Source organism: Delphinus delphis, chromosome 14, assembly GCF_949987515.2.
Source record: "Delphinus delphis chromosome 14, mDelDel1.2, whole genome shotgun sequence".
In the NCBI taxonomy this organism is placed as follows: domain Eukaryota; kingdom Metazoa; phylum Chordata; class Mammalia; order Artiodactyla; family Delphinidae; genus Delphinus; species Delphinus delphis.
Window position 1 is genome coordinate 65,199,903 of NC_082696.1, and position 144,179 is coordinate 65,344,081.

The window sequence follows — 144,179 nt, forward strand, 5'->3', positions numbered from 1 at the left end:
TAAAATATTCAATTTGACTACCTTATAGGGGAATCTGGTAGAAAAGGTCAGGTTAGAAAGAGGAGAGATCTTGCTATGAAGGCAGGCAACTTGCTTAGTTTTCTTCTCATATGACTGTGCATTTGCACTCAGGGAAAAGGAGAGTTAAAGGCAGAGAGGCAGTAAATAGGATTTCTTATTAAAAGAAAGTCAAGAGGGAAAGCATAGATGTTGTTAAGATTCCCCATTTTGTAGACATATATAAGCTGGCAGGAGAGCATAACTAACACTTTCCATTATAGGTCAGCAAAGTAAATGCACTCTCTGTTGTTGAGACATCCAAAAATTCCTAGAGATCAGAAAGGTAAAAGAGAAACCGCCAAAGGCCAAGGCCCTGGAGTCACGAATAGATTTGTAACAGATTTCAGAAGAATTGGAAGGAAGTAGTCTACTCAGTAATGAGGAGAACATAAGATTAGGTTAAGTTGTCATTTCTAGAAGAAAAACATTTGATAGCAAAGTTAGGCTTTAAATCTTCAATTGTCAATATGGCCAGCTCCTGCTCTATGCTTTAGTATTCTTACAGCTGTGTTTCTAGCATATTTTTAAATTAAGAATAATTAAATATAAAGACATATTAATTATCTACAGGAACCCCGAATGTTATAAATAAAAGGTTATGATTTAGAAAATGCTGTCTTGCCCTGGCAAGAGCAGGGAAGTTGGAAGAAAGGAAGTGATGTGTAGCCGTTGCCTTCTGGGTATTCTGCTAGGTACCATCACATAGGTTGCTTCATTTAGCCCTCACAACAACCCCAGGTGCGAAGTGTCCTGCCACTAATGTTTAAAGAAGTCAAATGAAACAGAAAGAAGTTGAAGGATTGACTGAGATTATTCTACAGTAAGTGGTTGAAATACCATTTAAACCCGGGTTGTCTCTAGATAATCTTCCTATGACTGGCGATTTTAGTATTTTGCCTTTAATAAATAAACCTTAATAATGAAAATGAGTGGCTTAGCCACAAATGTGTGAAAAGTCAATCCATAAAAATGGTTTGATGGTATCTGTTTCAAATAAATTTCTCTTTGATTAATATTAAAAGTCGACTTTGACTGCTACTCCCCTCACTATCTCCAAGTTCACATAAATTGTCCCTTATCATTGACAAAAAAATCCTTTCTGAAAATTACTCATTCATCTATTCAACAAATATTTACTAAGCACCTAACTATTCCATAATTGTGCTGTACATTGATTGGCACAATGACTACAAATAACACAAACATGATCATATATATCTTATGGTCTAGCAGGAGTTCACTTAATCATCTTTATCTGAAATATGGAAAAACATATCTTTAAATATTGGCTAATTTATCCCTCAACCAATAGTGTTTTTCTTCTCCATTTACCAATATAGTATTACAACTTCATAGAGGCGCAAAGGGAACTGAATGGAAGAAAATCAGACATTGTGACTTTGGAATATAGGTACATGTCTTACCATCAAGCAATTGTCCAACACAAATAACAGAGAATAAAATCAAATTCAGTCATCATAAAGCTTTCTCAGGTTTTTCAAATTGGTTTTATATCAATAAGATGTGTCTTCTGAAGTAATTAACAGTACTTCTTAACTCTGAATTTGGAATATTCTGTTTCAAAAGTACAGTGTTAATAAATGACTACTTTATTGACTCATTTAAGAGAAGTGTCACTAAACTTACATTATCCATCTTAGTTGCACACAAAAAAAGGGATTTTGGCAAGTACTGACACAACTCTGCAGGAGGGAGATTAATGGAGAGCAAATTGGAGAGTAATTAATCAAGCTGCATAAGAAAGTGAAAAGAAGAAACAAAGATGCAAGGTTTGACAGGAAAATTCTAAGCTCTTTGTACTTGACACCAGTCAAAAAAAAAAAAAAAAAAAAGAGGCATAATAGGGCTGAAAAGTTCATGAATATGCTCCAATTAGTCTGTATGTGCACTGAAATGCTTTTCAGTTTGGTTCATTTAAATCTGAAATTCCCTTCCCCATTGATGTCAGCTAGTTAGCCAAGATGGTACATTACTGTTATGATCACTGCAGTGCACATAATTTAGATTTATCTCTTTGGGGACTCAGCTCCACCCCCTGCTAGCTAATATGCTCACCATGTTTAATGATGCAAAAAATTTCCCTGAGTACAGGTTATTTATCTTTATCAGGGGCTGCGTTTGGCTGGCTGTCTGTTATCAGCCAGAATATTTGTTCCTAAATGGTTGGTTCTCATCCATATTCCAGGGCAATCCAGAGGCCCGTATTTTCACTCAGATTTGCAATAAAAGTGTTTCAGTTCTTCAGATGTACCTTAGTAATAGTGATTTATGAGTCTGAAATAAATGAAGTTATGATTCAGTCTATGAACCCTAAAATCACTGTCATGAAATATGAAATCAATCCAAGATCTGAGAAAGGAATTTCTTTGGGGAAGGTGGAGGGGTGTGTAATAAACAATAAAGGAATACAAATATATAACAAGGAAAACAGTTATAAAGGATTTTTAAGTAATTATGTCAAACATATGACCTGAGAATTAAAACTTAGGGATGAAGACGCAGGTCTAAAGAAACAGAATGGTCAGTAACAAGCAATCATCATCATCATCTTCCTAAAATTCCTTGACAAGATAGTGAAAAACACAGGCAGTTTGTTCCCTCTTCTGAATCCAAATCTAAACCCAAAGGTGTGCAGGATCAAGGGGGATGTTGGTAGTTCTGAGAATATAATACTTTTAAATGACAAGAAAACTCTAGGAAAATAGAGGATTTTGAAGTACAAGAGCAAAAGGGGCTTTCAGTGTGAGAGTGAGCGGTAATTTCTTAGTTAAGGTCTTTTTTCCCCTCAAATATCTTGGGTGGATCACTGCCCACTTATTTCCCATGCAAAGCAGACACACAGCAATGTCAGCAGCCTAGCCCAGACTAGTTGGTATGGCAACATCAGGGTAGGTATCTAGCTGGCTAAGGTAGGGGGTGGATGACATTTACAGGCAGACACTCAGCCCCTATCCCCCTTCACATCATGACTTCTAGGTAATTCAAGTAAATAACAGGGTCAATAGGAAGGTTAAAGCAAATTCCCTGAGGCCCAGATGGGGTGTGACAAACGGAGGGTGGTCTAGCCCTACTATGAAGGTAGACGTACTTTGTCCAAGGCAACTCCCACCCACCCCCATATTCCTAAACTCTAAACTTGAGTCTTACTCCAGGAAACCAGTGAATTCCTTTTTGTTGAAGAAGTGAGAGTGGATTCCGTTCACAAGTAGGAACTTGATGGTACAGTATTCTGTGCAACAGACACAGTAAGGAAGTGCATTTGCAGTGCATTAACAAAAAGTATTCATTTAACAAAGTAGGAAAGACCACAACATGTATTTTATACAATATAGACATCTCGTGTCAGACATCTTTTGTGCCTCACTTCACAATATTTTCTCCTAATTTTTATTCCCATATATTGCCTCAACTGCACTGCCTGTCTTTCATCTCTGCCCTAGAGTATCACATGGGATGCCTGTAGAAGCCTGCTCAGTGGTTATGATGCATGTGCAAATACAGCACAGGGCAGTTTGACCAAAGGCATAAGGCATCAGTTGGATAAATCCTCCTCTCTCCCACCTTCGGGGCAGACAATTCTGGGGCACCATCCATATGGCTCTTCAGAGGGTTCCTAGCAGGATCAAGCCCCGCTGCCCCACAATGACAACCATCCTGATAAGATACTTTTTAACACACCCTTCACCCTTTTTCCTTGGGATTACTTACCAAAGTTAACTCTCTGCATGTAAGCCCTTGTCTCAGGTTGTGGTCTGGGCAGAGGGTACAGGGGGGCTCCAGGCTATGATACCATAACATATGAATATTTGAAAATGCATGCATACAGCATTATTTAGTTTTAAAAGATATATTTCAAGGACGTACAGCAGACAATGGGTCCCTATGTGGGGAGGGAATGAAAATAGGTGTCATGAACCAAGAGCAAAGAACAGAACAAAGGGGGGAGGCTCATTGCATGGAGGAGTGCGTCAGGAGCTGAGAAGAGTAAACAGTTTGGTCCCTGGACCCAAGGTCAGAAGGAAGGAAGGATGCAGGGAGAGAAGAATGGAAGCAAGGATCAAGGAAACACTCTGTCAGGCTCCATTTTTACCCCAGACTACCCAGAGAGGTCCCTCTGATGTGCACAACTGCTCAGTCGAGCCCTTGTTGTACATAGTGTTCTTCTGGGTTCAGTTTCTAATGACTGGACTCCTCTCTCTCTCTCTCTCTCTCTCTCTCTCTCTCTCTCTCTCACACACACACACACACACACACACACACACACTCTCCAATTATTTTCCTTGTATGGTCACACCCTCTCTCATACAAGCCTCAATATTTCTACGATCCATCAAGCCACCAATAGACAAATCACCCTACGTCCTGAGACAGCTCATATTCCAGAAATGGAAGGATAGGTAAGAGTTTTCACATTATACACTTGAGGGCATTAAGCCATACGTTACAAACTACTATCCACCTCTCCTCAAACCATGAAATTTGGTTAGCATTTTTAAATGGATTATGCTTACAAAATGATTATGTTTTTTTGCCTGGCCATTACAAACAAAATTCTTTATTATAAGACTTTTCAAGGAGAAATTCAAACTGGTTGTGACTCTGTAAAATGTCAAGGTCATGAAAAACAAGGGAAGACTGAGAAACGGTTATAGATTGGAAGAGACCAAGGAAACATGAAGGCTTGATGCAACTATCGCTTGCTGAATTGGGTCCTGGGATAACAACTGGCCTGATATCTCTGTTTCGCCTTGTCTCTTATTGTAACTCACATAATGACTCAGAATGAAACACCATCTTGTACTTGGGGTCTCCTCCCTACTGCCCTGTACACACTTCCAACCTAGCATTAAGTGTCCCAAATCCCCTGCAACCTAAATTTTCTACTTTTTTCAAGGCACAGCTCAAGTTGCATCTCTTTTACGATAATTCCTCTGATTAACACAGCCCATGATTTTTGTTAGCGCCCAGAAATTCAAAAAGCAATTCAAATCTGCAACATGCATTCTATTATTTAATTGATTGTATATTATCTTTCACTTGTCTCTAGATGTTTCTTGAAGTTACCTCTTAATGTACAAATTATATTTTGAAATCCTTGAAGCCAGAGTTATCTCTTAGTTTTTGCCAGGTGTGCGTGGGCATCAGTATGTGTTTTTCATCTTCTACAGCAACTAATCTATTACCAGCTGTGCAATCGCCATGTAATGAATTGTTTTCTTCACTACATCATTGCAGGGAAACTTAGCTCATTTGCATTGATATTTGTGAAGGGATTAACTGATATAAGATGGAAAGTAAATGCAGTTTTCAATAAAGTTCTTATTGCCATTTGGTAAAAACAAAACTACGTCCAAATTCTGATGAAAACACTTAAATGAAACAATTTCCACAGGAAGCTATTAATCTGCTAAAACACTGAGACATACAGATCACACTGAAATGGACCTTGGTTGTGTACTCCCTCATTCCATTTTTTTTTTTCTCTTTTTTTTTTTTGCGGTACGCGGGCGTCTCACTGCTGTGGCCTCTCCCGTTGCGGAGCACAGGCTCCGGACGCGCAGGCTCAGCGGCCATGGCTCACGGGCCCAGCCGCTCCGCGGCATGTGGGATCTTCCCGGACCGGGGCACGAACCCGTGTCCCCTGCATCGTCAGGTGGGCTCCCGACCACTGCACCACCAGGGAAGCCCCCTCATTCCATTAGTTAGATTCATTCAAATCAGCAGCTGAATTCTGGCACATATTTTATACACAAGTGTAATGAGACATTAGTCCACATATTACCAGCGGCACAGGTAATATTAAACAGGGTAAAGGGATGCTGAGAAGCACTTGCCTAGTTACACTGATACATACCCTATGGCTTCCAACCGGATTGTCCAGAGGAAAGCCTACTGTTTCCCAAAGTTACTTATCCCATCAACTCATGTGTTGTCTCCACTTCAACATTTTCCTGACTCTGCCACCATGGGGTAAAAGATGGGTCATTACAACCTCCAACCCTTTTCTCAGAGGGTTTTTCATCTCTTTGGTTCCCCAGGTTTATGTTCCTTCCAGAAATGTACACAAAAGGGAAGAGGGAATGGCTGGATTCTTGCCTTGTTATGCAAAACAATTTTGTCTCAAGTTGTAACACATCTATAACCAGTATATTTGTATAATGGAGACATTCTGATTTTAGTATCTGTGCTGCCAAAACAAGCATGAGACATTCTGAATCCACTTTAAATAAGCAAGTTTTTTTTAGCCAAAAGTGAAAAAAATAGACACTTTGCAAAATTTGTATATTAGCATTTCAAAAAAAAACCCTAATTGTTTGGAGACTCTGCAAATCAAGCAAAGTTTATACATGTGCAGACTTTCATGGATGGGGAAAAAAGACAAGAGTTTAGTTGCTATGGGGGTGTTATTAACCTATTTAAGGCAAGTCCTACATATACAGCTCGGAAAATAGTTCGTTAACGTGACTAGATGCTGGCTGCAGGCAATGATGTATCATAAGGAATGCTGGCCTCTGACTGTGATTTCTACCCTCCTGGGAAATACAATCCACCTTCCTTTGACAGTCTGATCTGTCTCTCCTGTCTACCATCTTCCTCTGATAAGGTCAGCAGAACAGCCCTTGTCTGTGGTCTTCTCCAAACCAACTGGAACACACTCCATTTACTCTGGGCAGAGGGTTAAAAAGAGACCATTAAGTTCCCCTCTTGATACAACTGGGAATTACAACTGTTGTGCCATCAGACTCCAGATGATGTATTCTTTCTAAGCTGAGGATGTAACTCAGCAAAGCAATATCACTTGCACCAGCAGATGCTTTTTCGATAACTGCTTAACATGTCAACATACAAAAAGCAAGTGACTTTATATAAAAATAAAGATTTCTGATTTCTTTTGAAAAATTGTAGCATATGTCAAAACTCTACCATAGCCCATGCATCAGCAACCAGGAGGGATGCCTTGCTTTAGACACTGGGCATTCCCCAGGGCCACAGCCCACTCCATTTGCTCTGTCTCCCTCACCCCGAGACTGAGTTTCAGTTGGCAGTTGCCACTGAGTTTGCGATGTGGTTTGTTATATCTAATGAAGTTGACTCACTACATTCTATGACAGGCACCTGAAGGTATTTTTGTTTATGACTCTGCCTGTGACTATAACTACACTGTCTCTGAAAATCAGAGACTCAGCCATTGGACTATAAGGGTCAGGTGGGCAGGGTCATGAAAGTCCATCATTACTGTATTCCAGCAGTTGTGCAGTGCTTGGGACACAGTAGGTTCTAAATAGATGTTGGATGAATGAACCTAGGAACAGGGATAATTTGTTCTCTCTAATTTGTTTGAAATCTCATTCTTGCTAGGTTACTTAAGTACCACCATCATACTCTCCTTGCCCAGGTAATGTGTTATGGGTGGAATTATATCCCTCCAACATTCCTGTGTTGAAGTCCTAACCTCAGTACCTGAGAATGTGACCTTATTTGAAGATAGGGTCTTTATAGAGGTAATCAAGTTAAAATGAGGGTACTGGGTGGGCTATAATCCAATATGACTGGCATCCTTATAAAAAGGGGAAATTTGGAATTTATAAGGGCATCCTTATAAAAAGGGGAAATATGCATGCACATAGGGAGATCATCATATGAAGCAGAGATCATGGTGATGCTTCTACAAGCCAAGGCATGCCAGTCGTTGCCAGCAAATCACTAGAAGTTAGGGTTGAGGCATGAAACAAATTCCTCCTCACACTCTTTAGAAGGAACCAACCCTATCGACATCTTGATCTTGTACTTCTAGTCTCCTGAACTGTTAAGAGAATAAATTTCTGTGGTTTAAGCCACACAGTTTGTGGTACTTTATTATAGCAGACATAGCAGACTAATACGTAAGAGGACTACATCACCCTAGCCTTGTTGTACTTTCCACCTCCCTGCAAGACCCTGCTTCCCTATAGTGTTACTGCATCACTCCCTTCCCCTTTATTATTCAATACATGGGAAAACCAATTTGTTTGAAACTCTCATTATCAAGACCTTGTCATCCTTATCTACTTCCACCCAATTCCAAAGTTTGATATTGCAGAATTCTTAGAAATTCCTGAGACCTTGAGGAATATATATATATATTTATAAATAGATAAATATATATATTTTTATATATATACCTTGATATATATATATATATATATATATATATATATATATATATATATATATATATATATACGCCTTGAGGCCTGAATTCAGCGTTCATAGGTAGATATAATCTGTGAGTCTGTCTCAGAAGTACTGGAGAGGATGATAATGTTGGTGCATCATGGGGCTGAGGAAGGGCTAATCTGTGTATGCCTCTGAGCATTTTTGTTTATTTATCAAAGCACAATTAATATAATTGGGCTGAGAAAAATAGATAATTTCAGCAAAATCTTGAGATACTTTTGTAGCCTTCCTGGGCTTTTTGGATTTTTATTAATCATTCAGGCTTTTAATTTTTAGACTAATTTTCATTTTCAAATTATCTGGCAACATTTTAGGAATGTTAAAATTTTGCTTCTGTCTCTAAATGAAAAGTCCAAAAGCAAATTGGTCACAGATGAATGTGTCTAATCACTAAATAAACAATATTTTTCAATAGTAAGCTAATTTCCATTCTCCCCAATTTTATCAGTTTTTAGCAATGTTACATACTAAGTAAGATTTATTTTTTAGCTAGTGATTCCTTCTTCAACTATTTAGTCATGCTTCTATTTACATCTCCTTTAAATATCAGCAGCTACCATAAAGATTTTTTCATTTAAAAATATGCCACAAGGGCTTCCCTGGTGGCGCAGTGGTTGAGAGTCTGCCTGCCGATGCAGGGGACTCGGGTTCGTGCCCCGGTCCGGCAGGATCCCACATGCCATGGAGCGGCTGGGCCCGTGAGCCATGGCCACTGAGCCTGCGCGTCCGGAGCCTGTGCTCCACAATGGGAGGCCACAGCAGTGAGAGGCCCGTATACAGCAAAAAATAAATAAATAAAAATATGCCACAAGAACGAAGAAATGGTTAAACTTTGTTTATGTGAAGACACCATTAAGGTTTTAAGTGTTATTTTAACATTAGAATGAGGAAAAACTAGTGAACCATAATTGTCGGGATCACCTTCATTAATCACAGACATTGCTCTACCATTGGTCCTAAACATCCAATTCAGAATTAGAAAGTGCTTTTTGCTTATTTCAACTAATTACTTTATAAAGGTCAAGCATGGCTCAGTGGTTGATCATTGCCAGTGTAAAAACAATGACAGAGCTGTTTTTTCAGTTTAATCTTTGAACAGGTAAAATAAACCTCACCAGCCATGTTTTTAAGTTACCAAATAGTGACTAAAAAATTCTGTTTTTATCATATTCTTGTCTTTGCCATTTAATAAACTAATAAAATGCTTCTAAGATTATTGGCACCTGAATGTATGTCTGAGCCATGGGAGTGAAAAAATAAGGAAAAACTATGTGCCATAATTGGTTTGAATATATCTGTTTTTCAAATCAACCTAAATGGTTCTAGATGAAACCTAAGTAATAGTTTTCCCAAATTTGACAGGCCTAATATGACAAAATGAAAACTGAAAGTCAGTATAAGATTCTGTGCCTTTTAGTTAAGTGAATGACATACAAATTATAACTAAACCCTGGATATCTTGAATCTATTATTATATAGTCAAAATCTCAGGCATAATAGTCTTGCAGGCCTGGAAGCAGAGCAAGGATGCAATGATTCAGTGAGCCTGAAGATAAAAAGAAAATCACCGTAAAGTAACCCTTGGATGCTTCCCTGTTCATTTCCCTGGGAAATGAACAACGGGAGCATCATCTTCAATGATGAGGACAGTTAAAAGAGAGAAACACTGCAAAGACAAAGATGTGTATTCTGGTTTCTAATCTTAAGAAAGTCATAACGTATTCAGGTGGACATATTAATTAGCAAAATATGGACTTAGAGCAACAAGAAAATCTACAAGCTAGCAAGTAAAAATAACCAGTTGCCATACCTAGATATTTGAGGAAAATATGGATACTTCATAGATCATACCTTATAATGTGGCCCAAACAATTTTTTTAACATCTTTATTGGAGAATAATTGCTTTACAGTGTTGTGTGAGTTTCAGCTATACATATAAATATATCCCCATATCTCTTCCCTCTTGCGTCTCCCTCCCACCCTCCCTATCCCACCTCTCTAGGTGGTCACAAAGCTCTGAGCTGATCTCCCTGTGTGAAGCAGCTGCTTCCCACTAGCTATCTATTTTACATTTGGTAGTGTATATATGTCCATAACACTCTCTCACTTTGTACCAGCTTACCCTTCCCCTCCCTGTGTCCTCAAGTCCATTCTCTATGTCTCTACTCCTGTCCTGCCCCTAGGTTCATCAGAAATATATATATATATATATATTTAGATTCCATATATATGTGTTAGCATACAGTATTTTTCTCTTTCTGACTTACTTCACCCTGTATGACAGACTGTAGGTCCATCCACCTCACTACAAATAACTCAATTTCATTTCCTTTTATGGCTGAGTAATATTCCATCATGTATAAGTGCCACATCTTCTTTATCCATTCATCTGTCGATGGACACTTAGGTTGCATCCATGTCCTGGCTATTGTAAATAGTGATGCAATGAACATTGTGGTACATAACTCTTTTTGAATTATGGTTTTCTCAGGGTATATGCCCAGTAGTGAGATTGCTGGGTCATATGGTAGCTCTATTTTTGTTTTTTAAGGAACTTCCATACTGTTCTCCATAGTGGCTGTATCAGTTTACATTCCCACCAACAGGACAAGAGGGTTCCCTTTTCTCCACACCCTCTTCAGCATTTATTGTTTGTAGATTTTTTGATGATGGCCATTCTGACTGGTGTGAGGTGATACCTCGTTGTACTTTTGATTTGCATTTCTCTAATGATTAGTGACGTTGAGCATCCTTTCATGTGTTTGTTGGCAATTGGTATATCTTCTTTGGAGAAATGTCTATTTAGGTCTTCTGCCAATTTTTGGATTGGGTTGTTCTTTTTTTTGATATTGAGCTGCGTGGGCTGCTTGTATATTTTCGAGACTAATCCTTTGCCAGTTTCTTCATTTGCAAATATTTTATCCCATTCTGAGGGTAGGCTTTTTTGTCTTGTTTATGGTTTCCTTTGCTGTGCAAAAGCTTTTAATTTTCATTAGGTTCCATTTGTTTATTTTTGCTTTTATTTCCATTTCTCTGGGAGGTGGGTCAAAAAGAATCTTGCTGTGATTTATGTCATATAGTATTCTGCCTGTGTTTTCCTCTATAAGAGTTTTATAGTGTCTGGCCTTCCATTTAGGTCTTTAATCCATTTTGAGTTTACTTTTGTGTATGGTGTTAGGGAGTGTTCTAATTTCATTCTTTTACATGTAGCTGTCCAGTTTTCCCAGCACCACTTATTAAAGAGGCTGCCTTTTCTCCATTGTATATTCTTGCCTCCTTTATCAAAAATAAGGTGACCATATGTGTGTGGGTTTATCTCTGGGCTTTCCATCCTATTCTATTGATCTATATTTCTGTTTTCATGCTAGTACCATACTGTTTTGATTACTGTAGCTTTGTAGTATAGTCTGAAGTGCAGGAGCCTGAATCCTCGAGCTCTGTTTTTCTTTCTCAAGATTGCTTTGGCTATTTGGGGTCTTTTGTGTTTCCACACAAACTGTGAAATTTTCTGTTCTATTTCTGTGAAAAATGCCAGTGGTAGTTTGGTAGGGATTGCATTGAATCTGTAGATTGCTTTGGGTAGTAGAGTCATTTTCACAATGTTGATTCTTCCAATCAAGGACATGGTATATCTCTCTATCTGTTTGTATAATCTTTAATTTCTTTCATCAGTATCTTATAGTTTTCTGCATACAGGTCTTCTGTCTCCTTAGGTAGGTTTATTCCTAGGTATATTTTTCTTTTTGTTGCAGTGGTAAATGGGAGTGTTTCCTTAATTTCTCTTTCAGATTTTTCATCATTAGTATATAGGAATGTAAGAGATTTCTGTGCATTAATTTTGTATCCTGCTACTTTACCAAATTCGTTGATTAGCTCTAGTAGTTTTCTGGAAGCACCTTTAAGATTCTCTATATATAGTATCATGTCATCTGAAAACAGTGACAGCTTTACTTCTTCTTTTCTGATTTGGATTCCTTTTATTTCTTTTTCTTCTCTGATTGCTGTGGCTAAAACTTCCAAAACTATGTTGAATAAGAGTGGTGAGAGTGGACAACCTTGTCTTGTTCCTGATCTTAGAGGAAATGGTTTCAGTTTTTCACCATTGAGAATGATGTTGGCTGTGGGTTTGTCATATATGGCCTTTATTATGTTGAGGTAAGTTCCCTCTATGCCTACTTGTGGAGGGTTTTTTTCATAAATGTGTGTTGAATTTTGTCAAAAGCTCATTCTGCATCTATTGTGATGATCATATGATTTTTCTCCTTCAATCTGTTAATATGGTGTATCACATTGATTGATTTGCGTATATTGAAGAATCCTTGCATTCCTGGGATAAACCCCACTTGATCATGGTGTGTGATCCTTTTAATGTGCTGTTGGATTTGTTTGGAATACTTTGTTGCATCTATGTTTATCAGTGATATTGGCTTGTAGTTTTCTTTTTTTGTGACATCGTTTTCTGGTTTTGGTATCAGGGTGATGGTGGCCTCGTAGAATGAGTTTGGGAGTATTCCTCCCTCTGCTATATTTTGGAAGAGTTTGAGAAGGATAGGTGTTAGCTCTTCTCTAAATGTTTGATAGAATTTGCCTGTGAAGCCATCTGGTCCTGGGCTTTTGTTTGTTGGAAGATTTTTAATCACAATTTCAATTTCAGTGCTTGTGATTGGTCTGTTCATATTTTCTATTTCTTGCTGGTTCAGTCTTGGAAGGTTATACCTTTCTAAGAATTTGTCCATTTCTTCCAGGTTGTCCATTTTATTGGCATATAGCTGCCTGTAGTAATTTCTCATGATCCTTTGTACTTCTGCAGTGTCAGTTGTTACTTCTTTTTCATTTCTAATTCTGTTTAATTGAGTCTTCTCCCTTTTATTCTTGATGAGTCTGGCTAGTGGCTTATCAATTTTGTTTATCTTCTCAAAGAACCAGCTTCTACTTTTATTGATCTTTGCTACTGTGTCCTTCATTTCTTTTTCATTTGTTTCTGATCTGATTTTTATGATTTCCTTCCTTCTGCTAACTTTGGGCGTTTTTTGTTCTTGTATCTCTAATTGCTTTAGGTGTAAGGTTAGGTTGTTTAGTTGAGATGTTTCTTGTTTCTTGAGGTAGGATTGTATTGCTATAAACTTCCCTCTTAGAGCTGCTTTTGCTGCATCCCATAGGTTTTGAGTGGTCATGTTTTCATTGTCATTTGTTGCTAGGTATTTTTTGATTACCTCTTTGATTTCTTCAGTGATCTCTTGGTTATTTAGTAGTGTATCGTTTAGCTTCCATGTGTTTGTATTTTTTACAGACTTTTTCCTATAAATGATATCTAGTCTCATAGTGTTGTGGTCGGAAAAGATACTTGATATGATTTCAATTTTCTAACATTTACCAAGGCTTGATTTCTGACCCAAGGTATGATCTATCCTGGAGAATGTTCCATGAGAACTTGAGAAGAAAGTGTATTCTGTTGTTTTTGGATGGAATGTCCTATAAATCTCAATTAAGTTCTTCCTGTTTAATGTGTCAATTTAAGCTTGTGTTTCCTTATTTATTTTCGTTTTGGATGATCTGTCCATTGGTGAAAGCGGGGTGTTAAAGTCCCCTACTATTATTGTGTTACTGTTGATTTCCACTGTTTGGGCTGTTACTGTTTGCCTTATGTAGTGAGGTGCTCCTATGTTGGGTGCATAAATATTTGCAATTGTATTATCTTCTTGGATTGATCCCTTGATCATTATGCAGTGTCCTTCTCTGTCTCTTGTAATTGCCTTCATTTTCAAGTCTATTTTATCTGATATGAGAATTGCTACTCCAGCTCTCTTTTGATTTCCATTTGCATGGAATATCTTTTTCCATCCCCCCACTTTCAGTCTGTATGTGTCCCTAGGTCCGAACTGGGTCTCCTGTAGACAGCATACATACAGGTCTTGTTTTTGTAACCATTCAGCCAGTCTGTGTCTTTTGGTTGGAGCATTTAATCCCTTTATATTTGAAGTAATTATCAATGTGTATGTTCCTATTACCATTTTCTTAATTGTTTTGGGTTTGTTATTGTAGGCCTTTTCCTTCTCTTGTGTTTCCTGCCTAGAGAAGTTCCTTTAGCATTTGCTGTAAAGCTGGTTTGGTGGTGCTAAATTCTCTTAGCTTTTGCTTGTCTTAAAGGTTTTCATTTCTCCATCGAATCTGAATGAGACCCTTGTTGGGTAAAGTAATCTTAGTTGTAGGTTTTTCTATTTCATCACTTTAAATATGTCCTGCCATTCCTTCTGGCTTGCAAAGTTTCTGCTGAAAGATCAGCTGTTAACCTTATGGGGATTCCTTTGTATGTTATTTGTTGTTTTTCCCTTGCTGCTTTTAATATGTTTTCTTTGTATTTAATATTTGATAGTTTGATTAATATTTGTCTTGGCCTGTTTCTCCTTGGGTTTATCCTGTATGGGACTCTCTGCACTTCCTGGACTTAATTGACTATTTCCTGTCCCATATTAGGGAAGTTTTCAACTATAATCTCTTCAAATATTTTCTCAGTCCCTTTCTTTTTCTCTTCTTCTTCAGGGACCCCTATAATTCGAATGTTGGTGCGTTTAATGTTGTCCCAGAGGTCTCAGAGGCTGTCCTCAATTCTTTTCATTCTTTTTTCTTTATTCTGCTCTGTGGTAGTTATTTTCACCTTTTTATCTTCCAGGTCACTTATCCATTCTTCTGTCTCAGTTATTCCGCTACTGGTTTTTTCTAGAGAATTTTTAATTTCATTTATTGTGTTGTTCATCATTGTTTGTTTGCTCTTTAATTCTTCTAGGTCCTTGTTAAACGTTTCTTGTATTTTCTCCATTCTATTTCCAAGATTTTGGATCATCTTTACTATCATTACTCTGAATTCCTTTTCAGGTAGACTGCCTATTTCCTCTTCATTTGTTTGGTCTGGTGGGTTTTTACTTTGCTTCTTCATCTGCTGCGTATTTCTCTGTCTTCTCATTTCGCTTAACTTACTGTGTTTGGAGTCTCCTTTTCACAGGCTGCAGGTTCATAGTTCCCATTGTTTTTGTTGTCTGCTCCCAGTAGGTAAGGTTGGTTCAGTGGGTTGTGTAGGCTTCCTGGTGGAGGGGACTGGTGCCTTTGTTCTGTTGGATGAGGCTGGATCTTTTCTTTCTGGTGGGCAGGACTACGTCCGGTGGTGTGACTTGGGGTGTCTGTGAACTTATTATGATTTTAGGCAGTCTCTCTGCTAATTGGTGGGGTTGTGTTCCTGTCTTGCTAGTTGTTTGGCATGGGTTGTCCAGGACTGGAGCTTGCTGGTCGTTGAGTGGAGCTGGGTCTTAGCACTGAGATGGAGATGTCTGGGAGAGCTCTTGCTGATTGACATTACGTGTGGCCTGGAGGTCTCTGGTGGTCCAATGTCCTGAACTCGGCTCTCCCACCTCAGAGGTTCAGGCCTGACACCCAGCCGGAGCACCAAGATCCTGTCAGCTACATGTCAATCTGGAGTGGTCTGCCTCTTTCTTTGGTCTCTCCTTGCCTTCTGTATACAGTGGCCAATTTCAGCTTTCACCAGGGAACTCCAGAAAATTTTGAACCAACAGTGTTACTGGTAAGTTCAGGAGCAAGACAATGATGATCAATCACTCTCACTACTTCTCTTCAACATTGTACTGGAGATTCTTCAGCAGAAAACTGCTTCCACAACTTCCTCCCCCTGGTCCTAGTCATACTCCCAGAACAGTAGCTCCTTTTTGTCATGGGTCAATCCTTTAACTATATGAAGATCTCTGTTGGAGGAGGTCATGGAGAGGACGTGACTGCCGGTTAAGCCCCTGGCCCAAACATTTTGAAAAACAAGAGTGATAATTGGATGGTTGCTGTCACCTTAGGATGCCACTAAGGACTCCCAGAGAATATCATCCAGAGTCTAGCAACATTATCAAATGAGAACTCTCCAACAATACTTACTTTGAAAGGAGCGTCTATGTATTTTGGGGGAAAAGAATGTACAGCAGCATTTTCCAAATGTGCAGAGGTAGAAAAATAAAATGTTCAGCTAAAATGTTTAGACCATTGTGGGAGTAGGCTCACTTTAATATGCTTTTCAATTCTGAACACATTGGCAGTGCTCAAAACACATTACAAAAGTAATACATGATAATGGAGTTGGGAATCCTGTAAAGGTTACATAGAATTCAATTTATAAATCAAAATGCCTAAAAATCAAACTTGGGCCAACCGCCTAAAAGTATTGGATTTTCACTACATTGGATAAGCCAAGGATCTTATAACCATGAAAATAAACAGTGACCAATATGCCCAGGACCTAATTTTAAACTATTTAGACCCTCTCAGCTTTCCTTTCTCATTCATTTTAAAACATTTTTCCCTACAATTTTCATTGAAATCTAAGCTTAGAAACTAGCAAATCTAAGTATTTGATAATCGTCAATTATTTCCAAATGTGAGGATCCAGAAATCAGGATAGCTCATAGAGAAATGGCATTTGTCAAAACACATGATTCCAGTATAATCGTCAGCTTGAAATTAAACAAAAAGAAACAAACAAGCAAATAAAAGACACTGAAATTTTTAGTTTTAAAACCAGTTGAATTATTTTAAGTTATCTAAGTTATTTTAAATCTCTTAAATATTATTCTTGTGGCATGATTATCAATGGAAATAAACAAGATGCTGATTGAAGATGAATGACTATTTCTTAATTCCCTTTGTATTCATTTGACACCAGCTTGTAAATTTTATTATTTCCTTTGATAGTCAGGTAGGTAAAAGTAGTTATCAAAAGTTTAAGAAAAAATATACATAGGTGGATCATACAGACCAGGCAGTACTCTCAGCACTTTGCTCATTTAGTCCTCTCAACAAACCTATCAGACAGGTCTTAGTATTATCCTCATTTTACAGATGAGGAAACAAAGGAGAGAAATATAAATTCAAAACATCAGGTCCATTAAAGTAATACTTTCAGAAAAGTGAGAAAGGTCACTGTTATTTAGTTAAGCAATGGAACATCTATAGTTCAGTTTGCAGAGTAATAGTGCATAATTTAAGAATTACCAATTTAAACAATAATTGATAATGTTTCGAGAGAAAGTTATCAAATAGACTTAGGTAGTTCTTGCATTTAATGACTTTTTTATTTTCAAAGTTTTGCAATTTATTTGAAAAGAGAGCTTTAGTAAGTAAAATAAATCAGGCAGAGAAAGACAAATACTATATGATCTCATGCATATGTAAAATCTAAAAACATACAAACAAACAAGCTCGTAGATCTGGAGAACAGATTGGTGATTGGGGCAAAGAGAGGGGTGGGTAAAATGTGCAAAAGTGGTGAAAACATACAAACTTCCAGTTATAAAATAAGTAAGTTCTGGAGATATTATGAACAGCATAGTGACTACAGTTAATAATACTATATTGCATATTTGAAAGTTGCTAAGAGAACAGATCATTAAAGGTCTCATAAGAAAAAAATATTCTGTAACTATATATGGTGACAGATGATAACTAGACTTATTGTGGTGATAATTTCATGACAGGTACAAATATTGAATCGTTATGTTGAACCCTTGAAACTAATATAATGTTGTATGTCAATTATATCTCAATAAAAAAATAATTTTAAAGGTGGGGAGAGAAAAGAGAGCTTTAACTTTTATATTTAAAAAGACGCTAGCCAGGAACGTCATTGCTTACAATCTCAGATTCAGTCTCAGGCCTTGTCACTCAGGCTGGGAACTCTACTCTAGTCCTCATGGCTCACCCTGTCCTGAGTGAAGCCAAAGTATCTCGGAAGGAATAAACGGCTTCTAGAATATATGTTTTACAAATCAAACTAAAAAATTTCAAAATATTATAGTAAGTCAATTTTAAAATACGTTTGTTCCCAAGAGCGCTCAGATAGGTAAATTTCATGCTCATAGGCTGCTACTAAGATACACAGCAAAGTCCATGGAAAATAGTGAGTCAAGATATTTTGAAAGTAAAACACAGAGAGAAAAGGTTGTCCCGGATATCCAGATTATATCTGGCATAGTGCTTTGTACATTTGAATCACTTAAATATTTATTGCATTAAATACATGCATGAATAAAGGAGAATGAAAACAAGTCCCCTTTTCTAGGCAGGAAAGGTACAAGTAAAAGTCATTCTGAGAAATTCTCCTTCCCACCAAAATATCTTTATTTTATCTGGAGAACAGGATGCCTAATGTCAACAACAAGCAAAATCACAACAAAAATGAACAGAAGACCTGCTCCTCTGGGAACCAGGATCAGATACTGTATAGAGAGAAAACCATTAAGAGTTCTAGTTGCTCGTGTTGGAGTTATGTCCACTGCGTACATAAGAGTAACTGCTTAAACTATGGGTTATCCTCGTTCTGATTATTTTTCTAGAATTAAAAAAGAAAGTCACCTTTTTTAGTTGAAACCTTATGTACCATATTTCTGAAATGTGTTCTGAACTAGGTTATTAACCTAGTTAAATAACAGGAGTCCTCACCTTCTAAAAACACATTCCAACAGAAACTAAAAACGTGTTGTAACAATTCATTCAATTCCCCAAAGAAATAATCATAGGTAGTTTTGGAAATTTTTCATCTTTATGTGACTTATCTTGGGCATGTACAATTACAATAGATTTTTATGATATTATGATCTCGAACGAATAGTGATTTGTATGTGTACATGGAGGGTGAAACATGAGGATTATGTCATTGACCTCCTCTTACATATTTTTGTACTCTCCAAATTTTCTTTAGTGAATATATTTAAATTTAAAATAAAACATGGATATATAAACTGGAGGTATATCTATGTATAAACTGATAGATAGATCTCAGAAGGGAGGAAATCTCTGATGGTCGACATCTCTCCCAGAATAGGTTTCGGCTGCTATACACAGTCCTATCAGTACACATCTTTCAATCACGTATCCAGGATTTGTGTATATGATTTATTTAAATTGTTAAATGTGTACTACTTTATATTATTATGAGCACTATAAAACTTATTTTTGACATAAATTAGAAAAATGGCATAAAATAAATATTACTGGAAGTTCAAACGCTTTCACCCCAATGCATTATTGTGTCCACCACAGGGCGACACGTATTCCACTTTGAGTTTCCCTGAATTAGACTGCAAAACAACAACAAAAAAGAAAAAAAATAAAAAAGAAGAATTATGAAAGAAAGGGTATGATACTGTTATCCTGGAATTTTCAACACAAAATTCTTAACAATTAGAATGCAAGCTAGAACGCACACACACACACACACACACATATATATATTAGGACTGACCTAGATTTTTTAAAAAAATTTAAAATATTGCCCTAGTCTAAAAATATGTTATTAAATTTCAAGGAGAAGAAGCTGAGACAGCATTAGTTTTATCGAAAATATGCCTGAAGGTATAGTATTTTTTTCAAAACCTCAGGTTGCTTACCTAGTGCCTGGGTTTTAAAATCTATGCCATTTACCCTTTTAATTTTATTTTTTCCATTTTATATTTCTACATTTGCTGTTTTTACTCTCCTTCTTCAATCTGTTACTTTGCGGTATTGATTTAGATGCCAACAAACTACAACTCATGGAGTGAACTTGGAGATCCTCTATCACATCCTTCCTAGAGGAGTTAGTTGCTCAGAGCCATACAGCTAACTAATAGTAAATTTGGGACTGAAGCTCAGGTTCTCTGCCTGTAAATACGGTGTCCTTTAGCACACTACAGGGTCAAGTTTCCTCATATCATTTTGAGTCCTTCTAAAATACACACACATATATATACAAAATATGTGAGGTTACCTCAATCTAGTTAATCTATTCTGATTGAAATTGGTCTTTGAAGTTATTATTTCATAAACACTGTTATGTTCTGGTTCATATAAAGCCAGTAGTTTAAAAATAAGTCTTAATGTCAAGTTTCCTGGGACTAATGTTTTCCTTTGAACTTTGAGGCAGTACTGTGGAGCATATTGAAGTCACATTTTGGTAAACTATTCACTCTGCTTTTCTTCTTCCTATAACTATTTCTGGTTTATTTCATTTAAGCATAGAAGTTATCTTCTGAGAGGTCAGGCACACAAACACCCAGAAAAAAAGGCTTGAACCTTTTGTTTTTACTCAGGGTCAAAGCATAGAGCTCTAAGTAATAGAAATCTTATTAAATGATAATGATTAATTTGAAAATCCCTGCTTCAAATTGAGACGTGTATTACAGAGAGAATATTAATGGCCATTAGCGTCATCCATCTAAATGCTTTCATACGAATTAAAATTTCACTAACCATAGCTTTACTGTTTTTGTAACTAAGAGATTGGACTTAAAACCAGTTATTTGACAAGTCTATAGGAAAGTTCAATGGGGTGTTTAAGAGGAAGTATACTATAAACAGAAGACAACAATTCGTCTTCTGTGTCATTAGTTAGTTCATTCAACCAATATAGTTGGTGGTGTTTTCTTCCCTACTTTGCACTCAGAAGCAAGGCGCATGTGGTAACAGGCAGCTATGTAGAAACAGAGCCACAAGAAACTGTAAATGCAGGAACAGAGGCACAAAGAAGACAGTCTCTTTTCTTTAGGTCTCCAAGAATGAGTTGGCGGTTGCCATGTGCAGTCCAGGAGAAAGACACCCCAGGTCCAGAGACAGCATATACAAATGGCACAAAAGAGTGAAGCAATTTTGGGGTTCCAGATTTAGAGAGAAATTCAGAGAGCTTAGGATGCAGGAATTGAGAAGCTCAGGAGGAGAGAATAGGGAACTTGTTTGTGGCTCACAGAAGCCTATGACTTTTATATGACAGATGTGTGACCTTTACACTACAGAGATCCTGTGGAGGTGTGTATACAGCAAATTGATTGTAGCTGGGACTAAATTTATTCAGAATAGCTCTGATGTGGGGAGAAGGGCAGGACCAGGAAACGTAGCTGTCTTTATTTCCTATAAATCTCCATTCTAGCTGATGAGAAAAACAAAGGATAAAACTGTGCCAGTTAAAGATAATTTAGTTTCTTCTCTGCCTCCTCAGTTCTAGGTTTGCCCAGGACGCTGGAGCTTTCCAAGGAGGCAGGAAGACAGGTCTCCAGGGAGCATGCCTTCTTCTGAGTCCTTGCCAACCTTCCCTCAGATGGCTGTGCTGGTGTGCATTGAAGTGTGGCTGTTCCTGGTCTTTGGGGGCACATGCCCCTGATCACCTTATCCCAACCCACTGTACCTGATGTACCTGTGCCCGCAAAGCTCCCACGCACTTCCACTGGGGCAGGTGGGACGTTCTTGGTCCCTTGCAGCCACACTCTGACCCTGGGTAACTGAGAGGACTATCCAGGTCCATCTGCCTACATAACTTCCTCCACCATCCCTGCTGGTAGCAACCCAATGCTGGACAGGGATCTTCTCCAAGAGAACTGCAGTCTCCCCAGGAGTGTCTAGAAAGGCATACACTAATTCCAGCTTTCCCTGATTCTTCAAAACCTATCTGGGTTGTTCTAGAATGTTCCCATCTCAAGAGTTGCAGCCATGACGTAGGAACCTGGACACTCAAATCTCAACTCTTCCACATCTCTTTTCCCCGCCAGATTGCTCTTCCAGTACTGTGGTATGAAATGTGGTGTCAATACGTCAGTGTCAGAAGCTGGCTTCCTTCTTTTTCCCAATAAAATAGAATGGATAGTCATTCATTTAAGTGAATTGTGAGGCACAACTAGCTTTAAAACAAAAATCTATGACTAAATGTATAGCAGGTAAAATTCTACGATGCTATTTGGTCTGGCTGGACAAAGGTTAAGTGTCTAAAGGCCAAATCTATAAAGGGATATTTGAGAATCTAGAAAACCCTTTGATGACTCAACAAAGTCAGCTTTCAAATAAAAAAGTCTCACTGAAGGTGAGAAAAGTTCAGTGATTTAAGACTTCATACTCTCTTAATTACAGAAAATCACTAGGAAGTAGGTAGGCTAGGAAGGGAAGCATTAGGTGTGAGTTGTTAAAGAAGCATGCAAGAGATAATGGGACCCAAATGCTAACACATATATATGGAATCTAAGAAAAACAAATGGTTCTGAAGGGGCAGGACAGGAATAAAGACGCAGATTTAGAGAATGGACTTGAGGACACGGGGAGGGGAAGGGTAAGCTGGGATGAAGTGAGAGAGTGGCATGGACATATATACACTGCCAAATGTAAAATAGATAGCTAGTGGGAAGCAGCCGCATAGCACAGGGAGATCAGCTCCGTGCTTTGTGACCACCTAGAGGGGTGGGATAGGGAGGGTGGGAGGGAGACACAAGAGGGAGGGGATGTGGGGATATATGTATACATATAGCTGATTCACTTTGTTATACAGTAGCAACTAACACAACAATGTAAACAATTATACTCTGATAAAGATGTCAAAAAAAAAAAAAAGACATGCACAGCAGAGTTGAGGACAGAGGCAGAATCTGAATGATACTTAAAAGGCAGAACTGACAGGAATTTGGTGTCCACTTGGATGTGGAAAGGTGGGGTAAAAGAAAGAACTGAGGATTAGTTGAAGGTTTCTAGCATGGACAACCCGGTGGGTAACAATAACACCAGTCTTAATAAGAGATATAGGACTGATGGGTAGGTTGGGGAAACAGAGTAAAACAGGTTTAATTTCAGTCTGGGGTAGTCAAAGCTGGGGCTGTGACACTTAAACTTTGACCGATAAACATAGGTTGTATGAAGGAACAAGAATATCACAGGATGTAAAACAGTCAACACACCAGTGTTGGAAGTTGGCTTCTCTTTGTTCTCCAAGTAAAATAGAATGCAACACCATTCATTTAAGTGATTATAGGGCTACTGTGACAGTAAAACAGCAATCTAGGCCTACAAAAGAAAAGTGGCAAAAAAATGATGCTATGCAGATACTTCCAAAATCCGGAACGTGGACTATTAAATGCAAATTACTTTACCATTTCTATTGCGTCCTAACATTTACTCAAGAAATGCTTCACAGGGAGTTATCAAAAATAAAACTAAATAATAGGCTTATTCATCTTAGCAATTCACCCCAAAGGCCTAAAAACCCAAACCATCATAATTTAAAGCAATTCATGATAACCTGCCAAAAGACTTTGAACAAGAAGCGAAAACCCAAAACTGAAAGTGGGAATGAGTTACACTAGGTAGGAAACCAAAATAAAATTAGCACTAGGTTTTAGTTGGTCTTTTTTTGATATATGGGGCTAATATGACAGGGACTTGAAGCAAAAGAGTTAAGATGAAAGTAGCAATGTCACACAGGGAAAAAAAAACCCAGTATTTCTCTCCTGCCTGACAGTTTAGTCCCATCATTCATTTCATAAGCTCAGGACTCATTAATGAATGAAATGGAGATACCCAAAGGATAGAGTGAAATTCTTCAGCAAAAATTAAATGGAGAAAATGACAAGTTATGGATCCCACATTCTTTCTAGAAGCACATTAGGTTTCCTGGAGCTACACTGGACACAGCTGGCCTTGTAATTTTAAAAAATGCCTTAAGAAAGTCATAGCTTAAAAATCAGGTTTTGAGTTCATGTTTTAATTCTTCTATACTTATCAGAAATAATGAAAGGTTAAATATGTCTATTTTCACAAAATTATGGATCAAGGAATTAAATAGGAGAGGTTTGAATTTGGGCTATAATTGATTCTACTGTCTCTCATAGCTTAAAAGAATGTGGCTCTTTTCAAAGGTAGATAGCTTATAGTTTGTGCCTGAGATAGTCCCGAGAGAAATAAATTAGAATCAACTGAGTCTAAGTAACAACATCAGCCTGCCCTACCCAAGGCAGAGCTCACAGGTGCAACTCACGTTGTGGCCTGATAAGCCAGAAAGACACTGTAGTAGTTTCCTGTGGCTGCCGTAACAAAATGCCACCAACTGGGTAGCTTAAAACAATCGAACTTTATTCTCTCCCAGCGCTGAAGGCCAGAAAGTGTTAGCAGGGTTGCTTCCTCCCGAAGGCTCTGAGGGAATACCCTGTTCATGCCTTGCCTCTAGCTTCTGGAGGCTGCCGGCAATCTTTGGTGTTCCTTGGCTGGTAGACGCATCACTCCAATCTCTGATCCCTCTTCATATTTCCTTTTCTGACTCTTATAAGGACACTCTCATCAAATTTAGAGTCCACTCTGATCCAGGATGATCTCATTTCAATTCTTTTCTTAATTGTCTGCAAATATCCTATTTCTGAGGTTCCAGATGAACATGCATTTTAGGAGAATACTATTCAACCTACTAAAGATGCTTACCAGGAGGAAAAGACAAAACCAAGAGAAGAAAATTGAAAGCCCGCTAGAGACACTATTAACAACTTAGAATCAGCAAATTATCATCACCAAAACATAGAAACAGCAGGACTAAAAGTAGAAGTAGTAGAAGTAGTAGCAGGAGTAGAAGAGGTGTACATTATTACACCACCTAATAATGGGACCCACATGGCTTAAACCCTGATGAAATGATGCAGAGTCATAAGAGATTGGAGGGAATATAACCAATTTAAATGGAACAGATGCACATATTCAGGCAAAGAGGATTTTAAAAAATGTCTCTGGTATAATATAGTCCATTTCTTCATGCTGATAAATAAATTAATATTGAAATTATAATTTAATATTTCATTATTCAATAGACACACACACTATTTTCCTAGGCATTATTAGTGTTTTTAATTTCTAAAACTTTCAATACCTGAATCACTTTGTGTGGGGTCTTCAGACTCCACCAATCAATAGGTATAAGCTGTTAAATATAAAGGAAAATTTCAGAAAAGAAACTTCCCAGATCTAGTCGGAACTTTACTGAAAATTCAATCAGGCTAGACTATCATTCTGTGTATTTAGATTGAGACTTCTACCTACTGGAGGTGGCTATAACTTATAACCTTAACGTCCTTTAGGAGATTCATTCATTCAACAGTTATTCGTTACCAATATTTGTTGAACATTTATTTTCTATTAGACACAGTTCTAGGAAACAGGGATAGGCCAGTGACCAAAATAAACGAACGCCCTGTGCTCAAAGTGTCTATTATCAAAATAGAATAAACCTGTAAACAAATACATGAATCATTTAGGTAGCAGAAAAATGCTATACAGGAAATATGACACGGTAATGAAAGAGAGACTGAAATGTGGGGTGAGGTTTGGGACCTGTAATATTTGAGCTGAGAAGTAAATGATGCAAAGATCTGGAGAGAAAGCATTGCAGACACAAAGCACAAGCACAGGGTCCCAAAGTGGGAGAGAGCTGATGAGCTCTGGGCAGCGAATCCCCACAGAGACGGCCAAAGACCCACAGGTAACTCTGTCTTCAGGTTCACAGAAACCAATCTGCTCAGCTGTGAGAGTGAAACTGGTTTCATAGAGGAGCAGGGTTGTTATCATGAACTCCAAGAGAAAGAAAGGACACACTGGTCCACAGGCTCCCCCGAGACAGAAAAATCAAAACACGGTAATGATTCAAGTCTTCTTCTCTAGCAAGCATTGCTCAAATCCAATACTTGGTGCAAAGACACAAAGCTCCCTGAAAGTAGCTGCTGTTGGGAGTCAGGCTAAGCTTCTATAACAAAGAGTCCCCATATACTAAATTAGACTCTTTCTCATATAACTGTCCAGAGGCAAACATTTCAGGGTAAATGGAAGAGTTCTACCATCCTTAACAACCGCTTTCCATCTTTGGGTGTGAGGTGGCAGCTCCACTGTTCATTACTTCTCAGGAAAAGGAAGTTAAAGAAAGGGAATGGAAAGCAGCTAGCATAACACAGAAATAGAACAAACTTCTCTCACTCCTATCGCATTGTCCAAAAAGTAGTCACATGATCACATCTAGGTGCAAGAAGCTAGAAAATGTAGTTTCTTGCTAGATAGACTTTTGCCAAGTTTAAGTGAATATTGGAGGGCAATCAGAAGTTTCTGACACAAATTAGGAAAAGGTATTTTGTAAAAGAGGTTATAGTCATGACTAGAGGTGGAGATGGAGGTGGGCTGTCCCCAAAGCACTGTCACAGCTCCTAACCAATTGCTGTCCACTTAAGAGATAGAGATGATGCAAATGAGAACAACAGTACATAGTGACCACCGAATGCAGCTTAGGCGGATCACTGAGACATTGCTAGGATGGTCAGCTACCCACGGTGAAGTGGGAGCAGAGGCCTATATGAGCTGAGAAGGAATCTCCAAGCCCAAGTGTAGAAGACAGGAAAGCTGGGTTTCCAAGCATCTGGCCCATGGGTGCTAAGCCAGAGACTAACTGTGACTATTACTTTTATTAATTGCTGTGCCCTTCAGACTGAGAAGAATGTTCTGGGACTATCATTGATATCAATTTAAATTGTTTTATGTCTACATATATACAAATATTCCTCTCTGCGTGAATATATTCAGTTCCTGAGGCTAGATTGCTAGAGTTTGGATATTGGTTTCAGATAAAGAGGGATGCTGAATAAGCCAAATCTATCTGTTCCTGAGTTTTACACAGAAAGGCATCAGATAGCAAGGGATATCTATAATTGTATAACTGGATACCATATTACAAGTCCTACTGCTTCCTTATTTGATAGTGCTTTTTACCATGTAGGATTCTTTACTGGCATACTTTTATTATAGTTCTTATTCTAGTAACTAATATAGTTATAGTTATAGTTCTATTCTAGTAACTAATTCTAGTAACTTTCTCTGGTTAATTTCTATTGCTTCACATAAAATTACCTATTTCCTGTGCATCCATTGCTCTAAACTATCAAGAAAGTATTTGACTCTCTGAAAATTCTTGTGTTTAGACATGTGACTTATGAATTTCCTAAGGATGAGCTACACATCTGTTTTGTCTCTTTATTATTACCATCAGGCACTTATAAAGCAACTACTTTACATTATATATTTACATACATTTTGTGAATCTGTGGCATATTCATTGAAAAAAATATATCTTCCCTTAAGTCATTTGATTAAGTAGAAGAGATTAAAAAAGATATATGGCCAAAAAAAAAAAAAAAAAAAGATATATGGCCAATGGCTCCCTCTCCCACCTCAGCATCTCGCTGGCTGGTGCCAGAAAGTGGCAAGATAGGTGAGGTGAGTAGATAGCGACTGGTTTATATCCAATTTTGCTAAAATGACATACATAATTTTTGCTGGGATCTGATAGTGGTCTTTATAGGGCTTGAATGGGAATTTAATCTAATTTACTATTAAAATACTAAAGAACTGAAATGAATCTCTATATTAGTCTCAAGGTATGACAATGACCCTAACATTGAGATGCAGAGAAAGGAAGCTCTGTCATTGGCTGTGTCAGCCAGCATCTCTTTCCTATATTTTTCTTCTCCAACTTCCCCCTGTACCCATTGGTTCTCCTATCAGGTAAAGCAGGAATTTCTCCAACCCTGGTTCATTCTCAGGTAAGTTACACCTAAATTTCACTATCTAAACCACTTTCACATGCTTGTAGAACTCTGTACCCCACATTTACACTCCTTAAAAATACACAATGAGCACCCATTATGCACCAGGCTATCTTCTAAGCACCAGAGAGGCAGCCATGAAAAGGCAGGCAAGGTGTCTTAGCCCATAGAATTTCCATTTTACTGGTTTTCTTTCTAAATTATCTTTACTACAGAGTTAACCTGGAGTGCTAACCAATAGCTTCCCACATTGATTCTCAAATGTCAGTTGATATATTTCCCCTCCATCACAGGTTCCCATTTTGATAGCAGGACCTGCATGTTTGAGCTCCCAAGCCAAGTCCCATAGTTCATAAGATAATCCCCTAGCTTTCAGCTGCAGTCGAAGGTTCGACTCTAATAAATCTATTTTCCAGTTCTTTCCCATGGCTTGAATCACATCCAACTCTTGCCAGTTTCCTGAGTTAACATTTTGTTAACTCCAAATAGTCCAAAGTTTGGAGGAGAGTATCCAGCAACTGTTGGCCCATCTAGTCTTTGAACATCACATATCTAGGTCCTTACTTTTATACATAAATCACCAGTGGAGACCCACTGATACCTCAAATAAGACTTGTGAAAGCTGACTATTTTCCTGACCATCCATAGAGATTGCTAAGCCCTCATGGTCTCTATGCCTTCCCTATTTGACTGAACATCCTCTTTCATTTCCCACATTTGGGACAAACATCTCTCTCCTCATCCTACTGTCTGTTGTTAATCCATTCATATCTGTGTTATCAAAAAGAAAATTGTGTGGGCTTCCCTGGTGGCGCAGTGGTTGAGAGTCCGCCTGACGATGCAGGAGACACGGGTTCGTGCCCCGGTCCGGGAAGATCCCACATGCCGCGGAGCGGCTGGGTGCGTGAGCCATGGCCGCTGAGCCTGCGTGTCCGGAGCCTGTGCTCCGCAACTGGAGAGGCCACAGCAGTGAGAGGCCCGTGTACCACCAAAAAAAAAAAAAAAAAGAAAACTGTGGGTAAAACTATAGCAAAAGAAACTCCTGCATCTGTCTCCCCATCCCTTCAAAGACATATACTACACTCTATTTGTAAATTGTCATCCCAGGTTTGTCACTGAACAATGGGATGCAAATCTATTCAATTACGACTGATAAACACCCTAGGTTTCTTTGGACCTTGGCTTTGTTGTGACATCAATCCTTCTCAAAATGCCCTACTCACGTCCATTCTCTAGTAGGTCTGTGTCTTTATTCAAACGTAAAATAGACAGCTAGTGGGAAGCAGCCGCATGGCACAGGGAGATCAGTTCGGTGCTTTGTGACCACCTAGAGGGGTGGGATAGGGAGAGTGGGAGGGAGGGAGATGCAAGAGGGAAGAGATATGGGAACATATGTATATGTATAGCTGATTCACTTTGTTATAAAGCAGAAACTAACACACCACTGTAAAGCAATTATACTCCAATAAAGATGTTAAAAAAAAAATGCCCTACTCAAAATGAATGTGCTGCTACATTGGTTCACAGGCAATTAAAAGGAGCAGCTGGTGACCAGCTAGCATTTTATTCAAATCCAACATGTTGGAAGAAGACCACATACCAAAAAAGCTAACCTTAAAGTGAAATATCTTAATTTAAATTGTATTCTCCCTCACTCTCCATTTTCCTCTGTAAGTGCACTGCTAACTGATGCTATAACTTATTTCAGCTCCTTCCTTAGTAAAGTGTAACATATCCATCATGTTGAAACTCTTAAGTTACAGGCAGTTTACTCACATTAGATCTCATTAGCAATTACACTAGTGTTCAAAATACATTACCTCATTTGTCTCATAGCCCATACAGTTTTTTACATAATGAATTAGACAAATTAGTCTCACATGACAGAAGGAAATCTTAAATAACACTGTCCTTACTTTAAGACAAGCTTGACTGAAGCCCAATGAAAGAAACTGTAAAATTAATTTTATAGTTTTATAAAATGGATAGCAAAAGGAATTAAATAATCAAACTTCAGGCTATATGTTTGTGTTGGGATTAGGCATCAGAGGGAAGAAAAGTAGCCAAAGAAAGGACAACGCCTCACTCAGTTTGTTTTCTGCAAGACATAAATTCATTATTTGCATAGCTAAGGGCCATGTTTAAAAGTCCAAACTAACTTGCTTGTAGACTTTTCAATTGAGACCGTTATTGTCCTTTGGGAAAAACCTTGCTGACTGTAATCAGCCAAGAAATTACAGCTACTGCAGTGATCAATTGCTAGAGATTTTTGAAAGCACAAAACCAGCCCTCTATCCACATGTTTATTTCACCTAAACAAGTCATTTCTTGGTGTCCCTTACACTCCCTTCAAATAGCTCTTTCCAACATTGAATCCAATTTCCTATCTGCCATTAGAATCTCTTTCTTCAACCTTCAGACAGACTCAAAAAACACACAGGATTGATAGGTGTTACCCAATCAAGGGTACATTTTAACCTGAGGAGGCAAATCCTAAAGACACTCCCAGAACTCCATCCACGTACCGAGTTACCCTATAACAAGACTATGCCTTGTTACTATCAGTATAGTAATTATCTGTCCTCTTTGCAGATCATAATTACTCTCCTCATTGTTTGATCAAAGACTGTCACGCAATGAAATGACCATGGGCTGGTTAACTAGTTGGAAGTGCCCCCAGTCCTCCATTTACGGACATAAGAAATTGTGTCACCTAAGGAGTCAACAGAAGATACAAACCTGGGAGCAAATCGGTTCCCAAAGATATGCTCAGGAACCTAGAGGCAAAATTTGACCCAATCATTCCTCTTTAATCAAGGTGACTCTTAATGTGACTTTTCTAATGTGATAGTAGTTAAAGATAATTTAGCACTGAAGGGGGAAGTGAAATAAGGATTCTGGGTCTATAGGGAAAGAGGTTTTCAAAGAACTCTCACACTATGAGAAGGAATTTTCCTTTTCCTTCTAAACAAGTATCCTTTTCAAAGGAAGCATACTTTTGAGAAAATAAATAACCAAGACAGTAGAATTAGTCTTTTGAACATGCCTGATCAGAAAGCTCATTTTCCTCCCATTTTCTTCTGCTTTTACAAAAATATTTCACATACAAAAAGTTATCTACCAGACGTCACTAACATATGTGACTTACGTTCAAATTACATCTTTTAAACTGGCATCGTTTTTTTAAAAATTAGGCTTTTGAAAATGCTTATCGCATTTATCGCTGGCAGTTTGGAAAACAGTGGCTCCAGTATTCATTATTCAGAGCTGGACTCAGAGAGTCAAGAACTTGCTAAGTTAACTTTTCTTTTTCTCAACTCCTAGAGTTCCACAAAAGTCTCATTATACATGGTGGGCAATTCAGGGAATCATGTACTGCTGAGTTAGGACAAAACAGAAATGTTAATTCAGAAGTTGCATCCTTAAGAGACTTTCAATGTTGGCTTAAAAGCTTAAAAATGACTCAATTTTACCAAATGAAAAATGCAGTATAGGACATACTACATAGGTGGTTGGAAACTCATTTCAATTAGTCTTTACTAATGAATCCCTGATATTTAGCCCTCTGCTAGTCACATTTGAAGATCTCTAGAATTACATGAAAGAGCCCCTCTCTCAAAGACTTTGCATTCTACATAGGGAAGCATTTATGCATGCAAAACAAATCAAAATTATATCACAAATTAGAACCGAAGGTGACAACTGACACTATTAGGGAGGGAAAAGATCAAACTGAAACAAAGAAGATGGAAAGATGGCACTGAGTATCCTTAATGCTGGGAAGGATTTGGCTATTTGGATATGGTTCAAGGATCCCATATGTTCTCTCAAGAGAATTTTTAACTTTGCCTAATTGATCTCCAAGCAGAACTCAGTCTGTCTCATGTTTAAGAGCCTCCCTGGCAAAAGAGGCCCATGGCTCCCGTCCGCCCTCAATAAGCAACTCACTCTATGTGGCCCAGAGTCACACAATGAGGTTCTCCTGAAGAAGCAGGCGGGGGCTGCTTTCTGCTAGCCAGGCTCCAATCATCATTAAAAACAGTAGATCTGCAGTATCCTGAATATTTATCTTTTTTTCTAATATTTACCCCAGGATTATTGTTTTTAATTGTAAAGTCCCATTGGCTTCCTTGCTTTCTTGGGTGACAATCAAAAGCACATCCAGGCAGACAAGTGCCTAATGATTGCTTAAATTCATGGCCTCCCTGTGCAGTTTCTCAGCATCACCTTGTATGCTTGGACAGCATAGGCCAGAAAATTCATTTAAAGTTCTCTGATGTACTAAGATGCTGACCCTACAAGTACCCTCTCCTGTCATTTCCAAGCCCACTGGATGTGCAGTGATAGATCTATGTCATTTGGTTTCAGCATCATGAGTCGAGGCCTCCACAAAGACCACTTCTTCAATCTTTCCTGGGATTTAATCATTCAATTCTATAGTCCAATGTGTAGCCCATACCCAGGGAGAGCCTGATCCTCTATCCTAACCTAGAAAAAAATAACTGCAATAATATATTGGGTACTTATTGCATGCTCATTATTTGCCCATCACTGCACCATGAAATGTATGTGTAATAGCTCATTTAATCCATAAAATCATGCTGCAAAATCACACTTATATCTCTGTTTTATGGATAGGAACCTAGGCTCAAAGAGTTTAACTGACTTACCCAAGGCCACTTAAAGTAGCTGCACCGCATTTCTAATTCATTTCTGATGCTGGAGCCAGCATAACTGTAGGGCATTGTTTAGGGATGAAAACCAAATTTCACTTCTTCTTTCTCTTGCAGAAGAGTGCTTGCCAATTTTCTGTCTATCAGGGAGCTCCATAAAACATTTAAGGGAGGATGTTGTTTTTGCTCTATATTCTCTGAAGACTATGGAAAGCCCTTCAAAATCTTAAAATTTTAAACTGAAAGAGACGTTAAACATTAACTAGCCCCAAACCCATTGTTTTAAAAAATGTCCTTAGCATCAAGAAGTTGCTTATCAGGGACTTCCCTGGTGGCGCAGTGGTTAAGAATCCACCTGTCAATGCAGGGGACACAGGTTCAAGCCCTGGTCCAGGAAGATCCCACATGCCGTGGAGCAACTAAGCCCGTGCGCCACAACGACTGAGCCTGCAATCTAGAGCCTGCGAGCCACAACTACTGATCCCTCGAGCCACAACTACTGAAGCCTGCGTGCCTAAAGCCCATGCTCTGCAACAAGAGAAGCCACCACAATGAGAAGTCCACACGCCACAACGAAGAGTAGCCCCTGCTCGCCACAACTAGAGAAAGCCCGTGTGCAGCAACAAAGACCCAACGCAGCCAAAATTAAATAAATAAATGAATTTTTAAAAAAGTTGCTTATCAGCAGAGCCAGATTAGAAGCTATAATTTCAAATCTAAGTGGTATTTTTTTCTTATTACCTCACACAGCTGTCACATTACTTTAAACACTTTTCTTCCTGAAATGCTTAGAATAGTGAAGATGTTACAAGCTATTGTAACAAATAAATTCCAAAATTTCATGAGCTCAGCATAGTCATCATTCATCTAATGGTCCGGAGTAGGTGTGTCTGGATAGCAAGTAGCCTTTCTCTGCAGGGTGAATGAGGAACCAAGGCTTCTGTAGATCTATCTCAGGGTTTCCCTGCTTGTAGCTAGTGGAGGATATGAGATGGACAAGACATTCTCGCGTCAAAATAGAAGTGACAGAAACTAGTCACGTGGCTGCACCTGGATGCAAAAGGGTGTGGGAAATATATTCCCTGTAGGGCATCTGCATCTGTAGGGCACCGGAAAAAACACAACTCCCTGGAAGGGAGACCAAACATTTTTGAGGGACGGTTAATTATCTCTGCCACATTTTTTCTGCTACATATCTTCTAAATAACAAACTCCAGTTTCAAATGTCTATTGGTGAGCTGAATTTAGAAGACTTCTAAGCCATCCCAAACTTCAAAACATGAGTAGAGTAGATTATTTTTCCCCAACGTTTTGCTCCCTCCCTTAAAAGATTCATACAACCCTGCCCTTTGCCATGAGTCTATGAACTGTCTTCCACTATGGGCAGAGAGCACTTCCCAATCCATTTACGCTGGCTGTGAGAAGATGATTTGCTTTGGCCAGGGAATGTAGGAGAAAGTGATAGGTGCCAGTTCTGTGTAAGGCGTTGAACATAATTTATCTGTTCATCCTCTTGTTTCTTTGCCATCCACCATGAGAAGTACAGGCTACAAGTTGTCACTCTTCCCAGAACAAGTACTTATGAGGAGTTGACTGGAATCCAACCTGCAGTCTGAAACCAACCCCAGCTGATTTCACCCAAACTCTACAAAATCTGGAGCAAGAAAAATAAGTGCTTGTCTTGTAAGCCATGAAGGTTTGGGACCTTGTTTGTTAGGTAGCATTATCTCAGCAATAGTTGACTAATACAATGAGATTTGATCACTCTATGAGTATAGGTAATTAACAGCTGGTCTTCTAGGAGGAAATCTGTGGGCAAAATGACCAGCTTGGATTTTAAGGAAACCAAAGATTTTGACCAAAAGAAAACAAAAGAAAGAAAAGAAAAAGATGTTTCCATTGATGTGCCTAGGAGAATTTCATTCTTTTTAAGAGTTCTAGGAAAAGTATTTCATTGCCTTTTATTATTAGGGGGGAGTAGTTTCTCTCCAGGAACAAGCCCAAGAACCATGTAGAAAAGGTGGAAACACAAATTGCAGAGTTCACTTTTTAGGCCAAAGTGGCACACAGACATTTCTCAGGGCAGTGGGGAGGACAACTATGGGGAAATGAAACTTCCCAGGACTCCTCTGTGTTCCTGTAAAAATTCCTAACCTCTTGAGCCACGGAAATGTATAAGCTATAAAAATAGAGAATTTTTGCTCTCACTTCTCATAGAAACATTTTTGCATACATAATAGTTAGATCTGTAGCCATATGTTTACCTAATTCATCTGATTCAAAGAATAATAAAATTTCTTTTGTCTCCCCCAAAGCCAATAAGTTACATCCCAGGATAGGCATCTAGGTTCCAAGTGAAGATGACAGGGGGATTGCACGTCAAAAGAGGGAGGTTAGAACTTGAAGACATCTCTAGGTTGGAGACCTGTGGGGCTATCTGGCTCCTGGAGAGATTTTTATTAGCATATCAAAAGGCTGGAGGTAGGGCTCAGGCCCATTATGCATCCAAGGAAATCCTTCTAGGAGGGGAGGGGACAGCTGCCTCCTTATCCTTCAGTCCTCACCTATGGAGTGTCTGGATACCCACATAAGACATTTGACCTGGTTTTCATCATTGTGCCCCAAGGATAAGGCCTGAGAGCAGAGGGGCTATTTACTGTGAGGTTATTCATAAGAAATCTGTTTCTGATCCATAGCATTTCTTGTGAACATTCAGGATAAAATTAATACAGATGAATATTAAAACCAAATGACAACTAAACCAAAGGTAGAAATAAATGACCTTTGTCAGTTTTATAAATGTTCATTTCTGTAAAGTGCTAACTTTGGCTTTATTCTCAGGGCAACTAATGCTATTTAAGCACCTTATTTTTGCCTGCAGAGTCTTGAAGAGGAGACAAGGAGACTGGGCATGAACTGAATCTCATATCACAACAGCCAGCAAGAAACTGAAGTGTCCTGCCAGCAACCAGTGCATGAGCTTAGAAGTAGATCATTCAGCCCCGATCAAGTCTTCAGATGACTACCGCCCTGGCCAACAGCTTGGCTGCAACTTTGGAGAGATCCTGAGCCAAACCCACCCAGCTAAGCCACTCCTGGACTACTAAACCTCAAAAACTGTGAAGTAATACTCACTTGTTTTTAATTGCTAAGTTTGGGAGTAATTTGTTTTGCAGACTGGATAACTCATATACACATGTAAACTATTTTTGTGGTGTATGTGACACATCACAAAGCTGACTGCGTTAGCTTTCTACTAGTTAATAATGACGATGAGACTTATCTCCCAATCAGGATGCTTTTTCCCCTGCACCCTCTCCCTTCTCCACCCCACACACCACCTCAGAAATCCCTGAAAGCAAGGAGAGAGTATATCAGAGGCAATATTTGAAAAGATAATGACTCCGAATATTCTAAACTAACAAGAGATCACACCATGGACCCAAGAAGCCCAAGAAATTCCAAGCAGGATTGGATAAATAAAAATAGTACTCATGCCTATATACATCACAATGAAACTCCAGAAGGCTATAGCCAAACAGAAGTTCCTAGAAGCATCCAGAGAAGAAAATCATCTTCCAATATGTGATTACTTAATTGCTGGTTTGTTCTGTAGCAACAATGGAAGCCATAAGAGAATGGATTGATATAAGTCTTCTGTCCACCCAGAATCTATACCAGTTGAAAATATCTTTCAAGAATAAAAGCAAATTAAAAATATTTTCAAACAAACAAAATACTGTAAGAGCAAACTATCAATACATTTCAACTAAAGGGAATTCCAATGGGTGTACTTCAGGTACAAGGAAATTGAGCTCAGATGTAGGTTTTGAGAAACAAGAAGGAATGAAAAGCAAAATAAGTTGTAATATTTAGGAAACTCTTTAAAAACTGAGTGTTAAAAAATGTGGTCTAGGGCTTCCCTGGTGGCGCAGTTGTTGAGAGTCAGCCTGCCGATGAAGGGGACGCGGGTTCGTGCCCCGGTCCGGGAAGATCCCGCATGCCGCGGAGCGGCTGGGCCCGTGAGCCATGGCCGCTGAGCCTGCGCGTACGGAGCCTGTGCATCCAGAGCCTGTGCTCCGCAACGGGAGAGGCCATAGCAGTGAGAGGCCCGCGTACCACAAAAAAAAAAAAAAAAAAAAAAAAGTACTCTATGTACAAAAGAGATAGAATTAAAATATGCAACAATTATATTTAAGTTGGGAGGAGATAAATGGAATTGAAGTATTTGAAGTTGTTTTGTTTTATCTACAATTAAATTTAGACATCGGGAAGTTAAGGAGGCATATGTTAATTTCCAGAGTCCTCACTAAAAGAAGAGAAACAGTGCATACATTCTGAAACATTATGGGAAGAGATGGAAAGATAAAAAATAATTTTGAAAGAAGACAAAACTAAATATTCAACAAGTATGATAAATGGAGAGTACAAAATAAAATGTTGGATTTAAACCCCTATATATAAGCTGTTATACAAATTACAAACACAATAAGTGCTCTACTTAAAAGACTATGATTTTCAGACTGGGAAAAAAAAAAACAAAACTGCAGTCCAACTACGTGCTCTTTAGAGTAGACAAATCTAAGACATAAAATCCAGGAAGCTTGAAAGTAAAAAGATGGAAAAAGCTATAGAACATAAACACCATTCCAAAATAAAACTGGTATAGCTATGTTAATATTAAAAATAGCCATTAAGGCAAAAGACTTTATTAGAGATAGAGAGGGCCAATTCATATGGATAAAAAGAATTTATTCACTCAGATATGTAACAACTTTTATTTTGTGTGCACCTAACATATATTTATGAAAATATATAAAGTAAAAGAAAGAATTTTAAAGAGAAATAGGCAAATCCACATTCATGATGGCAGATTTTAATATTTCTCTTTCAGTAACAGGTAGAATAGAAAAAAAACCTTAACCTAATGGGTATATTTAGAACACTGCACTTAACAACTGCATTGTGCACATCCTTTTTAAGCACACATGGAACATTTACAAAAGGTTAGCATAACCTGGCTCTTAAGTCTCAACAGCTTTCAAAGGATCGAAATAATAACATAGTATGTTCTCTAACCAAAGTGGAATTACTCTAAAATAAAAAACAAAGACCTATATATGTGAAAATATGTTGAAATAAACAAACTTCTAAGTATTCCATAGGTCAAAGAAGAAATCATGAAGGAATTTATGATTTTAAATCTGAAGTATTTTAAACTGAATGATAACACATTAATATTACATATCAAACTTGTGGTGATGCAGTTAAAGCAGTACTTAGGGAACAATTGTTGACTACACATGTTTATTAGTTTTAAAAAATTTCAAAATTAGTGAAGTAAACATCTATATAAAGAGTTAAGAGAAATCCAAGAGAAGTAAAATTAAGTTGATAAAGAATAAAGATAATATAAAAAATTAATAAAATAGACAAACAAACATATAATAGATAGGAAAAAAAGATCTAAAAGTAGGTTCTCTGAAAACATTAAAGAAAGCACAAATAATCATTACTAGGAATGAAAAAGAAGACACCACTTTCCTGCAAATTTCCTTTTAAAAGAACCTATTATGTATAACTTAATGCCAATAGATTTGAAAATTTAAGTGAAATGGATGACTATTTAGAAAAAATAATTTTGCAAAATAGACTTAAAAAATAGAAAATATCAGTTGCTATATAATTATTAAAAACATTGAATCAATACTCAAAAATCTTTCTACAAAGAAAACTCCAGGCCAAGATTACCTCTCTGGCAATTTCTACCACACATTCAAAAAGCAATACTACCCAAACTCATCCAGAAAGAAACTTGGGGGCATGGGATAAAACAGTCTCCCAACTCATTTAATGAGCCCAGCATAACAAAATCTGCACGGACAATACAAGAAAGAAATGTACAGGCCAAACTCACTTACGAACATAGACCTAAAACTCCTAACTACAATGGTAGCAAATGAAATCCAACCTATTAAAATAGACAATGCATTGTGACTAAGCCAGATTTATTCAAGGAATTTAACTTTGATTTAACAGTTGAAAACCAATCAAAGTAAATCATCACATTAACAGATAAAAGGTGGTGGGGGGACTCATAGTGTGACCATCTCAATAGGGGCAGAAAAAATAATTTGATAAAATAAAAATTTTAAATACTTACAATTAGATTTTTAAAAATCAAGTGACTAGGAATCAATCTAACACAGATAGGAGAATCTCTGAGAAAAAAAAATAGACACAACTTTATTGAGAGATATTAAAGAAGACCTAAATGTTTCAGAAAATAAATCATCTTTAGGGATGAGGAAAAAATCAATATTATAAAAATGACCATTGTCCCCAAACTGATCCTTAGAGTCAATGTAATCCCAATTAAAAACTCAGTCCTTTTTTAAATTTTTTTGCAGAAAAGGAAAAATGATTATTAAAATTAATATCCAAAAAAGGGGAAGAAGAGCCAAGACAACAACTGAATAAGAAAACAAACTTTAAAAACTTATTCAATTAGATATCAAAATTCATTATAAAGTGCAACATTGGTACAAATAGAGAAAAACAGGCAAATGAAACAAGATAAAAAGTCCAAGAGGCATATTAGTGGTGAGCAATGTGGATAGAACAGACTCTTAAACAAATGGCACTGGAAAAATTTGATGTTCATATGGGAAAAAATTAAGTTAGACCATGAAGTCAGACCATACACACAAATCAATTCCAGGGGGATTAAACTTTTAAACTTTAAATGAAGGACTATTAAGCTTTTATATGATAATAGAGGAGAATATCTGCATGACTTCAGGGTAGGGAAAAATTACCTAAGCAAGTCACAGAAAGCACTACCCAAAAGGACAAAACTGGCAAATTTACTACGTTAAACTAGAACTTCTGCTCATCAGAAGACGTCACAAAGAGAATGAATAGGTAATACAGAGAGAAGGAAGAAAACACATACAACAGAAGACTCACAATTTAAACATACACACACACTATTTTGAAATGGGCAAAAAACTAAAAAAGGCATTTTTTAAAAAGGAGATCCAAATGGTTAATAAATGTACAAAAAGGAGCTTGGCTTCACTGGTAGCCTGCGAAACACAAACTGAAACTCTGGCTCCTGTACGAAAATGTTAATAGTAGCATTGTTCTTAGGAGCCCCAAATTGAAAATACCTGAATATACACTAGCAATAGAGTGGGTAAATAATGATGGCACACTGAAATGCAATATTAGGAACTACTCTAAAACAGTAAAAATGAATAAACTCTGCCTACGCACAACATGGATGGATCTCATAAACACAGTACTGAGTAAAGAAGGAAGACACAGCAAGATTCAGACTCAATGATTTAACTCAATAAAGTTTTAAAAATACATAAATGTAAACTACATTTATTTTATGCATGCATCCATACTTCAGTTTACTTTCATGCATAAGTACATACATGACAAAAATAAAAAGAAACACAGAAGTGATTATCACACAATTCAGAGTGAAGACTCATTACATTTAGGGGAGGGAAAGAGGGTTCTAATAATAAAGGAATGCACAGAGGATATTTCTGGTCTTGGCAGTGTTATATTTCTTGACCTTGGCCATGGAAACATGCATGTTCCATTTCTATTATTTATTAAACTATTTACAAGAAAACATTTTTTAAACTTAAGTGAAAAAGACTGTCCTATACTTATTTTTTTTTTCCTCTGGTGGGTCAGTCCTAAAAGCTATGCTATTATTCTTCAGAATCTCCACTCAGGATGGCCATATATGTAATACATAACAAGCCAGTAGATTTCTTACAGAGGCGAGAAGGAGATTAAAGTAACCATTGTATCAACAGATTCATCCAGGCACTAAAAATGTATTTGTAAAAACCCATATACTCTTTGGATAAGTAATCATGATTCTGCAGCATTTTAAGTCTCCTCCGAGGTAGTTCAGTGATGTGGAACTGAATCATTAGCCAGTCTTTCAATGTGTAACTTCCCTTACCTGTGAAGAGAGGCAGAAAATGAAGTGTCTGGAGTAAAACAGAAAATTCTCGTTAGCTGAATGCTGAGAGAATGGCACAAATGGCTATTTCTGAGATTCAAATATCTCTCAAAGGAGTTCTGAGGGATGTGGCAGTCCCTACTTCTCACAAGGTTGATAACTATTACCTGGAGATCTTTAAGAAGTACAGCTGGTGAGCAATGGGACATAGAAGTGTAAAGAGGCACAGAGATCATTCTAAGAACAAATATGCTTAAGGAAGTCCCTCTCCTGCCCTTGTTTAAAACCGTCTTTTCATCACACTTCTCCCTACCTTTTCCATTAACATATACTGATCTCTCACTAAAAACTGACCTTTCTTTCATCTGGCCTTTGGGCAGGCAAAATGATGATGAAGAACTGAGGAAGCGAGTGCTGCCAAGGGGCATTGACCAAAGATTTCTGATTCCAGCAAAGATGGAGTAACAGGGACCACATATACCCACCAAATTAAATAACTACAAAACAGGACAAAATGTGTGAAACAATGATTTCACAAAGCAGTCTATAGGGAGCACAAGACTGTGATCCCCAAGGGAAGGGAAACAAATAAGGTGAGCCCTGCTATGGTCCCAGCTTACTGCCTAGAGAGCATCCAGGCCACAGGGCAGAGAGAAAGACTAAAAAGTTCAGCTGTACATTGAATTAAGGAGGAAGAGATTACAGTTTGGAAAGGCCACAGCAGCTAGAATGTGCAGGACAAAGTAGGTGGGAGGAGGGAGCTGGGCAGAGAGAAGGCTCTGGGGGCTGCATCAGGGTGTCTCTGAGTCTTTGGCTGAGCCCTGCTCGGCACATGCAAGAGAAAACCCACCAGAACAGAGTTGTTAAACAATATGTAGAACTTGCACAGAGAGAGGCAGGAATAGTTTTTGTTCTCACCTACCAGAGTGATAAGTCATGGGGCAGTGGTTGGAATGCTCAGAAAGGATTACCTTAGCAATGGGGCTAAATTAGCACCAGATCAAAGGCAGGCAGCTCAGGATCTGCTATGTAAAAGCTTAAAAGGAAGCCAAAATGATCCTACTGAGTCCATATAACTTATCTGCACAGCAGAATAAACACCATCACTGTTTAACAGCTAATAGTGTAAAATTCACAATGGATGTCATCCAATCAATATTCACAATATCTGGCACTCAAAGAATAGTAATACTCTTTACATATTACCATACATGCAAAGATGCAATAAAATATGATCCATAATGAGAAAAATAATCAATCAGTAGAAACAGACACAGAAATCACAGAGGTGACAAAACTAGCAGACAGAGATGTCAAAACAACTGTTATAAACACATTCCAAAAGTTAAAGATGCCAGAGGAAAACATGAATATGATGAGGAGACAAACAGAAGATGTTTAAAAAGGCACAAATAAAATTCCTAAAGATGGAAAATACAGTATCTGACATTAAAAACACATTGAATATAATTAAAAGCAGATTAGATACTGTAGAAAATATCAATGAGCTTGAAAGCATAGCAATGGAAACTCATTAAAAATATGAAAAGAAAAAAATAGTTTAAAAAATGAACACAACATCAGAGACCTGTGAGAAAATATCGAGCAGTCTAAAGCATGAAACTGAAGTCACAGAGGGAAGCAGAAAAATACTTGAAGAAATAATGACTGAAAATTCCTTGAATTTGATGAAATCTCTAAACCCATTGATCTAAGAACCTTAACAAATCACAAGCAGAGTCAATCTAAGGATTTATTTGGAAAACAAAATAAAGAAAGGTGAATGTTTGTATAATATGGGGCTAAGAAATAGATTTTTTTAAATATGCAAAAGATGAGTTATGAAGGGGAAACATCAGATTTGCCTCTGCATATAACAAAACAATACCGCAATGTCTACATGATCAAATGTTCCCAAAAGACAACAAGATTAATAAACGGCAAAGATTAATTCTAATCACAGAGAGAAAATATCTTTAATAAGTAAAGTGTTTGTCTTAAATTACTTTTTACAGAATCATATCTTGAGACCAAAATGTATGTGAAAGTGATTTATTAGTAAGTGTTCCCGGGGGAAAAAATGGCAGAGGGATAGGGAAGGAAAGGAAGCCAGGCAAGGTTACCTGCAGAGGGTAACCTGGGCTCATTCATGCTGGGGACTCTGACCACGGTGCAGGTCATTCTATAGAGTTGTCCCCCTCAGGGTTTGAGGAAGCTGCAGTATTTGTATCCCTACCCTGGCCAGTCAGCCATAGGTTAATGACACTATCTCCTTCCCCCTCACACATACCCATCCCTCCGAGCACACAAGCAAAGCTACTTCCAGAAGCCTGGATACAGTCCATCTGCAAAGACGCACACGCTCTGGTTGTCAGCGGTAAAAACATACTCAGAGCCGGTGTCCACGAAAATGACACACGAGGAAGAGAAATCTAAGGGTACACTGGTGGGGCACCAGTGTCTTCTGCTATGGTGCTCTTTAAGTTAAACGAAAAAAACAGTATGCTTTTAGATAAACAAGTAATTCACAAAAACAAGTAGAAATAATCAATGAACCTAACAAAATATGCTGATCCTCACAAGTAATCAAAGAAATACAATTAAAAGACTAAGGAAATAGCACATTACATTGATCCAACTGGCAACATTTTAAACGACTGTTAATCCTCTGGGGGAAAAGATATACTTGTTGAATACTAGTAGAAATATGGGTTGAGCAGGTAATACAGAAACACACCTTAAATGATGTATTCCATTAACCCGGAATTTCCATGTCTGCGATCCTGTCCTAAAAACTAATTGCACGTGCGGACAAAGATGCATGCAAAGGTATGTGGAGAAATATATTATTTATAATAAGAAAAAGTTGAGAAGAACCTGAATTTCTCAATTTAGAATTTGTTTTTAAAAATTAAAATGCATCCATATAATAGACAATTCATGCAGCCATTAAAATGATGGTATCGATTTGCATTTGTTAAAAAAACGGCATTAACCATCCTCTCTTATACAAACACACAAGCACAAGCACACACACATTCACCCTGAATTGCTTCTAGAAATGCTTCTGGCTCCACTACATTGTGTCTTGTCTTGAAACATACTCTCAGCAGTTCCCAAAGTGACTCTCCATCTTTGAGTCACTTTATTCAATTACAGGACAAGTTGAAAATCATCCAGAATGATATGATATTAAAAAAGTACTTATAATTAAATTAATTAAAATTATTGTGTTAAGAAGTTCAGAACATCCTTAAATAAATAAATGGTGACTCGGCAAAGAGATTTCTTGGTAATTCCAAGACTTCTCCTGCTCCGTTTGAGGTCAAGTGTCTCCAGCAGTTCTTTCATTTATCTCCCGATTCTGATTGATTCTTTGGATCCACAGCCACTGCACTGAACAGACAGCACACACAGCAGAAAGCCAACTGCCTCTGCAAGGAGACAAGTTCATTGCTTACTCTGGGGCCTCCTTCCAATTCCGTGAACTGGGGCATTGTGAAAACGCACCAACAGAAGCGCACATCACGTTTGTCCTTCCCTAAAATAATCGTCCTTCAGCTTCTCCAATCACCACTCTTATTACCGCCTAGCTACCAACGCCTGAAATCCCCAGTGTATCAAAGTCCCTTCTAAAGTGAAACCCAGGAGGCACTGAACATGGCTGGACACAGTTGGTATCTGACTTTCCTTGACCTACAGTAGAGTCCAAAAGTGTGTGAATTCTTAGAGCAAGAGTGTCTCCGTTGATGTTTGAATTTGTAATTATGAAAATCATGAAGTATTTTGTGTGAACAACTATCATGTCAAAGCCAGCAACATACTTCATGAAACTGGCTTAGGATACCTATCTCCTAGGTACATTTCTTTTTTCCTTAGTCTATCAATATCATTTTAACTCTTGATTCTGTAGTCTAGCATATTCACTATTCAGCTATTTGTAACCATAAATTTCAGAAACAAGTATTCTTTGCTTTCCTCTTAGTATGTATCATACAGTACATTATAGTATAGTGCAGGATATTATAGTTTATTAAATACTGAGCCTGTAAAAAAAAGAAAAACAGAGCCTTGTGGCAAAAGATATTGATAAGAGGGAAACCAGGCTGTGAAAGAAAAAAAGACAGAGGCTTTGGAATGCTGATGGAGAACATGGATTTCAAGTACACATTTGGTCTTTGGAGTCCTTGTCATGGGCCTTTAAATCCATATACATTGTTTAACAGATCTTGTCAAAGCAATGACTTCTCCTCCAGAAAAAAAAGAAGAAAAAAACCCCCAGAAACAGGTTACCTGAAGTTATTTGGCACCTACAACTAAAGCTAACTCTGCCTAATTTAAATTTTAACCAGAATTTATTTTTGCAATTTCTAGTACATTCAGAAAATAGTGAGTGGCACCACCTGCCCATTTATAGAACTGATATCTTTCAATAAAATATCTCCTGCAACAAGGAACAGTATGGTGCCTTGTATGAGTACCAGTGGAAAGACTTGTGTTGTACAGTCAGTTTTCCACGATTTATATTCTAGCTCTGATATTTGCTGTGTAACTTCAGGCAAGTTATTTAATCACCCTGGGCCTTGATACCTCAGTTATACATCTTTAAAAATGCTAACCTATGCGTAAGATTAGATCATCAGAGCTAACATTTGTGTATTTATTATGTACCAGAAACTGTTTTAAGAGCTTTAAAATTTTGATTCATTTAGTGATCATAAAAGATAAGTACCCATTTCACAGCTAAGGACTATGAGACAAAGAGAGGTTAAATATCTTGCTCGTGGATCCAAGATACATGCTCCAATTCACTACATCTTCTGCTTCTCCCTAGGGTAAAAGTAGTGCATACTTCCAAGGGTTGTTGTGAGAATCACAAGAGACGCTACAAGGAAGGTACTTGGAATAGTTAAAGTTCAAATATGTACCTATCGTTACTGTTTTAAAACCAGGCACATTTCTGCCTCTAATGGCACATTCCTCACACACCTTTCAAGGGATTTTCAGTGCAGCTCAGGACAGCTTATCATTTTAAAATACTACATCAATTTGAACAGTTTCAAAACAATTCATTTCAAGCATGTTTCAAGTCTAGTGTCCCTTGTAACTTGAAATAGGCACATGTACTAATCCATACAATACACATCAACTGAGTATCTAAATAGAATTTTCACAAGTAAAATTAATTTGAAATGCATTTGGAGAGTGTAACATTTAAAAAAATCCCAAGATAAATTCTTTCTCAGAAAAATAGCTCTTTTGAAACAAGAATCATTTACCTTACCTACCCGTGTAAATATATACTTAGTAGTCTTAGGGCAGAGCAAAACTAGGATGATGTCAAAAGACAAAGGTAGACACATCCTGAGCTACTGGCTACCCAAGGCCACAGAGCCGTGATGGAGGAATGATGGTGTCACATGATCATGATCATCAACCAAGCAGCCAGTCACCTATTCCGAGGAAGAGCCTAAGAGAAAAGAAAAATATTGCCATCTAGCTAGCAAGACAAAGCTATGTGTTTCTACAAAAAATAAAAATGAAGAGAGAGAGAAGGTAAGGAGAGAAAATACAGTCCCCCGGGTTTGTCATTGTGTCGTCTGCTGACAAGTGTGAAGATTTCTTTCCTAAGGAGAAGATTTCTTTGTCTCAGCCTGTGAGATACTCAAAGGCACAAGAAGTATAACACTGTCTCCTTCACAAAGGAGAGGACTGAAACACTGACCAGCATGACCAATAGGCTTTAGTGAGTCCAAGTACAGCACGGACAAGAAGCCAGAGGAAGGAAGCCCGGAAGGAGGTTTACGAGTCCCTAAACAACACCAATCAATCCTTCAGCACGTGGGTGTCAAGGCCTCGGTCTGTGCACCAGATGCAGCCTGATGGATGGGTATATCTATCCCAAAAGGCAAATAGAGATTGTTCTGCCTCTGGCCTCACACATAGGTGAGACAGAGCTCCAGTGTTTCCCCCCTCAAGCTTTCTTCAAATGTATTGCATGTGTCCCACTCAGTATTTCCATTTCTTTGCCTTCCAGTTTTAGCACTGAAAAAGCAACCTTAGATCCTCAGTATACAAGGAGTGTGTTTACTGTCCTTAGACTGCCAGGATATCGCACTCTTGAACTAAATTTAAAAATATATAATATCTCCATTAATTTAACTCACTTGAAAGAGAGTAGTAGCCTCTTCTTGCTTCTCACAACATTCAGGATCAACTTAGCACATCTTGGATCTTCTTCTAATGTTCTCTGAAATCACTTATAAAAGATAGTATCCACCAGTATAGACCCATGCAATGTTAGAGTGTGGCTTGGTGTTGCTTCCTGTTCACTCATCACTGGATATAAACCGGGGTTGAATGTTGGCCAAGAGGTCCCAGAAGCGAAGTATTCAACTTTATCATAGAAGGTCAGCCCACAGAGATGTGTCTTTATGAACTAGAGAGAAGACTGAGTTTAGCTCTGCCTCCAAACAGCTGAAAGAGGATTACAAGTATGACCTGAATGGATAGAATTAGGGTGGAATATACAGGGATGTGTGCAAAGAACACACTGCCTTGAGAAGCACTGAGCTCCTAGCCTGGGGCGGTATAAGTGCGAGTGCCTGACCTTAAGCTTTTGATTGCCAAGGCATGCATCCCAAAGACATCCACCTTGAATAAGCACACTGCCAGCTACATGACACAGCTATTAGAAAACCAACTAGATAAGGAACAAGGCTTCCTCCACCCATGAAGTTCCCCTTCGAGAAAGCCGTGGGAAACCCAGATAACGGATTGCTTCAATGACACTGCTTCTCCCTTCTGACTCCCTAGTTTCTGCTCTTAATGTTTTAAATTCACCAATAAAGAGCAGCTCTGAGAACTCCTAGATACCCCACCCTGGGACACTGATACAGGCAGTTCCAGGTCCTGCTCCCTCCTTTTCACTCTATCCTGACCTTGCTGCTTAATTGGGGCATTCAGTGTACCCTCCAGGATTTGTGAGTAATAACTTGCTCTTCAAAGTCCCCCAGTGGTTGTTGCTGAGGTACATCCTGCAGTCAAACTAAGAACCGCAAGGGCTGGTCAAGCCACAACATTGGTTCCAGTGGGGGAAATGTCTGTGGGGCTCACCGCAAGTAAGACGGGCCCGGGCGAGTGTGCAAGCATGCCTAGCCAACTGCATGACTATCCATAGGCTGGAACCAACACAACACCTGGATAATTTGTTGCCAGAGATGTCCTAGATGTCCCACATCCGACCATGCTACTCGGTCATCTTTCAAAAAGACCAGACACCCTGCTGACCTTTGCCCTCACTGGCCCCTCTTCCTGGAATGCTCTTCTCTTAGATGTTTACATGGTTTTCTCCCCTTCTGCATCCATAACCATGCCATACTTATCCCAAGAATGCAAAGATAATTCATACAAAAAATAACCTAATAGTGACATAGGCTACATGGACAATTTAAATTAGAGAAAAGTAAATGATTAGCTCAGCAGTTGCAAAAATTTCTTTGCAAATTCAAGATTCATGATTTAAGACAGAATTATTAGCAAAATATAGTGCTATTCTAGTGGAAGAAAATTTCCTTAATCTGATCAAAGGCATCATTCCAATATTTGCAGCAATCAGCAGTCTGACCACATTAACACTGAGGTCAGACAAAAGACAAGAAAGCCTTCCATTCTGGTTTCTATTCAGCACTGAGCTATGTATCCTAGGTAGTGCAATAAGATAAGGAAAAGAAATAAAAGTTTAAAGATTGGGAAGAAAGACCAAAACATAATTACCTACACAGAAAATTCAAGAGGACTTACAAATAAGCTATTAAGGCTTTTAGAGAATAGAGCATTCCTATATACCGGCATCAACAAACATAAAAAATTTAAGTGGAAGAAAAGCCCTTCCAGTTATAATAGCAATCAAAACTTTTAGCTACTTCCTAATAAACCTAAGAAATGAGATTCAAGAACTTTATGGAAAAAAATTATAAAATGTCAGGAGAATATGAGTGAAGTACATAAAGTATGACCTAAATAAATAAAGCACTGTCACTTGATAATGGATTAGAAGACATCATATAATAAAGATATCAGTTCTTCCCACATTAATCTATACAATCAAAGTATTCGAATTAATAAGCCTACAGAATTTTTCATGGAACCTGACACATGAAAGTACAAAATTGCAAGAATAGCTAAGATCATTTTTTAAAGAACAAAGTGGGAAAACTATTTCTAACAGATATTAAGATGTTTTTTGAAGATATTTTGCAATATTGTATTGATGCAAAAATATACACATTGATGCATAAAACAAAGAAAATTTGCATAATTGCCTATTTTTAATTTGACAGAACTGACATTACACAGCTATGAAAAAATAAAACACCCTGCTCAAAAAATTTTGCTGAGATAATTGGTTTTCTAGATGGAAAAAAATAGAAGCACACTTTACACCATAAACAATAATAAATTCCAGCTGAACTAAAGATCTGTATACAAAAATCAACATTTTGACAATTTTCAAGGAAAATGTAGACATCTGACTTTACCAACGTGGTTTAGGTAATTTTAGGGCAGAATTTCCTAGACAAAGTGCCAAGAAGCCTAAGCCATAAAAGAAACAACTGATACACTGAATTTATTATAAAATGTAAAACTTGTTCACCAAAGACAGCATAATCAAAGTTAAAATAAGTCATGGACTTGGAACAGATATTTGCAACCCATATAATCAACAGATAATTATTATCCAAAAATATAGGTAAGGAAATCAATAACGGGAAAAAACTCAGTAGAAAAATGAGCAAAGGATAGAAACAGAAAAGGAATCAAAACGGCCAATGAACACATGAAAAAGACTCTCAGCCCAATTGGTAATAAAATGTAAACAATGAGATGCCATTCACTCCCATTTCACACCCACCAGATTGGTAAAGATGTTAAAGTTGGCAAGGGTGTGGAGCAATGGAAATTCTCACACACTGACATTAGGAGCATGAATTGGTCCAACTGTTTGGAGAGCAATTTGGCAATACTGAGTAAATCTGTTGGCGTTCATACCCTATAAGCCAGGAATTCTTTATCTTGAGATGTTTTTGCATATTGTACTCAAAGCAATGAGTGCAAAAGTGTTCATTTTCTTATTGTTTGTACTTCTCATTGGAAGAAGTATTATTGGTGAACAGGAGAATGGATAAATATATATTATGGCATATGTAGGCAATGGTGTATGATACAACAGTTAAAATGAGCAATGATATGGCATTTCAAATAATCTGTCAAAATATATTAACTTCAAAAACTTGTTAACAATAATAAGAGCAAATACAGTGTTTACAATGTGCCTTGTGTTGTTCTAAGTGCCTTACATACATTATCTGATTTTCTTCACATTCATATTTAATATCCACCACAAGCCTGAGAGATCGATACTATTACAACCCCATTTAATAGATGAGGAAACTGAGGCATAGAAAGGTGAAGTGACTCACCTGAGGCCGTATGGCTCGTTAGTGGCAAAGGAGTTTTTCAGTCCAGTTTCATTACTATACTCCTTCTGAACATTTTTTCAAAATTGTATAGTGTAATACCATTTATATTTATTTTAAAAACCGTAAAACCATATCATATAATGTTGAAAAATATATAGGTATGTTATAGAATTATAAAAACATAAATCATATATATTTATAATTTATCATAATGATATTTTATAAAAATTAATAACATAAATCCCACATTCTAAGTGTTTTGCTCTATCTTTTACCCCTGATTCAAATCTCTCCCAGGTAAAGAAACATGAGGTCATCGGCTGCAACTGAAGACCTCAGGATGCACTTCCCGCTTCAGTTCACTCCCCTCCGGCAGTGAACAGCTGTGGTTCGGTAAGGCAGTCACTTCCAGCCTCAGTGTGACCGCAGCCATAGTAGAGCAGGCTTTGATATGTCTGCGACTATAGCAGGAGTGTTTGAAGAGACTGAGAGTGGAGAGAGGTGGGGGTCAAGAAAGGGAAGCCAACACCACCCCTTCTCATATCCCGCTTCAATTCCCCCCGCCACGTCCCAGCTTTAAATGGGCTTGTGCAGTCGAAACCACCAGTTTGGGCTTCACCACAGGTTCAGCCTACAATGTGGACACTTCAAAGACTTCAAAGGTAGGGGACACAGTACTGTGTCTGGAGTGAAACCAAAAATGTGGGATTTAGCAAAGCTTCTGGAGGGTGGTTCAAGGGATTGAAGTGATTTCCACTTAAATACAGTGTGAGTGAACAAAAAGAGAATCAAAAAATAATAGGCCCGAGGAAGAAAAAAAAAAGGTCTCATTTTTCTCTTTTGTTAATGTTATAGAAATATCAATCCTGAGGGCTTGGTGAGATTTTATAAAGCCTGATCCATGAATCTGAGCCTGACTTTCAGCAGCAAAATTCAGGAAGCTCTACTTTTATGCTTTTCTACCCAGTTCTATTTTTAAATAATTGATAGGTAAAAAGAAAAGAAAGGAAAATTTAATAGGAGACTACTCTATGCCAAGCTGTACCCTAGGTCCTTTCATTTATGTTTCATCTCATACTCATAACAACGCTAGGAAGTAGTATGGTTATTTCTCATTTACAAATGAGTAAACTGAGGTTTCGAGTGGCTAAACCAGCTGGTTCCATTAAGGCACAGAACTGAATTCAGTCCACCTTTTTTGAAGCTGCAAAGCTTATGCCTTTCCAACATGCCACACGGCTTTATGATAATTGAATATGAAAATGGCCTAACCTAAATAAGCCATAATACCGTAATTGCTCCTAGTTAAAAATACTCACTTTTAAATTTATATACAAGCTAAAAATGCTTTTTGGATCTCCTGAAAAACTCACTGGGGGTAGATATTTGTTTGATTTTGGTTTCCTGCGACATGCTCAGTGGTTTCATAAGGTTTTAACTAGTGCCCATCAAGAGTAATGGTGTGTATTGCAACGGGGGCCTGGGGGGCCCTGAGTCCATTCTCTGAAGGTTTTCTGGCTTCTAGTGTTTGGGTTCTAAACAATTAGGAAAACTAGACATGGTTACAGTGAGAGCCTTTCTAATTGAAAAATATAGGGTTTTTAAAACCAATTTCGCTACGAACTGCCCTGGCAAAATGAATATTGTTTAATTTTCATTTTGAATTAAAGACTTGGAAACCTGAGTAACATAGAGGTTAATGATAAACTGAGCTGAGCAGAGGTTCCTGTGAGAGCCATAGCGATGTATTAAAACAAGAATTATTTTGTACACTGTGCTGTACTTCAACATTGGATCCTCAACAGGCTGCAAAATCGCTTCCTAGATAATGAAATGATAAAAGAATTTTAATTTCATGTTAGGACTTGTATCACAAATGATTAGGAAAAGAAACAGGGGAGAACATAATTTTCAAGCAAATTCCTCCTGTGGATAGCCAAACTGGATGGACTTTCTGCTGAGAAGGCTTGTGAAAAATGTTATCAGAGGCAGCAAAAATACTTTAAACATCAAAACACCAATTCTGTTTAAGGGCAATGTGAATGTATTTAAATGTCAAAGATATTTCAGGGCTGTGATTCAATAGCATTGAAAAGGATCATTTTCAAAATTCTGTGAGATGAACATCACCCAGTTTTTGATACCATGGATGTCATACTAAAAGGGTCCACTGGACCAAGGGCAAGGATTCTTGCCTGGAATGAGCACACAGGCCTAACCAACACTAGCAAGATCACATTCATGCATCTGTAGAGGTTAATACAATCACGTTTCCCTGGAGGTAATGAGCTATTATCTCAGTCCCCATAGAGCTGCTTCCTAAACCGCGGCTGATGCCTCTGTATAGACCTGGGATTTGGTCTGTATGAAATAACATATATTAAAGCATCCTCGGTGGAATGAAGCAAAGGGAATTTCCTCAAAAACCTAAGGCAACAGGAGCCAACTTTACAGTAGAAAAATGTTTAGGAGTTGCTTTCTAATGGTTGGAATCTTCTCCATCCTCAGAGCTTGGAATTCTTTTTAGCCTCACATCTCAACACAACTGAGGAAACTAGGTGTTCTCCTAATGACTCCATCACACCAGAATTAGGCATGAAAGCCCCTTCTAATAGGTAGTGGGATCTTCGCTGGCCCACAGGAAGAAGTGCCTGCCAAAATCCCAAGCTGATTCCAGTCTGTCGTATGTGTCCTTTCCCGTAACAGGACGCAAGACCGCATTCAGGTGTCAAATATACTTCATCAGAATATTCTTAACATTCATTAAGTTGAAACAATGTGGGTCACAAATAAGCATAACTGCTAAATAACAAATTATTGAAACATTATAATAAGTATCATGAATATATTGAAACATGTCAAAGGTTTCAACTGGGGAGAACACACACATATATACCCATTGATATATACGTGCATATACCTATGTATGTATATACACACATACATTCATATATATGTATATTAAATTTGGCATAATTTGAAATGTTTGGAAATTATTTGAGGCGGCAAAGCAGCAAGTTAATAAATGAGTTTTTGTTGACATAGGTATTTTTTCATTCATTAGCCTAAAGAGAAACTTTCTGCAAAATGATACCTAGAATTTTTGTCTGGGAAACAAATTTACAGCTGAGTCATCTCATTTTAAACCTGACTTTAAATGTCTTACATAAATCTGCTCAAAGCTAAAACCTGCCCTAGACTGGGAAAAAAAGCAAAAACATGTAGGCAAAAAACATGAAGACAAACGTAGATACATGTAATTTCATGTTGGCAAGTGCATCTACCTTGGAGTCCATGTTTAAATACCAGCAATGTAATCACGTCTCTAAAATCCGTTATTTTATTCTAAATTCAATTTCAGGTTCTAACCGCCTCTAACATACCATTACATGATGTGCAATCCGCTGGAAATTCTCACCAAAAGAACTCTGGTGGTGAGGAAAAGGACCACCGTGCTCCTCGAGTTTCCTTCCTGTTGCTTTGTTGCTGACAGAGGGCAGTGTAACTTAGTGAAAAGCCTCATAGCCCCCAAAGCATGAAGAGTGATTCCTATGAAAGGAGCAAAAGTTAAGCAGAGGGTTAATAGCTGGGCTCCGGAGCCGAGCAATTTCAGCCCCATCACCTAGGACCTGAGGGACCTCAGGCAAGTTACGTAACCTTTCTAAGCTACAACCTCCTTACCTCCAAAATGGGGACAACGTGGTGCCCACCTCATGGGGCTGTGAGGAAAAAGACATTAGTGCTTGTAAATCTCTCAGCTTCACATTGGCCTGGCATATAGCAACCATGCAAATGCTGACTTCTTGCTTTTGTTTTCATTATTATTTTAATTGTTACTGCAAACATCTCCATTGCTACATACATGAACTCATAGTACCCAGTTAGTTGACTAGATGAAAAAAACAAGAAGCACACATATGACAGGGTAATCTTTTGTTTCGTTCTCACTATAGTCTTCCTTTTCGTGGTCAGAGAATGCCTTTGTGTGTTAGCAGAAAAACATCCCTTGATCACTCCCTGGCTTTTGGTTTCAAAAGCTTAAACTCATAGAGGGCTTTCTCAGAGATCTTCCAAGATCAGGCAGGAAACTGAAAATAGCAGAATCTGAGTTCTTCTCCCCCAAGGGCCCCGGGAAGGTCTTAGGACCTCACAGAGCAGTTGTTTCACGGCACCCAAGGGAAGCTGGGTTGGGCTTTCCAGGCTCAGCAAAGATTCCCAGAACCATGAGTGGCCTGGAACAAGCAGAACCATCATCTTTGAGAACCATGAGAATATCACGTTGACCAAGGTAAGCTGAAAACTAAAGGGCTCCCCTTGAACTTGTTGCTGTATATAAAATTCTGGGCTTTCTTATCAACTTACTCAGGAGGGGACACTCAGTGACGAAGGGACTGAATTACCCACAACCTGGGTGTGGTGGGCATTCAGGAGAACACTCTCTCAGTTCTTAGAAGAGTAATATGACATTTCTTGCATAATCATGTGTGTACACACACATATATACGTATATGTGTGTATATACATACACAAATATGCACGTATATATATAGGCACATATATATTTATCAATTAGTAAAATTTATTCTCACTTTGATAATCCTAGGAGAAGATGGAATTCTTAGAGACTAAAGCAAAGAGATGACAGTGATAATGGCATATCTATTCTTCACAGTATTCATACAAACCAGGATTAAACTGATCTAACTTCCAATAAATTTTTCCCCTTCATATTACTGCATTTAAAAATATCATATCTCAGAGGGCTCAGCAAGTCGATTGCTTATTGACTTTCCAGCGGGTCCATATAGCGTAATGAGTCTTTATAACTCTATTTTTAAATTACTTATTGGATTTTTAAGATTAAACAAATCATATGAGAAAATTATAGTGTTGGAAATTGTGAGAGTTGATCCTATCAAACTATTATCCTATCAAAACTATATTTAAAATTTTTAGAATGAATATTGAAGCACTACAAAGGATGCTTTTAAAAAGGTTTTTACAACAAGCAGTTCTTTATAAATTGACTATCTTTTTACAATTTTACTTACTATAATATGAACTTCTATCCCCATATAAAAGTCTAATGGCCTTCTCTGGATTCGGTACTAAAGTCAATTCCCAATTTGAATTTGTGCTATTCTATAAGAGCTATAATGAGACTTTCCCCAGAAACTTCAAAACAGCAGAAAAAAATCAGAACTTCTGACTACAGTACAGTGTAATAAGAGTATTACTATAGAAGCAAAACTGCTAATGGCGCTCCTCTGTTTAAAATACACTTCTGTCTAAGGTGTCCTGTTATTCTTCGGCTAGAGAGGAATATTTTGAATAGAACCTGTTATGTTCCAGCTTTGCCTGGTCCTGCTTCCCACACCAGCACAGGCCACTCTCCCACTCACTTTGTCTCCACATACTTTGTTTCCTTAGCTGGAACACCCGTCATTGCCACCTGCCTCGCTCACTTAGCCAACTGTCTCCCATCCCTTCTCCTAACCTCTGTATTCTTCTTTAGAGCCCTGCAGACCTCCACAACACTCGTTCTTCATGTACTCAGTTGTTCCACGTTTGACTCCCCTAAGTGGTATATTTATTCACCATTGTGTTGTGCCTTAGCATTAAGAACCAGTGACTCAGAATCATATCGGAAGGAGTGACTGACTTCAGCATGACACCGGAGCCCAGCTTCCCCGTAAAGCCCTCTCTTCAACCACCACACAGACATTGTAAAGAAAGTTCCCTTCTCACAGTGAGGTAAAGGGAATCTCTCTCCCCACCGTGATGATTGTCCGTGCGTTAGATAGGGACTCATGACTATTTTACCCATAAATATCAAATACTACGTTTGTTTGGGGAAGGTTTTTTTCTTCACCCAACAAGCTTAGATAAACAGCAATTAGCAAATCATATATCTCGTAAAGGTCTAGTATGCAGAATATATATAGAACACTTACGACACAACAATAAAAAAGACAAATAACCCAAATCAAAAATAGCAAAAGGACTGGAATAGACATTTCTCCAAAGCAGATATGCAAATGGCCAACAAGCCAGCACATGGAAAGATGCTCGACCTCATCACTTATTAGGGAAATGCAGTTCAAAACCACAAGGAGACACCACTTCTCACACCACTAGGATGGTTACAATCAAAAGACATCACAAGTACTGTTGAGGATGTGGAGAAATTGGAACCCTCATACATCAATGGTGGGAATACCAAGTGGCACAGCTGTTTGGGAAAACAGTCTGGCAGTTTCTCAAAAAGTTAAACATAGAATTGTGTTTGGGGCAGACTTGTGCTGCCCCCTCCTCCAAATTCCTGTGCTGAAGTCCTAACACCCAGTACCTCTGAATGTGATGGTATTTGGAGACGGGGCCTTTAAAGAGGTAATTAAGGTAAAATGAGGTCATATAGCTGGGTCTTAAACCAACATAGCTGGTGTCCGTATAAGAAAAGGAGGTTAGGACACAGACAGATAGACACCAGACATGGGCACACACAGAGAGACAACCAAGTGAAGATACAGCGAGAAAGTTGTCATCTGGAAGGCAAGGAGAGAGGCCTCGGAAGAAACCAAACCTACCGATACTTCAATTTCGGACTTGGGGCCTCAAGAATTGTGAAAAATCAATTTCTATGGTTTACAAAAACAGAGCAAAAACCCCCCTCTTGTAAGATTTAAGAATGTTCTTCCATCCCCTACATCATTTTCTTGATAAAAATTCCCCTTGGAAAACAATAGTACTGAAGACGTAGACGACACAAAGCAGAACATAAAGAACACGACTAAAAGATGTATGGTACTCCAGTTAGTAACCTAGTATAAAGCCTTTCTGGGGTAAACAAATTACATTTATAGAAATTTTAGAATCAAGGAATCTATATTTACCAGAACAAATGGCCCAGAACTTGAATGAACTATATAAATCAGAACATATTCAGGTTTCATTCTACCTATTTATTGCTTTTGATGAAATTCTCTTACCAAGTCCTACTAAATTTGCCATTATCTGCCATACCTGGAATAAAATGATTTTTAAAATTCCCTAAATAATATTTGAAATGCAATTTAAATTCAGTGTCTATTTGCTTAGTGTTCTCTATTCCATTGTAGGTACAATGCTAGACTGTTATGTATTTACTTTCATGGCTTTCTTTACTTATTTGGCACAGTTTAGTTCAAACTGTACTTGTAAAACTTGAGATAGACAAATGTTTAGGTCACGTTTATTCTGGTCTTTTAAACTGCTCTGTTGTAGCTATACAATAAAACTGAAAAAGACGTGGTTTGAATAGCTGTGTGGATTTCTATTCATTTGTGCCAAGTTCCACATTATATTTATCTCCTTGCTATCACCCCAATACAGGTTTAATTCATAAAAAAGTGGTCTTTGTACTACCCTCTGAGTACATTCTTCTGGCTATATAAAATAACTCGAGTTCCCTTTGCCTTTGTCTCAAAGTTTTTTTGTTTCTTTGTATTCTCTAGTCGTATTTCTTCTATCGCTCAATGAATGGGGGAAAAACATGTAAGAATTCAATGTGTAAATTCTGAGTCTCAGGTCCTCAGAGAGCCTGTCTCTGCCTCAGGTTCCTTAGACCAAGCAACAAAAATGCTCCACGAGGTGGATGTTTCTAGACTGTGAAAAGGCCTCTTTTCTCTTGGCTTTAAATTAGAGGATTATAAGAGTCAAGTTAATTTTCATTTAGCCTTATCTATTTGGAGTGGAACATTTCAAATTTAAAACTATTTTTCTTTTCATAAGCCTCTAATGAATTATATTTCAATGTGTTGGAGGGTAAGTGGAAAAAAGTAAAGTGACGATTTATTGTGTCACCTGGACAAAAGACAGCAGAGGTTTACAGACTGTGGTGGAGATCCAGAATTGGGTCCTGTAATAGGATGACCCAACCTGTCATAAGAACCACGACAACTGCCAGTTCGGTAAATCAGGATGATCACGGGAAATAAGTCAGATAGAGAAAGACAAATATCATACGATATTGCTTATATGTGGAATCTTGAAAAAAAATGATACAAACAAACTTAATTATAAAATAAAAACAGACTCACAGACTTAGAGAACGAACTTATGGTTACCAGAGGGGAAGGGTTGCGGGGAGGGACAGACTGGGAGTTTGGGACTGACATGCACACACTGCTGTATTTAAAACAGACAACCAGCAAGGACTTACTGAATAGAACAGGGAACTCTGCTCTACTCTATAATGACCTAAATGGGAAAAGAATTTGAAAAAGAATAGATATATGTATGTGTATAACTGAATCAACTTGCTGTACACCTGAAACTAACATAACATTGTTAATCAACTCTACTCCAAAATAAAATTAAATTAAAAAAGAAAAGACACATTTACCCCAATGTTCATTGCAGCACTATTTACAATCGTCAGGTCATGGAAACAACCTAAATGTCCATTGACGAATGGATAAAGAAGATGTGGTACTATATATACAATGGAATATTACTCAGCCATAGAAAGGAACAAAACTGGGTCATTTGTAGAGATGTGGATGGACCTAGAGTCTGTCATACAGAGTCACGTAAGTCAGAAAGAGAAAAACAAATATCATATATTAATGCATATATGTGGTATCTAGAAAAATAGTGCAGATGAACTTATTTTCAGGGCAGGAATAGAGATACAGATGTAGAGAACGGACATGTGGACACAGAGAGGGAAGGGGAGGGTGGGATGAATTGGGAGATTGGGATTGACATATATACACTACCATGTGTAACATAGATAGCTAGTGGGAACAGGCACAGGGAGCTCAGCTCAGTGCTCTGTGATAACCTAGAGGGGTGGGATGGGGTGGGGGGATGGGAGGGAGGGGATATATGTATACATAGAGCTGATTCACTTCGTTGTACAGCAGAAACTAACACAACATTGTAAAGCAATTATACTCCAATTAAAAAAAAAAAAAAGATGATCACACCTGAGGGCAGCAGTAACCCATCTGAGTGGTCTGACTTCCCCAGCCCTGTATGGTACAGCTGTCTTTCTGAGACAGCACACAGAATCTCTAGTGAGGGGATCCCCCCCCATTTCCAATTACTCATGTCACCATAGGGGAAGAAATATAGGTGCATTTTCTTAAGGATATAATTATGTTGAAAAGATGTTTTAAATGAACATATTCCACTCCAAAATGCCTAGTCGGTGCTGGGAATACCCAGGCCTGGGGGTGGCAGGGGTTTAACCAGACATCTCCTTTCATCTACAAGTTGGCCTTCTGCAGCAGAGGAGCTTGGGCTGAGTGATCACCATTGCTCAACATGAGCCATCCAGAAAGTCTGCAGACTCAAGGCCTGGGAGGACCCCCCGGAAAAAGGAGTTCAAGTAGGAGTTATTTCTTTCTGTGTTTTGAGCTCAAAAAAAAAAACTCACTCTCAAGAAGAGTGAGAGGGCCCCCACCATTTTAGTGAACGCTTTCTCCTCCTCCCGTAGCTGCTTTTGTGAACAAGCAGAAAGGGTTCTCGAAGAAACTTTTGAGAGAGCTGTTCTCAGGTTTTAGAACTATGATAAGGAAATGTATTCTTAAGGAGTTTGCTTCTGAACAAAACCTACGTTAATTTGTATACGTCTGGCTTTTCGACCGAAAGCCTAAGGTCTCACAAGTATTTCTGAGGAGAGTACTGTATAGTTCCAGGAATCTGAGGGGTTGAACAGAAGAGATGAGTGAGAAACAGAAGTGGGTATCAAGAGGCAGACCTGCTCGTGAAGCTTCAGTAGATCAAAAAGTTGCCCAACACAAAAGTAAGATGAGAAAAGGAGCCAGGGACTTTGGAGCCAGAGAATGATTAAGCTAATCAAGACTGTCAAAAACCATGCAGAGGTTATTTTTGGTTTCTTCTTGCTCCTTGCATTACTTCTATGCTCAGTGTGTTTGTTTCATGGATAGGGTTTCATTAGTCATATGCCATATTTATTAAAACCTTAGAAAATGAGAAACCTAATATAGACCTTGGCTACGATGGGGCCAGACCTCTTAAAATGCAACACAACCTCACCATCTAGTGTCTAAAACCTAAAAGTTGAGTCAGATGTCACTGACCTATAAAATCACACATGAGCCTCTGGAAGAAACCATTATTCAACAGATAAGAAAATGAAACTCTGAAAGCTTAAGTGATTTTTTTTTTTCTTTTTTGCTTACGCTCACAGAGCTATTAGAAAACAGATTTCTTGACAACCAGCCCAACCCTAGTGATCCAAACTCAATTCAGTGACAAATGAATGTAACAGTCACTTAGTATTCGTATGTTCTTAACAACATCCTGGAATGTGTTGGAGGAAAAAGCAACAAGAGGGGATCTTTTGTATCAGTCTTCACCTCTAATCACCAGGATCTGCCCTCAAGTTAGAATATTTAGATGACAGATGGAATGTTATCAAATGTGGATAACCTGTTAAAAGGAACTTAAATAAATACAGATGTAATTAAATAAGCATTCAACTCGTCCTGGCACACAGTAAAACAACAGAAGCATTAGGTAGGGGTAACTTATTTCCAAAAGGGCTTTTTAACAGCCTACAAGATTCAGTACATCAATATCAAAGGAAATGGGTACCTTACCCACATTTAATATTTTGCTTACAAGTAAAAATAAGTTTTTTAACGTTTGTTTCTTTTCACCAGCTGTTCTATTTCATCTAAACCTTCAAAATATAGACCATCATAGGAATTCAAAGCAATGACTATGGTGATTTCATCCATGAACCCACATTTAGTAGCATATTTCTTTTTTTTTTTTTTTTTTTTTTTTTTTTTGCGGTACGCGGGCCTCACCGTTGTGGCCTCTCTCCCGTTGCGGAGCACAGTCTCCGGACGCGCAGGCTCAGCGGCCATGGCTCACGGGCCCAGCCGCTCCGCGGCATGTGGGATCTTCCCGGACCGGGGCACAAACCCGTGTCCCCTGCATCGGCAGGCGGACTCTCAACCACTGCGCCACCAGGGAAGCCCTGTAGCATATTTCTTTATCAGTGACTTCAGAAGACTATGGCTTAGGTTGGAGAAAAGGTGGGAAAGCACTTGGATGGGGTTCTCTTTTTCTTCTCATTCATAGATCCGGCGTCAAACAGATTAACTGTCTCTGCCCCTGCTTGCACCAAAGGTCTTCATTCTTCCTTTTGGCTGCTCCTGGGTTATCAACACCCAGTATTCAGTACAAATGGTGGAGACAGCTCACAGCACTGGTAATGCTTCTGGCGCCTGCTATACTTTTGATTCTCCACGCTTTATCTGACCACTTACAACAAAAACCCCTGCCATCAGAGCCCTAGCTTAGCTGGAGTCCTGTCAGGCCTCCACTGCCCTCCTGCCCCACTTCCACGCTTGCCTGAGGGTTACAAGGTTTTAATCAAAGGCATAAAGCCAGAAATTCTTAAGAAGGGGCAGGGAGCTCATCAGAATCATCTAGGGAGACCTTCCTAATTATAGCCCCCCTCACACCTCATCTTTTCCTTACAGAGGGAGTGTTTCACAGCCCTCAGGTATGTTGGGGAAGGAAAAAAGAAGCTGAAACCCACTGGCTTCAAGCAAGGAGAGAGGTGAGGTTAATCTTCTTTTGATTCAGGTTGAAAATACTTCAAAAGAGGGAAATGAAACCTTGTCTCCTAAGGATGAAATTATAATAAAACCTTAATTAATTTGGACCCCATTAATTCAAAATGTGTGATAATTAGAAAAATGGTTAGGTTAAAGTTTACCTTTCCTCTAGCTGGGGAAAAAGTGGTTGAAAATTACTTTCCTGTACCTAGGAAAAATGAATTTGCTAAGCATTATTAATACTTTCAAAGAGAAAAAACATTTAACTCATTGAGCAGGTAGTTTTCAGACTATTTGATACTTTTAACACATCAACAAGTGCTACTGTAATTATAAATAATCTCTAGACATTAGAGTAGACTCCCCCAAGGACCTTTCCTAGACATCACTCAAGGCTTCAAAGTTATCAATTGAAGGTAATGAAATCAAATTTCTTTTCAAACTTTCCACAAATCTGATAGAGCTTCCCTCCAGTTAGGCCGAATTTCTATGGTTTTACTAAATCTACTGATAAACTCAGAAGGCACCCCTAGCATATCTTACTGCTTGTGAACATCTAACAATGTTCAGATCTTTATTTCAGCAAAGAGTGAATAGACATATAGGCAACACTTATTTAAAAAGTAGGAATTAAGTGTGGGAGGAGACCAGCTTGGCAATATATACCTACAACTGGTTCAGTATCAATATTGTCTTTAAAATATATATCAGTGTTTCCTCAAATTTTTTTTTAGCTCCATAGCTTGTGAAAAGGTGTTCATTAGGACAGGGGTTAGGAGAAAGGAAGAGGGAGGAAAGCTCTGTGGTCAAAACATTTGGGGAGGGCTTCCCTGGTGGCGCAGTGGTTGAGAGTCCGCCTGCCAATGCAGGGGACACGGGTTTGTGCCCCGGTCCGGGAAGATCCCACATGCCGCGGAGTGGCTGGGCCCGTGAGCCATGGCCGCTGAGCCTGCGCGTCCGGAGCCTGTGCTCCACAATGGGAGAGGCCACGGCAGTGAGAGGCCCGCGTACCACGCACAAAAAAAACAAAACATTTGGGGAACTGATGGTTTAAACAAGTTAAGCAGGTTGCTGTACAGCAGGTCTTCTAAGAGCCTTTTCTAAGCAAGTCAACTTTTAAGAGAGTGGTGCAGTACTTTCTAAAGTTACTTTAAAAGGAAGTCCTTCTTCGCAAAGCAACCTGGGAGCGTTATCCCAATGCTCCATGAACACTCTTTGGGAAACACTAAACCAGCTGTGTAGCAATTAATGAATACCCTCAGAATTCCAATAGTTAACCAAAGATTTTCTGTTGCCTAATTATTTCAACCCAGCAAACAGAAATAATAAAACTTTATACCCTATATTATTATATTTATCCACCCTATTCCATTTAAGTTGCTTACAATTGCTGGCTGTACCCTGAGGCTTTATGAACTGAAGTTCCTGTGGTTTGATTTAAAATATTTTAATTAAGTGAAGCTTTCTGCCCCAAGGCTTTCTAAAGCAATTTTCAAAACCTCAGAAACAAGCAAATGTTATACCAATGGCGTTACCATTGACAAACCACAATGGTTTCCAAGCCTTCATTTTTGCTTTGTTTTACTATGCATAAGAGTATTTTATTTCAAATAACAGCAATAAATCACAGAGTTAGGCAATGTAGGACCAAAGTTATGTGCCTTGGGCATGGCGAGAAATGCAAAGCTCACCACAAAATACCTTCAGCCAATGGAGAAGTCATCTAACACAGGGGTGGTTGTACCTCTATCTAACTTAGGACTGAGGTCATCAGTGTTTTCCTGGTAGAGAGTTATTTCCAATTTCCCTTCAAAGTATTATGTTTTCATTTTAGGAGTGTGCATATGCATTTTTTGTGGTTTTGGGAGGGACTCAACTAGGGTTTGAGGAGATATTACAGCAGAATGTCTCAAATTGTTATCTCAGGACCAGTAGCTTCAGCATCACAGAGAACTTAGAAATGTAAATTCTAAAGCATGAGCTTTGGAGACATAAAGACCTACATTTGATGTTACTTAATCTTTCTAAGCCTTTGTGTCTTGTCTATAACATGATTTTTAAAAATAATATTATCTTTCTTAAAGGGCTGCTTTGAAAAAAGGAAAAATGTGATGATATATGTGAAACACTTTCTATGTACTTCACATAGCAGTACTCAGCTTGTGGACAGAACAATTAAATAATTTATTGTCCCACTATTTAGGGGAGAAGGAAAGTCTTGATTTAGGAGGAAAACAAATCTATCTTTTCCCTACAAGGTTAAGTCTTGAATGGCTAGTTCAGGCACCCTAATACGCTAAGAACCTTTTTCAGAAATGCCCCCAAATTTGTTCAGTGTATGAAACTGGTCTTCCCTAGTCTGGTGTATATATACTTCGACTACAATGGCTGGTGGACAGGACATTTTGGCGAGCCGGTCATGTGGATTAATAAGAGCAGAACTACAGCTTGCTGTGAGTAAGGTAAGAAACAGCAGGACTTTGCTCAAGGAAGAGTTCGTATTGACTGAACCAGATGAGACGTTGGCCTCTGGAGCAGAAGAGAATGCTAGCAGGACAGGGGACTATGCCAGGGGCTGAGGGGCAAGGAGACAGTATGATGATGAGCATTCATAGGCCCCAGGGGCTGTGACCTCTCCGCTGTCGTTTATTTAATCTTCCTAACACCCCATGAGGGAGGTCCTACTCTTCTTCTCCATTTTGCAGAACCTGCTGACTTGAGTCCTTAAGTAATGGGCCCAAGGTCATGGAGCCAAGTATCCAGACCTCTCTCTGTCTCCTCACCATTGCCTCCTAGCTCTCAATCCTTGGGGCGCTACTATAGACACTGCACCGTTATCTTTAAAGTGTTGCCGTGATAGTGTTGAAATTATTCCTGAATTGCTTCTTAGTTTTATTTTGAGCTTTTCAATTCCTTCAAGTACACCATGGAAATGTCTAATATCCCAAAGTGTGCCAAGAATACAGAAAGGATGATAAACACCAGACTAGGTTTTGTTTTTGTTTCTTTTTGCGGTACGCGGGCCTCTCACTGTTGTGGCCTCTCCCGTTGCAGAGCACAGGCTCTGGACGCGCAGGCTCAGCGGCCATGGCTCACGGGCCCAGCCGCTCCGCGGCATGTGGGATCTTCCGGACCGGGGCACGAACCCGCGTCCCCTGCATCGGCAGGCGGACTCTCAACCACAATGCCACCAGGGAAGCCCCAGACTAGGTTTTAACGATAAGTTTCTACTCAGGTTATTCTGCCCCTGGGCCTTGCTTTTAGAAACCACACTGCTAAGCTTCGTCCTCCTTTGATCCTGTCTTCACTAAAATGAGTTTCGCTAAAATGAGTTTCTCTAGAGTGAGTTTAAAACTCATACTTGTACTCTACCTTGAATGCCTACAGTGACCCAAAGTCTCATTTCCCGCCTTCCCCTTTGGATTTCTCCCCACGGCTTCTGTTTCCTGCTTCCCCAGTCAGAATTCTTAATTGGCTTTATCTCCCCCTCATCACCTCTGGCCCTGCTGGTAACCAGTCCCTGGAGAAGAGCCTCAGTTGTAACAGAGCAGGGAGGGCTCTCCTTCCCTTTTCTGGACTAACCAGGGACTGCAGCCTGCACTCTGGGAATCAATTGAACCCACACAGCTTAGCACTTGTGAAGCTTTTCGACCCCCCTGCGTTTCCAATATCATCTTATCAGTTCCCTTCTGATCTAATCCATCACATGAAACTGAAGTATACTTCATTTATTAGCTGCTCCTTTTAAAATTCTGTTAAGACTCGGGGAACGGAAAAAGGCGGAATGATAAACGCTCAAAAATGGAAATTTTGGTCATTTTGGGAAAGGGGTGTTGAAGTCTGGGTACTTGAGGGGTTTCATTATATACTTCAAAGTAAAATTAACACTATTTCTGGGTTTTATTCATGCCTTTTGAAATACATATCCACGCTGGCAGCATCCCGTCTCTTACTCTTAGTAAACTCGTATTTAAGACTGATTGATCCTCTTATCTTGTACTAAGACTTCTTGGCCTTTGAAGAGCATTTCCTGTATCATTAAGATTTTCATTTCCAGTTCTTGAATCAGACAACAAACACCACTTTTCTAGTTTTATGGGACAGTTGGGCCCTTGTCATTAGCAAACACTTCAGGTTTCTGAACTGACATTTTGTTCAAGAGGCTATCAGAAGAGCTAATTATGCTGCATCTCTTTGCCTTAGAGCTCATGGCCTTGGTAGAGCGGGAGCGTACCGAAACCCTGTGCTTTTGGGTGTGAATCGATCAATCTGGCCTTAGCCCCGGAAACCCAAAGCACTCCACCCACAGACCCTAATAAAGGCATGTCCCCCAGGCCCTGCTTTTCTATCTGCCTCAGCCTTGACCACCCCATGCAGACCCTTGAGGTTTGTCAGGTACTTCCTCCAGGACCTATGAGTAATAAACTTCTGTATTTCAATTTCTCTATTGGCCTTCTGTAGTACCATGGCTCATCATCCAGCACGCTGTGCTCTACTTAACAAATATTATTTTAACAAACTCATAACATACAGTGACAGGATTGGAACGGCCAAGGTTTCTGGGACACCTCTGTGTCTTTATCAAAAATGCCCTCAGAATTTACCTGCATAAACAATAAGAGGAGAGAGAAAGACAAGGTAAAGTGAGTAGGTTTTTGTAATTATCTCCCCATTAACTTAATTAAAAAGTAGAAAAGAGCAAATTATATTCTCAAAAGAATTCTTTTTTCTGGTGCTCCTAATTATTTGGTTTCAAACAACGACAACAAAAAAAACCCAGCACATACACTGTCAGTCCTAGGAACTTACTCTGAAGCAACAGAATGGAGACACTATGTTTTAGGAGATTATTTGTCTTAATTTTGAAATCCACCTTGCACATCATCACTGGGGATTTGGAGAATGCTAAGCCCCTCCAATTCTTGACCCAGAAGACATAATGAGGTTTCTTTATGCTGTAGTTAATGTCATAACCTATGTGTTGAAAAGCATTTCTGACACTTCTTCTAAAAAGTTAATCACAAAATCCTAGTTCCTCTAGCAAAGCATTGCCTGAAGACCTCAAACATTTGGCGATTAGGCACCAGCTGCCTTTCTGATATGCCCTCCACTGAACCTCCCCCATAGGTCTTAAAAAAGAAGTCTCCAACATCTTAATCCTAACTTCATGTCACCATTCGAAAGATTACCAGGTCCAGATTCTCTTCATAATCTTCAAACACAAAAGTGGGTATTTTCTGCCTAAGCTGGAGAGAGGGAGAAAAAGACAAAGCTCTCCCTCTGTCCATGGTTCAGGCTAATCAACGTTTCAATCATCTTTAGCCAGCTTCCTGGACAAAACCAGCCAGATCTTTCATTTCTTTATCTACCATGACCTCAAGATGGCACAAAGCAGAGTGCCATGGATTACTTTCCCTATGATTCATGCACTCTTTCTTCTTCATCTTATGTTCACAGTATCCTCTTGTTAACTGAATGGCAGCCACTACAAGATATGTAGGTGACAGCATTCCTGAGAAAGGAAGAGTAAGGAAAACTTCCAGTGTGCAAAATAGTAGACATTTTTAATGTTCAATGCGTGTGCTAAAAGAAACATACAAAATTCACTCAAGTTATGATCCTTCTCCTCCCAGAACTTCTGTTTCTGACGGGATATTTTTTTCAGTTGTGACTATTATTTTTATTCTCAGTCAATGTTACCTTAGCCCATCATGGAAAGGTGAGACCCAGGACTTTCAGATGTGAATTTATTGTTGATTCATGTGTCATTATGTTTTTTAATTGATACCTGGTATATATATTTATAGTGCTGTCTATTTCTGTAAAGGCAGCAGCAATATAAGTGGCCTAAGAACATAAAAGTAGAAAAGTAATCTGAAATTAAACATTTCATAACCTCCCAGCCAACCACAGGCTAAGAGAAAATGTGGCTTTCAGTTGTGGAGAAAAAAGTCGAGAGACGTGAGGCAGGCCATGGTGGGCACTTTTAGGCACTTAAAGTTGCAACACCAGTGGAGCTATGAGCAACTCCTCCTGACTGCTTCAATTTATACCCACCACTGGCCATTTATCCCACATGTAGGTGAAGTAATTGCCCTTACAATGATAAAAACTGAGTTATTTTGAAAACTTATTACAACACCACAACTCATTCAGGGGGCGCCAGCTCCTCATTTCCATTTCTGTTGGTTTATCTCCATTGACCAAGGAGAGCACAGTGAAGTCTCACCTATCAGCTAAAGCAGTACAATTTGATTGGGTGCCTATGAATTTACACCTATTTAATTACGATTCATGTACAACCATCTGTCTCCTGTTAATATCATCTTTCTTGCTTTTGACCAAAAAAAAAATAGAAATGAAAGAACGAAAAAAAAGAAAAGCCAGAAAAAGCTAGAGCATCTATAATTTTTGGCATTGTAAATGTTTGTTCTCATTGACAATTCTTTCACGAATAAATGGTATTGTTTTAAAAGAAAGCTTTATTTTTTAGCATGTATTCACTTGGTTTTGCAGAGTAGGATCCTGTTACCATTGAGGAACTATTCTGGGACAGTGGTTTTTCATGAGCTCCAGGAAAAAGATAACATTGTTATCCTTTTCTCTTATTACTTTAACATTTACATAGAATATTTTACTTGAACATTCTTTCCCCATAAGATTCCTTTCGCTGTTGTTCCTTCATTATTAAGCCATTCTCTATCTTGCACATTGCAAAGGCATTTGCCAGATTTTCATAGTTAGATTCAGACATTCTGATTGCAAAATAGCACAATTAGTACTAATATTTTTATGACACCATTTGGATTTATATTTGGTAAGTTTATTCCTACTCATCATTTTATTTCTTTAGTCTTTTGTATACAGTATCCACTAAAAATCATTTATGGATTAACTGAGTGACTAATGAATGCTTTCAAGCCTATGGTTCATCAAAAATTATTTTGACCTTTTTGTAGAATATGGACCTTCTACGCTGTCATTGTTTCTTTTCAAAGCCTTTCACTTCCTCAGACCTCTATATACTAAAAGAACTTTTGATGTCATCAAAGAAAATATAGGCTTTGAATTTACATTCTAGCTTATCCATTGACTGGTTGTATGATGTTGGAAGTAAAACATAGAAATAACAATACTTACATAATAAGGTTGTTCTCAGAGCCAGAAATAATGTGCTTTAAGTGCCTGTCACATAGCAGGCATTCTATATGTTGAGATTAGTACTCTTTTTGCACTAGAAAAAAAGTTCAAGAAACCCTGAGCACCTACCATACTCATCAACTCCTTCTGAATAAAGCATCAGTAAACGGCTTCTTAGGTAAGATTCTTGGTTTCTAAGACCCATTATCCTTCCTAGATGCCTAAATCAAAGTTATCATCTGAATCAAGGCCACAGTACATGGGTTGGCTAGCAGCCTGTAGCATTACTTACAGTGAGGAATTTACCCAATAGCAAGACTATAATAAATAGTAACACCTAAACAGTCCTATCAGATCTTCTCTGGGAATGTGAATGTAAGATACCCAGAGATGAGATGTGCAGCAGAGCAGATGTGAAGGGATGTGTGGAGAGAAGGTGGCATGCAGAAGTCCTCAAAGAGCCAAAATAAGAGGAGTCAAGAATGGGATAGGAACAGACAGTTTCAGTAGAAGAGGCAGAGAGAAGCTGACTTGACAATGAGGGAGCAGTGGACAAACCCACTCCAAGATGTGGCCCCTAGAGTTGCTACTGCTTCTCTAGAACCTATCAGGTCTCCTAGATGTCCAGCTGTGAACAGCCAATTGCCAGTGCTTCTTTATTTCCCATAACAGTTATCCTTTGTTGTGTCCCTCCACAGGGTGTGCCTCTGTGTGCTGTGACCAACCTGCGCACGACTAACGTGGTAATGGAGAGCAGAAGGTAGGAGAAGCAGGGGGGGAGGGGCTGAGCCACGGGAGAGCACCTCATTTCTTCCTCAGCTCTTTCCCTTTTGCCTTCATTCTTCCACTTCCACCACTCAGTTGATTTTAATGTTGAAGAGGACCTTAAAGGTCACTTAAGCTAATTATCCATAGGGAAATTTGTTATTCAGTTCCTGCCATTGATTCCCCCTGCCTTACTGCACTTCCGTTTTCTCCTCTGGAAACTCTATCTCTCCTCCTTTGGGAAGGATGGTGAGTGCAGCTGCCCTGATTCCTCTCTCAAGATGCTGAAGGGGTCTCTAGAAAGGAGGTCCTCCTTCCAGCTTGAGCCTCTTCTCTTCCTTATTCAGCCAAGAAGTGAGCACACATTTTAAGTTCAGTTGATAAGATTCTCTCTTCAAAGACTTTACATCTTAAGGGGAGAGACTAAGGACAGAGGAGCAATTGGCATTATTCTACCACCTCCCTCCCCTTCACTCACTCAGTTCTGACCGTACTCCTTCCTTCTATACAATTCGCAGTTGGTTTTCCCTCTCTCTGCTGGACTCTTGCTCCAGGAAATCACATGGCTCACTCCATCCAGGTCTCTAGGACCTTCCTCATTATTCTGTTCTCTTACTATATTTCCTGTCAGACCCTGTTTCACTATTGTTCTCAGTTCTTATCACTACTCCAGGTGTTATATATTTATTTGTTTACTAGTGTAGTGTCTATTCCCCCCATAATATATAAGCTACACAAAACCAGGGTCTTTGTTCATTCTCTGCAGTACCCCAGTTCCTAGCTCTTGTAGATACTCAATAAATAGTTAAATAAAGCAAGAATTTATTCACTTAAGTGATGACCTGCATTGTGAAGTGGTTATGCTAACTAGACCTTTTGGAGTTAACTGGATTTTCTCTGTTCCAAACCTGGTCCATTAGACTGTCTTAGCCAACTCCTAGCTCTCTCAGATCCTTTCGATGCATTCCCTTCTTACATAAGTTTCCTAGGCTATTTAATTTTGCTTTTAATGAATGAATTCTAGTGTACGTACTTCTTTATTAATATTTGAATTTCCTGTAACACATTCTTTGCTCAACCCTGAGCAGACAACAAAAGAAACTGGAAACTCACCATCCCACAACTCTCCATCTTAGACAATCCTTTCCTTCTATTATAGATTCTAGTTCTGCCCTATGGGGCAAAAGCAAACCAACTTAATGCCTCTCCCACTAACAAAAGTTAATAAGATTAAAGTAATCAACACAAAGATCGTATGAATGGTCAATGTTATTAACCTATAAGTAGTTATTTGCATCCCAAACAAGGCATTTATTAATCCAAATGAATTTAGAGTTTCTAAATGAACACTGGATGATGAGGGGACAAATTTTTAAGCTTAGATTCTTGTTCTCTTTCTTGCCTGCTCCCACTTCTGAAATTTTCCCAACATTTTATATCCCTTCCTCTCTCTCTCTATTAGGACAACAAGGAGAAAGAAAACTAAAAAAAAAAAAAAAAAAAAAAAAGAGGAAAAAGAAAAGGATAAGTACTAGAGCAACACAAGGTTTAGTAATTTCCATCTGCACATCCTTCTCCACTTATTCCTTTATCATGAGTCTGTGGATATGCACTATTCTGATAGATGATATACTGCACCTTGTCTATGCCATAACAACTTGGTTGTATGACCTTATTCAATCAACACACACTTATTATTAAATAAAATATCTTCTACTTCCTAAAAGGCGCAAAACCTTGAGATCTTTAAATTAGGAGAGAATCAAGTTTGTTAACTGAGAAGAACAAGACAGATAAATAGAAAAGTAAGCTGATTTCAGAATAAGTAAAATGAAACAAGAAACTAAGAAGTTTGGAACAGAAAAACACAGTCGTAGACAGATCAGCGAGAAGAGTCTCCGGAGTAAAAGAGGACAAGGTTTTGTAATGCTGTATTTACCAACTCCTTATGTAGTTTGCACCTGGGTTATCTCACATCTGTAATAAAGTGGTTTTGACTGTACTAAAGAAAACCAGCCTACGAGCATGTAGCTGCTGTGATGATTTGCTAACCTAGAAAAGTAAAGGAAAACAAAATGTCCACATTCCTAAGGCCACAGCATGAAAGAGAAGCCCAACAGGGCCTGAGCAGTCAATTGTCATCAGAAGTGAGTCTCCTCTTTCCTTTCAGAACCAAGCTTCACATTGCTTCACATCCCCCTAGCATCATTTGCCCTGGGTATCTCTTACTTAAACTGCGCTCTGCTTCCCTGCTTCCTATCAGGCATAAATCACCCCTGCTCCCACTGCATCCAATCCTCTTACTTCCTTCAAAAAAATTATGCTAATATGAATTCTCTTATTCAAATAATTTCTAAAACCAATTGTATGGAATTATTAGCTAGCCCACTTAGACCCAGTTTTACTGTTTTGCTAACAATAAAAATGTAGAAAGCAGCAATATGCAACAAAAGCATTGGACAAAACTTGTTTTCATGTCTATGTCTCTCATATCTATCCTCTTTTTCTATTTCCATAGCTATTGTCTGGTTCAGGCTTTTGTCACCTCTATATTAGACAACTGCCAATTCTAACTTAGCCTCCTAAATTCCCCTCACTTATAACACCAATACCCTTCAATTCAGTTCTCACAATACTAGGCAACCTTTCTAAACAATAGGTAGAGAATATAAATCCCAGCCCAGGTATGCAGATATAAAATGTTACATTTAAAAACAATGGAATATTACTCAGCCATAACAAGGAACGAAACTGGGTCATTTGTAGAGATGTAGGTGGACCTAGAGTCTGTCACACAGAGTGAAGTTAAGTCAGAAAGAGAAAAACAAATATCGTATATTAACGCATATATGTGGAATCTAGAAAAATGGTACAGATGAACCTATTTGCAGGGCAGGAATAAAGATGCAGACATGGAGAACAGAGGTGTGGACACAGGTGTGGGGAAGGGGGTGGGATGAATTGGGAGATTGGGATTGACATATATACACTACCATGTGTAAAATAGATAGCTAGTGGGAACCTGCACAGGGAGCACAGCTCGGTGCTCTGTGGTGACCTAGATGGGTGGGATGGGAGGGGGGATGGGAGGGAGGCCGAAGAGGGTGGGGATATATGTATATATAGAGCTGATTCACTTCGTTGTACAGCAGAAACTAACACAACATTGTAAAGCAACTATACCCCCAATTTAGAAAACAACACTTCTGAAAGCGGCTGGATAGGTATTTTCATATTTTGGAATTTAGAAAAAGGCATATCAAAGAAGTAAATTAAAAAAAATCAATACAAAAACAGTTTTGCTGTAGTGTATAGTGGACATAAATAAACAAATCTGCATTATGCTAATACCTTTACAGGTATTGTAAGATATCATGGTATCTTGCATTCTACTGCTTTCAGTCTCAATATTCATATTTTCTACATTGTTATCCTACTTTTAATGTTCAGATATGATGCAGTGAACTTGCATAAAGTTCATGTTAAAAATTACTTTTTTCCCCCAAACCCAATTTACTAGTTAGAAAATGAGAATAAAACATCAATTCTGACTTTAATTTTGCGTTTTAATTTTGGAGTCTAGATCGTTTTGGAGCAGAAGTAGCAATATCCTCAACATCCACCAACATTTTAAGCAAAATGTAAGTCAAGAGCTTATAGTGGTCATCTTTACCACCACATGGTAGAGACCCCATCTGAGAATGAAGCCTTCATCAAGAAAAGCAGAGCCTAGAGAGGGACAGAAACAGATTTCTGCTTAGATTACCAGAGTAGCTAAATCCAGCTGTGAAACCAATTTATTAGCTAAACATTTCAGGTGAATCAGGCAATACAATGTCTTTTAGCAATCTGAGCTCAGTTTCTAGCACTGTAACCTGAAGAATCATGACTAATACATGAATCTATGCTTTATAAGATATAAAGGTGAGAAAGGAAAGATATAAAAAGGAAGGAGTGGTCGTCTTCCTATGGAAAATATACACACTCATTAATATTGGGGATTTGGCAGGCTTTCACTGTGGAAGCTGGTAGAGGTTCCTTCATCTAAGCACTGCACCCTGCCACAACTCCTCTTCTAATGGAACTTATCTAAGCCCCCTGAGATTCCAGAGCCTGCTCCCATAGCCTTGATGAAGGGGCAGTGAGTTACAGGACTGCCTTCCAGTCAACAGGTGGAGTGGGCACTCCACTTTTACCTGGAGTGGGCACCATACTCAAATTGGCCGATCCAATTCTCTCTCCTGAAAAATTGATATTGTCTAGTGTCTAGTGATGCTTAGACTGAAAGGATATAAGTTGGTGTGGACATTATATACACATGCTCATTAAAAAATAATAAATCAAACCAGCAAAGAAAAAACATCTTGCAGAGATAACAAAGAATGAAGCTAAATATCCAATATGTACCAAAGAGACACAGAGAGACAAAACTCCCTTGGTCTCAGACTTGTTCTCATTCCATATCCCAGTTATAGGCCTCCTAAGTCCTGGCTACCTTGTTTGCCCTTGTAGTCAATCAATATATTTCCCCCCCTCGCAGCCTGAGCTAGTTTGAACGGGTGTCACCTACCTGCAACCAAACAATCTCTCTCTGAAAAACAGCCCATCTAGTATATGTGAAATAACTTGAGATCCTTTAAATAAAAAGCGAAATCAATTCAAAATATGAATAAAGGTGCTTCCAACTTTCAGATTCAATTTGTGGTTTTTGTGACCTCATCTTTAAGAGAAAATCCACAAAGGTAAATTCTCTTGTGTATGCACTGTTTGCAGGTTATCCATTTCAGGTCCTTAGGTTTGGCTGTTGGGACATTGATGGAAACCATGGAATGATTCAATATAGGCTGGGCAAATGAAAAACGGGTTTAGGGGCCATATTTTTAAAGCATGATCTCAGATGTACTTATGGGTACTTCTCACCAGAGTGATCTTTCTAAAACCCTAAACTGATTATGCCATTCCTACTTCAAATCCTCTTTATAAGCACTCCATTTCCTTCAATATAAAATGCAAACTTATAGATGCTTAGTGCTCCCTACCTCTCCAATCCCATGTCCCACTCAATTCTTCAGGCATACCTTATTAGCACTACCTCAGAGTCTTTGAACACAGTATCCCTGATGCTGGCATAAAATGAGCACACTCTTCTAGGATCTAGGGGCATTGCCAAAAGCTGCGCTTGCAAGTGCAAAGTTCACGTGAAATATTCATGTTCGATTGCACATATCTGTACTTCTATTCAATAATATGTACATATTTGTTTTGAGATGTATTTCCCCAGAATTGATAACCCATGATGAGTTTGAAGATTGTCTCACTTGTTTCTCTATCCCTAGTGTCTGTTACAGTGGCTAGCACAGATTAGGTGTGCAAAAAAATATTTCGAACAAATGAGTAAACAATAAACTCTTAGTGGATGCAGAAAATTATCTATTTTGTGCCCTTATCTATCTCTGGCACAGAACTTGTACAAAAGCTTGAGAATCAGGGCTCTGGTCATTCTGAGCTGTTTGTCATCTCCTAACTCATTCCAACACACTCTTCAAGATACAATTAATTGTCATTTATTTCAAGGATTTCTTCTACTGCTCAAGGGAGGGATACTTCTCCTATGTTCTCCCAGCATCTCTATTATGAAATTTAGTATATTGTAGCATAATTATCTGTCTGCTTCTATGTCCTCCCTACAAGACTGGAAACCCCTGGAGGTAGTGATTTGTGCTTTGTTCCCCTCAAGAGCACCGGCACCTGGCCCGTGGTAGGCTTGAATGAACATCATGTTGAAAGAATAAATGAGTGAATGATTCAGGTGATCTGGAATAGACACATGGCTGCCATTGTTATGGGTCTTTGCAGATCACACCAAATGCAGAAATCAGCATAGTGAGGAATCGTAAAGCCTGGGATATGCCTCAGGTCAAAACATTATCTACTATCTCTCCTTTATAAAAACTGAGCGGATGATGAAGTTAAGACCAGAAGCACTTTAAATTCAGAGACACCAACTTTTTAATCATGTTTGCCCCTAGAGCTACTATACACCAGGCAGTCCATGCCCTGTTAGGAACTGGGCAGCACAGCAGGAGGTGAGCAGCAGGCAAGCAAGCAAAGCTTCATCTGCCGCTCCCCATCACCCCCCACTGCCCCCATCGCTCCCCATCGCCCCCCATCTCCCCCCACCGCCCCCATCGCCCCCCATCGCTCCCCATCGCCCCCATCGCCCCCCATCGCCCCCATCGCTCCCCATCGCCCCCCATCGACCCCATCGCCCCCCATCACTCCCGTTACCACCTGAGCCATCCCCCGACCCCACCCCAGTCCGTGGAAAAATTGTCTTCCACGAAACCGGTCCCTGGTGCCAAAAAGGTTGGCGACCTCTGCTATATGCTACTGCTTCCCCACCTCAGTGGGGCTTACAACTAAGTAGTCATGAACAACAAGAACAAAGGCACATTCTTCTTCCCTGATCCCTTCCTTCAGCTGCATGACCTGATACTCAAAGAGGTCTGGTTACCACTTCCAGAACCTACACCGGATGGTGAAGGGATTTCAAACTTTAGTTTTAGCACAACCAAGCAGTTAAATATGTTAGAAAATTAAACACTAATGAATTTGTCTGACAGCCCAAATATTTATCTTTTGCTTTAGAAACACCAAAGGAGAAAATAGAAGTTTATGCAGTAAGAGTCACGGGCACATAGAATAAGCAGCCAGTGCAGTCTGTACCCTACTCAATGTTAGGAAACCCTTCCAACACAACTGTGTCCTTTATAATCTGTAACACTTTGGGGAATCTGGAAATTGTTCTGCTGCCAAAGCATAGTGGGGGAAGGAGGAGGACATGCCAGCTCCTCTTTAAGCAAGCACAGAAGTGCCATTCTCTCATCCGGCAAAACAATAAGATTAGCTCTTTTATCACTAATTTTTCACTCTCCTCACCTACTTTGTAAACACGGGGTGGATGACTTTGCTCCTTATCAGCTGTAAACTGAATCTGCCTTTGTTGAAGCACCGTCAATCAGCTGACTTTCTGTGCATACACTCAGTGACATACTCAACTGAAAAAAGACAGACTTTCATTTTCCCCAGCAATATCAGAAAAAAAAAAAAGTACAAAACAGAATGAAAAACAAAAAGGACTCTTCTGTAGCGTATAACCTAGAGTTCATTTACTCTGCCAGACAGAATGAGATTAAAAACCAATGAAGGTCAAAGCTATTAACATTTGGATCAGAGGGCATTTTGCCTGTTAGGATCTAGTTAGACTGGGCTTTTGTAATTGCCCAGTTTGTTTGCAACATGTCAGGTAAACACTAACATTAGCTAAAGCCTGGGTGGTCTCAGGCTCCACATAGGCAGCTCAAAGGCCAGCTTTATCTTTGATTAGCAGCAAAAACACGCAATTCTTTATATACCAATTTAAATAGTCAATGAACCTCTTTATTTTTGCTGGTACAACTTGATTGTGACATTTCCAAATGGACTGTAATTTGATTTCCCTTTAGAACTCTTCTGTTGTACACTTTTAAAAGTATATGACTGACAGCTTCCTTGCACACTAGGCAATTTTGAGGGCCAGCACATTAGACTTAACAAAGAATGCCCTTGATCATCAGGCAAGACTAAGGAAATTTGAGTGCTAATCCAGAAGATAACCTTTTTGATTAAATTACTGTCAGTACACCATGAACAGCTTCTTCCTCAGGCTCTGGCAATAACATCTTTTCTTTGCTCTTATGCTTCCTAAAAGTTGTAGCTTTGAGAGTTACAACTCTGAGAACATTTTCTAGACTAAATTTACTCGCCTCTACTCATCTTGCCCCTTACTCATTCCAAGCAAAAAAGGCATGGGAAAGCTGTAAGTAACTTTGAAAGCGTGCCCAGACCCTTCAAAAATAGCTCAGTAATACTTACATTTCTGTCAATATTGGTACATGTAAAGGAAGCTCTTCCACTTTTCATACCTCCATTTTCTTCTCTACCCACATATACCTTAGTCTTCAAATCTCAAATCCTTCCAAAGCCTTCCCTTAACTACACCAAACATCAGGGGTCTTCCAATGCTATGAGTACTCATAACACTTCCAGGCTTTATGTGTTGACTAGTATGGTTTACTATGTCAGAATCTTAACTATAATTACTTATTAATTCCCATCTCTCATGCTAGTCTCTGAGCTTAGAAGGGCAGACTCTGTCATCCATGTTTTTGTTTGTTTGTTTGTTTGTTTTGCGGTACGTGGGCCTCTCACTGTTGTGGCCTCTCCCATTGCGGAGCACAGGCTCCGGACGCGCAGGCTCAGCGGCCATGGCTCACGGGCCCAGCCGCTCCGCGGCATGTGGGATCTTCCCAGACCGGGGCACGAACCCGTGTCCCCTGCAGCGGCAGGCGGACTCTCAACCACTGCGCCACCAGGGAAGCCCTGTCATCCATGTTTTTATCACCAGCATCCATTGCTTGGGACTGACTCTAAATGAATGAATCTTTGGAAGAGCAGAGACCATTTCAAAAAGAAGACTACTCCTTTACTCGCAATGGCACTGAAGTTAATTAAATAAAGCATACATGGCTGCATTATTAGCTATAAGAATGTTATAACCATCCTTATAAAACCTTATATATACTAAGTCATTTGGGAATTACAAAAATTTCATGGCATCTACTCACCCTCTAGGTTATTTTTTTAATTAAGTGTTCTTTGTTGCATTGTTCTTACTACCTTGCTTTGGTTAGATGGTTTAATTGCAATGAGACAAACTCCCAAAGAAGTTAACTTAAAAAATAGGGATTCTCGGGCTTCCTTGGTGGTGCAGTGGTTGAGAGTCCACCTGCCGATGCAGGGGACACGGGTTCATGCGCCGGTCCGGGAAGATCCCACATGCCGCGGAGCAGTTGGGCCCATGAGCCATGGCCGCTGAGCCTGCGCGTCCGGAGCCTGTGCTCCGCAACGGGAGAGAGGCCACAGCGGTGAGAGGCCCGCGTACTGCAAAAAAAAAAAAAAAAAAAAAAAAGGGATTCTCAAAAATCTCAGCCCCACCTCCATGTAGTTCATCACTGCCACCTCAACATTGTGACTTCAGCCCTTGAGTCTATATAGTACTGCAGACTCAGAACCCAGAGCAATCTGAATTGTTCTATCCATTTGCCAATCTGAATTTTGGGGATGGAAAAACTAGTTGGCCCAGTTTGATTTATGTTTCTGCCCCTGGTCCAATCATTTATGGCGAAAGTCTCAGGACACATATGTTGCCTCCATCAGGGCTATGGGTTGGATATGCTCTCTAAGAAGGGGATAGAAGAAAGCAAACAATCAAACAAAAAAGATCTCCATTACACATATTTCTGAATGCTTCTACCATGCGCCGAAAAGTCTGAATTCATTGTTTTATTATTTATAAGTCAAACCAATATTTACTAAGCACTACTTTTCAAGGTTCTAAGATTCCCAGATACAAAGATGACTTGCAGACTCAATGCAGAAGGAATACACAGTTCAATCGGAAGACAGGCATGGAAAGAGATAACTAAAATATATTGTGATGTGATATGGAGTACTGTCAGCTTTTCAACAAATAGTGTTGGAAAATTTGGATATTCATAAGCAGAAGAATAAACTTTGATCTAAACCTCACATTTCATACAAAAATTAACTCCAAATGTATCATAGGCCCAAATGGATAATGTAAAATTATAAGATGTTTAGACAAAAAGAGAAAAGCATGACCTGGAACTAGGCAAAGTGGTCTTACATATGAAACCAAAAGCATGATCCATAAAAGAAAAAAATTGATAAATTGAACTTTTGCTCTGCAGAAGATACTCGTAAGAGAGAAAATATAATTTACAGACTGGCGGGGGGGTGGGGGTGGGAGGTGAATACTTGCAAAGCACCATTTAAAAAAAAGAAATAAAAGATATAAGAATTAGAAAGGAGGAAACAAAACTGTCACTAATCACAAATAATAAAATTATCTTATTATCTACCTTTTTAAACATACTTCAGATTCTGTTTCTGATAACCCTGATATCTGGGCCATGTCTCAGTATGTTCCTATTGTCTGTATTTTGGCTTGGTTTTCATTCATTGGATTCTACGTCCTGACATGACTGATCAGTTTTTGTTGAACGTTGGACATGGTGATGCAAAATTGGAGGAAATCTGAATGATGTTTCATTCTCTAGGGAAGATACAAATTTCTGCTGGCTGGCAGTTAGACTTGTGGCAGATCACCTTGATCCAATTAGGAAATAAGATCTTTCAAGGCTGAGTATCGGGCTTTGTGAGTTTGTTCTTAATACTACAGTATAGATTCCAGAAATCTTAACTGAAAGCATAAAGTATTTACTGGGGTCCCTTGTAGAATTCACCTATAAAACCATCTGGACCTAATGTTTTCTTTGTGGAACATGGCTAAAATATTAATGCAAATCTCAATGATAATAGGGACTGGTTAAAGCTTACTTTTTATCTGATGTCAGTTTTTAATGTACAGTTTATATTTTCCCAGGAATTTTTCCATAAACTCTGTTTTCAGATTTATTGAAAATAATAAAATTGTGTTTTGTATTCTAATTTTATCTTCTAATCTCTGTTGTTTAGATCTCTGTCTCTCTTCTAATCTCTGCCTGTATCTGCTGGTTTTCTGTTTTATTCCATATATATGTGTCTTCTCTTTCTCTTTTTTTTATCTTGACCAGTCTTGCCAAAGATTTTTGTACCTATTCCTTAGTCTTTTCCAATGACCAATTTTGACTCTGTTATTTTGCTCTGATGTACCTTTGTTTTCCATTTCATTTTTTTTAACCTACTTTATTATTTTTCCCATTCTACTTTCTCTAAGTTTATTCTGGAATTAATTTTTACCTTCTAACATTGGCAACTTAGCTCATTAACTTCTAGCTGCTTTGTTTGTTAACTAATATAAGCATTTAAAGCTACAAATATACCTTGAAATACATTTTTAGATGTATCCAACATTATAAAATAAAATGTTTACATTAACATTCAGTTAAAAGTACTGTTAATTTTCATATTTTATTTCTTATTTGGGTAACTTTTTTTAAAGAACAGTTTATTAGTTTTTGTAAGTACAGAGTTGTTTATGGGTGTCCCTTTGTTACGGATTTTTAATTGCATTTTGATCAAAGAATGTAATCTATGTGATACCTGTTTTTGAAATGTGCTAAGATTTGCTTATTGCCTAATTATGGTTTTTTAAATAAAAGTTTCATGCTTGCTTGAGAAAAATACATATACTATAATTGCAGTTTCATTAGATCCATCTTGTTAATTCAGTTGTTCAAATACTTTATATTTTTACTATTTTTTTAACCTCTTGTTTCCAGAGAGATGTTTTTGAAATCCCCTTCTGTAACAGTGAATTTGTCAGCTTTTGCTTTATGCATTTAGAGGCTCTTTCATTAGGTGAAATTCCATTAGGGAAAATTCTCACATCTCCCTGGTAAATTGAATCTTTTATCATTGTGTGATGATCCTGTTTATTCCCATATATTGTTTTGGTCTTTATATCTACTTTTTCTAATGGTAGTTTAGATATCTCAGCTTTCTTTTGGTTAATATTTGCTTGGTTTACATTGTTTCCTTCTTTTACCTTCACCTTCTCTATAATCTTATATTTTATGAATATCTCTCATAAACAGTATATAGTTTCATTTTCTTGTATGCTATCTGACAATCTTATCTGATTGGTGAGTTTAATCCAATACATTTATATATTTGGATTTTTTCTACTATCGTATATTTTTAAATTTGTCATGCCTTTTTTGCTGCTTCTTTCTTCTTTTGGACTGTCTGATTTTAAAATTTTTCTTATTTCATTTCCCCCTTTGTTAATTTGGAATTTATACACACCATTTTTATTCTTTTACTAGTTTTTCTTGATATTTTACCGTAACATTTGGAATAACAAAGTCTATAATTAAAGTATGTCTCTACCCACTTACATTTAGGTCTTCCATACCCATATTTTTGTCTACTTGATTAGTTATGAAATGAGAGTGGAAAATTAATATCTCCTACTGTGAATGTTTCTGTACATTATCCCTTGAATTTCTTGTCACTTGTGTTTTATTAATGTTGATACTATGTTATTTGGTACATAGATCTTCATTGTGGATTCACTCCTTTATATAAAACACCCTTTTTGTTGTTTAATGCTTTTTTTCCCTACATTCAGTGCAATCTAATATTAAGATTTTAATCATTCTTTTCGGTGCTTCCTTACAATGCTTTTGTTATCCTTTAATATGCAGTCTTTCTTACTTGGTATTCCTTTCATGCAGACACAGTTGGATTTTAGCCAACTACTCTTAAATCTTTTTTCCTCTGCTGAAAGAAAGAAATCTCTAAGATGATTATTTTCCCTTTTAGAATTTGATATGGGAGAAAGAACATACCCTGAATCTGGAAATAAATGAGTTTTAGTATTGATCTTCCTCAAATTAACTTTCTGATTTTTTGAAACTTCCATGAGACATCTGGTTACATCTTCCCAACTCTTAGATTAGAAAAATAACACTTTCCCCGCTTTTTTTGAACTATAAATACAGAGAGGTTACCATGTTTCAAAGTTGTACGTGTAAGATACCATAACTTTTAAAATACATTTTATCTTTCCTTGTTAACTGGGAAGAGCCCAATTTAATCTTTTGTAAATTCATGGCCATCAAAGAAATAGTCCAGTAACTTGCCCATTTTATTATATCATAAATCATGGTAGAAAAGCTGAGACCACTGCTCTGAACTGCCAGAAAGTAAGATTGCTTTGAGTACAATGTACTCATAACAAAAATAATTGGTGAGTTAATTCTTTGTCACTGATTAAGTTGGGACAAATACATTTTGAGGTAGTTCTTAACTCCAGATACTAATTCTGATTTCCACTTTTGGAAGATTTTAATTGTATTATCTGAGAATCTTTCATTTAAAAATGTTGCTTTGCCTTCTGATTCCTATAATTTCTCTTTTATGCCTATGATTTCTTTTACAATGTTCTCATGATTCATGGTCTCCATCTTAAGTCTCTATTATTCTTTGACTCACAAATATACTGAGCTTGTTTTATGTTTCTGCCTAGAGAATAGTATATGACTGAGTGTGGCTTCTGGTATACTTCCTAGGTCATTTACCCCAAATTTATTTTAGCCCTTATTTCAATTCTATAGTCAACTGCCATTGTTTTACTCAATAAAGAAGATGGAGCTCGTGGAATTTATTGACCGAGAAGTAAATTTGAAAATACTGAACCATAGGAAGACTATATTATTTTCTAATTATCCTTTCCCCAAGAATGTCTATGGCCAAGAATTTCAGGATAAATATTAGGGGTGTAAATTACAATCTGACCAACCACAGTTATCAGATCTAACACAGAAACATTGGAAAGATAACCGTATCTTTGAGAAGCTCTAAGCCTGTTATGAATTATGGTTTCATAGAAGGGCATTGTCTAATTTTAATCTACCTTTTTTATGCTGAGCAAAAGAAGACAAGGCAAGAACTCAGAAATAAGTCTGGGTTGTTTCTAGTCAATGCTTTTTTTCCCCGTGAAATACAGAAACTTTCTCTTTTCAAATTGGAAACATTTTTTAACAGATTTTCTGTCAACTTTTAAACAAAGTCACAGGTTAACAATTGAGGGAATTCTGGGTGATCATAGAGTACTCAAGTCAGAAATATTAGACCTGAAAGGATCCTGGGATGTCATTTAGCCCAACCTTCTACACGGTAAATGAAGAAAATGATTAATAATAAAGACATATGTTTGAGGTTACATTTCTAAAAAAAATTTATAAAGAATACAAATTATAAGTATGTGAGTCAGGGTTTAGACATCTAGATCTCTATTATTTGTACCATACCTAGTTTAATTTTCCTGTTACACAAAAAAACCAAAGTCAACAGAGACTGTGAGAATACAGAAAGGAACCATCATCCAAGAAATCTGATCACAACTTTAATCCCCCAAACTACTAAGACTTGGATCACAGATGTTTTCAGTATCTCCTGGGAGGTTGTGCCTAACACATTTCTCTAAAGCTGAAAATGGGCATGAGACTGTAGTTTAAAGGAAAAAATTCTAAAATAAATCATGTTATGGGCATTAAGGGCAAACAACATTCTTTCAAAATGAGGCAAATTTTAATTGGATTCCTGAACCTCTTTTCAACAAGGGACGCTTCAGCACCATTAGTAAAGCGTCATTCTTTCAGATGACGGAAACCTGTTCATGTTGGTGGACTTTTGGCACCTCAGTTCCCATGTTTCTGTTAGAGGTTGAAGTTGCTTGATGAATTCCAGAAGCTATATACAGCAATCTATATCTACACTATGATAGAAGAAACAAACAATGATGGCTATTCACGGTAATGTTGGAAGAGACTGTTTTTGCCATGTCTGCTGTTAACTTACAAAGCGGTTCTCTGCACTTTGTGGATGGCTACAAGTCAAACACTTCTGCCTTAAATCTTTTCCTTAGAATCATTTTGAAACAAGTTCTAAAAAGAAGATAGGAGCAAGAGAAATTTCTATTTATTTTGGAGGCTTAAGCAACATTGTGAAAGGGGTGACGGGTGCTTTAATTAGCGTCTGTGACCTGACTTTTTTTTTTTTTTTGTCTTACTTTCCTCTATTCTACCCTTGTTACTTTCTTTTTTTTAGTACAGTCTTATCTAACTAGTTCTCCCAGGAAACATGTCCCTCTCCCCCATCCATTAAACGTGCTCTTTGAGAAGGATCTGGTCTACCATTCACCCTCAAGTATAAAAGACAGATAAGGTTTAGTGTGCCAACCTCCCTAAGGGCATTGGTTATTTTAGAAAAGGAAAAGCAACCCTGTTAAGTATAATCTAAATGACTAAAGTTCTCATGATGGAATGCCAGATATCAGAAAATAGCTGTATATTTCTTGGAAAAGATAGAGCAATATTTCAATACCCCAGAATATAACTGCCTGTTACTAGATCAACAATACTACTAAGAGATAAAAGTTGTGTATTAGTATGTGAAAGGGATCCAATAAACAAAAATGGTTCTCTTCAGGTCTGACTCTGAAAAAGTTGTAACGACAACAACAAAAACAACTTAGGGAATATCATCATTCTATGGAATCGAAGTTCAGTCTCACTCTTTTTCATTTCACTCATTTTTCATTTCTAGAATGAACAGTCTCAAGAAATGTCTGTAATGGGCTTTGAGGTGAGGTCAACAATGAGGTCACATGCACTGTTCCCCATTTCTGGCTGTGAATTGTACTATATATTCACACGCACCTCTCCCCACAGAGATCTGAGGTGAAGCAGGCTATATTTTGATACGGTACTTTGGGATATAAAACAAATATGGAATATACAACCGAAGATATTTCACTTAATAAATTAGTTCTTCTCTGAACACTCCCTTAAGAAGTAAAAAATATATTAAATATGCTTTATATTCTCAAAAACCTTAGTTTGCTGACCCCAAATAATAACTGTATGCATTGTTCTTTATGGTACTTTTATGCAAGAATGCATAAATAAGTTCCCAACACTAATTCATTAGTCCCTGGACACCCCATGGGGGTGCTGGAAGAAGAGTGAGGGTTGTGGGAAACACATGATAAATGTGCTCTCCTGGGGTGGTTCAATTTCCCAGCACTGATTTCATTTTTTTGCCTGGAATCATAAAATAGTGTGAGTTCTACTGGAACTGAGAGTAGGAACAAGAACGGTCCCTTATGGCTAGCTTTGAACAAGTCACTTTGATCCCTATGTCTGAGGTACAGACATCTCTGAAATAGCAGGGTTTAAAATATGTCCAAATTTCATTAGGCTTTGATGTGTTCAGATGAACTAAATTATTGCAAAGGCACTTGGCCCCTGGAGGTGTTCTCAAATGGCTACCAAAACTTCCTCTTAAAATGTGTATGGAAATTACACATATCCTTTGTAACATAAAATTATGAGTGAGAAGAGATAGTGAGTACCATGAAAGGAGCAATATACACAAATTCTAGCATTCCCAAACCCCAGGACAGTGCAGGCTACATAATTTGCCAAGCAGGTACAAAATGAAAATGTGGGGTCCCTTGCTCAATTTGCAGGAAGAAAAGCTTTTTCCTTTCTTTGGCAGTCTCTTGACTTATTGTCATGTTTTCTGTTGGCTATAAAGTTGCACTACCTTGTGCATGGGGATACCCCTATGGAGAGGGCAGACCCTCAGAAGTGCCCCAGGCCCCTGCCCAGCAACTCGGTGCTCAAGGTGCAAGTCCAGACCCCACATGGGGAGGAGGGCAACAGCTGTAGCTGGCAAGGGATGAGGATGCAGCAGGCCAGTAACCTGTCCTGGGGAGGCAGAAAGACGAGGCAGGCACACACACTGTGAGCTCTCCAAGCCTCAGGTGCATGCTCCATTTTCTCATCAGATTTCACTTATTAAAGTACAACACCAAAGATAAGATTATTAAGAATTTCAAGATGGCCACCACAGAGCATTAAACCCTGTGCCCACTGAGCTACTGTACCAGTTGCTTTCCCATGAAGCCAGCCTTGCACTAGCAATAATCAATTCAAAAGCTAAAACATACAACTTTGAGTTACCTGTGAGGAACTCTCTAACCAAAGGTGTACAGAGAAAATTGTGAAATGCTGTAGAAAGACATAAGTTAAGACATGAATAAGTGGAGAGATGTACTATATTAATGGATGGGAGGATGATCATTAAGACATGCAGTCTTCTCCCAAACCAGTCTACAAATTCAAGGCACTGCCAGTAGGATGTTTAGGTAGAATTAGGCAAATCAATTTTTAAAATTCATATGGACGAGAAAAGTCTGATAATATCAAAGTTAATTCATTTAAAGAACAAATGGAGAGAGGGATTTCCACATCAGATTTCAAGACATAACGTTTTATTCATGCAGAGAAATAGTGATAGATCAATGAAACCAAAGCCTATATAGAAACTTGGTTATAAGAAGATGGCATTATAACTCAGTGGGAATTATGCAACAAATAGTAATGAGACAATCAGATTTTTGTCTACATAAGTATTAATTTAGGTTCTTACCTCATAGCATTCACTAAAACAAATTCCAGCTATTCAATATTCTATGTCTCTTAACACTGAACCCAGGGCTAAAGTTGGATGTGCTAGTTGTCTCAATGCTCTGTTTTGATGAACACATGGGATAAGGGAATAGAAGTAGCAAGAGAGTATTGGACCAAGAGCCAAGTCGTGAACACAAGAAAAATAAAAATTCTCAACTGCCATAAAAAAATGCAGGAGAGTAAAGTTACAATATCAATGTATAAGATGATGTTTTAAATCAACACGCAAAAACACTATTCATAGGGAAAAATTGTTAACATTGGCAACTTCAAAAAAATTTTTTTTTTTTTTTTGCGGTACGCGGGCCGCTCACTGCTGTGGCCTCTCCTGTTGCGGAGCACAGGCTCCGGACGCGCAGGCTCAGCGGCCATGGCTCACGGGCCCAGCCGCTCCACGGCACGTGGGATCTTCCCGGACCGGGGCACGAACCCGCGCCCCCTGCAGCGGCAGGCGGACTCTCAACCACTGCACCACCAAGGGAGCCCGGCAACTTCAAAATTTGAAATCAGAAAGTTAAGACTCAGACTGAGGTAGATATTTGCAATGTGTCTAATTAATAAACAATCAGAATTCAGAATATATAAAGAACTCCTATGCATAAATTCAAAATATGAAAGAAAACCAGCAGAAAGATGGGCAAATGATAGGAAGAGGCAATACACAGCAGAGGAAGCCCATATTGCCAATAACTATTTTTAAAAAAGTACCTGAACTCACTCCTAATCAGGGGATGCAAATTAAAACAATAATGAGACACCATTTCACACCAAAAATTCAGAAGCATGAAAAAAAAATGTTGGCAAAGATGTGGGTAGACAGGAATTCTATACCCATGGAGGTGAGATTGTAAATTGGCATAAGTACTTTGGCCATCAACATCAAGGTATCCAATAAAGCTACAAATGCATATGCCCTAACCTATGAATTCTACTTCTAAATATATTTCGGTTAAAATCTTTGCATATTTGAGCCAGGATTCATATCTACGACATGTATTGCAGCTCTGATTCTAACCGCAGAAAGTGGAACCTACTCATGTATCTCCTTCTACCCTTTTGATGAAGTTTTCTTTATTCCATTTTGTCTCAACCTCAGAAGTCACACTTTCTGCTTCTACTATTTTAATAGTTGGGCTCAAATTTTTAATGTGCTTACTTAAATTAGAATAGTCCTTTTCATTTTCCATATTTCTTTTATAATGTGTTTTCTCATTTCTTTGTTCATCATTGCTTACTGAAATATGACTTATCCCTTCCTTGTCTCTATAACTTCTTACTTTTGGTACATAACGTTTTCCTGACACTTACGGCTGCTGATCAGAATTCAATTACCAGCCTAACGGTCATTCCTTTGTAAAAAAAACAAATCTTTGGTCGCCTTTTCTTTTTGTTTTTTTGTTTTTTTGCTTTAATGGTCTACTGCTTATTTATGACACAGCTAAAAGAACATTTGTTTTTATTTATCTTCTTCAGGACTTGATATGCTTTAGCTTTCGTGAGGACTCATGTCTTTGTTCAAGCTGAGAAAATCCTCACACATTATGTCTTCAACGACTTCCTCTCCCTCATTTTCTCTAGTCCTTCCTTTGGAAACCAGTAAAGGTCTCCAACCCATCACAGAAGATGTCAAAACCAATTGGAACAGCTGTCATCCACAAACCACCAGCACATCCATACCCATGTGAGGAGCAGAATACCACTCCTGTGTGGAACTGAGGCCCAAATTCCCCGCAACACGCAGCTGCCAGATCCTCAGCTCCGGTCTTTGCAGATCACATAAGGTGTAAACTGAGCTTCAGCGATTGCCCGCTTTTCTCACTTTACATTTCCCCCTCTGTGTCTATCATCTGTGAATACCCCACTATATGTTCCAAAATTAATTATGAAATAAAAATTATTTTAGTGTACTTTAAAAGCACATGTGTATGTTGGATGAGCAGAATTTGTCCTTCTACTCACCCACTCTATCAGAAAAACTTATACCCAAACTTCTAAAATGCACAAATATTAAAAACCAGATGAAAAACTAATTAGAATTGTGTGCTCTAAGGTACGATTGAATACCTAATATTTGTGTAGCTGAGAAGCCTTAACCGTATGAATGATCCCTGAGGAATTTTCTCTGCTTTGTTCATTGCCATATTAATAGGAGAAAGAGCCAAGAGTCCTCAGATCACCCTTGGGATGGTGACTTACTGGTAAAGCATGGAAAGTATTTCCCCCAATTTGGGGTAAATTACACAGGGTCCTTGGTATTTCCAAGATCCAGCTTCCCGTTTCCGCAGTTTATCAGGCTGTCAGGCGTGCCCTGGGTCTGGCCTGAAGGGGGAGGAGTTATTAGATTTGCACTCCTTTGAAAGGCCAGGAGTGGGCTTCACAGGACACCACTGCAGTGCTGTTAAGAGTACAGGCGGCCTTCCCTGGTGGCGCAGTGGTTGAGAGTCCGCCTGCCGATGCAGGGGACACGGGTTCGTGCCCCGGTCTGGGAGGATCCCACATGCCGCGGAGCGGCTGGGCCCGTGAGCCATAGCCGCTAAGCCTGTGCGTCCGGAGCCTGTGCTCTGCAAAGGGAGAGGCCACAACAGTAAGAGGCCCGCCTACCGCAAAAAAAAAAAAAAAAAAAAAAAAAAAAAAAAAAAAAAGAGTACAGGCAAGGGGCCACAGAGATGATTCGAGGTGCCCAAATGGATAGGGGTTACAGGGCATAGGGGAGTATCAAGCAGGTTATCATTAAATTGGGGAAATTAACCTGAGTATTAAACAGCAGTTCATATCTATTTTATTAAGGTAGCTCTTCCCATTTGAACTAAACTCTTACTATATGAACTCAGAAACTGGAAAGATTCAGATAAGGAGTAAGAAGTACAGATCTACAGAAATGAAGTGCCCTGCCCGTGTCATATGACAAGGAGATGGCCAAGGCTATCCCAGAACCTGGAGTTTATCATTTTTAGCCTCTTCATATCCATAGTAGGTAAGACTTCCAGATTTATCTCTGAGTAAACACTATACCACGGAATCTCAGTGCTGCTGCAATCACCCCCATTGCTGAATCGCTGTGTCTTCTTTCACGAATGAGGGATAAGGTTCATTCATCCATTTATTCATTCATTTTTCATACCTCTCTGTTATCATCTTGGATATATGCAATATTACTATAACAAAGTCGAAAACTAATTATAAAGAATTGTACTTTTAATTTTCTCTCTTGCATATACAAAATAGATATAAAAATATACAGTTCTAGTATCATAAAAATTATTTTCCAATATTAATCCTAGCTATCTAATGTGTTGGGGTTTTTTTCACCTTAAAATGCAGAAATCACGTGTTAAAAGAGCCATATGGGCTACGCAAGGAGATGCCATTTCCTACATGGGACCACACAGAAAGAAAAAAAGTAAGCAGGATGTGCCAGGCCTCTGTTAAGAAAGGCAGAGGGGGCTTCCCTGGTGGCGCAGTGGTTGAGAGTCTGCCTGCCGATACAGGGGACGCGGGTTCGTGCCCCAGTCCGGGAAGATTCCACATGCCGCAGAGCGGCTGGGCTCGTGAGCCATGGCCGCTGAGCCTGCGCGTCCGGAGTCTGTGCTCCACAACGGGAGAGGCCACAACAGTGAGAGGCCCGCGTACCACAAAAAACAAACAAACAAAAAGAAAGGCAGAGGAAAGTGGAGACAAGCAGCATATTAATCAGCATTCTCCACTGGAACAGAACAAATAGGATATAGATATAAAGGGAGATTTAATATAGGAATGGGCTCTTGTGATTATAGAGGCCAAAAGCTCCACAGTCTGCTGTCGGTGAGCTGCAGAACCAGGAAAGCCAACAGTGTAATTCAGTCCCAGTCCAAAGGCCCAGGAATTGGGTGGCCGATGATATCAGGCCCTGTCTGAAGACTCGAGAACCATGAGTGCTGACGTCCAAGGGCAGAAGATGGGTGTCCCAGATCAAGCAAAGGGAGCAAATTTACCCTTTCTCTGCCTTTCTGTTCTATTCAAGTCCTCAGTGGATTGAATGATGCCCATTGGCACTGGGAGGGTGAATCTACTTTATTCAGTCTACTGATTCAAATGCTAACCTCCTCCGGAGACACCCTCACAGACTCACCCAGAAATAACGATTTACTAGCTATCTGGGCATCCATTAGCCCAGTCAAGTTGACACATAAAATTAACCATCAAAAGTAGTGTTCAGTGAGCCCTACTATAGGGCAGGTACTGTACTCAACTCTTTCCTCATTTAATCCTTAAAATGACTTTCCAGTCTTCCAGATGGGGCAAGTGACAACAGATGCTTTGAGAAGATAATGAATACGCCCAGCACTGCACATAAGGTACACGGCTGAATAAGAGCATAAACTAATGGATGGCTAAATCCAAAGCCTGCATTCTTTCCATCCAATCCCGTTACTACCTTAACAGCATCACAAACATGCACACGCATACACACACACATTTGCCCAGGAAGCAAAGAAGAGTTCTTGCGTTTCAACTTTCTCACCATATCCAATTATCCCAATTTGGTTTATCAGGTAGTCCTGTCCAGGAAGACATGGAATCTGACCCCAAGACAAAAGAAGAGTAACCCCAGGGTGACTGGATGGAGAATGTCAGTTTAAATGGAAGGGATGGTGCCAAGGGGGCCCACACGGCAGAGGTACCCAAGCACCCGGAGGCAGGAGGGTCCCAAACACAGATTTTGCCTTTTTTCAAGTTTTGCCTCCAGTCTTTTCTGCACTTGCCACTTCCGCCCACTGTTCTCTCCAGCTCTTCCAGCATTTCCAAATCCACCCACAGCTTAAAGATCCAGATGTAGAAATCTTCAAGGCTCATACCTACAACTCTTAAAAACTTCAACAAAAACAAACTTTCAAGATGAATCTGAGCCTTTTATTTCTTCTTACAGGCACTCTTTCTGTTGGGATCATCTAAAGAATTGAAAGAAAACAAGATCAGTCCTATTTTGTGTTTGGATTTCAGCAAAGTGTGAGAATTATTTGAGCCATTTCCTTGTCCTATATAGGGAAATATGTTTTCCATGATATGGTTGGCTAGAAACACACAGGTAAAATAAAATCTTCAAAGTACTTCCCCTCAGATCCAGAAATGATGAGCAATTTGACATCCTGTATCCCCCTGACTGCAAACCAGAAACCTCTCTGTCAGAAGCTATTCCTGCAATATTATACCTCTAATGTTGTGGGAAGTTGTCTGAGGCTAAAGGCAGCCGTAATAATGGGATTGTGTTTCAAAAAAGAGCTGGCTGTAAGGCCATGCTGTAAATGAAAAGCATCATAAAAGGAACATTACCACTCTTAAAAAACAGTGAGACTGCTCAAATAACTCAATGAAGGCTATTTTTATGGTCCCCTAATTCTGTTTTTAAAATCAAATACAACTCTAAAAAATAGCTCACTCCAAGTTGGGGAGAAGCCAAACCACTTCAGTTTAGGAAGAATCTTAAATCTTACCTGCTAAAGTTCATTCATTCATTAATTCATTCATCATTCATTCAACGAAGCATGTATTAAGCACCAAGTATATGTAAAGTATTGAATTAGATGTCTTAGTATTGAATATATTAATATTGAATAGTACTTCCCAACCAGTATTTTATAATCAAACAGAGGCAATAAGACCTGTACATTTGTCACTAAAGTATAATAAGAAACTATAATAAGCTAAATATCCTAAGAGAAAAACAAGCAGGAGTGTGAGAAGTTGGGAAAAAATCAATTTTGGCTGTGGGGATTCTGGAAGACTCCATGGAGGAAGTGGCTTTTAGCCTTGGAGGATGGAGACAGAGAATATCCTTGATAGGAGAGACAGTGTGTGAAAAGGCAGAGCCACAGAGTGCAATCGTGGAAAGGTGAACAATTCCATCCAACCGGAATCTGAAAGCAATGTGAGAGTGAAGCCCAAAAGGCTGGGCATGATCGTGGAGAGCCCATCACACTAGGGCTAGTTGTGTGGCCCGTTGTCCAGTGGATCTGCCGATCAGAAAGTAGACCGGGAAGCTTAAGTTGGCTGCTGTGAGGCCCCTAACCTGCTTCTCAGGGGAAGACTGGAAAGGAACTCACAAATCTCATATAGTCAAAGAATAGCTAGCAAGACATTCTCTCTTTGCCTTGGTTATTGTGATGTTCAAAATCAAGGCTCAGAGCGAGGACCCCTGGCATTTATTTTGTGTACCTCCCTCATTTCTGGTTTCATCTTAGGTTTCCTTAGTATCCTTTTCTTTTTGTTCCTAGCTCCTCACATAAAAAATGTATTTGCTGTTAATGTGTTTTTATTATAAAGCAGTGATCATATAAACAGATGCAACATAGAGATACAAATGAACGACCAAGTGGAGAAGGGCAGGGTGTGCCTCTAAATGAATCCATTTTCCAGAAGTCATAAGACTAATGCTCTCCAAATACACCATTCTACATATTAGTTTCTGACAATCACTGACTAACAAGTTCTATGATTTCTACAGCTAGAAATGTTTTTCCATAGGTAATTTTGTACAGCCCTTGCTCTATAAGTACAAGTGACACTACTTTATATAGTAACGTGTCTTTTAAATAAGAAGAAGAAATGAGATCTCTTAACATGGAATAAGTAAGCAGCAGGGAAAAACATTTTTTACCCAGTGTCAAAGCAACAGCCAGATCTGCTTCTTCCATGTACCCACATTAATGCTTCTGACAGCACTATGATGCACCATCTCAGAGCAAAACATGCCAAGTCAGAGTCCAAAGGGCATGTCCAAATATGACATGACCCTGACAGTAATAGTGATGATGGGTAATGAAGCATGTGCCCTAGGACGTCAATGACCTAGGCATCTCCAGATGACTCATCATTCACATCCCAAATGGGTGAGTATTTTGTTTTCATTAAGGTATAAATCTGAGGACTAAACATGCAGTCCATTAATGTATGACCCCCCCAATACTTTCTACTCACCTCAGCATTGCTCTAGTTGTAAACTAGCAAACATCAAGGACCATATCTGTGTGATTGCATGCATGCTGAAGCATGTTAAAAGTCAATATCAAGCCAATGGCCAGGTAGGTCTAGTTAAAACATTTGTAACCAACTGAAGCAGTAAGAATGAACATGAAAATCAGGAAGAATCAGAGTTGAAATTCCTCTAGTCCTGTAAAATACGTGCTATGTGCATTGGGAAGAGATAGTGGATTATACATGTGGTAGGTTAGTTGTTTTACCTATTGTACAATAGCTTAGCAGCCGTTGAAACTGATGCAATTGAAAATACATGTCTGTGCTCTTCTGTGTGTGGGAGAGCAGGAAAGGAGTGGGGTGTGGCTTCTATGCTAGCATGGCCAGGGAGTCAAAGCAAATCCTTACTTTTAAATATAAATGCATTTCCTGGAGGGATTTTCTAGTATTTAGCTTGACCCATACATAGTCTCCAGCCAATACCTCCCTCCCCAAAAAAAGTAAGAGGAAAAATAATAAAGGCAGGAAGCTTTCAAATTTCTACCTGCATTAACATACCAGAGCATAATAGCTTTGAAACCATTTCTGCTTAATGAACACCCACATTTGCATTTCAAGAGCACCCCAGGGTGCAATAAAGTCAATACAGCATAGATAATTTTGAAGTCAACCCTTTTCCTTCTCTAAAAGGTCCTTTAACTATAAAAACCAATTTTAATAAAAAGGTATCTGTACTCAAGATCCTCCATTATACAACACACTTCATCATAAAATAAAAGTTTTGTCCCAAAGACCAACTTTAAGGAATTTACAGTAGATTAATGTTGTTATTAGTCACGACTGTGTACAGCAAATTGTGTTCTCACAGCTCTTCCAACACGAGGTCAAAACAGGAAACTGAATTAAATTCTGAAGGTTAATTCCTTAGCTGTCCATCTATCCTGGTGACTGCACGAAGGATGGAGTTGAAAACGAAGGTTTTCTCACTAAGGAGACTGCCAAATGTATTGAAGAGAAAGCCACATAAGGAACACTTTTGGTCAGAAGAAACATGATTAAGTTACAATACTCTGAACCAAACTCCAGCAATGTCTCTGGTTGTAGCAAGAGATAGGAAAAACGAGGGTCACCCATCCCCACATGCCCAAGACCTAGATTGTCAGCACATCTAAAGTGAAGAAGCTCAAAAAGAGTGGAAACTCATAAAGCACATATTTATGTCAGATATTTAATTTGTAGTTTATATTGAATATCATTTGTAATGTATATGGTAACATTAACATGATCAGAGCTATTCTTTTGCATTTTTACAATATCACTTTTTTGGAGAGGCCATCCTTGACCACCAAAGTAGCTCCTTCCTTCAATCTTACTTCCTGTAACCTGTTTTACTTTTCCTCAAAGCACTTATCTCTCACTGACATTTTTATATTTCTTGTGTTTATTACGTGTCCTCAACTAGCTTGTAAGTTCCAGAATGGTGAGTGCCCACAGTGCCTAAGAGTGACTGGCATATAATAGACACTTACTAAATACTTGTTAAATGAATGAATGGATGAATGAGATAGAACAGCTGTTAGGTCAATAAGAGTCTCTATCCCCTCACCTCCCAATGCGAACTCCAACTCTGAGCTCCTGGGGAGCAGGTAGCAGAGTGCCTGGCTCCCAACAAGCATTCAGTAACTCAGTAACTATTTTGGGGGTGGGTGGTGTATTGGTTTCCTATTATTATTGTAACAAATTACTGTAAACTCAGTGACTTAATATAAATTTATTATCTCATAATTCTGTAGATCAGAAGTCTGACACAGGCTAAAATCAAGGTTCTGAGAGAGCTGCATTTTTTCCTGTAGGCTCTGAGTTAGATCTGTTTCCCTGCCTTTTCCAGCTTCTAGAGGTCACTGTGTCCCTTGGCCGGTGGCCCCCTCCCTCTGCCTTCAAAGCCAGCAACGGCAGGTCAAGTCCATCTCACTCTGACCCTGCTTCTGTCACCTCTTTCTTTGACTCTCTTCAGCCTAACTCTTCCACTTTTAAGGACCCTGGAGATGATTTTAGGTCCACCTGGATAATCCAGAACAATTTCCCCATCTCAAGGTCAGCTGATTAGCAACTTTAGTTGCATCAGCAACCTTAGTTCCCCCTTGCCATATAACATACATATTCACAGGTTCTGGGGATTAGATGTAGAAGCTTTGGGGGCTGTTTCTGGTGGGTTGGTGGGTGAGTGAGTGTGCGAGTGAGTACACCCATGAACTAGTGAGAAGACTGTTCTGAGCAGCACGGTAGTTGGGCAGCGGTGAGAAGATTGTACCCTTAAGAGATTAATGAAGAAACCAAGAAGCAGGAAGTAGAGCCAGTGTTCAGATATGAAAAGCACAAGCTCAAAGGGACAAGACCTCTAGGTGGAAACGTTTAGTTTCTATCCAACCAGAGTTTAGGTAAGAAGACAGGACAGGAAATCATCACTTTAGAGTCGGAAGTAAATGATGACTCCAGGAGGTTATGTGGCAGTAAAAGAGCTTCCTGTCCTCGCTGCAGCCACGGCCCCCAAGTTTGTTTCATCCAGAATGAGTCTTACCTGCATTCAAAACTCCATGGTCCATCACCCCGTTCCCTTCTGCTGCTCAGACCAGCTCTCACAGACACCTGAGGCCAATTCTTAACGAACAGTCCCCTGTGCTCTGATTTCTGATGCTCAGCCGTGTCTTGGTATCTCCCTGGACTCCAGCCAAACTCAACTCAGAGTTTGGGTTACTAATTTATGTTCCTGATATCTGACAGCTGCCACAGATGTTCCTGGGCCCATGTTAAAACTCCTGGTGTTCGATCCTTGCTGTTTCTCCCACCTGTAGAATGCCCTATCCTTGACTCCTCCTTAAACTTTCTGGACTTTTTGCCCATTTCTATTTCTCGTACTTCATTACTGAGAATCCGGGTTTTCCCACTATTTACCTGTACCTCGATTCTATTAACCTCTATCTCCTACGGTATGGAGGTGAATAACACAACTCTCCAAATACTGGTAACAGAACTCCCAACTGGTATGCAGAAGGACACTGGTGTACTCAGCTGGGTTACAAGTAAACCAAGAAGTTGATGTCCTCAGCCCACTCTTTAGTCACCTTCAAACTTCAGCAGCCTCATCTGGAAACTCCATGAGCTGCACCATTATTATCATCTTCTGCAAGTGTCACAAAGTGAAACAAAAAACTGGAAAGCACCGATCTAGAGTAAAGATTGTGGAGGGGATGAAGAGCAGAAAGAGCAGTCAGAGAGGAAAGAAAGAACCAGGAAAATCGAGTGTCATGGAGGCCAAAGGAGAAGGACATTTCCAGAAAGAGGGGGAGGCAGCTGTGTCAACTGTAGCAGAGAGCAGCCAAGAAGAATAAGGACGAGCAAAGGCCACCGCGTCTATAATTGTATAAGTTCATTTTTCATGGCAAGCAAACAGTAGATTCAAAACGGAAGTGTAGGGCTAAAGGGAGCTAGAAAAAAATGTCAACTTTGATGCTTGAAGAAGCAAAAAAATGTTAAAAGTTATCAGGAATGCTTTACTAGTAAGGCCTAAAAATATGCCAGAAAATGTAAGGCTATCTTCAACTAGCAATAACATAACTGACAGAAATCATTTACATAACTGAGGCAGCATATTAAGTCAACCATAACTGTCAACATTTGCTTAAGTATCTAAAAACAAAAAGGAATGAGAGGCAAGAGCTTAAGATAAATGAAAATTAATCCAATTCACAATCAAATGGAAATGCCATGAGCCCCAAGAACATTTGTGTGTGGGATTTGTTTCAAGACCCTGAATTTAACAAGCTGGAATTAAGTAGCATAGCATTCAATAGTTTGAAATGAAAGTTTTCCTTTTAATGGAAGATTTTAATTTCATTAAAAAAAATAAGTAACAAAGCTTCCTTAACTTGCTTAGGCTCCAGAGAAGCAAGTATTTCTTGTGTTATTAAGATAAGCTTTGTAACGGGGTAGGAGGGAAATGGAGTCGTCCCTGCCCACCTACTTCCCAACCCCATCCAGCCTTTCAACACAGACTGTGTTTCTTGCTTGTAAATGGAGGCTTGCAACTGCAGCTTCTGCAAGCAGCCAAGCAAGCATGAGTGAGATCTAGCGGCTTCGAAAGAACCAGCTCATATGTGCAACCTCCACCTCAGTACACAGGAGCGTCTTGCCGGCCCTCAACACACAGCTGCCTGTCTCTCTGATGGGAGGAGGGATGATAGTGCAGTCTTAGGTAAGGGCTTTGTACTCAGAGAGAACTTAGTTCAAATACTGGCTCCAATACTTATTATGTGACCTTGGGCAGGTTACTTAACTTCCCAGACCTAGACTTATCACTTTTAATATCTACCTTAGTTGCTTAGAGGACTAACATAAGTAAAAAGCTTGGCACACAGTTATTTAAGCCAGTTCCCATCCTCTCCTTCACCCTAATGCATTCTCAGCTCCCCCCCAAAACCAATGTCCTGCCTCAGCCAGCCCCTCGCGGCCCTGACCTCTGTCTTCCTCAGCCCCACCCCGGGTGGTGTGGGGTTATACACGCAGCCTCCCATACTTAGGTCTTAGTTCACATTTCAGCCTGAAGATCTATGGATATCTGGCTCCCTGGGGAAGCTAAATATCAATGGAGACAAAACACCAAGAGAAAGAGAACAATGAAATGACATAAATAGCAATGTCCATTTAACCAGAATTGCTGGGATGGAACCAACGACACCCAGTGATGAACAGGGCAATTTTCAGCGTCCTGAGTAATGGCCAGAAAACCAGAAACGTAGTCCTTTATTATTTGGAAAGCTACTCTGGCTAGCTTATATCTCCCAAGTCACTGCAGTGAACAATGGCACAAATGAATTGAAACTTCAAAAGTCCCCAATAAACTTGAAGGGAAAAAAAATTGTCTGATATACATAGCATTCTTCTCATTCAGCTTTGCTTTCCTCATCTTAATTCAAACTCTCAAAGAATTGATCTAAGACTTAATTACCTAGAAGCAAAGAAAAAAACATGAAAAAAATATTAACTCATTTTTGTCATCTTCTTCCATATTAAGTTTATTACTGAAAGTCTCATAACTGAAATAGTGGAACTATAACAAGTAAAATGGTTTGAGAAAAATGTGATTGGGTCAATTCCCATATGGGACAGAGCAAAGCTGCTTTGTTAGACACGATCAACCAATGAAACCAAGCTTTCTGTAATGTTTAGGTTCTTGCCTGCCTTAAGGCAATTTGACAACGTATTCAAAAAACACCTTAAATGAGTAATAAGTAGCTCAAACTCCAAAAAAAATGATGAAAGAGAATGTATTTTGAATTCTATTCCCAAAACCCAAACTCTTTTGAACCATTTCAGTGAGTTAATTAAGAAATCTAGTGGTGATAAACTAACACATTCTCGAGTCTGATTAACACTGTTTAGGACATAAGTATGATTGATAACTGTTTGGTAACATACAAGGATCTTTCCTAGAGAGAACATGTGATTCTAAAGTAGCCTCTTTGATCATCTGGCTAAGGTTGTGATGCCAGGTTCAAAAGATTTATAACTTTGCACATCTTGCAAATAAAAATAAAACAGAACTATAGAAATAATAAAAGTAAAACAGAAAGTCCAAGTTAGTAGGGAGTCTAGAGTTGAACCCCTACTTTTTATAGACGAGGAGACTGAGACCTCAAACTTGGCCGAGTAACAGAGCCAGTAATTGGTAAAATCACAACTAACAAGTGATCTGCTGGCACTTGGTCCAGGCTGTGGCTGTGTCACCTTGTGGCTGCCACAAGGCTCAGGCCAGCACCTGGCGGTCCAGGGCTCTGCTGAGTCTGCTACCTCAGAACAGTCTGTGTAGGGCTATGTCATAACTCATTAGTCCATTCAAAGTCCGACCTGCCTTGTCCATCTGTCTCCTTAGACAGTCACTATGGCTTTCACACAGATACCCCAACCAGTCTACGGCAGAAACACAATGGCAAGTCCTCCTTGATTAAAAAATTTTAAAGTGTTATCTGTGCATTATTTAAAAATCAAATTGTATAGAATATTAAAAAAAAAGGGAAAGTTTTCTGCTCCACTCTCCACTCTGAGTTCCACTACCCTTTGGAATCATAGTTTAGTCAGTCGTTGGAGGTCATAAATATGTTAAACATCTCTTTCATGATTTCTTAATTGTAGACATTAGCTTTTGACTCAGTAATATTAAAGCTGAGAAAAGTAGCTCAATTATACTTTCGCTTCTTTCTGTTCCCATCAGGTTTTATTAGTTAGATTATGTGTAGTCCTTCTACTGCTTAACTTTATAACTTTAGATAACTTAGCTAACACTCCATATATTGTTCCATCTACTTTAAATTATATATATTGACCTTCCATTTTGTTAGATGAAGAAATTAGAACCCTCTCCTCCCTCCATATCTTCCCACCACCCATCCCTACCTCCTGACTTCTGCCACCTCTACCATTACTTTCACATTGTCAGCGTTTATAACAGTCACCTTTTGCTCTCTAACTATAATTTAGTGTTCAATATTTTGTCTATAGGTTAATCCTAAAAAGTGAAATCCAATAAAAACAACATGTATTGATACAATATTATTATGATGACTATTTTTCACTACAGAAGTGTCATTAGACCTGAAGAGAAGGAAATATTGATACATCCTATACATCACTAAACCTAAAGGCAGAATGATGCAAGCGTAAGCATTTAAGAGTACTAGCCACTCCAGTCTAAGAAGTACTAGCACTGCAGCCCACTAAAGAAACACTGGGGGCTTCCTTGGTTGCCCACTGGTTGAGAATCTGCCTGCTAATACGGGGGACACAGGTTCGTGCCCTGGTCTGGGAGGATCCCACATGCCGTGGAGCAACTAGGCCCGTGAACCACAACTACTGAGCCTGAGCATCTGGAGCCTGTGCTCCGCAACAAGAGAGGCCGCGATAGTGAGAGGCCCGCGCACCGCGATGAAGAGTGGCCCCCACTTGCCACAACTAGAGAAAGCCCTCGCACAGAAATGAAGACCCAACACAGCAAAATTAAATTAATAAATTAATTAACTCCTACCCCCAACATCTAAAAAAAAAAAAAGAAACACTGCTTTTTAATAATCATTTGCTTGTGACAAAGAAAACCCCTCAGTATAATCTCATGTTCAGCAAACGTGTTAAATTCACCTAACTGCAGCCAAATCTAGCTACAGATATCTAAGGCAATATCTTGGATTTTGCATTAACAAATTAATGTTTATAACAAAAGAAATTCTCCAACAATGAGAGGTAGCTCTGTATTACACAAAGGGCTTGGAGTTTCAAGTCCAAATTCTGTTTTTGCAAAATAAATTGCTGCAAAAACGTAGCAATGTATTCCCTGAGCCTCAGTTTCCTCATCTAAAAAATGAGAGCAATGCCCACTGTCACATAGGCACACTGTGAGAATTGAGAATATGCATGAAAAAGTACCGCACATCCTAACCTGCTATGCAAATACAAGGTATTGTTGTTATTAATAAGGAGCACAGGGTGCTGCTTCCTATGAAATTGAAAAGCAGTGCAGATGCCTAACATCAGATTAAGGCCATTTGGAGATAAAACAATCAAAATAGTATGTGCACAAATTGGTGTTATATCTCAGGAAGGAATTTAAAACTGCTCAACCAGACATTAAGAAACCTGCTGCTTTAGATAACTTATTCAATACATCAATAACTTTATGCAAGACATGGACTCAGCAAGGAGCCTCGCTCCTCCCAGCCAATCGTCAAGGACAGTTGTTGTAAGAACTACTAAATGGAGCATTTCATTGGTCAAGTGAGGATAAAATAAAAATGGGGTTTAAGGTTTTGTGTCAGAGACCTACACCTGAGTCCAAGTCAATAATAAGAAATTAACTCAGATATCATTTCAAGTCTCTTCAAAGGGAATTTTAAAATGTCCAGGAATCTAGATAGGTTTAAACACCCTTCAGTGCTGCTCTTTGGACAGTCTTCCCAAATGTTAATAACTGCTTTTATCAGTTTCAGCACATTCAACACACAATCCTCTAGTGTTATGAGAGTATCACTCCAATTCAAAGGGCTGTGGTGACCAAAGTGTCAAATCAAAGCACCCTAGGGATGTAAAAGCGAACCTGGGTCTGACTTGGGAATTATCCATGGCACAGGTTACCTCATCGTATTCTACTAAGAACCCCAAGTTCCAAGCAAAGAGAATATTCAAGAATATCATCCCCCCAACCGAGGAAAAAAAGAAGTTTCAACCTAAGGGCTCCATGGCAGTGTTTAGAATTGCTCCTTCCATGTTTGCCTTTTCTTAAGATTAATACAGACAACCCTGGAGAGACAGAAATCATGAAGCTGTTTCTGGGATCTGCCGAGACCAAAATATGCCTGAGAAACATCTGCATACCAATAAGCCAGTTGCGATCCACTGCAGGACAATGGGACTCGTTAGGGCTGTAGACCAGCTGAACCCCGGTCGTCTCCACTCATATTAAGAGGCTGTCTCTTTTGCCCTTTATGGCAACTGGATTTTTCCTCAGCTGTTGATGAGAAGAATCTCTGTCTTTATTGAGCAGATATTTCCCTCAAGTGTTGCTCTCCTTAATGGCAATTTTACCCTATTATGTGTATTTCCCAGGGAGCCAGGGAATGTTAATGAGTGTCAAGCCCACGTTTCTCTCTGTGGCTGGGTTTCCAAATGTGGTTAGAGCAGTGGACTGCTGCAAGCACGCATGCTAATCAGGCTCCATCTGCGCAGGAGGCTGCTTGCAGAAACAGACAATTATTTTGCTCCATGCAGGGCTGCTTGGGGAGGGGGAGCAGCTGCAGAGAAGTAAATTCCCAGGACTTACGATGATTAGGGGCCCCCCAAAGTACACTTAAGTCTTTGAAATAAACACCAAAAAAAAAAAAAGTTTCCAAAAAGCATGAAAAGAAAAATCTTACTCTTCGGAGTCCCTTCACCATTGATTTCAAAGCCTTTTCCATCAGAGGAAATATTTCTCTCCAACTGATTCGGGGACAAGGGCCCAGTCATGGGGAGCTCTCCCACCAGGTGCTCAGTAGTAGGTGGGTAGGTTTCCCTTTCAACTAAATGAAGAAGTTCTGGAACAGGAAGCCACAGACAATGCGATGCCATTGACAGTTGAGAGTGGAGAATATTAAATATCTCTCCCGTTGAGTAATCGTTTCTGTACGGTGGTGTGCCCAAAGGGAGAAGTCATAAATGAATTTCTGATCATCACAGGAATGTTGAATTTACAAACCACCAGACGTATTCTCTGGTGGCCTCAGTTCCACAAATGGACAAATTTATGGCTCTTTAGGCACTGAGAAACTCTATCCCAAGTAATCATTCGACATCACTATTTTTGAAGTTGAGAAAATATTAGATGACTGTGTTTCTCATGTTTTACCCCAAGCCTTGAAAAGTGTTTTGGGGGGTGGGACACAGGCAAGCCACAGGAAATCAGGGGTCATGAAGGCAATCCAATCACTGAACTGGCTGGATTACCTAGAGAGCTGCTCATTTCACCACATCAATAGACATTTGACCAACAGGATAGAGCAATGGTCATATCACCCCTTAACCCTCACAAATCCTGAATAAAATACTTTAGGTGTCTGAAAAGGAGACCAGACCCAGTGGCGAAGTTCTGGCTTCAGTTTGGACACTTTTAAAACCTGGTGTGGGCCGCAAATAGAAGAGCTCCTGGAAGGTCAGGGGTTGGCCCGCCCTTGGTCAGTGAGGTGTCTGCTCTGGAAAAGCCAGGGGAGAGCTAGAGCAGAGCATAGGCTGCCCTGGGTTCTGGGGCTCTCGGGCATCCCAAGCACTCATGCAACAAGGCAAAATCCTCACGGGGCGCAGCCCAGGCTCTCGTGGCTTCTCCAGAAAGGAAGAGCATCCTCAGTGTGCTCCACTCTGAACTGCATCTCTGGAGAGGCCCAGGGCCAGAGTAACAGCTCCCTGGTTAGGGCAGAAAGGAAGAGAACAGAGGGGTCTCCTCAAACAGCTGGGTACTTGGCACCAACAAACAGAGATTCGTTTCTGAAATGCACTCAGTGTCAGGGAAGGCTTCCTTGCCAAGGAGCCTGCCAAGGCTTCTTCTGAATGACCATGGAGTAAATTGATGAAATTGGCAGTGTTAGATTCACCTCCTCTGGAAGAACAGGCCCCCTGGCTGCTCACACACACACACACAAATAGGATAAAGGGCAGAAAAAGATCTGCCCACTAACTAGGGAGGAGGAGAGGCGGAGAGACTGGAAAGATGACCAAGGCCTGTAACCTACCCCCTGCCCCAGATGCCTTGAATAGGAACAGAAAGAAATTAAGATGTGAATTTGTCCTCCAGAGAAAACCAACGAATGGGGAAAGGATCTCAATTTGCATGCCCAGATAGAAATGATAGAAATGTATTGCTCAAATGTTTAGTCTGGAGCTGGGCCAAATGTTCTGAGATATGCAGAGAGGGATGTGGTTGCCTAGAGCAAAGCTCTTTGCATGCCACACAGATAACTGGCCACTGGAAACCCTGGCTGTCTGACAGCAGGGATGCTTATCTTCATCTTGATCCCAAGGACTCACCTGGCTGTATGCTAACTTCACTTCTACCTCTAACCTTAATCCTGAGTGATCCCAGTCATGGGAAACAATTTTTGTGAAGCTAGAATAGGAAAGAGACAAAACTTTTGTGGTCCTAATGCAAAGTTTTCTAAGAGTCCTTTCATTTGAATGGCACTCTGTCAAAGTCTAGAAACGTCTTCCTATTTGTTATCCCATTTAATCCCCAGCACAACACTCAAAGGCAGGTCTCATACCTGTGTGGCATGGATTATAAGTCCCATTTCTCAGGTATGAAAAATGAGGCATGGAAAACATATACGTGAGTTGCCCAAGGTCATCCAGCTTCCCAGTGACAGAGATGACATCAGAACCTAGACCACCGATGACTCTGCCCAGCCTCCCTCTCTGCTAGTACATTATCAACCCATCAGAGACATCCGCAACATGTAATATTCCCTACGGGCAATGAAAGCAAGGGCATAAGTTGAATATCCAACTCCTTATGGCTCTAATTTTTACATTATTTTGCTTTATGTTATTTTAGCCTCAAATAAAAATAATAATAAAAAAGGAAAAAAGCTGGAGGCTAGAGCCACCTCCTCTGTGTCAATATTATAAACGCCATTTGGGATGGGCCTTTTCTGCAGGTAGACTTGGAAGTGACAATTGACCATGCAACAGTACATGAGGCAGAAGTGACGTGGCACAGGATAAAGCCCAAATGGAGCAGGGTTAGTCCAGAGTAAGGCACTTTTGATTATTAACTGGTATACTGATCTTGCTTATTCATTTGTCTAGTAGTTCTTTTTCTGAATGACTCGGTGTCTCATCACATTCACAACTTCTCCCTTTCGTCCCTTGAGGAGCAAGGCCATTCTGTGCGCTCTGATTGCACAGCAGAGGAGTGCAGTCACTATACAGTCCTCTGGCCTTACCCTTTCCCTCACACATACCACTAGGTCTTGCTGGAAGGATATGTCAGTGCGGAAAGCAAGTAGATTCCAAGTCTCTGTCTGCCTGCTGAACTTTCAAAGTTCGAGCTCCACAGAAGGATGGGGAGTTCTCCTTACCCTTCTAAATCTAGCAGGGTCTCTTGCCCCTGAAGTAAGAGAAGAGAGCAGAGAAGAACCTGTACAAACTCAGCTTTGATGAGTCCTATTATTGGCTAATTGTGCCCCACCCTCCAAATTCACATGTTAAAATCCTAAACCCCAGTACTTTAGAATGTGGCTGCATTTGGAGATAGGGTCTTTAAAGAGGTGATTAAAGTCAAATGAGTTCACTGGGGTGGGTCCTAATCCAATCTGACTGGTGTCCTTATAAAAGAGGAGATTCAAAATACAGGCACACACAGAGGAAAGACAATGCAAAGAAAGAGGGAGAAGACAGCCATCTCTACAAGCCAAGGAAAGAAGCCTCAGGAGAAACCAATCCTGCTGACACTTTGTTCTCAGACTTCTAGCCTCTAGAACTGTGAGAAAATAAATTTCTGTTGTTAAGGCACTTGGCCTCTGGTGGCTTTGTTATGGCAACCCTAAAAAACCAATACAAGCCCCAAGGAAAGGAACTTTGAGCCTTCCTTCCAAGCAGATGGTCAACCCAGGCCTTAGGTTAAGAGAGACCCTTCAACAAGTGGCTTTGCCCTTCTGTGTCTCCATTTCTTCATCCATAAAATATGGATAATAATAATGAATACTTAACCCCAAGTGTTGTTATGAGGATTAATCAAGATAATGAATATAAAGAACCACCGACAGAGCAAGCACTTAAGGATTGTTTGCTATAATTATGACTCAGAATGAAGACCAGACCTTCAACCTTCTTGTGACTCCTCAAAAGGCACCCACATTTGGTAAATTCCCAATAAATAAAGGAATAAACACTCCTGTGATGAACAGTTTCAACAAAAGAGAAACTAAAACATAATATTCATGAAAAATAGTAGGTTCACATAGCTGCCTGAAAAGTTGATGTTTTGAATCACTGACCATCCAGCTGTTAAAACAAGTACGAATAAAATACAGGTCACAGTCGAAGACAAAGAGGAGTCATTCATTTAAAATAAATGGAAATGGGGCTCTAACAACGTTCACATACCATTATTTAGCTACTGATACGTACTCAAAATATCATATAAAGTAGAGCACGTTTAGACTCAGAAACAACAACAACAATATATAGATTTATTTATATAAATAAATATATATATAATTATATATATAAAAAATATATATATATCATTATCTAGCAAATGCTAAAACCTCAGAGAGGAAAATAAGAAGCAAGGTACTGCACTTTATTTTGCATTAATATGTGACATTTTCTGCCTCGGGAAAGTTCAGAGCTATGGTGCTGTTTTATTTTTAGGCTTCATGCTTGCGTGCGTGTGCACGTGTGTGTGTGTGTGTGTGTGTGTGTGTGTGTTTCTTTTTTTCTCCATATGCATTACAGCTGGATGTAATGATTGTGAGTAAAGTTAATTCTTAGAAAGGAGCAGTCTTGCCTTATACATATTAATAAATGCTTTCTTTGAGAAGCAGTGACAGCCCTTGATACATTTTTGACGAAAATGAAAGGGGAAAAAAACCGGCACCACTATTAAGAACACCCCTGAGGTGATGGAGAGCCACATCTTTGATCCATCAGCTCTTGGTCTCAATGCACACACTTATTAACTCACCTGTGCACCAAGAATTAGAATGAGCTCCTTCTCTAGACACATATTCTTAACAGCAGTCCCAACAGACATCCTGGAACCAAAAGCAGGGCTTCCATGTGGGCTGTGGTGTAATTTTCTCACAGTCTCACAGTACAGTTTGTACCGACAGCATCTCTCAGCAGATTAGAGACAGGCAGCATGGAAGTGATCGTTAAAAAGCTTGGCAAGGCCAAAAGGGTGGAAAAAATATCTCGCCTCCAAGCAAAACACTGTCCTTTACTAAGAGAAGGGCATGAGGTTGTGCCTTCCAAATTATTGCCTCAAAGATACCAAACTATCTGAAATAGATACACAGAGACAAATGAGTGCCGACTCCAGATATCCACATTTATATGACTACTGTGCCTTTTCCTCTGAGAGACTCAGAGTGCTTTGCAAACACTGTCTCATTAATCCGCTCCCACTCCCTGAGAGGAAGTTGGGTGATGGCAAGTATTATTAGGCCACTGTAGTTAGAGAAGCAGGAGCACAAAGAAACCCAACTATGTGCTGCAAAGGTTCAAGAATGAAATGCTTCGACTCATAGGACAAAAGCATCCGCTACAGCAGGATGGTAATATAGAACAAATACTAAAAAAGAGGGGGATGCAAATTATCCTGTAAGTATTTTATCTTCCCTTTGCTGTTTATCATGAGTGTATGAGTCAAGATTCTTGGATTCACAAGAAAAGGATGCCACAGTGATGAGAGGGGATTGCAGGAACACTGGAAAGAGGGAGGCGGCCTGGGGAACTGTCTCGTCTGCTGCAGGAGCATTAGGGGTGCCAGGGCTTCTGACTGCAAGGGACCTGGGGATGGAAGCACAGCAGGAGTCACAGCCATCACCTGGCTCAAGGAGTCTGTTTGCTCTTTGTCCGCCTAATAGCACTCCTGTTTTCCAAAAAAATAATAACAATAATAGCTAATTCCACTGGTTAGCTATTGCTGCATAACAAACCACAAAAACTTCAGGGCCTTTAAACAGTGATCACTTACTAGCACTCATCCATCTGTGTGTTGGCTCAAGTTCGGCTGATCTGGGCTGGGTTCTCTGGGTGGCTCTGTTTCAGGCTGCAGGGTCTGAGGTGGCCCCACTTCCCATTATGGGCCTGGGCGACTCGGCTCTTTGTGCCTCTCTTCCTCCTTGGAAAAGGGGGCTAGTTGGCACCTCTTCCTTCCACGGTGGTGGTCAAGAGGGAAGGCAGAAACACACAAAACTTCCAATGCCAAAGGTCAGAGCTAACCATAGTCAATTTCACCCATATGCCATTGGCCAGACTGAATCATGCGGCCAAGCCTAAATTTAAGGAGTGGGCTGTGCACTTACTCCAGGTTGGGGTCAAAACAGGGAGTGGACGAAAAGAGGGGTAAAGACATTTGGGGCCAATAATTTCATCTACCTCTTTAATATTATCAAATATATACCATGAGCCAGTACTGCGATTGGTCTTTTCCTACACTAACTCATTCATTTAACTCTTACAACATGCCTTGAGAAAGATATTATGCATATTTAGGAGACAAGGAGTCTGAGGCTTAGAGAGGTTTGGAAATGCATAGATTCCCACCATCCTATAATGGAATATCTCTTAGGGAGGAGTTCACGTGAAACCCATTCAGAGGCAGGCATCTGAGATGGCCACCTCCTACACGGCTGCCTTCAACAGTGCCCAGACCTTGGGTGCAATCAGCTGTGACTAGCATGGCAAGACTGAGATTGCTAAAACGATAAGATCTGAGCCATAGCCCCTGTGCAGAAGAGAACCTTTGGAGTTGATATTCTCAGAAGAGGGGCTATGTAATAGGCTTCATAACCTGCCCAGGTAAGTGAAATTCTTTAATGTTTATCAATGTCCCAAAGAGCAGCTTCCGGCCAAGTGAAAAAAGATATGCTAAAATCTATAGCTTCATTAGGAGACTTTGACCAGAGTTGTCCTCAGGGAGTCCACTGGACAAGAGATGCTAATACATAAAAAATAGAAGAGTCACATAATATGTAATCAGGTACTTAATAAGGATATCAAGAGTTTTTGAACTAAATCTTCTAAAATGAGCTCAACTGTTTTCTGCCCTCTCCCACCCTTTCCTCAGCTACACAAAAAAACACACAAGCATGGGCACACAGAGGCATGCACACCGCAAGAACAAAGACAAAATGTCTGCCTGGGTGAAAGAAGGAGTCTGAAGTCTAAACTTTGAAAAGGTGTCAGGAAACATTCATCAAATGGCTCCTATATGCCACGGGATTTACCTAACAACTTTACAGTTGTTATGAATATATAACATGTATAATATATGTTGTTTTATATATATATATATATATATATATATATATATATATATATCTGCAGTACCATTTTAGAGAAAAGTAAACTGAGACTTGAAAGAAGGGTCTCACATCCAGGAAGAGGTAGAGCCAGGATTCACACCCTGATGTGTATGTTTCAGAGCGCATCTTCCTTCCAATCGATTGAGTAGTATTGGTTATTAGAGATAAGCAGTATTTTCAGTTTAACAAGCCTTCATTCAAAGTCTCTTCAAACATCAGCCTTGTATTATACTGCCTTGAGGAATGAGAAAAGATTGAGATCACCCTTAAGTGGAACTGGGTGCAACAGAAAATATAAGATGAAGATGGGTCGTGATTTGAGGTTGGAGACATGGTATGAGAAGAAAAGTGGCCACCACAGGAACATAACTGACATTTCCCACCCCGTCTCCCTGGCCTGCCTTACCCGAAGTCCTCAGATTTTTAAAATAGTGTTATACCCGCTACCGCTGTATGTGGAACAGGAACTTCAATTATTTTAATTGGACATTTAGTAAAACATTTGGACCCTAAGATACTGGATGACTTGGGTACATTTGGGTGCCCTTGGAAGTAACTTGAAATTCTTCAAGCCCATGAGTCTCTATAATCATCTGAAAAGTCTAAGGAAATCAGACCATAATATTTGACCATGTTGAGGAACCAGACTACTCCATCTCAAACCCAGCATGTGTTTCCACTCACTTCTCTCTCTATCCTAGAGGTTCAAGTGTACACCACTATAAAAATTAGGCTCTCTTCTAACAATGGAAAGCTTAAATCAATGGGATCCTATTTCTCAGAGATGTTTAAATACTTTTAATTAGCCAGTATAGAAAAAAAGTCAAATACTGGGCTTCAAAAACTTTAATGTCAGTCATTGGCTCATTAATAACCCACATTAAGAGAGAAAACAGCGAAAAGAAATGCTGGAGGCAAGAACCAACTCATTCATTCTGCACCACCGCTATGGTGTCACAACAAGGTTAACGTATAATATAGAACTTCTCCTCCAAACAAGAAGTGATCCTCGCCCTGAAGAAGCTTAAAATCAAGTAGCTTCCTTTCATAATGCAGGCCAGTTCATTCTCATGATGGCAGATTCGTTGGTAGTTTCTGGAGGCAATAGCACCATCTTTCAAAACCCAGGCCTAAAGCTCTGTGTGTCTCCAAGAATAAGTCTCCCATAATATTCACACAGATGATCACTTTCCAGAATTGATAATAAATTACAGACAAGGCATTAAAACATGAAACCCTTCAAAGCAGTGAAGGTGAACAGTGAGGAAGAAAACTGAGACGGAAGAAAGCAGCAACTGCTTTTGCAATTCATAAAACTAAAAAGTATCCCCTCACTATGAGAAGCCTGTGGCACACACGAACTTTCAATCTTTAGTTTTCTACTTCATTTTAAACGGTTGACTGGAAGTTCTGACGCGTCTTAGGTTAAAAGTATCCTTAAGAAGTATTATTAAAATTCATGGGTCTTTTTAAAGAGTATTGCTCACTTATGGTGGTATGACCACCATGAAATGTGATTTGCCCGGCCAGAGGCCCCAGCTGTGATAGAGGCCATTTCTGCCTTCATACAAGGTCACCTAACACTGCTCATGTTTTACTTCACTGCTGTTCACTGCATTTAATTAAAGCCCGAGGCAACAAATAATCTATTTTAAAACAATTCTATAACTAATTTACTTTAAATAGGTATAATTGAAGAATTCAATCCCTACTTGTAGCGGGTTCTTAACTTTTTAGCGTAATGAACTTTAACACAAATCGTTTGGTACCTAGGACCCATGACTTGACACTTGTAAGCAGGTGCCCAGATTTATCAGCCTGCTGGAAAAAAAACACACCATTCCTAGTCACTCTCTCCTAAGGAATTAAACAGATGAAGCAAGTTTGGGTAGGCAGATCCATTTTCAAACTTGCTAAATCCACCCAAAGCCGTGAATTTTTATAAAACCATTGGCGATTATCATCATTTATCATGTTCGTCTTACAGTAATGGAAATGGTATTGGATGATTAATTATATAGATTTTATGCACTTAAGTGGGACTGGAAAGAAGAAAAAGAGAACTTGAAAAGGCCCAACAACTTCTGAGAGAGAACAGTCTTGGAATATTCTGAGATTGGGAAAGAAATAGTCCTCGGAGCCAGTATATTTGAATATGTATTTGATCTAAGGTTTAGTGTTCTATACAGTTGTGGATCAGACTAATAGCAAGATGCTTAGAACTAAGAATATCCTATTTACTGAATGACCTATATTATATAAGTACATTTGGTTCCTCAATTTTAAAATGACAGCAGATGCTTTTTGATTTTTAAAGCCCCTACTGGCTCAAAATATAACTCTCACTTCCTAGTTATTTTACTTTTTTTTCTACCCCCTACTAAAATTGTTAGGAACAGAAAAACCCCAACACATTGTGAAGAGAAACACCGCCTCAAGATCTGAGCCTTTCTACCACAGAAATCCGTATGCATCTTACTTACTAAATCAGAGCAAGAGCCATGAGATAGATATGGTCTGCCGCAGCTTCTCTAACTGACTCACACTGAGAACTCAGGCAGTATTCAGGGACAATGAGTTAGAGGCTAAGAACACACCTATGAAGTGGCTGGGCTCAAAGAGAGCATTCAGGGAATGATAAAATATAGTGCAGAGCCCAAGGTGTGTGTGTTATATATTCGTGACACTTTTTTACGGGAAAATTGAGAAGACTAATCCTGTTTTTCACAGAGATGCAAACAAATATGGCTGTGGAAAGGCCTGAAGCTGGCAAGGAACAGAGTAGTCTCCCAACTAGTCCAGAAGAAAATAAACTGATGAGCTCAACAAAATATTTCAAAGTGACAGGAATGGATTTGAGCTAAACAAGGGAGCAAAGGCCACTGCGGGACAGGGGGAAGGGTGTTTTCATGCTGAAGGAGAACTAAATACTTGCATCTTTTCCATCTTAAAAAAAAACCCAAAAATACACTACACAGTTATGCATGGGATCTTAAAAAAAAATCAATACTATAGTATTGCAACATTCCACATTCCCTGCAGGATCAGCAGAATTGAGTTTGATGCTATACTACTTTCCGGGTATGGGATGATAATATGGCTAGGAAAAAGTGAATCTTAATAATTAAAAGGGTGGTGGTGGGATGAACTGGGAGATTGGGATTGACATATACACACTAATATGTATAAAATAGATAACTAATAAGAACCTGCTGTATAAAAAAATAAAATAAAATTCAAAAATAATCATTAAAAGGGGCTTCATCAAAAATAATAATAAAAAAATCTTCCTCTCTTTACTTGGCAATTGTATGCAGCAACTAATGACGTGTTTGCATTTCTCAATATGCTGTAAAGGCAAACGTTCTGACTCTCCTTGAGTCATTATAATTCTCATATTATATTATCATTCTAGTTTTAATAACTCCCAAGATAATCTTTTCTAAAGAGAAATACTTTTCTTTTTTGATTTATAGATTAAAACAAAGGAATTTTTATGTGTTTGTTTTAAATAGCAATTTTTTGTGGCTAGGGTTTTATTATGTTACTAAAGATGAACACTTTTTAAAAATCAACCAGAGTGTAAATGGTATAGTTCAAAATCAACTGTTTGGCCTCATGAAAAAAAAAAACAACCTCAAAACTATAGTATATTTAAGTCTCCTAAGGGAGACTATCTTGAGGACTCATTTGGGACAAATTCTAGAATGCAGTCGTTAAGGGTATTACGGTTTCCATGTTTCCACCAGGCATGAGCTATAACTCTCCATCACAGCAACCAGGACATTTCAAGTGAACCTCAACGGCTGTGTCTAAATAGTTGGAATAAAGAGGAAAGGAAATCTGTGCGCTGCTTGACCCTGTCAGGCAAAAGAAGATTCATAAGCCTATTATTTTATAAATGCAAGAAAGTGCATATGAGCATAACTCATCTTCCAAGTCCCATTTATTAAAGTTAAGTGAAATCTTTTCTTTATAGATCTTTTGCTCAAAATATTTTCCTTTCAATTTTTATGAATAGTCATTAGTTTTCATATTTTAACATGTTGAGACATATTTGGTGGTAGTTTACTAAATAGCATGATTTATTTCACAGGTGGGGAATGTATATTTGTTAAATGTATTCATGGATTTTTCTCTCTCTCTATATATATATAGAGAGAGAGAGAAATATATATATATATATATATATATATAAAAAACTATATATTTTCCCTCTGCAGAACTACACAGAAAATCTCATCACACAGAAAATCTCTCTTTCTTACTCAACACACATCTTCACAGTGACTAAAGGATGGTAGAGTTTCTCAGACAGATAAATCTCTGGGATTCAAATGCCCTGCTTCTTCAAAACTGGGTCTGTTTGGGTCTACCAATTAAAATTGCCTTAGAAATTGTATGAGAAATTTTCTGCATACAGAATGTATGTTGGAGACCATGAGCACATCTCGGCCCTTGCATTGCCTACCCATCAAGTAAAACTGAAACATGGGAGAACCATACAAAGAATAAAAATCAGATTCTTTTCTTCTGTTTAAGGAGACACATAGCTGCCTCTCAATGAATAAAGACACGGGTGCTAATCATCTAAAACAAAATTTAAGCCCAAACTATTTAACCAGGACTCTATGATATTATACATAGATGCTTACATATTCTGATGTACATTTATATCAGAATTAAATTCATGATTTTATAAGGTGGGATAATATTGTAAAATAGTAATAAAATATTTTCTCCCCCACCAACTTGCCTATTAAAACAACTTTTTAATTCTGTGTCTCCTGCCTCAGGGGAGGGGACATTCAAAATATGATTCATTCAAATATGATTCATTCAAATATGATTCAAAATATGATTCATTCAAATATGATTCATTCAAAAATATGATTTGGTTTCCAGAAGCCTAAACCCAGTTAAGAGACTATATTAGGTGCGAAAACTAGAAGAATATTTCAACTGGGTTGGATACCAGGAGGAAAAGAAAAAAAAAGGGGTTTGGGGTTCTTGGGGAAGGGGCAAGATCTGGGGAGCTATGCAGACGAGGACAAGCCACATCTTAGCAAAAGGCTTCCAGTGCCCAAGAGCCAAGTGGGAGCAGAATAGTCAACCACAGATGCTCACTCTTCATTGGAGGGAGCACTACCCTTCACAGAGGCCCAGAGAGTAGTGACTGTGCAGGGTCCTTCCTGCATGAGGGGCAAAGGATGGCCCCTCGTGAGCAGCAGCTCCTGGTGTGGCACTGCCCGACAGGAGTGATGCCTCCATGTGCCCTGGACATGGCTCATTCCCTGTCTCACTCGCTCTGAGCCAAGTACTACCAGCTCTTAACATCCCATAGCCTAAGAGAAGGGCTTGGAGCCCAAATGCCTAACAGGGTGGGATGGTGCACCTATTCCGGGACACCATGAAGAGAGACGGTGGTTATCCACACCCCTCACATGTGATTAATTTGGGCTGAGTTAAAATTCATTTGTAGCAAATATTCTAAATTCCAGAGACAACACCTTGTCCCCACTCCCACCCAGGGAGCCTGCTGTGTTAAGGAAGAACATCGATTGAGGACTTAACGTTCCACAGATAATCCCAAATGTGCAAAATGCCATGTGAGGAAGGGAGATCACAATTTGACCATATGGAAGATCCCTGTAAAAAAACGTGGCAACCTATCTTAGGGGCATCACACTGAACTAAAGGATGAGAGGAAGAGGACAAAGATGCAGCCTCAGCTGTGCACTGCACACCCCAGGTCTTAAAACATCTTTCCTCATCACAGCTGGACTCACCCTCTCCCTCCCTCTGCCGTATTTCTTCGGTATATCTGGTGCTTCACTGCTCTGTGACACATGCATCTGTGCAGTTAACAGGCTAAAGTTTCACTAACTGAGAATCTTTCAAAGAAGAAAAAAGAAATGATTAGGGGATATATTCTTCATGTAGGAAATAAAAAAAAAGTATCTCTGACTTGACCTCTGAAGGCCTGGTCTTCAGAGATGTTAGAGCCTATTCAGGAACACAAATACTTAATAACTGAGAGAGATGACATCCACACAACCACACTTCTACTGCACACAGTCTATTTGTCTCCCGGGGAGCTCTCCATGCTGAATTATTTAGTTTTCATCATTTTTGATTTTGTAAAGGTTAGATGTCAGCTGCTGATAGTGATATTAGAGAGGATGAAGAAATCAATCTTAAAGTCATTCTGAAGCAGAATGGGAAATGCAGTTTGTCAAGTTGGTCCAGTAAGTGCCACGTTTCCTCCAACCCTTAAAGCATTGACTCAAAAATTACAAGTGTATCATAATGCTTCTCTGGGCAGCACTGCCTTTGGGACTTCTGCAGGACCTTTCTTAGGAAAGAGGAGCACAACAGCCAGCCCAACCATTCACTCTTGTTCACTAATTCACTCATTTTCTTGTTCATTCATATTTTGAGCAAGCGCATGTGTTTAGAAGGTCCACAGAGAGACAAATGCCTGAGCTGCCGCTTTAAGATCAAGTAGGCACCTGCCAGGTGGCCAGTGGGAAAGGGGGAAGGATTCCAGGCAGAGAGAAGAGCATCTGCAAAGGGACAAGGCACAGCAGGGCATGCTGGGAAAACTCCAAGTGCTTCAGGATTGATGGGCCAGAGAGTGTCATGGTTAGAGACCTGAGGGAGATGTGGCTGGAAGTGAGAGAGGAGCCAGACCACCAAGAGCCTTTCGTGTCATGCAAAGAAATTAGCACAATCCCTTAGGTCCCAGTGGGGCAAGGTTGAGACAGAAGAACTATTAGAAGGCAGCTGCTGACAGTGGCAGAAAGAACATGTATTTAGAATTTGACTCTCTGAAAAATTCCAGCAACAGAGTAAGTGCCGGTTCTTCACTTGACACCACATGATCATAATTTCAGGCTTTGTTCTGCCTCCCATCCATATGGAATGCGACTTACCTGGCCCACTCTACAAATTTTTAACTTGAATGTCAGTGTAGGACCCAACTGGTACAGACCCTTCTCCTTCACAACCAAGTTGCTAATTTGGCAACTTATAAAGGCAGCCAAGAAAATTAACTGAGAAAACTCTGAAATGAACCCCATAGAGTTTACCAAAGAATTAACCTGTACAAAAACACACCAGAAAAGCAGAAACAGAAACTAACACACCATTGTAAAGCAATTATACTCCCATAAAGATGTTAAAAAAAAAAACAGAAGTATCTTGCAAATCTATAAGGTAATTCTGGGACCATCTGCATGCCTTCCTCAGGGGGCCATTGGTGAATTCCCTAGTCAAGAAAAGACTTATAGGAGGGGAAGTGTTCACGTCCCTTTCCAGCAGGCTTCCAGTTCTCAAATGAGAGCTGCCTGCAGTCCATTCTGTGTCCCATGCTGCATCACTGCCTCAGAACTGATAGGCATCCCATGTCATCCAGGTGACAGGTCTCTTCCTTGCACTGGTGCTGATGATAGCAGAAACTCTTTGTTTCTCTCTGGACAATTGTTCCAAGATCCAACATGGAGATAAAAGTTTAAATCAACTGCATTTCTAAAACGTTAGCTATTTGTGCTATGCTAATGAAAGGATTCGTGCAAATGCTAGGAAGTCAGAGCACATAACTCTTGCCCTAAAAGTTCAATATGAAATGTGCCTGCTGCAAATGCCAACCCTCCCTTGTGCCTGTCTACTAGGAGGGCGGCTGAAATGAGCCTTTCTGGCTGTTTCAAGGAAGAGAGCAAATTCTGCTCCGAGTTCAACTAAAAGAGTTTTCCTTCCATTACCTGAAAGCCTCCATCATATTTTCTTCCATGGGCACGCTAACACCCACCCTCAACAACAACTACTGAGACATTTTATGTCCCGTAACACAGCCTCCATGTTCCCCATGTGTAAAATGGAGAAAGCAGAATTTCCATCTAGCCCCTAGCACTAAGATCACTACCTCATGGTAAATAACAGAGGAAGCCAAGAATTTCCTTATCTGTGGTCAATAAAACCAGATTCGTTGCCACCAGTAATTACCATAAAAGACTTCTCTATTAAACTCCAAGTTCTAAGTCTGTCCTGTAATTATTTTGTTAGCACAAAAGCAGAATTAAAGGATGAATGAAGTTAGGACACTGACCCAACCTATAGATATGTTATAAACTGTTAAACAACAAGCACCCAACTGCCCACTATCTGAGCAAAACAGGCACAAGTTTTGGCAGTTCCCTTAAACCTCCTGGGGGAGTGGATGCGGGGCAAGCAGAAAGCCTTAATCACAGATGTGAACTCCGGCGATGCATTTGATAGCAAAGTCTCTCCCCTTCATGCATGCATTAGTGTGGCAGCCAGAAGAGAAGCAGATTTTTCCTGTTGGCGGAAACCATATGCTTCCGTGTAACAGCAGAGATAAAATTCAACTCTGTCGCAGCCTGCTCTGTTCAATTCCCTTTCCAGCCTCCTCATTTCAGATGAGTTCCCAGGTATGAATTGACTGCAGACCCTTCTTTGCCCCAAGAGCTGGGTTTTGAGACAGAGAGAGGTTGCTGAGGCATGTCTCCACTCGGTCTGATGGATCTATAGATTGGTTATTTAAATGGGCTGTTGTTCCAGGCTTGTCTGGAATGTCTGTAAAGCATATGACAGAATTCTCCATCTCTTCTGAATTCCCTTTTCTTGGTCAGTTATGAACAGACAAGTTTTTTTTTTTCCTTTCTTTTAAATAAATCACACAACAAAAGCTTTTGTGAGACCTGTCTCTAAACTCCGAGTCTGTGCAAAAGCCAGGTAAGGAAAGCTGTCTCTCTGACAAGCAGTCATTATTTGATCATTGAGGAGGAACGTTCTTGATACAGTTTACTGTTTTTTTTTTTTTTTTTTTGCGGTACGTGGGCCTCTCACGGTTGCGGCCTCTCCCGTTGCGAAGCACAGGCTCCGGACTCGCAGGCTGAGTGGCCATGGCTCACGGGCCCAGCCGCTCCGCGGCCTGTGGGATCTTCCCGGACCGGGGCACGAACCCGTGTCCCCTGCATCGGCAGGCGGACTCTCCACCACTGCACCACCAGGGAAGCCCGATACAGTTTACTTTTCCTAGAATAAGTGTTCTAGTTAACTCAAGGAAAAGCTATTTCAGATCTTTGACTCAAAATTCAATCCTCCCCCAATTCTTTGGCTTCAGATTAATTTGTCCGAGGACAAACTCCTCAACCAGCTACCCTCGCAGATTTGAGACAGATAAAGAGGAATTGAGTATTGGCAGGCAGCCCTTCTCTATTAAAAGTCAGACCTGACTACTTTCTTTTCTTCAGACAATGGTGATTCCTTCCAAGGGGCTTCATGAAGATCCCAGAGAGAATTCTTCTACAAATGGGATCAAGATATGCTTTTTTAAAAATATATGTTTTTCAGGCAAAGCATTCTGTCTTAGGAGTTGCCACGAAAGAAGCTAGTTTGAATAGCACATCATTATAGAATCTCCCCAAGCCTATGTTGGTACAGCTGCATCAATTGCCCCAGCCTCTGGACCTTAATTCATACCCATTCCTTACATCAAACTAAGGGCTAAGTTTTAGAGTGTTGATTCTCAGTAATTTGTACTGACTTGCTGACTCTAAAACCTACAAAATGTAAACATAGCAAATTTTTGTTTTTCTTTTCCTTATTCGAAGGATAAATATTGATTTTTTTTTTTAGCCATTTGGGTCATTTAGGCAAAATTCCTTTTTCCCAAATTAACAAAGGAGTGGAATAAAAATTGACTTGCCAAGCCTCCACTTCCTAAATAATCTGAAGTTCGTAGCAGAACAGCAGTGTCCCCAGACCCGCAGTGCACACCGCTGAGTCCATGAGGGACAGACTCGGCACCCAAGAGCTACATGTACATTTAACAGGGCGTGGGCCAAACAATATCGCTCAGAAAGTAAAGTGCTCTAAAATGGAGCAAGTTGAAGATGCTAAAGCACTATGAATGTACAGAATTATGATACAGCTACTAGGGGGACTGGAGGCCTGCCCCCCACACAAGCCTCAAACCGTCTTCCTTAAACTTCCTGAAATGCCACCATTAAACACGTGAGAATTTAAATTAGCAAATCCTCCTAATGAAAATATTTTTTCAGTGATTTCAATCACTTAGGGATCCTAGAATATTTTGAGAATCAAATGAAAGTGGCGGCTCTTTTCTACCGAATAAGGGGCATAGATCCCCAAATAGAGAATCTTGCATGTAATTTTAGGGGTTCATAACCCCCTAGGTTAAGAGACCCAACTCCAGTGTCAGCTGACGTAATCAGATATTTTTCTCTCAGTATGTAACTGAGATAAACACATTGACAGAGAAGACGGGTGGGGGGAATGGGGGTAGTGATGGAGGAATGAGGTCCCTGAGCATATACGGAGCAAAGGACAGGTTTTCAGGAGGACAGATGGGCAAAAAAGAAACTCTACTTCATACATATCTAAGAACCAACTGGTCACATATGTAATGTGCTTTTAGAAAAGTTCTGTTGTCATGATTACTATGACATTATTTTTTTCATTGAAGTATTGTTGATTTACAATGTTTCAGGTGTACAGCAAAGTGATTCAGTTATACATATATGTTTATACATAATGTGTATATATACATATATAATGTATATATATACAGCTATATATTCAGTTATACATATATGTATATATATAATGTGTGTGTGTGTGTGTATATATATATTATATATATATATATATATATATATATATATATAATATATATACACACACACATTCTTTTTCAGATTCTTCTCCATTACAGGTTACTACATGGTATTGAATATAGTTCCCTGTGCTATATAGTAGGTCCTTGTTGTCTATTTTATTTATAGTAGTGTGTATCTGTTAATCCCAAACCCCTATGACATTATTTGTATACTTATTTTTCAGATGATAACACTGAGCCGAAGAGAGGGTTTCTGCCCAGGCACTCTGTGAATCATTGGCAGGGCAGCATTTATATTCCCTGGTTGTTGAGTTAAGTCACAAGCAGTCAAGAGGTGATCCTACAATCACAGCCGGACGAGGAATCTGCCTGTGCCAACCGTTTGTGCATCTTAACAGAAACAGCGTAATTGAGAGGGAAGAGAGTGGACATCTTCACTGCACTTCCTTTTTCTAATGAGGTTGTCAGAGTGCAGGGGCGGTAGTAACAGTAGCAGTGCATGATGCTGAATTTTACCTGTGAAGAGAGGCTTCTAGGAGTACAACGAAATATTATGTTTGTATGCTTTAGGATAAATTACTGAAGAGTCATAAATCCTGTGCTTTGTATTTTCTTATTTTTTCAGACACAAAGAGATTACCTTGAAAGACGTTTAAAATCAGAGAGCTTGGACGAAGCTAAAGGTTCTCTGGAAGTTATGCCCAGGAACTGACATCACAGCATTAACCCTTATCTTTAAACTCGGGTCATCCCTGTTACTGCATTGTCTAAATGTACCAGAAGCTTCTTTTCTTTCTTTTAAAGATTTAGACTTTTAAAAAGAATTTTACAAGTTCAAAGCACAGAGCACTGCAACTCTGCCAACTTCTGATATGTTCCACCTTCCCCCGGCCAGTGGAGACTGAGAACCTTTCAAGACAGAAAGAGTTCGATATGTGAAGAGAGTATGAAAGAAAAATCCAAAGAGGCTCAGAGCAGCCGCTGCCCTCCCTGAGAACTGTGGCTGGGAATTCAGCAGAGAAGGAGAGGCGTGCCGCAAATAGAATTCTACTGAGAAGAAAAACCAAGGTTCCATCTGCCTTGTGAAATTCCAGCCCGTGTCGGTTGGAAGTAAAGCCCATGGTGAATCCTTGGCCCTGAGGTAAATACAGAAGGACACAAAATTAAGAGCAACCTAAGCAAAGTGGGGAGTAATTTTCATGAAATGACAAGCCCTGTTGGACTTAGAAAACCATTGAGAAGTGGAGAGAGTCAAAAGGAATGGATACATTGGGAGGAAGCGATCAAGACACACCTGTCAGAGAGGTGTCATGTTGATTTAGACAGACTGTAATCTTTTTCCTTTTTTAAAAAACACTGATGGAGTGGATAGTTTGATATCCACTCTGAAACTATCAATTTATCAGCCACTGAAGCACAGAGTAACGAGATGGCAGAGTTTTCCAGTCAGCCTTCAGGCTTGTTGAAAGTTCTACCCATGAAAGAACTTGAAATTGGAGGGAGGAAGGGATGGCTAGATGGTTTTTAAAAGGAACACAGACAAGACTTGTGCGATTCATCTTTTGCAACAAAGGAAAGTCTAAGACAAGGAATAGAAAGTCTAGCGTGTTGTAAACCATAATTAAAGGAGATGTTAATCGAGACTCCACTTGGAGGAGCGAAAACTTATATTTATTCCCCTCCTATAGCTGAAACAGTTTTGTCTCTGCACAACTGCACTTCTTGGATTTTATTTGGGATTTAGAATGCTAAAATGGAATAGAATTGCTCCTCAGACCAGAAAGCCATAGACAGTCGGTACAAAGTAGGTCAAATAGCCCCTGAAAATTCTAGAAAAGGCTCTGAAGCAAACCTTACTATTTCTGCAGACAGGCCACCCCTCATTGTCATGTGGCAAATCTCAAATAGGGCTGATGCTGCAATCTGGCCCTGCAGACACTGCCCAGCGACAGAGTCCTCTGACCACCTCGCTGAATAATTATAATCCCAGGGGGGTGCTCACAAAGAGAAAGTAAGTGAAAAAAGAGAGATTTCAACTCCCCCAGAGAAATATCCTTCACACACTGATCGTGCCCAGGAGAAAACTGCTCCTTCACTGCCTGGAGAGAGCGACAGTCTCACCAGCTTGAAGTGTGGCTGGGACGTCAAACAAAGCATGACTCTGGCAGCCTTCTTTAGTTTGCAAATAGAGCTGCTTTCAAGGAGTTCAACAAATGCTTTCTCCTATTTCTTTCTTTCAGGAACTATAGATTATGAGAAAGAGACCAGAGAACTAGACTTCTACTCTGGGATCTGGTTATCAGCAGCTGCCAGTATGCTTCAACTCACCACGGACTCCCGGAGGGACATCCCGCCAGTCAGTGATCCCACCCCACTAGCTCTGCTTGGACTTCAGGGGCCAAGACATCACATTAAACCCACATCTCTGCAAGATCTTTTCATATCCATATGGAGTGAACCCAGATCTTCTGGATTAATCCAAGGCTCCATAAGGTCTTTATGTCTTCAGATAGCCATAGGTTAATCCAAAACAAAAACAAACAAACAAAACCCCAAGAATATTCTATTCATTACATGATCCTTCTCTTAGGTTACCTTTGACTTTCCCTGCAACTGAGGTCTACACCTAGATATTCACCAATCTGATTACTTCCTCCTCAGGGTTGAGGTAGAATGACAGTGTGTGTAGGGTGAAGGGGGTAGGGAGGACAGAGTCTAGTTAAGTACTAACCTAGAAGTGAAAGGACAGAGATTTCCAATTTCTTTATTTTTCTCTTCTAGTGATGTGCACAGAGCCCAACCCCTTCTTCTGCTACACAACATAACACATAATTTTTTAGAAAGAAAAAATATCTCATCCTGAATCTTTCCTTTTATTCATCCTCATTATCATTGCCTTGGAACAGCGATACTGGATCAAAGGAGGTAGATGCAAGATATCCAGGAATTTGATTTAATATGACTTTTGGACTAATTGGTTGCAGGAGGTGGAGGAGAAGCCTGGAATCTAGGGTGACTTCTAGATTTCTGGCTGGGAAGTTGTTTGGATGGCGGTACTATTACAGAGACTAAGATTAAAGAAGGGAAATCAGTTTGGGGCAAGATACTGTGGTCAATTTTGGAAACTTTGAGCCTGAGGAATCAATGAGCAGGTAAAGTTGTCTGTTAGGCTACTGGATACAGGCTCTGGAACTCAGAGGAGTTGTCTAGTGGAGAGAAGTAGACTTAGGGCTCATCGGCATAAAGGTGGGAGAATGAATGGGATCACCCAGCAGGAGTACATAGAGTGAAAACACGGTTGGAGTTAGAAACTTCGGGAACACCAAAAGTATGGGGCAGGAAGAAGAAGAAGAAACCACAAACAAGGTATACTCATTAGAATAAGGCTAGCTACTCCAAATCTCAGGGCTTTAGCTAATAGAAGCTTGTTTCTCATGAAATATTTCCAATATATATATTCATAGTTAGTAGAGAACCTTCCATGTGGACATTTAAGAACTTCAGTTCCTTCCTTCTTGTGGCTTGGCCAGCTGGGGAAAGATATAGGGTAGAGGGTTAGATGGGAGGTTTGGGTGACCAGACTTGGAAGAGGCATATATCACTTCTGCCCACAGTCTGTTGAACAGAACTCCATTTCATGGCCACATTTAATTCCAGGAAAAGCTCAGAAATGTCATCTAGCTGTGTGCCCAGGAGGAAAGTAGAATGGACTTCCTTATATCTCCAGAACAGTCAGTGTTTATAATCTCATACTCTACCTACCCCCAAATCAGGGTTTCCTCCCCTCCTCCCATGGCCACTCTGACCATCCTGCCTCAACCCTCTATGACTTAGGTCCATTTGGCTATATCACCCTGTCCCTCTCTGTCAGGTCAATTTTGCCAAGAGTGAGGTACCAAGTGGGATCTTTCCTTTTTTCCCAGAATTGAAAAGTAGAGCCTACTGCTGAAAACAAAAAGCACAAAACAACCTGGGAGCTTCTTCCCTCCTTCACTTCACCTCTTCCCACATGCAGAGTTCAGAATAGCCCCTCTCCCCTCATCTTCCTCAAGGCTAGTAGACAGGAGCCTCATGACATCAGATCTGGCACTGCAACAACAGCTGCCAGTATTGATATAAAGGAGGGCTAAAAGGGGTACACAAGGTCTTTTGTGGGGCACAGGGAGTAGAGTTGAGGAGGAACAACCCTCTTGTCATCCTCCCTGTATCAAGCAGTAGGAGAGTGTTCCAAATGTGCTCTTCCTCCTTCAAGATCAGGGAATCTTAATCTGGTTTCACGTCCACTAAGCCAGGGACTGATGATTATCTACTCCCCACATATGTCCTATAAAATCCAAACAGGAACGTTTGATGATGCAGAACTCTGGCTGGAGTTTGGAGACAGGAGCAAAATAGAAATGGCAGAGCTGAGAGAGGAAGTGGTAGGCAGGATGAGGGGATTGGGTGGACTATATTCTCATCATTTTAGATGGCAAGGAAAAGTGAGTTTCCATGGGTACGGTGGTGTGGACATTGCAGAAGGTCTTGGTAGTCCTGCCATTCACCCCCAGGATAGCAGGCTAGTTCAATTACTATCTCTACAGATGACTTCAAAGGTGTACCTCCAGGCCTGACCTCTCCTCTGAGCTGCAGATATGTATGTCTATTTACTTATTCAATCTCTCTACTCAAATGGCCAAAAGGGATCTGTAATAGTTTGCTAGAGGTGCTGTAACAAAGTGCCACAAACTGGGTGGCAGAAGAACAAAAAATGGTTGTCTCGCAATTCTGGAGACTAGAAGTCCAAGATCAAGGTGGTGGAAGGATTGGTTCCTCCCAAGGGCTGTGAGAGAGGCTCCCAGGCCTCTCTTCTTGGCTTATGGATAGTGGTCTTTTCCCTGCGTCTTTTCACATCATCTTCCTTCTGTGTATGTCTTTCTCTGTCCTCAAATTTCCCCTTTTTATAAAGACATTAGTCATATTGGATTGGAGACCCACCCTACTCCAGTCTTAACTAATTATGCTTGCAAAAACCCTATTTCCAAATGAGGTCCCTGAGGGTTAGGACTTCAACATATAAATTTGAGGAAATGCAATTCAACTCACAAAAAGATCTCACATTTACCCTGTCTGCAGTTGATCTCAGGACCTCTCCTCCCAAACCTGATCACTTCCCAGTGTTCCTCATCACAATGAATGACACTCTACTATCCAGCCAGCTAGCTGTGAGCCAAGCTGGCCATCTCCTGCTTTGTTCCATTATCCCCTGCAAACTTTGTTCAGTGTTATATCCTGGCATGTCTGAATATTTCTAGAATCCATCCACTGCTTTCTTCTATATCAACATCTTCCTAGTCCAAGCTGCCACCATCTCTTGCTTGGTCTTCTGCAACAGCAATTTGATTGGTTTTCCCCCTTCACCTATTGATTTTTTTTTTGTGAAAAATACGAGTCTAATTGTGTCACCATCACCACCACTTAAAATAATTAGGTGGCTTCTCATTGTCCCTGAACCAAAATTCTTAACACAACCTACGAGATCCACATGGTCAGGGCCTTCACCTACCTTTCCAGTCTTACCCCTTCCATATCACTTGCTATTTCCAGTACCTAACTTAAGTTTTCCATGCTTGAGTATGCCAAGCTTCCTTCTCCACACACATGCACATGTTCCTCTGAATACTCTCTCCTTCTGTGGCCTTTCTCCACTACCCTTATTTAGTTCATTCTTATTTTTCATTCATTCAGTCAGTCAGTCAGTCAAAATAATTGAGCATTTACTGTGTGACAAGGTGCTGGTCTAGTCACTCAGGGTACATTTGTGAACAACCCATTAATCCCTGCCCTTGTAGAGTTCACAGTCCAGTGGGGGGACTGCAAACAGTGCACACCTAATAATTAGATTAAATAGTATATTAGAGAATGATAAGGGCTATGGAAATAGGGAAAGGTAGAGAACGGTAGGAATGAAAGGTGGGGAGGATGCAGAAGAGAGAGTATGTAGGTTATAATTTTAAATAAGGTTGTCAATATAGGTCTTCCTGAGAAGAGGACATTTGAGCAAGTATTCCAGGGAAGTGACAGAGTTATCTGTGTAGGTATCTGGGGGGAAGAACATTGCAGGCAGAGAAAGCAGCCAGAGCAAAGACCCTGAGAAGGTAGCACATCTGGCCTATTTGAGGAATAGCAAGGGGGACAGTGAACCAGAGCAGAGTGAATAAGAGGACGAGTCATAGGAAGTGGAGTCATGGTAGGACTAGGGCTGGGGAGGGGGCAGATCATACAAGGCCTTGTAAATCCTTGTAGGAACTTTGGCTTTTACTCTGGGTGATATGGGAAGGCGTCACAGGGTTTTATGCAAAAGAGAACTAAGATCTGATTTACAGTTTCAAGCAGATCAATCTGGTTTGCTCTATTGAAAACAGATTTTAGAGGATAAGGATGGAAGCTGAAAGACCAATTAAGAAGTTGTTAAGTACCAATTTTTTCAGATTCCACATATATGAGTTAATATAATATTTGTTTTTCTCTTTCTGACTTACTTCACTCTGTATGACAGTCTCTAGGTCCATCCACATCTCTACAAATGACCCAATTTCATTCCTTTTTATGGATGAGTAATATAGACAATCTTACTTACAATGCAGAAATAGAGACACAGATGTAGAGAATAAACATATGGATACCAAGGGAGGGAAGTAGGGAGTGGGATGAATTGGGAAATTGGGATTGACATATATATACTATTGATGCTATATATAAAATAGATGACTAATGAGAACCTACTGTATAGCACAGGGAACTCTACTCAGTGCTCTGTGGTGACCTAAATGGGAAGGAAATCCAAAATAGAGGGGAAATATGTATATGTATTGCTAATTCACTTTGCTGTAGAGTAGAAACTAACACAGTATTGTAAAGCAACTATACGTCAATAATTTTTTTTTTTTTTTAAAGAAGCTGTTAAGTAATCCAAGCAGGGGATGATGGTGGCTCAGACCAGAATTGGTGGTGGTCCCAGGTGTCCGGGGTGCTACTTGGCAAAGGGGCAAAATCAGTGTGCACTGCCACTGGGGAAGATTAGCGTGTAAGGTTTACCACATGCATTTCCAGCATTCTTCCACTGAACTCTTCCAGCCCCAAACGCAGTGCTCTTTTGTGCCTCTTTCAGGGTCATCTAAATGTTTGGAGTCCTTCATCCCCAGCCCCCAAGTGCCTGGCTTTCTGGACTCACCAGAGGACACCAGGGGTCCTCATTCTCCATCGCTCTTACCTGCCCAGCCTGCTAAGCTGCACCACTGATTTGAAACGACTCTTCCACCTTCTGACTCCCTAACTTTCTTCTCTCACCAGAGCATTGCTCACAGTTTCCTGTTAACTCACCTTTTGCTTTCTCTTCACTTTCGCAGGTCTGGGTTTAGCAGGAACTTCATCTTAACCACACTGTGCTTCTCTCCACGGATGTTCCTGGAGCTGGACCTTTTACGCTGTGTCCCTGTTCGGCGATCAGTCTTAGTCAGGGGACGCCTCCCTACACCTGCTCCTTCCGTGGAAGCGGAGGGTCAGCATGCCAGCATTCATTCATTCTTTCTCTGCTTCCTCCCCCATATGTTCCTTTGTCTGCTTTCTTTCTCCTCTCTTGTGTGAAAATTGTCCTGAATTCCCTTTTTCCCCTTTCTTTTCCCTTCCAACCTCTGACAGTTTCTGCTTATTCATGTCTCCAACCTCAAAAACATATTTGTTCACCTCCCTCCCCACCTTTCTTTGCAAGGACTTGACTTGCCTATGCATCCACAAGCCATTGCCAAGGAGGCTAGATACGTTAGTGTCTGCACTGAGTTCTTCTGAATGTCTCTTAACAAACCTGGGAGCCCTGAAAAATGAGGCAGCACAGAATGACACCTCTTTCCACTTAAAGGCGGGTGCCCCACAAATAGAATTTTTGTCCCTGTATTCTCAGAAGAGGATTAAGGACAATACCATAATATTTCATCTAGAACTCTACAATAAGCAATGTCATCTTTCCAGAAAACATCTATGAACTAGGGAGAACGTAAAGAGGTCTCTCACCAGCCAAGATACAGCACAAACTCTAGGCACTAAAGCTGAGGCACGTGCCTCATGGTAAAGTCACCTGGGATTTCATCAGCACCCATTTATGCTTATTTTCTGTGTAATTCTCAAGGGTGGGGATCAGATGTCTAAACTCATAGTTAATTAGAAGTAGTAAATTTGAAAGAGGGAGATAGACTACCTTAGGCAAGAAAATTTACAGCCTGGAGAAGAGATAGTACACAGTCTGGAAGGAAAAAACTGCTATAAAGGTTAGCTCTCGAACTGCATGGAAGTGTGGAGTTCACAGGTTCAAACAGCTCTGTCACAGCAAAGCATGCTCAGATATGAGGCGTGGCATTTTGGCAACAATGACCTAAGGGAAAGAGAAGAGAGGTACGGGGATGCTGAGGTAGTGGGACAACAGCAGCGGGTCTGAGATTTTACATGAGGGGCTTTAATGGGTGGGAAATGATTCGGTGACTCACAAGCTCTCCATGTTTCATTTGCTCTGAGCCCACGCCCCCAAATCCACCGTCCCTGCTCCCCATTCTGGGCCCACTGATTTTCATACCAAACCACGGGCTCCAGAGATAAGAAAGAAAGTATTAAAATGGCCTCCCCTCGTGGTGGGAACAGTGTGTCACTCGCCCCTTAAGGCCAGCCAGGGACCTAGGCACCACCACATAACCCACTATGATGTCCTACCCAGACTCTACACCCGTCCCTTCCAGCCCAGCCAGCTTTGGTGAGAATCTACTACAAGCCAGGCACTGTCCTAGGAGCTTTCATGAAGGTAATAGCATCTGATCCTCACTGTAACCTATGGGGGAGATATTGTCATCCCCGTTTCATAGAAGGAACTGGGGTTCACTAGCAGGAGAGGTCAGACTGAATTCAGTTCTGCTGACTCAAAGCCTGTGGCTGTTAACACTGTATCATCTACCCTGATGTACAGACAACCATAATCTATCTCTTATCCATACCCCAAATCACTTGATTGTTCCAATTCTAAATACATTTTCTTTATCCTTTTTAGAGAGCCAAAACTTATATTTTCTAAAGTTTCTTGGTATTCTGTTTCTTGGATATAAAAATGATCCAAATCTAAAATCTGTAATATAGGTGCTCAAGATTAGATCATAGAGATTTAAGAAAAGTTTCTCAACACTGCTGAACTGCAACTTACTCACCTCTAAGTTAGTTATATTTAGCAAAGCATCTTTTGCAAATGGCTTATAGTTTTGGTGAGGAATTATTTTCAGATGATTCCCAAATGACTTAGCCTAGGTGAGAACAAGGGGCATAGGGTATATCTTATCTCCCTTGACTTGTTTAGTGACACTTCATTTGTTCACGGGAGTATTGGCTTTGTTCGTATGCTAATAATGATCAAAATCAGTAAAAGACTCAGTGAAAACAGTCACACTAATACCATTACAATAACTACCAATTCCGCACCTGATTTCAAGGAGTTGTCTCAAAGGCGGTTGTTTAAGTTGATGTAAGCACTAAGAAGTGGGGAGAGAGGGATCTAGGTGAGTAGGTACTTTAATAGATTCCTAGACGTGCACCACATGCCAGACTTGAGCATTTCGCATACTCAAGAAATCACATCCTTGGTGATTACCCAGTTGGTCAGAATCTACATTACCCCCAGCACTCTTTTCGTCTTCTACTGTAATGGATAATGCCTCAGGCTTCTGCAAGGTTTACTTTGGTTAAAGTAATAATTATTCACATGCTTGTTGAGCAGCTATTTTTCTCTACAACCTGGCCTTCAATCAAAAACATCCTTCCCAAGTTTCAGGAGGAGAAAAGAGTGGCTAGTGGATTCCCCTTCTTGACATGCATATTATAAATTCTGTCTGTTTTAGTTAGCAGTACCCATGAAGAAGTTGTGTCTTTCTCAGTATGGACAATTTCCCCAGAGTCTGTAGTAGAAGAGCAGCCAACACAAAGGGGCACTGCACAAGGCAGACATTGTTTTCTGCTGCTTGTAAAGTACAGTGACAAGTCATGTGTTTTTAAGCCATCCTTTAAACCCCAAGGAAATGCTTCCTGACCCACCCAAATTGCCCATGAATGTTAACTGAAGCTCCTATTTGAACATAGTAGTCATGAAAATGGAGGCGAAAAGACAGAATAATGAAATGTAGCGGGATCTTTTGTCTTAATAAATTTTCATTCACCATTCAACAAATATTTCTTAAGCAATTATTCTATGCAAACCGTACTCTTAGGCACTGCATTGGGTAACTGGGCCTAGGAGGAAAGTGACAGATCTGTCAATGTGTCAGGGTCCAGCCAGGAGCACAGAAACCACACTGGCTATTTCAACAGGGTATTTATCATAGGGAATTCGTGACACAGGTGTTGGAGGACTGAAAAGGCCCTTTAGAGGGAAGAATGAGGTAACACAGACTTATTAATCAGAGGAAGTAATATGCACCTCAGGCTGGGGAAATACAGGGAAGAACTTAGAAGCTGGAGGAGGCACCCCTCGGAGCTGGGCTTGGATATCTGAGACTCAAGGACCTGGGGTTGGGATGCTTGAGAAAAAGGCAGGCACAGTTGCTGAGGGCCACCAGGAGGTGGGGTCCGGAGACTGGAACCAACTGCTGCTGACAAGGTGATATGGCATCCCTGGGATGTTGCTTTCAGGAACATCAAGAAAACAGGGGGGAGCAAGTCCCTTCTCCTTCCACCACCTTCCCATCTCTCCTCCCGGTGCCCCAATGGCAGAACCTGACTGGTAGCAGACCTGTGGTTTAAGCAGAGTGAGGCGGGTGAATTTGGAGCTGAGTGTGTCCACAGCTTAAAAACTGGCACATGTGGCTTCTACTACCAAATCTAATAGGGAAGATGAAGCACGTGGGCAAATGTAAAGTTAAAATTAATAAGTAACCTAACAGTTGTATAAAAAATGATGTAGGTGTTCTAGGGAGAACATACTTATTTCCAAGCGGGGAGACCAGAAAAAGCTTTAAGGAGGGAATGGAATCTCACATCAGTCTTGAAACACGATAAAGTTCGAGTAAATCGAGAGAAGATAAAGGAAACTTCAGGCAGAAGATACAGGGTGGCAGGAAACCACAGAGACCAACAGACTGAGAAGTAGGCTGGGGAAATACTATAAAGAGCTTTGAATCACAGACTAAAGAATGTTCTAAATTTTTACGGGTTTTTAAACACTTGAACACTAGACTCTGCCAGATTGTTTGAAACCCGAGTGACAATATTCAAATTTAGTGCAGGAAGTTGGGGCATCTCTTTTCCAGGGTGACAAGAGCCCTCACGATAAACTAGATTGTAAGGTCCCTCAAAAGTCAAATTTGTGACTTTGTAATTCTCTGTACTGCTCTATAGTGCCGAGCTCCCTGGGAGTGGCCAGCAGATTGGAGAAGCGCTGGGCATTTCACTAAACTCAGTGTGGTGTTTAGATAATTTGGAGGTCATTTTTTGGCACGGTCTAAAGGTGGAGACACTTTCCATTCAAATCTCTGCCCAGCTGCTGCATGCACAATGGTTTCAGTGACACACCAGCTGCATAACATCTGGCATTCCTGAACATGGACAAGAATGCCATCAGTTCTGTAAATAAATATATTTATTTCCCTCTTAATGGAAGTTACCACATTCATACAATGTGTCTTTGACAACAAATTCTCGGGGGTTGGGGGGTGGGCTGGCAGAATCAATTTGGAGTTATTCGTTTGAATCCATGGTCTTACACTGTGATGTGCAGGTAAACTAGCTCAGGGGGAGAAGGGGAAAGCTTTGATTTTTTTGTAGTGTTCACTGATTTCTGTGGTGTGCATATATTTATATCATGGCCAATCCCAAACTATCAACTTGAAATTGGGGGGAAAACATGCAAAATCGACTCTCACAAGCCAGTGTGAGCTAGCTCCAGCACAGAGCTGGTAGGTGGAGGAGGAAGTGATGAGATGCAGTCAAGTACAAAGGCCCAGAGATAAGGATGATGATTTAGGCTAAGGGAAAGGAGAGACACAGATGCAAGAACCAGCAGCACTTCCCGGAAGTATTGAAAGCCCTTGGAAAGGTGATCAGAGCGGAAGAGAAGAAGAAAGAAGTGACCAAAGATGACCAGCCATGGTCACCTGTCTCCCTGGTGGTATAGCTTCCTAAATTACCTGACCACTTTATTGAGAATGAGCATTTTACCCTCCCAAAGTCCATCCTAATATAGTCTAAAGAACTGGGGAAAATAAATTGTATCCGTTAAAACTTCTGAGGCTAAGATGTAAATTTTATGTGAGAAATGAGGCGTATGCATAGCTTTTGTTTTTTATTCTAGAGATCAAACGTTCTCCGCATGACTTTGAGAGATGTCCCATTCCTTTGTACTGAATAGGTCAAGAGTACAAATAAATTTGTTCTCTAGTATTTCTGATGCATGGTGTGACAGTCCTAGGTAGTCTATTGCTAATGGCCTTGTTCACAAGCCTGAGTCGGGTAAAATATTTTATTCAGCCATAAAAATGACTACATAAAAAATTGAATTAATAATGATTAAAATTAAGTATTAACCATTCAATTAAATTTAAAAATAAATCCAGGGATTTTTAATTCTCCTTATGGAGAAAAACAAACAGAGTTAATAAGCTTGACAAATATTTAATAAATATTTAACGTCATATTCACATCCTATATGGAGAAGAAAAAAGTTAAAATTTGATATCATAGGTTATAAAGCTGTCTTATGGCTTAGCTTTTACGACGCCCTTGAGCTAAACTAGAACGCTAATGGAGAGTAAGCTTGTGTTTTCAATCAAAAAGGAGGCATAGAAATCGGAGCCAGGAGTCGGTGCCTATTTTCAAGAAACCAATGAGGTCTAATCATTTAACAGAGTTTCTCACAGAAAGCTAAGGATTTGAGTGCCGGCAAGTTATTAAACTATGTGCCATACTCTACTCAAACACAAACGTGTGAGCACACACAGAGAGAAGCAGCAGCTGCAGCTTAGCCTGCAGAGGTAGGGGCTGGTGACCGGATCCTGCCTTGCAGACAATGCAGCTTCCCACCTCCAGCTGGAGGATCGCCATATGCTTGTTCTGCCACCTTGTGTGATGCACACATATTACAAGACAAAACATCTTCAGATACTTGTTCTATTAGCCCTTATCATGCTGTTTTTCTTCCTTGAAAAAGAAAATATTAATGGTCCTATTTCAAGGATTACCTCCACCAAGTCATCCGTGCACCTGAAGAGGAGTGACTTGACTCCCGAGATGTCCTTACCTCAGGAGTATTAGCTCGTTAATGCAAGGGCTGGCCCACATAAAAACACAAAGAAAGGGTAGGCTTACAAAGATGTGGGCATGCTCTCTCTGGGCTCAGATGACACTTGGTCCAGAGCACTCCCAGGTGGCAATAAGATGGAGGATGGGGGACCATGACTCTGATTCCAGGTCTCCAGGAAAGTCATGGGTAGGTAACCATCCTTGGCATTATCCTACCTGCCCCATCCACCATCGTGCAAGCGTCGAGGCCAGCTCCCGCACGGCGGCTTCACTGTGTTTGCATCTATTCTTAGTAACAGCAGCAGGGATTTGGAACAAAACATTCCAAATGACTTCCCTGACCCCTCTGACTCAACATAGGGGGATCTAAAAGCCAAAAACTGAGCCGCATTTGGAATTTAGAGACACAATGAGCTGTGGAGCCTGCCGAGCAGGGGCAAGGTTAGATCTCCCAGACTACTCATTCTGGACAAATCTTTGCTGATAGCAGGCAAACGATCTTTAGGCTGGACATGAAAACTTGTCATTCTGATCTGTTTGGGCAAGTGAACTGAATCATATATACTTTGGTTCCGAAGTAAATGTCAAATTTGATTCCTGGCACTACTGAATTCCTGCTAACCCTATCTCAAATACAGCCACAGAGGAGTAACGGTTATTTAAATCTCAATACCTGGAAAATATTGCCCCTTTTAATATATTGTTCTCCCTTCTAAGTGCTTTATTTTCTGATAAAATGACTCCTTTGATTCCTACAACCATATCCGAAATCTCATCAGTTGTCAAAGATGGTTTACAATGACCCTAATTAGATGTGTCGTGAACATCCGCAGAAAGCACTTCCCCAGAGGGGCTGTGCACCTGGGAGAGCCCAGCTCTGGCACCTGTCGGGCCTGGGTTTGAATCCCACCTCTGCCCCTCAGACAAATGTCTATGATTTCAGTGTAAAAAAGAGATAATAATATCTACGTTGGCAAAGTTTCTTTGAATTTCAGCAGTAATATACATAAGAGCACATGTAAGAGGCACATAGCAGGTGTCTACTCCTAATATTATAAATAGCATTCAGTCAAACGTGGTCAAAAGAGAACTGCAGAAAGAGAGAGGGAGACCTGAAATGTATTATGACTGAGCCTTAATGATGCGGATATGGTTAAATCTTATACTTTGATATTACTGAGAAAATAAAGGGTTTTTTCCTTCTAATCTTATCATTTATTGACAAGGATTTAACAGGGATGATATGTTATCCTGTGTTTATTATGTTGTGTTATATAGTGCAATGAAGTTCAATTAATGGAATTCCTACTCAAAATTTAACAGTATCATCACTGAAAACACTATGGTAATTTACTGGATATTTACATGATCCTATTGCCAAAGTCCTCTGTAGCAGAAGACCTTGAGTTGCTTTATTTGCGAGAGGATGAGGCTGTTGCCCAACCTGATAAATTCTATCCTTCAGAGTAATCCCAACAAACACAGTAGGAAAAGGTTGTAGAAAGAGGTTTTGTTAAGAGAAAGCAACAACGAGCCCGCAGCCTTGTTTGCGCAGGACCACATTCTGCCTCCACACTTAGGACTGGGTCAGCCTCTTAAGCTCTCAAACCTGGACCTGCTCCAGCTTGGGGGAGGGGTCCCTTCTGAGCCTCCGAAGGCACTGACAGAACTTCTGAAGGGTCCTGAGTCACACAGCAGTCACTCGTCTCCACAACTCCCAAGATTCCTCACACTCTGTCCTCTCGTGAGCCCCCTAGGGAGAAAGCATCTTGCCCTGAGGACATTTCCCTTTTGTCCTCAGTTACAACCCCTGAGTAAAAATGCCCTTCTCCGGGTTTTAAGAGTCCACAAGTCTTGCCATTCTTCTCAGAACAGGAGGCGCAGGGGTGAGGTGAGAGTTGCCTGTTCCCTCTGCCCTTTGGGACCTTCTCCCTCAAGGACAAGAACCAGGACTGGGTCTCTATACCCCAACCTCAACACAGAACCACCTGCAACGATAAAAGACTACTCATGTTTATTGCTTGAATGAACAAATGAACAAACAAACTCCTATGTTAGGCACAAAAAGTTCCAATCATTATCAAGGGTTAAACTTTTCTGTTCAAGAGAGTATTATTATTATTATTATTTTTTTTTTTTTGCAGTACGCGGGCCTCTCACAGTTGTGGCCTCTCCCGTTGCGGAGCACAGGCTCCGGACGCGCAGGCTCGGCGGTCATGGCTCACGGGCCCAGACGCTTCCCGGACCGGGACAGGAACCTGTGTCCCCTGCATCGGCAGGTGGACTCTCAACCACTGCGCCACCAGGGAAGCCCAAGAGAGTATTATTTTGCTTAATCTTCTAGAATGACATCTAGCGATCTTTTTAAACAATTTCTGCCACCTGCTTCTATATTTGTTATCATCCAGTTCTTTTCTGTCAGAAATCTTTGTGTTATTATATTTAACTGAGATCCTAAAAAAAATTTAACATCTCCTGATCAGCATCTTTTAATTAGCACATTGAGCTTCCCTGAATGTAAGAGTAAATTGCAGGATTCATTGAAGCTACTAACGCTGACAGAATTGGAAAACACTAGAATATTAAAACAAATGTGCAAACAAAATAAATTTCCAGAGAACCCTTACAAGATAGGAAAACAATAAGTAATGACCAGGAAAAACTATTTCCATTTGCTTCAGAGAAATGTCTGAATCTTTAGGCAAAATAAATTTTTAGAAACCCATGAAGTTTCAATAATGCACATCTATTAATTTGGTAAAGCACGTAATGATGTACATATCATTATGTACATGTAAAGTGCTTAGCACAGTGCCTGACACATAGCAAGTAAGAGAACATGTTATTATTTTAAAAAGTTGTTTTCAACTTACAAATATTTAAGGAGATGATGAAGACTAAAAAGAAAAAAATTCACGGGATTAAGAGCTGGACTCATTAAAAAAATTGAAGAATCTTAATTTGTTTTGCCTTAAAAAGTGTAATTTAATTGTTGCTTCTATTACCACAAGGATACAACTAACCCGATCTCCATCTCTATGGAAAAGTGGAATCAGAAAAAAAAATAGGCTTAAGTTTTAAGGCTTTGTACAAAATAAGGAAAAGAACATCATCAATATAAAGATAAATAAACACTAAAACAGTCTACCTAGGATGATTGGAAGATCTGTTTCTAAACATGTTTAATGAGGGTCTTAATCATATAAACTGAAAGTCTCTCCTCGATAACACAGAATTGATTACTACGGAGAACCCTTCCTAATTCTCCATGAAGTTCAAGAAATATGATTGGCATGTAATGAAGCAAGAAGACTCCCAAAAGAATCTTAATTCTTCTCTCTTGTCGAGAATAGAAAAAAAATCATATAATCTGAGCATCAAAAACGTTTCACACCCAGAGGCAATAGAGATTCAAAGGAATTCTGCAAAAGCCTGGACAGCCCTAAATGCTCTTACTTGTTCTGTTTGGCTTCTCTGGAGCACCGGTCTTTGCTGTGCCATTTCTGCATTCCTTTTGTCCATCTCACTCTTGTAAGCAGGAAAACAGGTTTAAGTATAGAAAAGTTCTTTTCAGGTGCTCGAGAGAACAGGAGTCGTGTATTTCAAATGACGCCTGCCACAGGAATAAAGCATGCCAAAGCATTGGCTATACATAATCGTGCTTCCAAGTCTGAGAATGATAACCCCCCAGATTAAGACTTTCAAAGCGTAGACTGGGACCAACAGTTTCAAAATCGCTTGGGAATTTGTTAGAAATACGAATTCTTGGGCCACACCCTGATCTGTCAGACCAGAAACTCTGGGAACGGAATGGAACAATCACTGTTTTAACAAGCCTTCTAGGTGATTCTAATGCCTGCTAAAGTTTGAGACCCTCTAATCTAGGGTAATGGCACTGAAGCGTTTTTGGAATCATGTCGGTCCTCATCCTGAGCCAGAAGAATCGTAGGAGGAAAATTTACTCATTCTAGTCCATTATAATAGAATACTCTGGTTCAGAAATTAGGTGTCGTGAGGAACCAAAGGAGGCAATTGAAATGGCTGATTGATTGAAATGGATGAATGTTTCTCTGTGACTTTATTATGAAGATACAAAAAAGACACGAAGAATTGTGACATGATTTACAATTAATATATGATGCTTTCCTTATGAAATATGAGTTTCCATATGTTACAGCTGATATGTAACTAGGTGATACTGTTACTAGGTAAATCCTCAGATTAAACAAATGACCTGCTGAAAATGAAACTGTTTGGGGAACAGATAAGACGCTATGGTCTAAATCTGATCTGTGTGCTCATAGCAGCTCCACAATGGATGCAGAACTTCACTAGCTGAATAGGAAACAGTGAACATATGTCATGTCATATACTGCCATTGAATCTGGGTGATGTTCTGATTACTGCCCCATTCATAAAAAAGCTGTCTGTGTTTGCTAAATCAAATACTTGCACTAAAAACAAAAGATATGTGTATGGAAACACACAGGGGAAAATAGAACATGATCTCTGACCACAACACACTAAAACTAATGATATGCTTAAATGAAAATTTCATTCACTGGGGAAAAAAATAGAACTATCTTCTGGAAAACAACTGAGTCAAGGAGGAAATCAATCTGTATAAATAAAGGTAATTTTCTGTATGTTTATTATAGAATTAAAAGGCTATATTGGCATGCTCTGAAATAAAATATACATTGTAAGGTGTATATAAAATTTACTTGGGGGGGCAGGGATGTTAGGAATTACCTTTTTGAAATAAACTGTTTCCTTCAGAGCCACTGAAACAGAAGAAAAATGAAAAGGCAGAAGAGAGAGCTGTTTTTTGTGTACTTTGATGTCTTGGTCAGAGAAAACAGCTTGTAAACATAAACCTCAAAAACAATACCTACGGACGACTCTCTGAATCACAGGAGCTGATCTGCCAGGCGTAACTGCTTACAGTGGCCCTCTGTGCGGAGTGATCCAAGACCAGCAGCGGTGTTTCCAGTGTTTGTTCTAAGCCGCTTAAGCGGTGCCTAGTCTCACACTCCAAACTTGGGACCACTTGTTCTCCTGGACCACAGTTTGCTTTGATTTTTTTGATAGGTTTGAGATGGAAACTACAGAATACCAAGAATACAGACCAGTCCATCTTTCCTCATCTTTTATTCCTCCCGGCTGTAACGCCAAGGACTTTCTCAGTATTATCTATCATGCTTTCAACCCTCTGTCAGCGGTGGGGTACTCTGATGATCTGAACATTCTAGGCTCTGCAGCTGTTCAGACTGGCTTGGCCGTGGGCATGGACACAGAGAGGTTTTGCCTGTAGACTGCAGCTAAGGCTCGGAGGGAAATGATGGGAAGGCGATTCCAGTGAGGAGTAGAGGGGTGTGTTTTGAGTCCTCTGAGGACAGGCAAACTCTTCCTTCAGGGGCTTCCCTGGTGGCGCAGTGGTTGAGAGTCCGCCTGCCGATGCAGGGGACACGGGCTCGTGCCCCGGTCCGGGAAGATCCCACATGCCGCGGAGCGGCTGGGCCCGTGAGCCATGGCCGCTGAGCCTGCGCGTCCGGAGCCTGTGCTCTGCAACGGGAGAGGCCACAATGGTGAGAGGCCCGCGTACCACAAAAAAAAAAAAAAACAAAACAAAACAAAACAAAACTCTTCCTTCGGACCTCTTAGGATCCCTGACTGTACCTAAAAACTAACTGATAAACAGATTAATGGGAGAAAAGCATACAAATTTATTCGATATAAATTTTAGGTGACACAGGGGCCATCCTAAGGAAGCTCCGAAAAAATGATTAAGCCTGAGGTGTTTTGTGCTAGGTTTGATGAAGAGTGGAAAGTCGTGGGAGAACATGCAAGGAAGGACAAAGGGTATGAGTCACGGGTAGCTAAGTGGGGGGAATCAGCAAGGTCTGTTTGTTGCGCTTCCTCTCAGGGTCTCTCTGTCCTCTGAGGTAAAGATGCTCCTTTCCTCCGGGCATAGGGAAGGACCTCTCACGTGAGGATCTTGTGATCTGCTTCGGGGCAGAAGTGGAAGGTCAGAGAGACCTTGCTTCTGCCCTTTTTCAAATTCCTTTAGCTTAAAATATCCAATATGCCAAGATGTCACATTTTGGGGTGGCACATCCTGATTTTCTTCACACTTTTCATTACTTTCCTGGGACAGGTATTGAAATCTATAGTGACATGCAGTTATATCCTTTTAAAAAATCTTAAACCAGGTATGGAGGGAGACATTTTTCTCTTAGTTATGGAGATATTTGTATGGTAGGAATAAGCAGGCAGAATTTCAAAAGAGAAGAGCAGTTTAACCTGATGGTTCAGACTGCAGCCTCTGGAGCTAGATCTACTGGGTTCAAGTCCTGGCTCTCACTAGCCTCTGTGCCTTAGTTTCCCCATCTCTGAAGGGGTGAATAATATCTGTCGCACAAGGTTGTTATGAGATCAATTAAATTAATATTCACAAAATGCTTAAAATGATGCTTGGTACATAATAATTTTCTTATTAATATTTGTTAAATAAATTTAAAGTGGCTTTAAACAGACACTTTGAAGGCTGTAACACTTCCATCTCTGAGCAGATAAGAGGTCAAACTTGTATGTGAGGGACAGTGACTTTAGTAGACCTTGCTTCTGAGCAGTCATCTAAGCCTATGAGACCTAGCAGTTAAAATGAGAAAGAAAACGTAATGCATGACAGAGCAGGCACATTTAGGGCATTTTTCCTGAGATCCTCAATAGGCCAGCTAGTAGTACAATTAAAGCGTATTTAGATACAACAAAATGGTAATAAAACACATTAAACTTTATGGAATTCATAGGTCTTCTCATAGGCAAATTTATAGTCAAGGGTTCTTATTATTTAAAAGGGAAAGGGAAAAATAATCAAATTAACAATTTAGGAAAAAAATACAAGGAGCTGCAGAAAACAGAAAGACATAATCCTCATAAAATCAGAAATTAAAAAAAAAGAAACATAGTAGAGTTAATTAATAAAGTCAAGCATAGCTCTTAAAGAAGAAAGGCAGAAACAGCACAAGTAAAGAGAAAAACAGGTAAAAAAAAACAGTTACAGAAAATACTTGAAAATTATAAAGTACACTATGGATAATGATAAGGAAATAAATTAGGCAATCTCAGCAAAATAGACAATTTTCTGGAAGAAAAATATAAATTACCAAAACTGACTTAACAACAAAAAGAGAACCTGACAAGAGCAATGCTGGTGAAATTATTGATAGAGTTATTAAAGAACAACCCCCATAAAAGGCTTCAGCCCATTAACCAGGGAATTATTTCAAACATTCAAGGTGCAAAGAACTACCACGTTGAACATAAACAGTTACTGTATTGAGAAAAAGAAAAGTACTCACATTATTCAATGGAGTGAATATATATCCCTGAAGTTAACACAAAAATTAAAATCACAGACCAATTTCACTTATGAATATAGAAGTAAAAATCCTAAATACTATAAAATATTAGCAAAGAGAATCCAAGGTATATTAAAAAAAGAATCCACCAATTCCAAGTAGTTATTATCCTAGGATTTTAAAGAAGTTTCAATATCGAGGAACTTTTTATTATATCATATCATATTAGTAGGCTAAATAACAAAAACTAAATTGTTCAATAGATACTTAAAAGACACTTAATATTCATTCCTGTTAATGATATTTTTAAAAAGGACTAAATGGTTACTTCTATAACATTATTAACAAAATCTTTTCCAAATTAATCCCAACATTATATTTCATGTATATATTTTATAGTATCTCTTCCCAAATGGAAGTCCCTCAGAAGTCTAAAATGTTAATGTGCAGTTCTAAACAAATGGGGACGGGATGGGGTAGGTATAAGGATTCGTTGTCCAAAGAAGTGTAGGAAATGCTGAATTGAACAAAATTTAAACATATTTCTAACTACAGGATGTCTTGGAAACATTAGTATGGTAGTGTGAATTACAGATCTCAATGGATTGCAACCTTCTTTTGTTCAAAGCACTAGTCCCCTCAGAACCCAGTTTGGGAAATGTTGTCCTAGAGGGTTTCCTTTCATATTCAAACTAAATAAGTAGGATTATCTCTATCACACTTATATTGATTTAGAAACTCTGACTGGTAAAAGAAGAATGATGAATGATGAAGAGTTAGAGAAAGACAAATACTGTATGATATCACTTACATGTGGAATCTAAAAAATAATACAAATGAATGTATATACAGAACAGAAACAGACTCACAGACATAAAAAACAAACTCATGGCTACCAAAGGGGATGGGGAGGGACAGATTAAGGGTATTGGATTAACAGACACAAACTACTGTACTATGTATAAAAATAGATAAACAACAGGAATATATTGTAGGGCTTCCCTGGTGGCGCAGTGGTTGAGAGTCCGCCTGCCGATCCAGGGGACACGGGTTCATGCCCCAGTCCGGGAAGATCCCACATGCCGCGGAGCGGCTGGGCCTGTGAGCCGTGGCTGCTGAGCCTGCGCGTCTGGAGCCTGTGCTCCACAACGGGAGAGGCCACAACAGTGAGAGGCCCGCGTACCGCAAAAAAAAAAAAAAAAAAAAAAAAAGAATATATTGTATACTACAGGGAATTCTAGCCATTATCTTGTGATAATCTATAATGGAGTATAATCTGCAAAAAACTGAATCGCTTTGCTGTACACCTGAAACTAACACAGTATTGTAAATCAACTATAATTCAATGTAAAAAAAAGAACGATATATAAGCAGAACAAAATAGGGTTATGACTATTAAAGGAATGTGAAAATATAGATCATATGATATAATCATATCAATATAATGATCTACAATTATTTAATCTATAATTATTACAATACTTGTATATTCTCAGTAGCAATAAGATACATAAATGCATGTTCTGGATGAGAAAAGTGGGCTATATGAAAAAATACAAACATTTATGAAAATAGAAGATATTTTAATAAATGATCAGGCATATGGCATTCCTAAATGGAAGGCTGAATATTACAATCAAACTCTCAATTGGATTTTCAGGGACTTAAAAAGATGACTTTAAAGTCCATCTGAAAAATAGAAAGTGAGACCAGGTTTTCTCATACCTTGACACTGTGATTTTAATTAGTAAATTCTTTTGGAAAGCAGCGTGATAAAGCAAGTCAAGAATCATTAAATGGATCAACCCAGAAATTCTGTTTTGGAGTTACAGCCAAAGAAAATAATACAAAATATGGAAGTGTTATACTGTATATGTAAAGATGCTCCATATTTCATTATTTATAATGACAAAAATTGGAGACAGCCTAAATGGTAATAGCTACCATTTACAGATCACATATTCACTAAATACGTGGCAGAATTTATAGACATGAAAACTGAGGCTCAGAGAGGAGAAATTGCTTGTCTCTGATCACAGAGAAAAATATTTGAGCTTGCATTCAAGCCCAATTTCTGGGCAAGCCCATGTTCTCTTCACATCTCACACTGCCACTAAAACTATGAAAACCACGGGCTATTTAAAACGAATATCTCTCATGTGTTCTTCAGAGTATTAAGACCCTTCACAAATAAGATGCGAAGATTTTGGACAATGTTCATAATATTGTAAAATGTAAAGAAGCTATAAACATATATATACACTGTAACAACTACAGGGAAAACCCAGATGCCCAGAAAAAAAGGCTGGAAGAAAACACCAAAATGCTAGCAGTTTTTTTGTTAGGGTGATAACTTTGTGGACAATATTTTTTTCTCTTGTTTCCGATTTGTTGGTAAGGTAGTCATATTAATTTTATCATTAAAAAGATAAGCTCATATATTGAAAAAGGAGTAAAAACATTATAACATACAGGAGTAAACTCCGTAAGAGAGGAAAAGCACTGTGTCTAAAACAAAGTTTGCTCCTTTCACAACACTTTGTAGGTACTGGGCACATATTATGAACTAAATAAATATGTTGTGATTAGATTGAAGCATATCCACATATTACATTTAGCTTTCTGCAAGAAACTGAATGCTCACCAAACAGTGTTGGACAAGAAACGAAAAACCTTATCTGATTGAAATTACAAAGGAGATAGGAAAAATACAGTATCTAGTTTGAAATTTGACTTCAGCATCATAATATATTGATTTTATAATGCCCAGAGCAACTAAATGCCACAAACACATAATGTGCCACACAGTATACTGTCTGAAGTTACTTTGGCCATCACCTAAATTTCATAGAAGAGGTAAGGGACATAGAGACGCTACCAAAGAAAGTTGATTTTTTTTTACAGCTAATAACCTGCTTGGTGGCAGAACACAGTATCAGAATCATCATTCTGTGTTCAGATAATTTCACCAGGCTTCCCTGCTGTTCCTCCAACACTCCCACAGCTCTCCATCTGCCACCAGCCACCTGCGGTCTCAGACATTCTGATGACCACACAAGTAGGGTTCAAAACGTAACCCAGTCATTTGTATTGCATCTTTGATCCTCAGCACTTTTTCCACTGCGATACAGAGATTAAAGTCTCAGGAAGGGAAAAGAGGTGACATATCTTTCAGGGAAATTGAATTTTTCCTGTCAGAGGTGAGAACACTTAAGAGGACACTTTATTCCCAGTACAACATTTCCCCTACTTTAGGAAAACAATTTGGCCTGGAATGGAAACAGCATCCTCTGGACTCAACTCCCAGCTCTCTTCTCTAGCAAAGTTATTTATTACCATGCGAACACTCCTCCTAGGGTTAGATGCAGTAAGACCAGCACTGTTAGATTCTAGAGAACAGTCTTAACATCTGCATTAAACCTACATAAAATTCAGAGAAACACTTGAGCCCCAGGCAGGTGCTAGCAGTCCCCTTGAGTAAAAGCATCCCCTGGTACCCATAGTAAAGGGAGGGCACTGGGAAGCACCAAATGAAGTGGCCCATGAGCTCCCTTTGTTTCCTCCACTCTATTTAATCTTTCACACATTATCACTCATGGAGTAGCACTGACCAGGCTAAGATTAAAGAGGTATAGAGTAATGCGGGGGGGGATAGTCTCTCATCAAAGAGCAAGAGGTATGCACACAGTGCCATATATACAGAGTAACAACCTGAGTCCTCATTGAAAAAGCGGTCAAGACATTCCATCTGTGTATGGAAAGATGGGTAGTACTCCAAGAGCTTTTTTTTTTTTTTTTTTTGCGGTACGCGGGCCTCTCACTGCCCTGGCCTCTCCTGTTGCAGAGCACAGGCTC

The 144,179-nt window shown here is 39.5% G+C and overlaps 1 long non-coding RNA gene across 1 annotated transcript; it reads right to left on the minus strand.

Moving 5' to 3' along the window:
- Window positions 1-40,302: 40,302 nt before the first annotated feature.
- Window positions 40,303-106,712, minus strand: LOC132437383 (uncharacterized). The gene is made up of 3 exons (XR_009522020.1): window positions 106,652-106,712; window positions 91,278-91,370; window positions 40,303-40,365 (listed from the first exon to the last, which is right to left on the minus strand). It is a non-coding gene; the product is annotated as an uncharacterized lncRNA (long non-coding RNA).
- Window positions 106,713-144,179: the final 37,467 nt, after the last annotated feature.